Source organism: Anolis sagrei, chromosome 1 (genome assembly GCF_037176765.1).
Source record: "Anolis sagrei isolate rAnoSag1 chromosome 1, rAnoSag1.mat, whole genome shotgun sequence".
Classification (NCBI taxonomy): Eukaryota; Metazoa; Chordata; class Lepidosauria; order Squamata; family Dactyloidae; genus Anolis; species Anolis sagrei.
The window spans coordinates 177,202,843-177,347,021 of NC_090021.1; the positions used below are offsets into that span (position 1 = coordinate 177,202,843).

Below are 144,179 nucleotides of genomic sequence, written 5' to 3' on the forward strand. Positions count from 1 at the left end.
GTGCCCATAACACAACCCACAAGGTACAAACATATCTACTCAAAATGAAAAACAACACAGCAACACACTCACAAAACGCAAAACAACAAAACTCAAAAATCCCCCAACGAAACTTAACCAAAATCCCCATGCCCATAACACAACCCACAAGGTACAAACATATCTACTCAAAATGAAAAACAACACAGCAACACACTCACAAAACGCAAAACAACAAAACTCAAAAATCCCCCAACGAAACTTAACCAAAATCCCCATGCCCATAACACAACCCACAAGGTACAAACATATCTACTCAAAATGAAAAACAACACAGCAACACACTCACAAAACGGCAAAAGAACAAAACTCAAAAAAACCCCAACGAAACTTAACTAAAATTCCCGTGCCCATAACACAACCCACAAGGTACAAACATATCTACTCAAAATGAAAAACAACACAGCAACACACTCACAAAACGGCAAAACAACTGAGCATGTGCATTGGCGCCCAGCCGCAAGTTCCCTGGCGCGCATACATGGCCTTCCGGCCAACGTTCCCTCTGCGGAAACCATGCCCACTCCAAGCCCCGCCGTGCCGCTTCCCGCACACACACACCCCCTGCCGCACACACACACGCAACCCCACGCTCCATCACTCCCCCCGCCGCCGCATACACACACACAACCCCACTCCCCCCGCCGCCACACACACACACACACAACCCCACGCTCCATCACTCCCCCCACCGCCGCACACACACACGCAACCCCACTCCCCCCGCCGCCGCACACACACACGCAACCCCACGCTCCATCACTCCCCCCGCTGCCGCACACACACACGTAACCCCACGCTCCATCACTCCCCTGCCCCAATCTTACCTCCTTTTACTTCACGCCACCTCCAAACCCCACCCCGCCCCTTCCCGCCCTGTCAAAATCTAGGAAAGACAGGAAGGAAGGAAAGAAGGAAGAAAGAGAAAGGGAGGTAAAGAAAAAGGGGGAAGGAAGGAAAGTTAGAGGAAGAAGAAAAGGAAAGAAAAGGAAAGATGGAAGGAAAGAAAAGAGAGACAGCAGAAGAGAAAGAAAAAGGGGGAAGGAAGGAAAGAGATAGAGAAAGAAGAGGAGAAGGAAAGATGGGAAGGAAGGAAGGAAGGAAGGAAGGAAGGAAGGAAGGAGGGAGGGAGGGAGGGAGGGAGGGAGGGAAAGAAGGAGAGAAAGAGGGAAGATTGGCCACAGCAACACGTGGCGGGTAAAGGTTGTTATTTCTATTATTATTATTATGCTATTGTTCCTATGAGACCCTTTTAGGGGAATGGGAGAGGTGTCAGGTCCCGGAGGCAATGCATTGCATTATTGTTATTGTTATGATGGTGGTGAAATAAAAGGAAATAAAAAGTGAAAGAAGGAAGCAAACAGGGAGGGAAGAAAGGCAAAGGAAGAAAGGGGGAGGGAATGAAGGAAAGAGAGAAGGATGAAACCAAGTAGTGAAAGAAGGAAAGAAAGAAAGAGGTAGAGAAGGAAGAAAGGAGAGAAAGGGGGAGGAAAAGGGGGAAGGAATAGGTAGGGACCTCTCTTTCATAATAGTCCAGATATCTACCTCAACTTTGATAAGTTTTACTATAGGCCGCAGCAACGCGTGGCAGGGCACAGCTAGTATATAATATTTCACAGGGGGAGGAGACAAGAGAAAAGGCAATGTACACAGTTATGATTATTACATCTAATTTGTCATTTCCATTACACTCATTTTCATTACTTAAAGCAGGGCTCCTCAAACTTTTTAAACAGAGGGCCAGGTCACAGTCCCTCAAACTGTTGGTGGGCCGGATTATAGTTTGAAAAAAAGAATGAATTCCTATGCACACTGCACATAGCTTATTTGTAGTGCAAAAACATTTAAAAACAATACAATAATTAAAATTAAGAACAATTTTAACAAATATAAACTTATTAGTATTTCAATGGAAAGTGTGGACCTGCTTTTGGCTGATGAGATTGGATTGTTGTTATTATTACGTACTTTCAAGTAGTTTCATACTTAGGTTGACCCTGAGCGATGGCCGGGTAAATGATCTTGGAGGGCCGCATCCAGCCCCCGGGCCTTAGTTTGAGGATCCCTGACTTAAAGTATTACAAGTTTCTTACGTCCTCTGTAGCAAAGAGAAAAGGGATAGCAATTAGTTTCAGATCTGATAGTTGTTTTCTTACAGGTTCTTGTGGGTTTTTTCGGGCTATAGGGCCATGTTCTAGAGGCATTTCTCCTGACGTTTCGCCTGCATCTATGGCAAGCATCCTCAGAGGTAGTGAGGTCTGTTGGAAATAGGACAATGGGTTTATATATCTGTGGAATGGCACTGCAGACTACTTCAACCAGAGAAGTCAGCCATAGCAGAGCACCTGATGAACCAGCCTGGACACAGCATATTATTTGAGAACACAGAAATGCTGGACCACACCAACAACCACCATGTCAGACTACACAGAGAAGCCATTGAAATCCACAAGCATGTGGACAATTTCAACAGAAAGGACCATGAAAATGAACAAAATCTGGCTACCAGTATTTAAAAAAACTCTAAAATTACAACAGCAAAACAGCAGAGAGGAAACAAGCAGGCATATCTTAACACCTCTCAACAAAAGATTTTCCCAGGCTCAGCCAGGCCTTCAAATGCTAATGAAGGTGGTCAGTTGAAACATTCACACCTAGCTCCAGCAGAGAAGAGCTCTTTGCCCCACCCCAGCCATTCCACAGATATATAAACCCATTGTCCTAATTCCAACAGATCTCAATACCTCTGAGGATGCTTGCCATAGATGCAGGCGAAGCGTCAGGAGAAATACCTCTAGAACATGGCCCTATAGCCCGAAAAAACCCATAAGAACCTAGTGATTCCAGCCATGAAAGCCTTCGACAATACATTGTTTTCTTATATCTTCTTGTATTCTATCATATTGTTCTTTCTTCTTTTCCAGCTTTCCTCTTTCCAAGATCATCTCAGTTATTCTGGTCAGATTGTTTCTTTTAAATCTTTATCTAAATCAAATTTTTACTTAAGGAATCTAAAAATTCAAGATACCAGACTCCCCAGACACCAACCACCCAAGGAACGCTTTCATTCAGAGACCATTTCATCCTAGATGTTCTGTTTTTTCTCCAGAATGGACATCCCAAGGTTCCTTTCTCTCTCCAAATTTGCATGACCCTTCCCACTGCCTCTCACTTAACCTTTTCCTAACCATTCCTATGGCACACAGCAAACAGGAATTGATCAGCAACTGAACAAGAGGTTTGGGAGGAACTCACCATGATTTAAAGGAGTTGTACTTCACCTTCATCCAGAAAGCACTTTGAACCCAACCACTGATGAATCTGCACCACACTTGCCACGGATGATGGAATTTGCAGTACTGCCACTCAGTTCCAGAGATTACTGCAACCCCCACGAATGATGGACCTGGACCACATTTGGCACACAGACCGCCCATGACCCACTCACTATACATCCTGGTGCAGTTTGGGGGAGGATGGAGCACAGAGGATGGGATATGCAGTATCTTCACTTGATTCAACTCCAACAGACGACTGCAACCCCCACAAATGACAGACCGGGATCACACTTGGCACATGGACTCCCCATGACCAATAGGTTTGAGGGGGGAATGACCCATCCATGCGGGAGTTGTAATTGAACCTGAATCCAGAGACATTACCAAACTTCCCATAACAAACTATGCCCTTCTCAAGGAACCCGGGCATTGACGGGTCCCCAAGCTGATACTGAATAAATATAATGGCTCAGAATATGTAACAAAAAGGTCATATTACAAATAATGTTGCAACTGGTTAGTAACTCTGATAAAATACTGCAGTAATAAAGAGTCCCTAACGTAATTACAAAGAAAAGATAAGCAGAAAGGACCAAGGCAACCACAACAATAGAGCCGTTAACATCTTTTTAAAAAACTTATTTTTATTGAAAAGAGTTTGACAACATAGACAAATTGACAGACAAGACAAACAAATCAACATACAAGTTAAAAGGGCTACTACCTTGTTGGCAGAGTGCTTTCCTCTCTATATATTACATTCCTACATAATTATCCATCCCTAATTTCGCAAATCTTGTTCAACCCTACCTACTTGCCTACCTACCTACCTAACCCAAGCTCGAGGGCAGGATGTTGCCTGTATCCCCCCCCCCCCCCTCCGCTCTACGACGCATTACAATACCTATACACATATCGACATATATACATATAAATTCCCCTTAACTTCCCGGATCCTCAGGCGAACCTGTTTCATTTCGTTCCCACCATATCTTAATTTAATAATTGGTCTTTGACCTAATTTTAACATCAATTCCGGGATTCTTTTTTCCTTCCCCTTTTAACAATATTTAACATTATTTTTCTTTAAAAAATTAACGAACTTGTTCCAGTTGGTGTTATTTGCTATTTTTCTGTTTTTCCTTATTTTCTGTGTTGAGAAGTCCATATTCATAATTTTCATAACTTTATTGATCCATGAAGTGAAGGTCGCTGTAGCCTTGGTTTTCCATATATGGGGAATCCATATCCTCGCTGCCGTAGTCAGGTAAAAAAAAGAAAGAGCCGTTAACATCTTGAAGTCCTCAAAATAAACAGCTCTTTACAGAAACAGGCATGTAGAAAATCCCAACTTCCCCAAAAGTAATGGGATTTTCAAGACGACTTAATTCATGCTCCTAACCCAGGATTTGGTCAACCAATACCATCTGCAGGCTTTGGGCATGAAGTCTCATAGGAGACTTAGTTCCTCCTTGAAGCTCTCAGCAGTATTCATATGGATATTATACACAAGTACAGGCAGTCCCTGAGTTTCAAACGAGATAGATTCTGTGGGTTTGTTCTTAAGCTGAATTTATATGTAAATTGGACTGGTACATTTGTTTTTCAAAATTTCTTTGCCATATTTATACCCTGCCCTTCTCACCCGGAAGGAGGCTCAGAGCAGCCTTACAGATAGGCCACAAAGTCAAAAGTAAGGCAAACATGTGTGCTCACAAGTGCCATCCAACCCAGCCTGCTACCTTACAGGATACTCACTCAAAGCACTCCCAACAGATGGCCATCCAGCCTCTGCTTCATAACCTCAAGGGAAGGTTGGCTAAGAATGATGCCTCAATGGTACCCAACCCCTCTTTACAGTCTCCTGTAACAATTACATTAGGTTTTGAGAAGCGCGATCCTAATATTTCTATAAAATCTTCCAGTTCTGCCCAAGTATGGTTTAGCTCTTCCCTTTTAGGGTTGGAGGTAATATATAAATGAATCAGGAGTAGCTGTGTGGGCCCATGTTCTATATGACAAGCCATCCTTATGTGGCTGCAAGTGTCAACCAGTTTGATTTTAGCACCCAGAGAGGTAGCCAGTAAAACGTCCAGTCCTGCTTTCAGTCACCCGCTGCCTTTGCCCATTCTTGCCGGGGAGCCCATTATGGCAAATCCATTAAAATCTAAGGGCTATTTGCTCCACGCCTCGTGTAATGAGATCACATCAACATGACATCACAAATATACCCACCCCTTTCTCTTTCTCTCTTTCTTTCTGGTCTGCATCCTACTATGGTCCAGGATAGACAATTTGGGTAAGAGGATTTTAGATGCAAGGTTTTCCCTTTGGCAACTTTGGGGGGTTGCAGGATTATGGACTGAGTGGGAGATGACTCGGTCTTCCTTTTGGACTTACACAGACAGTTTTCACTTGGAGGGTGGCTCACAGATTCCGATTGTTGCCCTCCACTGACCCACCCTTGAGGCATTTCAAATGAAAGACTTCCTCCTCAACTTACCTACAGGTTTCAAAGCGAAATCTTCCTCTGTGGTGTTATTGCTTGCTTCTTCGTAGCTGTCACGTTGCAAGATGTCACATAGGCCTGGGTAACAACGCAAAAATTTGGTTTTGTAATCGTTTTGTAATTGGGGTGTTTTTTTGTTTCGTTATTTAAAATAATTACAAAATTTTCCAAAAAAAAAGTTCGGTATTTACGAAATTTTGTAAATATTTACAAAACGTTTTGTAAAGATGGCGCCCTTTTTTTTTCAATATTTTTAAAATATTTTTTAAATTTAATTATTAATTTAGTAGAATAGGGAGGAGAAATTAAAATTATTATTATTAAATTTAAATTATTATTAAGGAGGGAAGGCAGGCACTCACTCTGGCGGGCCCTCTCGCTCGCTCGCCGCTCGCTCGCCCCTCTCGCTCGCCGCTTGTGGGGTTCAGAACGCTCTTTGATTGCAGGTGAACCATAAATCCCCGTAACTAAAACTCCCAAATGTCAAGGTCTATTTCCCGCAAACTACGTAGACCTCTGCCACACACCTTTTATCTACTTACATTGCTCTATTTCTTTATAATTAGTATTATATCATTTTTCCCCTCTTCCCCATACCCTTAGTTTGTGCCCCACTTCACCAGGACCAACCTACTCATGTTATTTCACAATTACAAAATGACATTTATACATTTAGATGGAACTCATTTTCTGTTTTTTTTTTCATATACATTAGAAAATGAAAAGATATTGCATGAGCAGAATAGAAGGGAGTCAATTTTTTTTTTTGCATTTATGATTTTTTTCCTCCCTTATCTTCACCCCTTCCCCCATATATTTTTAATTAGCACGGTTGGTAATTAAAAGAAATGTAATAATTTAAAAAAAAATCTTAATAAAATAATATAAAATAATAAATAAAATAATAAAATAATATAACTACAATAAAATAATATAACTAAACATAAACAATAATAACAATAATAAAATTATCAAATAGAATATAAATCAAATAGAATAAAAAGTTAAACAAAAAATTAAAATACAGTCAGTTGCTAAACAAGAAGCAAGGTAAGAAATTGAAATTAAATTACTTAAGACTGTAATAAAATATAATACATAAAGAAATGTAATTATCATATTTTAACATAACAATACGAAATATAAATTATTTATTTATAATATAATGTCAAAAATTACAAATTAATTTTTAAAAATGCAGAAAGTAAATTAAATCAAAAGAAGAAAATATCATAAATTGCAGTTTGAAACAACTATGAATATTAAATTATGGGAAATTATCTGGCTGGGCGGTTTTGTTCGACAATTTTGTAAATTGTTTTTTTTTTTTACAACAGTAAAATATCGACATTTCTTTCAAACCCGGAAGTGTTTCTTCTAAATCGAAGTTCTAAATCGAAGTTCTTTCCACTCAAAAGAATTTATAGTTCTAGTTCTTGCTAATAGGCAAAGAAGAATTGGAAAGAGAGTTTTAGGGCCGTAGTTGTTATTTCTTAAAGGAAAGGAAGTAAAATAATTTGGAAAAAGGCAATGCAAAGCTGTTGCCATAAACTGGATAATTAGGAGTTTTGCCTTTGCAATCACCCATTTTTATCTAGTTGCAAAGGAAATGCGTATGGGGCAATTTCTCTTAAAATACCTTTTTTGTTCAGCATTTTTGGTCAAACATTCCAAATAACTCCTTCAAAACAAGTCTGCCTAGGTGTTGCCTAGTTAATGCATTTACTTACTCCAGTTTTTTCTCTCTCCTGGAACCACAAAGACATTTTTTTTTCAATGGAGAGGGAACAGAAAGAATTCTTAATCTTTTACCAGCAAGAAATTCATTGCCTTTGAACCCAGTTTTTTAATTTCTATGCATTTTATTTGCAAAATAAGGGTTCCTTGACCATGCATCTCTTTAACTCCAGTTCTTGGGCAATTTTTCTTAAAATAACAGTTTTTTTGTTAAGCGTTTTTGGCCAAAAACTCCCAATAACTCCTTCAAAACAAGTATATATCTTTCACAGTATATTGGCCGTCCCCTTCCTGGCCTTCTCCTTCCCATGCCCTCCCAGGGGGACATTGCTCAGCCCCCCCCCCCCGGGAGTGTCATGGTGTGCACATTTCTTTCACAGCATATTGGCCGTCCCCCAGTGAGACAGACTGTAAGTCCTCCCGGGGTGGGCTCTTGACCCTGCCCCCCCCCCCCCCGGGATTGACTGCCTTTTTGTCTGCTGAGAGAAGGCCGATACCCTTCCCGGCCTTCTCCCTCCCATGCCACTGAGACACACTGTAAGTCCTCCCGGGGTGGGCCCTTGACCCTTCCCCCCCCCCCGGGATTGACTGCCTTTTTGTCTGCTGAGAGAAGGCCGATACCCTTCCCGGCCTTCTCCCTCCCATGCCACTGAGACACACTGTAAGTCCTCCCGGGGTGGGCTCTTGACCCTTCCCCCCCCCCCCCCCCCGGGATTGACTGCCTTTTTGTCTGCTGAGAGAAGGCCGATACCCTTCCCGGCCTTCTCCCTCCCATGCCACTGAGACACACTGTAAGTCCTCCCGGGGTGGGCTCTTGACCCTGGCCCCCCCGGGATTGACTGCCTTTTTGCCTTCCAGGCTGTTGCAATCATGCAGTATGGTGGAACGGGAAGGTTTCCGGTGATTTGTTCAGTTCACCTCCTGGCACCATGGTACAATATGAATTGCAAAACTTTCTCTCGAACAGTCATTGCAGCTTTGTTCGAGTGATGAGTACTTGCGAGAGATGATGAGAGACTGGATACGGCATACTCATTCCGGTGGTACTAACTCGGGATTCATGGTCACAGACGCAGGAAGGAACATGATCCGGGCGGTCGAAAGTGCCGGCTTCTCAAACGTAACATGCATGGCGCATTTGCTGCATAACTTTGTAAAAGATGGCTTCAAGGGGCCCGATGAGAACAGCGCCACCGCCGTCACTCAACTCATTGACCGCTGCCAAAGAATCGCGGCCTTCTTACACCGTAGCTCTAAGTCCGCAAAAGTGGAGTGCCTCCCACAACACCGGTTACTGCAGGATGTCCCCACCCGCTGGAACTCCACCTGCATCATGTTGGAGCGCATGGAACATCTTTGTCAGCCCAAGCTGGTCCCCAACAACCAGGAGTGGATGATCATCACTCAGCTGGTCGAGATCCTAGAACCATTCAAATTAGCCACCGAACATCTTTCAGCACAGAAAGCACTACTCAGCCATGTGGTCCCTGTCGTCCTGCGTTTGAAGAGGCATTTGGAGTCACTGCATGGACAAAGTACATTGCAATCGTCACCCTCCAACGTAACTTGTTCCAGACCCCCTTGCTGTGGAAAAGCTGGTCTTCTTGAAGGCCAACTTGCCAGTTTTGGGCTATCCTCAGATTGATCTGGATAGCATGGACCCGACAAAGTACATTGCTATGGCTGGGCCCCTGTTCACTCCACAGGCTTAGGAGGTGGTCAGAAAGTTGACTTTCGCCATCCGTAGACGTCTTCACATTTGTCTTTGGTGAAACAAAAGCTGTTTCACCCAGTTGTTGTGGCTGTCCTGCAGCTGTTTTTGCCGCACTACAGGGCAAGCATTTTGAAATTTTTCTTTTTTAAAAGTTTCACTGCTAAATATTTCTTTTATTCTTAAAAAAAAATTATAAAATATTTGAAAAAAAATGAAAACACTGCAGCACATTTGTCTGCAGTTTTTGTGTGCCCTGTGGCAGTTTCGCTGCACATCAGGGCAAGCATTTCATTTGTGTAGTTCCAACTAGTGCGGCCCATAAGCCAACACAAAATGCTTACAGTGCTCATTATTTGTGTAGTTCCAACCAGTGCGGCTCTTCTGCTGCGACCCCCTGTTGAAGACTGAAGGCCAAGTTGACACACATATTAACCAGAATGAACCGGTTTATTGTCTTGCAAGATTTGGGGGAGGACAGACAACAGGCTGAAAGGCGTCCGCCAGGGGACGTCTGGGGAAAGGGTGTATGAAAGGGAGTGGGGGGGGGAGCGTATACAGGAGTAGAAGAGTGCCTCTATTCAAAAATGGAAAATTAACCAAATGCTCACCCTCTACAGCTAATACATCCCGACGAGCACTGAGCTCTGGGATGCGTGTATGAAAGGGAGTTGGGGGGGGGGAGCGTATACAGGAGTAGAAGAGTGCCTCTATTCAAAAATGGAAAATTAACCAAATGCTCGCCCTGTTGTGAAGCGTACACACTACACAGGAGGAGTGCCTCTTTTCCAGGCACGCCAGAGGCGATGCCCAACAGGCTGAAAGGCGACCGGCAGGAAACAACTGAGGAAAGGGTGTATGAAAGGGAGTTGGGAGGGGGGGGGGGAGGAAGCCAGTAACTCTTAACTGAGTGTTCCGGGGGTCCGAAGGGTTTCCTTTGAAAAAACTTTATTTGAAAAAAACTTGATTAAAATCATCAACAAAAATTAAAATCATCAATAAAAAGAAGTGCTTCCATGAAAACGTAGAGGACCGAAGCAGAGAGACTCCCGAGGGTAGTCTGGGATTAAGTACTGGCCTACTCTCAGCAGCCAGGAAGACAGTTAGCACCCTCCCAAAATGTAATTCCAGCAAACGAGAGCACACAGGAACAGAAGTTTCTTTTCTTTTTTTAGAATATTTTTTGTATTTTTTTAAAGAAAAAAAGACACTACAGGTATTTTTTAAAAATACTCAGAAATGGAAAATGAACCAAAAACTGGCCCTGATGTAGAGCTAACACAGGCAGGAGACAGGGCAATCGAGAGCACAAACCAACAGGAGACTCTTCTTTTTTTAGAATATTTTAGGATTTTTTTAAGAATAAGTTTTTGAAGAATAAAAGAAAGATAAAATAAAAGAAATTTAAATTAAAAAAATAAATAAAATAAAATAAAATAATAAAATAAAGGGTGTATGAAAGGGAGTTGGGGGGGAAACGCGCGCACACAGGCACACAAGGGTCCTTTCTTTTTTTAGAATTTTTTTGGTTTTTTTTTTAAGAATAAAAGACAGGTATTTTTAAAAAATATTCAAAAATGGAAAATTAACCAAAAACTGGCCCTGATGTGGAGCAAACACAGCCAGGAGACAGGGCAAACGAGAGCGTATACAGGAGTAGAAGAGTGCCTGTATTTAAAAATGGAAAATTAACAAAATGCTCGCCCTGTTGTGAAGTGTACACACAGGAGGAGAGGAGTGCCTCTTTTCCGGGCACCCCAGAGGCAATGCCTGACAGGCTAAAAGGCGACCGGCCTTTTTTTTTTTTTGGAATACTTTTTTTTAGAATATTTTTTTTAGAATACTTTTTTGGAATATTTTAGAATAAAATAAAATAAAGAATTATATAAATTAAAGTAAAATTAAACGAAGATTGTAACACTTGCACCAGATATACAAAAAAGTAACAAATCAATTACTAAACTTGGAGACATGCATTTGATTCTTCATTGATCCTCAAACTATTACAAAATGGATCTATATTCAAATGTACAATAATTGAAATACAAATCATTGACGAAATACAACATTACCGAACGAAACTGGCCAAGCCTAAGTCTTTCGAGGTAACAGAAAGCAAAGTAAAATCGATTTTCAATAAGTGCCGGAACCCAAAGGGCCAATGTCTCCGCAAAAAGTGCTGGGATTTAAAATCATCAAAAAAAATTAAATCATCAATAAAAAGAAGTGCTTCTACGAAAATGGGGACTGGCAGGGAATGAAGTTATGGGAGCATTTCTCTTTCCCATGGTGAAACAAAAGCTATTTCACCGAGTTGTTCGCCTCTATTTAAAAATGGAAAATTTTCCAAATGCTCACCCTCTAGAGCTAATCCATGCCGACGAGCGCAGACCTCCCTGATGAAGAAGTGCTCACGAAGGTGGTTTTCCCATGGTGAAACAAAAGCTAATTCACCGAGTTGTTTGAATCTGTTATGGTTCCTTTGGTCGCTCCCCCTGTTCCTTAGATATAACTGGTAATTCTAGAGTTTAATTTTAATTTCAATTTTAGAAACTTGACGAAAAGTCGTGATTAAAATCATAAATAAAAAGAAGTGCTCACGAAGGTGGTTTTCCCATGGTGAAACAAAAGCTATTTCACCGAGTTGTTCGCCTCTATTTAAAAATGGAAAATTTTCCAAATGCTCACCCTCTAGAGCTAATCCATGCCGATGAGCGCAGACCTCCGGGATGCATGTATGAAAGGGAGTTAGGGGAGACTGGCAGGGAATGAACGGGGAAAGGAAGTATGTGTATGTATTTCACCCAGTTGTTTGGAATTTGTTATGGTTCCTTTGGTCGCTCCCCTGTGGTAATACTAGAGTTTAATTTGCAGACGAACAGATACCGGAGGAAAGGTGTATGTATGGGGAAAGGGTGTATGACAGGGAGTTAAGGGAGGTAAAGAGGGACTTTGGTCTCACAGCCATTCAAAGTCAAATTTTCAATTGAGTCCCGCGGTTCCGAAGCATTTACTTTGAAAAAACTACTGTGCTCAAAGAACGTTGTGATGGGGGGGGAGCGTACACTAGAGTACAGGACTGGCAATAAAAACAATAAATGAAAAGAAGTGCTTCTACGAAAATGGGGACTGGCAGGGAATGAAGTTATGGGAGCATTTCTCTTAGGTGAAACAAAAGCTATACCGTGTGTGCTTAACCCTGCGATTTCCCCAAATGCGGGAAACTCACTGCATAATGTGTTCCTTATAACTGTGGTAAATCTAGAGTTTAATTTTAATTTTAATTTTAGAAACTTGACGAAAAGTCGCGATTAAAATCATCAATAAAAAGAAGTGCTTCTAGTTCGGGGGGAGTTAGGGGAGTTAGGGGAGACTGGCAGGGAATGACCGGGGAGACACCATGATCACGAACGTGGTATTCCGGGGTTAGGCTCATCCATTGCACTCCGTGTGTGCTGACCCCTGTGATTAAAATCATCAATAAAAAGAAGTGCTTTTATGAAAATGGGGACTGGCAGGGTATGAAGTTATGGGAGCATTTCTCTTTGGTGAAACAAAAGCTATTTTAAACTGGACAAAAAACTTGACGAAGAGTTGCGATTAAAATCATGCTCACCCTCTAGAGCTAATACATGCCGACGAGCGCAGACCTCAGGGATGCGTATGAAAGGGAGTTGGGGGGGGGGGGGGGGAAGCCATCTAGGTGGCCTTTTGGGTCTCTTCCAAATGTAGGATTTTGTGATTCAGGATTCTATGATTCAGTAGAGACAGGCTAGCCATCTGTCAAGAAGGCTTGGATGGTGCCTTCCTGCCTAGCAAAAGGAGATGGATTGGATGTCCTCTACAGCTAATACATGCCGACGAGCGCAGACCTCAGGGATGCGTGTATGAAGGGGAGTTGGGGGGGAGGGTTTCCATTCAAAAATGGAAAGGGAGTTGGGGTGGGGGGGAAGCCAGTAACGACTGGGGAAAGGGTGTATGAAATAATATTCATTTTTTTATGGAGTTGGGGATGCGTGCATTTATCAGCCCGAAAACAACCCAGGCTCAACCGACCGCTTTGGTTACTCTAGATAACCTGGGTCCGATTTGATTTGATTTGATTGATTTGATTTGATTGATTTGATTTGATTGATCGAGCTGGCCTAAAAAAAAACAGTGGTTAGATGGCCATCTGTCAGGGGTGGTTTGAACGCGGTTTTCCTGCTTCTTGGCAGGGGGTTGGACTGGATGGCCCATGAGGTCTCTTCCAAACAGCTGTTTTGTTTTGGTGAAACAAAAGCTATTTAACCCAGTTGATTTGCATCTGTTATGGTTCCTTTGGTCGTTATCAGTCCGAAAACTTGCCCTAAAGTCGCCATTAAAATCATCAATACAAAGAAGTGCTTCCTCCAAAATGTAGAGAGGGCAGCAGAGACCTCTTCCGCCAGTCTGTCCCAGCCCCTGCCTCTCGGCGCTCCCCCCATGCTCTTAAACGAGTGTCCCTGTGGTCGAAAGTGTTTCCTTTTCAGTGTGTTCAAAGCAGGCCGGTCCCATCAATCAGGAACAAGTGCACGAGTACAGGAGTGCCATTGATCGCCAGGGTTGATTCGGATGATCTGGATGGCTATGCGGGTGTTTCAATGTGTCCATCTGCAGTCCCCTGCCTTTCTTTGGGATTCGCCGGGAAGGAAGCATTTCATCACACTGGTTGGAAGTACACAAATGATCTGGCTGGCTATGCGGGTGTCCCCTTCCTCCCTCACCGCTCCATGTGCTTCCCTCCCGAAGCTGTTGTGATGAGTTGGGGGGGGGGGGAGGGCACAGGAGTGCCAAAGGCTGCATGACAGGGAGTTATGGGGGGGGGGGGAAGTCACCCACAGCCAAGCAGATCAGGGGAAACTTGCCATCAAGTCGCCATTAAAATAAGTAGCCATTGATCGCCAGGGTTGATTCGGATGATCTGGATGGCTATGCGGGTGCCAAAGGCTGCATGATAGGGAGTTGGGGGGGGGGGGGAGGGCACAGGAGTGCCAACGGCTGCATGACAGGGAGTTGGGTGCATGACAGGGAGCGGGGGGGGAGGGCACAGGAGTGCCAACGGCTGCATGACAGGGAGTTGGGTGCATGACAGGGAGTGGTGGGGGAGGGCACAGGAGTGCCAACAGCTGCATGACAGGGAGTTGGGGGGGGAGGGCACAGGAGTGCCAACGGCTGCATGACAGGGAGTTATGGGGGGGGAAAAGTCACCCACAGCCAAGCAGTTCAGGGGAAACTTGCTGTTGCCTAGTTAATGCATTCAAAGGGATGCGTGTATGAAAGGCAGTTGGGGGGGGGAAGCGTACACACAGGAGTGCCTCTTTTCCGGGCACCCCAGAGACGATGCCCAATAGGCTGATAGGGGACCGGCAGGAAACGACTGGGGAAAGGGTGTATGAAAGGGAGTTGGGGGGGGAAGCGTACACTGGAGTACAGGAGTGCCTCTTCTCCGGGCACTCCAGAGGCAATGCCCAACAGGCTGAAAGGGGACTGGCAGGGAATGACCGGGGAAAGGATGTACACAGTATATGTTCCTGCGTCCAGCAGGCAGTGACAATGTAAAAGTAAAGCAAAGCAAAATTGATTGATTTGATTGATTTGATTAGATTGATTTGAATTTATATATATATTGCAAAAGAATTTTCCTGGCTATGCATTCATAAAGGGAAATCTGTAACTAACTCTAAGGCTGGATCTATACTGCCATATAATCCAGAATGTCAAAGCTGATGATCCCCATCATCATCTTTAAACTGGATTATAAGTGTCTACGCTGACATATAATCCAGTTCAAAGCAGATAAATTAAAAAAAACCTTTGGGTGTCCCCTTCCTCCAAAACTGGCAAGTTGGCCTTTAAGAACACCAGCTTTTCCACCGCAAGGGGGTCAAGTGAGGTACGTTGGAGGGTGACGACATCTCCTGCCAGGCTGAAGACCCTCTCACTCTGCACGCTAGTTGGTGGGCAGCTGAGAAACTTGCGTGCTACGGTTGAGAGGTCAGGCCATTTCTTGCTTTTTGAGGACCAGTACGCCAATGGATCGCTGTCTACAATCTCCTGAGGCTCCTCAAAATACCGATTGACAGAGAACTCTGCCGAGTCCATCTTTGCCGCCTGGGCCGACAAAGATGTTCCTTTCCCTGCCATCAAAACGATACTGTCGGTTATGAAATGCTCCGATCTCCTCTTTTTCATCTGCAGTGTTCTTGCTTCTTCCCTGGTAGGTGTCAAGGTGGAACTGATGTTATCGGTGCTGCCGTAACCGCTGGTGTTTCGGGGAGTAACGGCAGAAGACATTTGCTCTGAGCGTTCCCCCACCCTCCGAGAGTATTCTTCTCTCACGAGCGAGAGAAGTTCGGCCTTCCACTTTGGCAGTTCTTCGGGGCAGACAGTGTCCTTGATGCAAGGGTCGCAGAGTGCTGCCAAAACATGAGTCTTACTCTCCAACAACGGTTCAAGACGTTTACGGAGGGCGAAATTCAACTTTCTGACCACCTCCTGGGCCTGTGGAGTCAAGGGCCCAGCCATACACTGCAATGTACTTTGTCCAACCAGCGACTCCAAATGGCTCTTCAAACGCAAGATGACTGGGACCACATGGCTGAGTAGTGCTTTCTGTGCTGAAAGGTTTTCGGTGGCCAATTTGAATGGTTCTAGGATCTCAACCAGCTGAGTGATGGTCATCCACTCCTGGTTGTTGGGGACCAGCTTGTTTATCGGAGCCGCAATTGACAGCGAGACAGCGTGGATTGCCCTCTGTTGCTCCACCATGCGCTCCAACATGATGTAGGTGGAGTTCCAGCGGGTGGGGACATCCTGCAGTAGCCGGTGTTGTGGGAGACACTCCAGGATTTGCCTGTCACGCAGCAGTTTTGCGGACTTAGAGCTACGGTGGAAGAAGCCCGCGATTCTTCGGCAACGGTCAATGAGTTGAGTGACGGCGGTGGCGCTGTTCTCATCGGTCCCCTTGAAGCCATCTTTTACGCAGTTATGCAGCAAGTGCGCCATGCATGTTACGTTTGTGAAGCCGGCACTTTCGACCGCCCGGATCATGTTCCTTCCTGCATCTGTGACCATGAATCCCGATTTAGTACCACCGGAATGAGTATGCCGCATCCAGTCTCTCATCATCTCTCGCAAGTACTCAGAAATGGTGTCGGCCCTGTGATCCGTATCGATCACCTCAAGGGACAGGAGTGCCCAACGATGACCCGAGTCTAGGCAACCCTCCGTCTCCCACCAGTGAGCGGTCAGGGACAAATAGGAATGCCCTCCTCCCGTGCTCGTCCAGATGTCTGAGGTGAAATGTACATGGACGGGTTGTGATTTGTTCAACAGGTTTCTGAGCCGTTGTTTGCATCCCTCGAACAAAGCGGGAATGACTGTTCGAGAGAAAGTTCTGCGAGTTGGGATAGTGTACCATGGTGCCAGGAGGTGAACAAATCGGCGGAAACCTTCCCGTTCCACCATACGGAAGGGCTGGTGGTCCAGAGCCATCATCTCTCCCAGGCAACGTGTTATTTCCTTCACTGATGGCGGCTTAATTCCAGATCTCATCCTTGTAACTTGCACGACGCCCCAAGCATCGATGGTGTTCTGCGTGAGGCCTGTTGATGTCTTTGGAGTGCTCTCTGGAGTGCTGCTTTTGCTGGCGACTTCACCTGCGTCCAACTTCACATTTGGGTGGTGTCTCTTAATGTGCAGCCTTAGCCCTGTTGGGGCAAGATGCCTCATGTCTTTTCCTCTGCTGACGCTCGCACCGCAATGCCTGCAAACTGCCAAAGTGGCCATCTGATTATGGACATCGTAATGATCCCATAGGAGCGATCTCGGCCTACCCCTACCACGCACTTGAGATGTACTACTCATGCTCGTGTTTGGACTGTCGGTGTTTGTGGGAGGGATTGTTGGTTGTTTCCGTGGCTCGCCCTCCATCAGCATGCAGTCCTCTTGATCACTAACTCCTGTGGTGGAAGCAGATTCCATATTGTCTTCCTCCCATTCCTCAGACACGTCCGCCTCCTCGCCCTCCTCTTCATAACAAGTAGGATCAGAGGTACTTGGAAGGACATCAGGATTTGAAAGTAGAGTCTTTCGAACTGATGAATAAGGAGGAGGTCCTTCCATCTCACAGCTGGTTGAAGCATCTGTGGGTGTTTCCATAACCATCTCATCGGTTGAATGTTCCCTTCTTAATGTGTCCATCTTCAGTCCCCGCCTTTCTTCAGTTTTCGCGATAGCACTTGGCCCTTGCGACTAGAAAAGCTGGGAAGGAAGCGTTTCATCACAATGGTTCACTACACAAATAATGAGCGAGCAGTGTATGTGTAGCACTTTGTGTTGGCAAAAGGAGCGCACTGGATGGAACTACAGAAATAATGAGCGAGCACTGTATTAGAGCACTTTGTGTTGGCAAAAGGAGCGCACTGGATGGAACTACACAAATAATGAGCAAGCACTGTATTGTAGCACTTTGTGTTGGCAAAAGGAGCGCACTGGAACTACACAAATAATGAGCAAGCACTGTATTATAGCACTTTGTGTTGGCAAAAGGAGCGCACTGGAACTACACCACTGGAACACAGCCAGGAGACAGAAGACTCTTTTCTTTTTTTAGAATATTTTGTAGAGCAAAATATTTTAATATTTAATATTTAATATTTAAATATTAATATTTTAATAAAATAATAAGAAATGGAGTATGAACCCAAAAATGGCCCTGCTGTAGAGCTAACAGCCAAAAGACAGGGCAAATAAAGCACACACAAGAACAGAAAAGGCTTTGGTGTTTTTGGAATATTTTTTGTATATTTTTAAGAATAAAACACTGGTATTTTAATAAAATAATAAGAAATGGAGTATGAACCCAAAAATGGCCCTGCTGTAGAGCTAACAGCCAAAAGACAGGGCAAATCAAGCACACACAAGAACAGAAAAGGCTTTGGTGTTTTTGGAATATTTTTTGTATATTTTAAAGAATAAAACACTGGTATTTTAATAAAATAATAAGAAATGGAGTATGAACCCAAAAATGGCCCTGCTGTAGAGCTAACAGCCAAAAGACAGGGCAAATAAAGCACACACAAGAACAGAAAAGGCTTTGGTGTTTTTGGAATATTTTTTGTATATTTTTAAGAATAAAACACTGGTATTTTAATAAAATAATAAGAAATGGAGTATGAACCCAAAAATGGCCCTGCTGTAGAGCTAACAGCCAAAAGACAGGGCAAATAAAGCACACACAAGAACAGAAAAGGCTTTGGTGTTTTTAGAATATTTTTTGTATATTTTTAAGAATAAAACACTGGTATTTTAATAAAATAATAAGAAATGGAGTATGAACCCAAAAATGGCCCTGCTGTAGAGCTAACAGCCAAAAGACGGGGCAAATAAAGCACACACAAGAACAGAAAAGGCTTTGGTGTTTTTGGAATATTTTTTGTATATTTTTAAGAATAAAACACTGGTATTTTAATAAAATAATAAGAAATGGAGTATGAACCCAAAAATGGCCCTGCTGTAGAGCTAACAGCCAAAAGACAGGGCAAATAAAGCACACACAAGAACAGAAAAGGCTTTGGTGTTTTTGGAATATTTTTTGTATATTTTTAAGAATAAAACACTGGTATTTTAATAAAATAATAAGAAATGGAGTATGAACCCAAAAATGGCCCTGCTGTAGAGCTAACAGCCAAAAGACAGGGCAAATAAAGCACACACAAGAACAGAAAAGGCTTTGGTGTTTTTAGAATATTTTTTGTATATTTTTAAGAATAAAACACTGGTATTTTAATAAAATAATAAGAAATGGAGTATGAACCCAAAAATGGCCCTGCTGTAGAGCTAACAGCCAAAAGACGGGGCAAATAAAGCACACACAAGAACAGAAAAGGCTTTGGTGTTTTTGGAATATTTTTTGTATATTTTTAAGAATAAAACAATGGTATTTTAATAAAATAATAAGAAATGGAGTATGAACTCAAAAATGGCCCTGCTGTAGAGCTAACAGCCAAAAGACAGGGCAAATAAAGCACACACAAGAACAGAAAAGGCTTTGGTGTTTTTGGAATATTTTTTGTATATTTTTAAGAATAAAACACTGGTATTTTAATAAAATAATAAGAAATGGAGTATGAACCCAAAAATGGCCCTGCTGTAGAGCTAACAGCCAAAAGACAGGGCAAATCAAGCACACACAAGAACAGAAAAGGCTTTGGTGTTTTTAGAATATTTTTTGTATATTTTTAAGAATAAAACACTGGTATTTTAAAAAAATAATAAGAAATGGAGTATGAACCCAAAAATGGCCCTGCTGTAGAGCTAACAGCCAAAAGACAGGGCAAATAAAGCACACACAAGAACAGAAAAGGCTTTGGTGTTTTTGGAATATTTTTTGTATATTTTTAAGAATAAAACACTGGTATTTTAATAAAATAATAAGAAATGGAGTATGAACCCAAAAACGGCCCTGCTGTAGAGCTAACAGCCAAAAGACAGGGCAAATAAAGCACACACAAGAACAGAAAAGGCTTTGGTGTTTTTGGAATATTTTTTGTATATTTTTAAGAATAAAACACTGGTATTTTAAAATAATAATAAGAAATGGAGTATGAACCCAAAAATGGCCCTGCTGTAGAGCTAACAGCCAAAAGACAGGGCAAATAAAGCACACACAAGAACAGAAAAGGCTTTGGTGTTTTTGGAATATTTTTTGTATATTTTTAAGAATAAAACACTGGTATTTTAATAAAATAATAAGAAATGGAGTATGAACCCAAAAATGGCCCTGCTGTAGAGCTAACAGCCAAAAGACAGGGCAAATAAAGCACACACAAGAACAGAAAAGGCTTTGGTGTTTTTGGAATATTTTTTGTATATTTTTAAGAATAAAACACTGGTATTTTAATAAAATAATAAGAAATGGAGTATGAACCCAAAAATGGCCCTGCTGTAGAGCTAACAGCCAAAAGACAGGGCAAATAAAGCACACACAAGAACAGAAAAGGCTTTGGTGTTTTTGGAATATTTTTTGTATATTTTTAAGAATAAAACACTGGTATTTTAATAAAATAATAAGAAATGGAGTATGAACCCAAAAATGGCCCTGCTGTAGAGCTAACAGCCAAAAGACAGGGCAAATCAAGCACACACAAGAACAGAAAAGGCTTTGGTGTTTTTAGAATATTTTTTGTATATTTTTAAGAATAAAACACTGGTATTTTAATAAAATAATAAGAAATGGAGTATGAACCCAAAAATGGCCCTGCTGTAGAGCTAACAGCCAAAAGACAGGGCAAATAAAGCACACACAAGAACAGAAAAGGCTTTGGTGTTTTTGGAATATTTTTTGTATATTTTTAAGAATAAAACACTGGTATTTTAATAAAATAATAAGAAATGGAGTATGAACCCAAAAATGGCCCTGCTGTAGAGCTAACAGCCAAAAGACAGGGCAAATCAAGCACACACAAGAACAGAAAAGGCTTTGGTGTTTTTAGAATATTTTTTGTATATTTTTAAGAATAAAACACTGGTATTTTAATAAAATAATAAGAAATGGAGTATGAACCCAAAAATGGCCCTGCTGTAGAGCTAACAGCCAAAAGACAGGGCAAATAAAGCACACACAAGAACAGAAAAGGCTTTGGTGTTTTTAGAATATTTTTTGTATATTTTTAAGAATAAAACACTGGTATTTTAAAAAAATAATAAGAAATGGAGTATGAACCCAAAAATGGCCCTGCTGTAGAGCTAACAGCCAAAAGACAGGGCAAATCAAGCACACACAAGAACAGAAAAGGCTTTGGTGTTTTTAGAATATTTTTTGTATATTTTTAAGAATAAAACACTGGTATTTTAATAAAATAATAAGAAATGGAGTATGAACCCAAAAATGGCCCTGCTGTAGAGCTAACAGCCAAAAGACAGGGCAAATAAAGCACACACAAGAACAGAAAAGGCTTTGGTGTTTTTGGAATATTTTTTGTATATTTTTAAGAATAAAACACTGGTATTTTAATAAAATAATAAGAAATGGAGTATGAACCCAAAAATGGCCCTGCTGTAGAGCTAACAGCCAAAAGACAGGGCAAATAAAGCACACACAAGAACAGAAAAGGCTTTGGTGTTTTTAGAATATTTTTTGTATATTTTTAAGAATAAAACACTGGTATTTTAATAAAATAGTAAGAAATGGAGTATGAACCCAAAAATGGCCCTGCTGTAGAGCTAACAGCCAAAAGACAGGGCAAATAAAGCACACACAAGAACAGAAAAGGCTTTGGTGTTTTTGGAATATTTTTTGTATATTTTTAAGAATAAAACACTGATATTTTAATAAAATAATAAGAAATGGAGTATGAACCCAAAAATGGCCCTGCTGTAGAGCTAACAGTCAAAAGACAGGGCAAATCAAGCACACACAAGAACAGAAAAGGCTTTGGTGTTTTTAGAATATTTTTTGTATATTTTTAAGAATAAAACACTGGTATTTTAATAAAATAATAAGAAATGGAGTATGAACCCAAAAATGGCCCTGCTGTAGAGCTAACAGCCAAAAGACAGGGCAAATAAAGCACACACAAGAACAGAAAAGGCTTTGGTGTTTTTGGAATATTTTTTGTATATTTTTAAGAATAAAACACTGGTATTTTAATAAAATAATAAGAAATGGAGTATGAACCCAAAAATGGCCCTGCTGTAGAGCTAACAGCCAAAAGACAGGGCAAATCAAGCACACACAAGAACAGAAAAGGCTTTGGTGTTTTTAGAATATTTTTTGTATATTTTTAAGAATAAAACACTGGTATTTTAAAAAAATAATAAGAAATGGAGTATGAACCCAAAAATGGCCCTGCTGTAGAGCTAACAGCCAAAAGACAGGGCAAATAAAGCACACACAAGAACAGAAAAGGCTTTGGTGTTTTTGGAATATTTTTTGTATATTTTTAAGAATAAAACACTGGTATTTTAATAAAATAATAAGAAATGGAGTATGAACCCAAAAACGGCCCTGCTGTAGAGCTAACAGCCAAAAGACAGGGCAAATAAAGCACACACAAGAACAGAAAAGGCTTTGGTGTTTTTGGAATATTTTTTGTATATTTTTAAGAATAAAACACTGGTATTTTAAAATAATAATAAGAAATGGAGTATGAACCCAAAAATGGCCCTGCTGTAGAGCTAACAGCCAAAAGACAGGGCAAATAAAGCACACACAAGAACAGAAAAGGCTTTGGTGTTTTTGGAATATTTTTTGTATATTTTTAAGAATAAAACACTGGTATTTTAATAAAATAATAAGAAATGGAGTATGAACCCAAAAATGGCCCTGCTGTAGAGCTAACAGCCAAAAGACAGGGCAAATAAAGCACACACAAGAACAGAAAAGGCTTTGGTGTTTTTGGAATATTTTTTGTATATTTTTAAGAATAAAACACTGGTATTTTAATAAAATAATAAGAAATGGAGTATGAACCCAAAAATGGCCCTGCTGTAGAGCTAACAGCCAAAAGACAGGGCAAATCAAGCACACACAAGAACAGAAAAGGCTTTGGTGTTTTTAGAATATTTTTTGTATATTTTTAAGAATAAAACACTGGTATTTTAAAAAAATAATAAGAAATGGAGTATGAACCCAAAAATGGCCCTGCTGTAGAGCTAACAGCCAAAAGACAGGGCAAATAAAGCACACACAAGAACAGAAAAGGCTTTGGTGTTTTTGGAATATTTTTTGTATATTTTTAAGAATAAAACACTGGTATTTTAATAAAATAATAAGAAATGGAGTATGAACCCAAAAATGGCCCTGCTGTAGAGCTAACAGCCAAAAGACAGGGCAAATCAAGCACACACAAGAACAGAAAAGGCTTTGGTGTTTTTAGAATATTTTTTGTATATTTTTAAGAATAAAACACTGGTATTTTAAAAAAATAATAAGAAATGGAGTATGAACCCAAAAATGGCCCTGCTGTAGAGCTAACAGCCAAAAGACAGGGCAAATAAAGCACACACAAGAACAGAAAAGGCTTTGGTGTTTTTGGAATATTTTTTGTATATTTTTAAGAATAAAACACTGGTATTTTAATAAAATAATAAGAAATGGAGTATGAACCCAAAAACGGCCCTGCTGTAGAGCTAACAGCCAAAAGACAGGGCAAATAAAGCACACACAAGAACAGAAAAGGCTTTGGTGTTTTTGGAATATTTTTTGTATATTTTTAAGAATAAAACACTGGTATTTTAAAATAATAATAAGAAATGGAGTATGAACCCAAAAATGGCCCTGCTGTAGAGCTAACAGCCAAAAGACAGGGCAAATAAAGCACACACAAGAACAGAAAAGGCTTTGGTGTTTTTGGAATATTTTTTGTATATTTTTAAGAATAAAACACTGGTATTTTAATAAAATAATAAGAAATGGAGTATGAACCCAAAAACGGCCCTGCTGTAGAGCTAACAGCCAAAAGACAGGGCAAATAAAGCACACACAAGAACAGAAAAGGCTTTGGTGTTTTTAGAATATTTTTTGTATATTTTTAAGAATAAAACACTGGTATTTTAAAATAATAATAAGAAATGGAGTATGAACCCAAAAATGGCCCTGCTGTAGAGCTAACAGCCAAAAGACAGGGCAAATAAAGCACACACAAGAACAGAAAAGGCTTTGGTGTTTTTGGAATATTTTTTGTATATTTTTAAGAATAAAACACTGGTATTTTAATAAAATAATAAGAAATGGAGTATGAACCCAAAAATGGCCCTGCTGTAGAGCTAACAGGCAGCCAAAAGACAGGGCAAATCAAGCACACACAAGAACAGAAAAGGCTTTGGTGTTTTTAGAATATTTTTTTAGAATAAAAAATGTTTTTTTAGAATAAATGAGCCAAAAGACAGCCAAAAGACAGGGCAAAATCTACAGCACACACAGAAGAATCTTTCTTTTTCCTACCCAGTACCCAAGCCACCACAGCCAACCCAAAGCGAAAGGAGCAAGCAAGCACAAGCAACCAAATCCCTCCCAGACCTCTCTCCTCCTCCCTCGCCTCCCCGCAAATGAGCTCCGCGGCCACGCGGAGCCGCTTTTAAAGGCCTTGCCGGCCAATCAGACGCTGCCACGGTGCAGTGCTTGCTTCCTGATTGGCTCCAGCCTCCCAGGGCACCAGCATCCTCAATTCTCCATTAACCCTTAATCCTCCATTAACGAAGCGGGCGGAAGCTCGTTAAAAGGATGGGGCCTGCCGCTTCTTTATTTTTTAACCCTTCCGGGTTTGGAAAACTGCTTCGCAATCGCTTTGTAATTGGAATAATAACGAATATTAAACGAATTAATGAATTAACGAAGCAAATAGCCCAGGCCTAATAGATAGATAGATAGATAGATGAAAGAAAGAATTCTAGCAGTGGATGAATGACAAGAAAATGTAATGCCTACCATGGCCACTGGAGTGCACCCAATCTCTACTGGAAATGAGAGCCAGATAGAAGACAGGAAGAATAGGATGATTTTCTTACCTTATTCTACACAGCTCTCCCACCCTTCCATTTCTTCTTTGGCTTTCAAGATTGCGCTAACTACTTTGTTAAAAACAATTACGTTTGCTTATGCGCTAGTACACATGCCTGCCTAAAGCACAAAACAAAAGAAAAACAAAACAAAAAAGTGGCACAACTTCATACAAAATAAAAATGGGAATGGAAAGAAATCCCTGTGTTTCAAGAGGGTGAGATTTACTTTTGTTTGCATTGCTATAATTAATATTCTGATGTCATCTTGTAGAGCAGACATCTTCAGCCAATCGCTGAATGGTAAGTCAACACTTTTGAGAGTCAGTGTGGTGTCGTGGTTTTAGCATTGGATTACAACCCAGGACAATGGGGTATGAATTCCCACTCAGCCATGGAAACACACTGAGTGGCCCTTGGCAAGTCCAGCGTACCTGTCCGAACGCATCTCCCTCTACGCCCCACCCCGGAGTTTGAGATCATCTGGGGAGGCCCTGCTCTCGACCCCACCGCTATCACAAGCGAGGTTGGTGGGGGACGAGGAGCAGGGCCTTCTCAGTGGTGGCCCCTCACCTGTGGAACTCACTCCCGGGGGAAATCAGGGTATCAACATCCCTCCTCTCATTCAGGAGGAAATTAAAACGTGGTTATGGGACCAGGCCTTCAGGCAATCTGACAACTAGATAAGGACAATCAGACGACTGGATGGACAGGACTGACAAAGTGGAATTGGAATTTGGACTATGAGATGGCGAACGCTGAGTGTTAATTAGATCAAACTGATTTTATTGGGTTTATTGGGTTTATTGTTGTAATGCAGAAACTGAGTGTTAATTGTTGAATTGCTGCTATATTGTTTTATTTTATTGTTATGTTAATGCCGGCATCGAATTGTGCCTTTGTAAGCTGCCCTGAGTCCCCTCCGGGGTGAGAAGGGCGGGGTAGAAGTAACCGAAATAAATAATTAATGAATAAATACTGTCTCAGGGTCTTTCCAGACAGGTCCTCTATCCCATGATCTGATCCCGGGTTTTCTGTTTATCTCAGATTATCTGGCAGTGCAGACTCACATAATCCACTTTGAAGCAGAAAACCTGGGAACATATCCTAGGATAGAGAGCCTGTCTCAAAGGAAGGTCATGGTAGACCCCCTCAGGACAACTCTTTCCAAGGTTGTTCCCTCCGATGTGTTTACTGTAGGGTCAACAAAACTCAAAAATGATATGAAGACATAAACAACAGTGTCGACATCTATGTAAATGCCCTTGATTGTATGAGTCTATGCGAGTTGGAACTAATACCTAAATTTAGGTTGCCGAAAATTATGATAGAAAACAACCGGAGAGCTTCTTACCTCAATGGAGAATTAAAAAATATTTCTGATCATGTTTTTTAAGACATATGTTTGAATCAAATACAATTCTAAGTATAACAAAAACAGAAAGTGCACTGCTGTTAACTGTTTTCGTTTGACGTATTGTCGAAGGCTTTCACGGCTGGAATCACTGGGTTGTTGTAGGTTTTTCGGGCTGTATGGCCATGTTCTGGAAGCATTTTCTCCTGACATTTTGCTGCATCTATGGCAGGCATCCTCGGATCTTGTGAGGTCTGTCTATGACCTCACAACCTCTGAATGCTTCTAGAATGCTTCTAGAACACGGCCATACAGCCCGAAAAACCTACAACAACCCAGTGTTTCAGATTGCCTATGTTGAAGAGAAGGCACTTAGTAGCCAAACTGCAGAATTATAGCATTTTGATATGACTGACAGCCATGCCTCAATGCTATAGAATCTTGCGATTTGTTGGTTTGTCAGCTATGTAGAGCTCTAGTACCACAACAAACTACAAATCCCAGGATTCTATATCATTTATCCATGGTAGTTAAAGTGTTACAAAACTGTTATAATTCTATATCTTGGCTATACTAATCTATTCTAACTTCTATCCCTCATGGGATAGACTTCGTGACCAACCCTTGTATTTCTTGCACCATTTAATAATTAAATTTCAAAGCTGAATTGATTAGATGTCCAACACACAGGGGAAAAAAATCACTTTTATTTGTATGACTTTGTTTATTTTATAATGAGCTGATGCATCACAGTGGAAAAGCAATAACAAGAATAATATGTTTGGTCGAAGGCTTTCATGGCCGGAATCACTGGGTTGTTGTAAGTTTTTTCGGGCTATATGGCTATGTTCTAGAGGCATTCTCTCCTGACGTTTCGCCTGCATCTATGGCAAGCATCCTCACTACCTCTGAGGATGTTTGCCAAAGATGCAGGTGAAACATCAGGAGAGAATGCCTCTAGAACATGGCCATATAGCCTGAAAAAACCTACAACAACCCACAAGAATAATCTGTTTATTCAACTATCAACAAATTCCATACCTGGCTGATCACAATGGTGTGAGAAAAATGTGTCATGGGGGTTACATGAAACTCCTTATACCCATTTGGCAGCTGATGAATCCAGCTCAAAACACCCCTTAAATTGTTCAAGTTATTTTAAAAGAGGCATTCCCAGATGGACCCAGACTCTCAAAACTGCAAAATATAGCAGCTTTGTTCCCTTATTACACGTACAACCAACACAAATGTGAAAAGGACAAACATGAAAATATAAATGTTGTCACTCCTGATGTCAGTTTGGTGTCGTGGTGCCCCTGGCCCCAAGCAGAATTGATTATTAATAATCAGATTACCTGTCTTGGGTGTCAGATGACATGCATGTCACCCCTTTATGGTAAAAAGATGGTGAAATGTATTTGAAGCAATCTGATCACCAAAGTCTAATATTTTGTTTCAATAGTGACACAACTGAAACAAAATTAAATCACTTCATTCATGCCTAACTTTCAAAAGGAAGAAGTCCAATGTCAATATTTGGACAAGATACACTGATATGAATCCAGAGCTGTCTTACTTGACTAGAAAGGCACTTGTCCACCTACTACGTTCCTTTGATTTCGGTATCCTGGACTTGCAAATCTAGAATGTTCCTTACACCCCGGAACCAATCTGGGTGTGAGAGCCGTGGGCTGTTGTGGGGTGAAATAACCAAGAAGCTACTTCCTATGGGGAAACTTCTGTTCATCCACCTCTGGGCCTAATCCATTGAGATTTGGATCCTGACATCATGATTCCAGGATTTAAACATTACTTCAAATGATAATATTTCCACAGAATAAGATCAAACCATTTTCTGGTGAAGAAATGTCACATGTGTTGTTGGTCTAGACACGGTAAATAAAAATGGGCCCATCCTGAGCTGTAGTTGCTTGTGTGAATGTAAATTGGGTTTTTATCTTTTTGTTTATGTTGTTTTGCATCTTTATATGGCATTGAATGTTTACCTCTCTGTATGTTGCAATCTGCCCTGAGTCCCCTGAGGAAGATAGGGCGGGATAGAAAGAAAGTCACATTTACTTATTATTTATTTACTATATTTGCATGCCACTCTTCTCAGCCCTCAGAGCGGTTAACAAAGCAAATCCAATACTTAAACATGATAAAAACAGTTAAAATCTAGTTAAAAGAATAACATTATAACAATCAATAAACATCATAACATCTCATCTCGTCTCAAGATCATTCATTCACAGTTCATTTCTGTACTGGTTTGTGGGGGCACTGCCTGCCAGTCAGTTCTGAAAGCATGGCTGTACCAATGTTTTTCTGAATATGCTGAATGAACAAATACATTGGTTTACACTCATTCATCTTCTTGAGTGAAGGGCTACCTAAGCAGTTGGCCCTTCACTACAGCAAATCACAGCATTTAACAATGACACATGGTGACCTCAGCTGGAGCGCCATGGAAACTGATGACACCGGAAAGACAGTTAAAAAAATATCAGTTGATGGTTGCCATCGAGTGTATTGGTTGCCTTCGAGTGTATCGAGTGTTGGAGTGTATTTCCCATTGAGGAAAAGCGAATATTCTGAGGATAGGAGATCTAGAGTTTCATCCTTTTAAGTGGTAAGCTCTATCCTGTCTTAGTTTGTGAAATGATTCTAGAGTCAGAAAAAGACACAGGAAAACAAACACCCAAATTGGGTATATATTAGGCCTGGGTAACAACAGAAAAATTTGTTTCTAAAATCGATTCGTTTTATGGGTTTTTTTGCGTTTCGATATTTAAAAGTATTCCTAATTTTTTCTTTTAAAAAGTTCGATATTTACAAAATTTCGTAAATGTTAAAAAAAAATACGAAACATTAACGAAACAATTACGAAACAATTACGAATCGATTCGTTAATGGTGGACGCGACCGCGCAATACGCTAAAAAACCTCCAAATGGGACAGGGGGAACTTCTGAAGCTTCCCTCTCCCTCTGTTGTTGACTGTTGGTGTGATATTATAATTTTTTTCACTAATTAAACAAAAAACAACTATAAAACTTGCCCCAGACATGCGGAAATAATAACGAAACGACCTCAAACCGATAACGATACGAATACATAACGAATCCGAAGCATTTACGAAACGAATTTAAAAATTCGTTTCATTTTTAAGTTGCTCCAGAATGGTTCGTTATCGCTTCGTTATCAAAAAAAATAACGAATTTTTAATGAATTGCGAATTAACGAAACAAAACCGCCCAGCCCTAGTATATATCTATCTGACATTACTTCTGGTTCATTCTTTTTTTTCTTCTTTTTTTAAGGCTGGTTGTCATTTTCTTTTTATTTAAAGGTGGAAAAAAGATCTCATGTGTATGTCCCCAGAGAAGAAATTCCAGAAATGCAAACTTTAGAATTTTACTCTAAAGAAAAATAAATGCAATGACATCCATTCATAACTGGAAAAAATGTTATGTGTTTCTTCTTAAAAGTAACTTCTTAAGCTCCTGCTAAAGTCATGAATTGAATAGATGGCCTGGGACTAACAATTTTTGTTTCACTCAATGACACAATCATCTCATTTGAAACATTATCTCCATGTGACGACTTCTCCAGGTTTCAATTCCCTGGGATATAATTTGCTTTTGTTTCTGAAGAAGCTCATCATTTCTCCTGTCAAAGTAACATCCCACCACAAATCCAATCGGAACCAACGTCAGGGCCCAGTGATCTCGCACAAGACAAGCTGGAGGATATTCAGCATAGTTACTCTCCTTCAGGCCTTCTTTTTCTCTCTGGTTCATTCTTGGGTGGGAGACACTAAATCATCAATCCCATGTGCTGTAGGCTATATTTCAGAAGATGCAATTGGCAAAGGATCGCTGCCTTGTCATGGCGCTGGAGCTTGAGCACCTCAATGATGCCACGAGCGAAACCGTGAAGGGCCACCCAAGACGGGTCGGTCATGGCAGAGAGGTCAGACCAAGCGCCATCCCTGGGGAAGGCAATGGCAAACCACCAAGAAAACTAAATGGACCAGCACAACCAGAGATATGTCAATATGCCATGGGAAGATGGGGCTCCCAGGTCGGAAGATGGCCACAATGCTACTGGGGAGGAGCAGAGAGTGGGGTAAAAAAGTCTTCAAACATTTCCGCTTAGACCTTGGAAGTGGAAATGCAACATTGGCAGGTTAAATAAAAACTAATTTGTTGGTCCTTCACAACATCTAAAACAGCTTCTTGAGATCCCTACCTCTGCCTAAGAGCAGGACCATTGAACTCCTTCTCTCAACATCTGCTAGGGAGAGTCTGCAATGAGCAGAGTGTTGGACTAGATGACCCTAGAACTTCCTTCTAACTCTTAGATTCTATAGTTCTGTGACTCTATGGACCTCTTCACATGCGGGTTTTAATGGCCCCTTTCCCCTCTTTGGGATGGGGAAGGGGGCAATGTGCGCTGCTGTCCTCTGATGAGGACAGGGTGCCAACGTGCCTTGTCCCATCCTCACCATATGATGGGGAAAGGAGAGAGGGCACGCTGGGCACCTGCTGGTGAAACGGCATGGTGTGTGAAGAGGTCCTATGACTCCTTCTCCAAAGACACCAACTCTCTTTGTGTGGGAAATAGGAGTCCGAGAGTATGTGTGAGAGAGACAAAGAGCATTTGCAAAATTCACTGAGCTACTGAACTTTGGTTTTCTTTGTTATAAGAAAAATAAAGGAAGGGGAATATTTTTTTTGAAATTTTCCATAAATCTAAAATATTACCAATGAATGCTGTATGATTCAATGGGACGTATCATAGAATCATAGCATCAAAGAGTTGGAAGAGACCTCATGGGCCATCCAGTCCAACCCCCTGCCAAGAAGCAGGAATATTGCATTCAAATCACCCCTGACAGATGGCCATCCAGCTTCTGTTTAAAAGCTTCCAAAGAAGGAGCCTCCACCACACTCTGGGGCAGAGAGTTCCACTGCTGAACGTATGTGTGGATATATGTTTGAAGCAGGCATGGGGGAATGTATGTGCAGCCGAAGATGGAGAATATTGCTTCCAACTCTTTCTCAGTCTGAGCCAAACCAGACCTTAACCCCCCCCCCCTTTCCCAGTGCTCCATATTGCCTCAGCTGGTGCCATAAAAACTTTATCTCCCCTTTCACCTCTCTGCGTATGCTCTTCAGCAGTCTGGTATATAAGATAAGAAGCTTGGCAAAACACATTATGGTAGAAGCATTCATATTTCTACTGATGCTGAGATGATGAAAGGTGTTTCACACATTAATGCTCATCTGCACAATTGCAAGACAGACTGTACTGCATTAATCTGAGATGACTTCTTCTTACATACATAGTTTTAATGAGGAATAATGGCCCATGTATATTTTGTGTCTGCACCTCCGTCACAAGCATGGTTGGTGGGGACAAGAGAGAGGGCCTTCTCGGTGGTAGCCCCCCTCCTCTGAAACGCCCTTTCAAGGGAAATAAGACAGGCCCCATCCCTCCCCTCCTTTCGTAAGAGCTTGAAGACCTGGTGGTTTCAACAAGACTTTGAAAATGACCAGTTCTAACTTAGTCTTACACATTGTTGAATACGGCCTTATTCTTCCTACCAATTCCCCAGATCACTTCCTCTAATCGGCCCCGGAATGAACAGCCACAGACCAGTACCTAATATTATTGTTGCTTGCACAAATCTTGGCCCGGCATTTTAAATTTTTAAATTGCCTTGAACAGGCAGGATTATTTTTAATGTATGTCTGTTATGGCGACAATTTTTATGCTTATATTGTTTTGTTAATCTTATGGTTATGTTGTTTTACTTTGCATGTTTTGTGATGTTACCTGGGAACTGCTCTGAGACCCCTCGGGGAGACTCAGAGTGGTTATATAAATAAAGTTGTTGCTATTATTATTATTATTATTATTATTATTATTATTATTATTTAATATGGGCAGGCTCATATAAGGGACGAGTGGCTGGCATTCTATGAGTGACCAATGCCAGCCACAACAGGGAGGATTTTGCTGCCTACCTTGTGTAATCTCTCCCCCCACACCACCACCACCATTTGAAACTCATCTGTTACCTATAGAAGTACACACATCACTGGCATGGCCATTTCGTGGTTGGTGGAGAGAACTTGGTGGTGATGAAATCTCCAGCTATTTCTCTATAGCTGTGTATGCAGTGATAACGGCACCCCTGGGGTCCTCTAGAGGTCCTGAGGATGGTGTTGTTTTGCATCTAGCTGCCAGGACATAGTTCCCTTTCCTTACACTCCACTGGCCACTAAATTGCAGGGTTGTTGGTGAGAGGGGGGAGTAGGCAATAACTGGGTCAAAGAATAGTAGAATAATTAAGTTGGAAGAGACTACATGGGCCATCAAATCCAAACCCCTGCCATTCAGGCAAAACACAATGAAAGTTCCCCTAAGAAAATGGATATCCAGCCTCTGGTTAAAAGTTTCCAAGGAAGGAGCTTCCACTACACTCCGAGGCAGAGAGTTCCCCTGCTGAACAGCTCTTCTTATAGTCAGGAAGTTCTTCCCCGTGAGCATGTAGAACCTCCTTCCCTGTCATTTCAACCCATTGTTCTGAGTCCTAGTTTGCAGGGCAGCAGGAAATAAGCCTGCACCCTCTTCCTTATGACATCCTTTCACATCTTTATACATGCCTATCGTGTCTCCTCTCAACCTCTTTTCTGCAGGCTAAATATGCCCAGTTCTTTAAGATGCTCCTCGTAGGGCATGGTCTCTAGATCTTTGATCATTTGAGTTGCCCTCCTTTGAACACCTTCCAGCTTATCAATATCACTTTTGAACTGTGGTGCCCAGAATTGGACACACTACTCTAGGTGAAATCTGACCAAAGCCAAATAGAGGGACACCATGTCTTCCCTCAATCTAGATACTGTACAGGGACTGTGGAAGTCATCCAGTTCTTATTTAGGGTACTTTCTACTGTGAGAGGGGAATTGAGGCAAGGACCCTGCTTCTGCATGTCATAATGGATGTCACTCACAAAAGGGAATGGAAATATCATTCAGGTACTTCCTGATTCACAAGGAAACAGATCCCTGTTGATCACAGCAGGCATGGTCGCGTTGGGCTAATATGTAACAACACAACTAAAGTCATCTTCTAGGTTCACAGCTGATACTGACTGCTTCATTTTCTTACGTGAATCTGTGCAGACTTTCAGGTTTGCTCAGGCCCAGCATCTCCACAGGCACATTTCACATGGACAAGAGGAAGGCCCTTCTGAGTGGTCTCTCCCAGACTATGGAAATCCACTCCAGTGGGAGGGAAAGGCTCTTTTCTTCGGGCTGGCTTTTGCCAGTTCACTGACTGCTGAAAAAAGTGCGGCATTCTTTAATCCATGTATTAAAGTTGGCTGGATTTTTATATTTTGTTTAACTACATTTTTGTTACAAGTTTTGGGGAGGATCTCTGGTGATCAATGTGCAAAGTGGGACAAAGGATGCAATGATAATTGAATGTAATTGCTGTTTTAATGTTTTATTGTAATATGAATTATGATGTTTTATTGACTGTATGTGATATTATGGTTGGAAACTGGTCTGAAGGGTGCTTGCTTTGTGAGAGCCCATTGCCTCAGCCTTATCTTCTCATTCCCTGGGCAGCTCTGCTTGGTCCTATATAAGCGTATAGGTTTTTTTTTTTTTATAAAAAATAGTGAAAATAACAAGGGATGCTGATGCAGGGCTGACATATTTCCCTATATTTTGTTACAGATGGCTCGCAAAAGTGACGATACCGGACTGCCAGATGTAAAATATTTTACATTCAAGCATGACTACAGATTCTTGCAGCTACTGTCTCTGTAAGTTTATACACTTTTCTTAACCCTTGGATGTGTATGTGTTGTTGCAGTTATAGAGGATGTGTTCCCTTCTATGACTTCCCCCTTTTTTTCTAGATGAGCAGCAAATCATAAATAATTTTAACAAGAATTGCATTCCCTTCATCAATACAGGAGGTTTCTGCACACCCAATATTTTAGAATAGCGTGAACAGTACCATAGTTTGATTATGTTTCTTTTATTTCTTGAGACATGTCCGAGTGTGGTGTAGTGGTTGGAGTACTTGGGAGTCCTAATAATCCCTGCTGGCTCAAGAAACACACTAGGTGAACCTTGCATAGTGACTGTGTTTCAGACTGACCCACCTCACTGTTTTTTTAAGGGTAACATCAAGAGGAAAACACAAAACAAATCATAATGAACACGTGGTTGCTCCTTTTCACAGCAGGGTTCGCAGCCTTCTTAATTTTGCTACACATATCTTAAAAAGCAAGACCATTCATTGAATATCATCAGTGTAGTAGAGCAGAGTTTCTCAAACTGTTCTCCACCAGATGTTTTGAACTTCAGATCCCACAATTCTTAACAGCAGGACTATTTTAATAAGAAGCACTGAAAATACACACACACACACACATGTTCTCCTCTCCAGCAGGGACCATGCTTCCTTCCAGTGGCAGCATGTGAATATCTGTGTTAACATCTACAATGCCCTTTGAATTGCATTATATGGTCAGTGTAGTCCAGTGGTACAAAACCCGTGGGCCCCAGCCCACAGGTGGGCCGTGAGACCTAAAATAAAGTCCGCAAGAGGGAGAGAAGGAAGGAAGGAGACGCCAGCACATTGCCCTCGCCCGTACTTTCTTGGCTGGCAGATAAGACTCACCTGGTGGCACACATGAGGGGGCAAGAGAGAGAAGCAGAGGGAGAGAACTGCCCCATGGTTGGTATGGAGACACATCACTAAAGAGCGCGGGAGCCGGTGGGTCAGTTCGCACATGGGGAGGAGGGCAGGCTGGCCTTGGTTGGCAAGGCGATGCCTCAGCTTGAGGTTTGGGTGTAGGGGCTGCTTGTCAGGTGCCTCTCCCTTTGGCAATGGCTCCGAAGCGTCCCAAGAGCGGAGGTGGTGGGGAGACCTCTACGACCCCAGGGACTGGCTCGAAAAACTGGGAAGCTGGGCTGATGGCTGCCTGCTTGGAAGAGGTGCATTTTCTATAGGAACAGTCGCTAGGTCCATTGGAAATGTGAAAGGAGATGTGTTACCCTGCGTGGTGTGGCGTGGTGTGGGTGGAAGGAAGGAACAGCACGGAGGAAACAAAGCACCAGCATTGTGGCAGGTCTCTTTGGCCTGGCCTCTGTGTTGTACATTGCCTCAATAGAACTAGATATCCCATCAATTCAAGCCACTCTTTGAACACAAACTATTCTTCTGAAAGGTTTGAAATCAACTTCCAAAACCACCAAGGCCTCTCTGCTGTTTGTTTCCTTTGTTTGCCTTGCGTTGCCAGAAAAGACACTACAGATCCCATATAGTCAAAATATTCTTCCTAAAGGTGGGAAATCAACTTTAACTAAGCGATTCAGACATTTCAAAAATTTTGGAAAGTTCCGAAAATTTTTAAGGAAAAATTCGGAATTCAATTCTGAATCGAACCACTATATCCGAAACGGGTTTTGAACCCATTTTTTGGATCAACCAAGCCTAACAATGATAGCACTAAATTCCTACTTTTACTGCCATGATAATATTCTGTGGAACCCCAGGATCTGCAGTTGAGGGTACGATGCTTAGCGCTCTCTGTCAAAGAGATATAGCATCTCACCAAACTAAAATGCTCAGATTTCCATTGGATGGATCCATGGCAGGGAAAATTAAATCATAGCACTACAATTGTGTAGTGGGAAAAAAATCCTAACCTCAGAAGATACCACTAGGCTCAGTGTTCTTTCAAAACAAATGAGAAACCATCCAGTTCTTTGTAGTACGTTGGGTCACAATTCCTTAGAAACAGAAGGTACTTTTAAAACAGTTATTTCCCCAGGATTTGTACTGCATTAAGCTTCAGCAATTGTCACCTCAAAAGTACCACTAGATATAACTACCCTATCAGTCTTGAGAAAGCTACACAAATTGGATCAAAGTGCTTTGTCATGTGAATGTTTACATTAACAGGTTACTAATAAATGATACTATCCAATCAACTTTTTCTCCAATTTTCTGGGTTTTCCACAGTTAAAACCACAGGGCTATTGACATTTTTATCAGGAAGCAGATGGAGGATTTCTGTGGTGTTATAGTATCTTCTTTTGTTCTTTTGTAGTGATCCAAACTTTAATATTGAGGAGAAGCTCAAGAAATTTGGAAGAACTAAGGCAGAAGATGAGGAATTCCTGGTAAGTGTCTTTTCAATATTCTTCTATTGTCTGCTTTGTGTCTTGCATTGATGTGTGTCAGTGGCATTCCCCAAACTAAAAGTGACAATTAGCACAGAACATTTCCAATGTTATAAAGCGATGTCCTGGATTGCATAACACGAAAGGCATAACACAGGATATAAATGGCCTTGCAATAACAGAATATACAACTGACAGATCCTCTTGTAACTGATATCCCAAAATGATTTCTGGGTTGACAGTTTTTGCAGAATCATCTGCCGGCTTTTGCTGCTACTGCTGCATGGATGTATATATGCCTTCAAGGCACCTGGCAACTTGATTCATAGGGTTTTCTTAGACAAAGCATACTCTGAGGTGGTTTTGCCTGTTCCTCCCACTGAATCATAGCATGAAATACCTGGTGTTCATGGTTGGTCTTTTGTCCAAATATTAATGAGGGTTAGCTCCTCTGTTGCGCCAGCTCCACTGGCTGCCAATCTGCTACCGGGCACAATTCAAAGTGCTGGCTTTAGCCTTTAAAGTCCTAAACGGTTCTGGCCTGACCTATCTGTCTGAACGCATCACCCCCTATGAACCAGTTAGGACACTAAGATAGTCTGGGGAGGCCCTGCTCTCGATCCCACCAGCCTCACAAGCACGGCTGGCGGGGACGAGAGACAGGGCCTTCTCAGTGGTGGCCCCTCGGCTGTGGAACGCCCTTCCCGCAGACATTAGATCGGCCCCCTCCCTACTGGCATTCAGGAGAAGAGTGAAGACCTGGCTCTTTGAACAGGCATTTAATTAAGCAGTGCAATTAATTGATTAATTATTGGAACATGGAATAATGGACAAGGAGATCGGATTATGACTTTACCGATGAGACGTGATGGATTAGTTATATGGATGTATTGATGTTATATTGATGTACTGATGTATTGTGATATTGATGTAGTTGCCATGTTTACTGTTTTAAATGCTAATGTTCTGCACTTTGTATACTGATTTGGTTGTAAACCGCTCTGAGTCGCCTACGGGCTGAGAGAGAGCGGTATACAAATGAAGTAAATAATAAATAAATAACAATAGCTTTGCTTCACTTTCAAGTTCAGATGGATCTGGTTCCTTCATGGTATTTAGGCTTTGGTGCTCACATTTCGTTATATTTTGGAATGTATTTGTGTTGGAAATAACGGTAAACAATTAATCTGGTTGTTTTAAATATGAATGTACCCGAATCTTTAAAAATCTTCATATTCAGAGTGGAAACAATATAAGATTTTAAAAACTTGACTATGCGGGGAAACCGAAAAACACACCGTCTTCCACCCAGACCCAGAGCCTCAAAGTCTTCGTTCATATCACTGTACACTCACAGCACTCTAATACTGAATTAGTATTTCCACTTCCTAATTTTTATGTGAGATTGGTAAAGGAGGGGAAAGAATATAATTTCTGTTCATTGTAAAATAATTGATCACACATATAAATTGCTTCAAACTTGGAATGGAAAGGATGCTGAAAGAAAAGTAAATCTGGAGAAAAAGTGAAAATGACATTTCCTCTTGAGTATACTAATCAGGAAAGAAATTAAATTTAAAGATTTACCAACGAGACTGTAAAGAAAAGGAGGAGGGTCTGCTAGGTTTTTTTCCCCATAAGACATTTGGTGTGTGAATTTTTTGAAAATATGTAAGATTGTTTGCTTTGCATAGTCTTGCACAATACACACATGCGTTAGTCTGGAAAGAAATGAAACATATAGCACAAGTTGAGAGCTGGGAAACTAATTTATCCGCCAGGAAACAAATACTGGCAAAAACACACAGTCAAATCCTCTTGTTCAGTTATCCAACCAGAAAGCCATATTTTCTCTTCCAGTGCACTCCATTCTGCTCCTCGTCCCATCCAATTTTCAGTTATCACCACCGCAATGATCTGCCTTGTACACATAGTTCTCTTTGGACTGATTTTGTGGTGTTTTCCCTAAGATCCTCCTATCAAGTTATTCTCTCCAAAGTATGCTCTTGTGCACAGCTGCTACTGTTTTGATTGCATATGGGTTGAAAATTTATCTCTGAGCTTTAGGATAAAGGGCAATGATTTTTCCTGTGAAAATGACAAAGAGTAGCAGAATCATTGCATCCATTTGTTTATGGCAATTTAACACATCGATATCTTCATGTGAATTGAATGTTTTTCTGCTCACATTTTTTGCTAATCAGTCTCCTATTTACTGAAGCCAACTATCGTACCCCATACTATTTTGAAAAGGCTCAAGTCCCCCAGAAGCCATTTTTGAAGTGCAAGAAGACTGATGATACAGGGGAGGATATTCAGCAAAAAATGTGCCTTTTTTGCAATTAGAAATATATGCTTCTGGTTGAAAACAGTGAATTGTTTGCACATCTGGATGAGTAAACCTACTTTTGCATAGGGAAAAGTGCACAGATTTATATACAAGTTATATATTGAAAGTAACATTCAGTATGGTCCTCTGTTGACCCAGATTTTCAAAACTTTTATATATATATTGTGTATTTTTTTAAAATGACAGATTCATCTGGTTCCTGGTAACTTCCTTACACACCTTGTTTTCTCAATTTGTTTAAACCATGATGCTATATTTCTGGAATACCAACATGCTATCTCTTTGTGTTGCCTATTGTTTCCAGAGCTGAAACATTTCACAACTTGCTTTCATAATCATGTTTGTTTTGTTCTATTAAAAGGACACTCTGTCACTCATGATTTGTCTGAGAAACATTTTATAGAGTATTGTCAAAATTGCAAGGTCTTTTGAATAATAATTGAAGAACCATAGGAAAAAAGTTCTTTGTTTGGAGATGCCAGTGTCACTTTCCATCACTAGTCATCAAAAGTGGAATCCACTTGGGTCCCTTTGGGAAGATGGTGGAGGGGTATACATAAAGATTATTATGATTATTATTGTTATTATTATTATTATTTTAATATTATTATTATTATTTTACTGACACAAAAACACAGTATGACACAGCAAACGAGATATATATGTTGGATTTCATATCACAAAATTACAAGTCGAATACGTCCCAAGTGTTTAGGACTGTGTGATATATTTTTGAATGATGCACGCAGATCCAAGTAAGGGGGCTTTTTGCTGTTGACAGATTGTGATTTTTGTCAATGTTCAATGTGCCGATTACCACTGGGACCACCTGTGCTGGTTTCTGCCAAAGCCTTTGCAATACAATTTTAAGGTCTTGATAATGGTTGATTTTTCCTATTGTTTTTTGTCAATTTGACTGTCACCTGGTATGGAGACATCAGTAATCCAAACTTTTTTTCTTTTCCACAATCGTGATGTCTAGTGTATTGTGTTCAAAAACTTTGTCAGTTTGGATTCGAAAGTCCCGCAGTATTTTTGCGTGTTCATTTGCCACTAACTTTGCAGGTTTATAATCCCTATTTACTATTGGCAGGTGGTACTTGTGACATAAGTTCCAATGAATCATTTCAGCCACCGAGTTGTGCCTCTGTTTGTAGTCTGTCTGTGATGATGATGATGATGATGATGATGATGATGATACCACAGTATGTCACAGTAAATGAGATCTATATGCTGGATTTCTTATCACAAAATCACAAGTCAAACACTTCCAAGCGTCTAGGACTGTGTGATGCATGATGATGATGATGATGATGATGATGATGATTATTATTATTTTATTGAGGCACATTTGTTGTCACACTAAAACAACTCCCATCTTCATGTTGTAATAAATGATATTTTTCTTGCAGTACCTGATAAGACCATATTTGAGGCGTCCGGATAGAGACATTGCCCAACGCATGAGGCTGGCCTTTTACCCCGACATGAGAAAAGAGCCCGGATGGGAACCTAACATAAAACCTACGGTCAGTATAATATACCAATCCCTTTCCTTTTTTTGTTCCTTTTGTTCCTTTGGTCTAGATCAGGTAGAGAGCTGGTCACATCAATACACTAGACATAAAAACTGCTATAGCATTATCATTTTTAAAATTGACTAGAGGCATGATTTGCATTTCTTTGCATTTGACGACTGCAAATTAGATTCAACACACATTTTGAAAACACTGGGAGGCTTAGACCTAAGAAAGAAGTTGGTCAGTGAAAAAGTACTGGTGAACATGTGGAACATTTCTCTAAAGTCCAAATTTGCTAAATGTGACTGAGTTTTTTTATTGCAATTTTGGAAAACCTGGAATGCCATTTCTTTCCTAGGCAGGCAGAAGAGCAGAAGGAGAGAGGCAGTAGGAGAACAGTCTAAAAAAAGCATGCCCATTGATTTTATGAAGCCTTAGCTTTGATTAGTACTTAGGTTTTCAAAATTTTGTGTGTATGTATGCGTGAATTTTCGATGGTTAGTTTTGTCCTTCTAAGCACCCTTGTCAGAGATAGGGATTTGATTTTTGCCCTCTGGGTTTCTTTTTTACTTTCCTTTGTAACCGGAATATATGATTGTGACAGGGGTGGCATCATTTTCTCTTCTGATATTGTTATTCTTACTATATTAGATTTTTTGGGGGGGGGGGGGGAGAGATTGCTATTTAATTTTATTGCATTGGTTTCTTGTTGTTTTGCCTGCTTCTAATTAATTGACAAAAGAAAGCAGTTATTTATATTTTAGAATTTTGCAGCTCCCTTATTAGATTTCCCTTCTCAGAAGCCCTTTAACCAAAGTCTTAATGGGGTTCTCCAAGGGGCTGAACTTTATTTCTAAATATGCCCAGTAACCTGGAAAACACCTGAAAAGGTAACAAAAACCTAGAATGGACACTAATGCTTGAGAGGACTCAGTTGTCAGTTGGAACGATCACTGGACTGACTGAAGCCTGTTCAAAATGCCTGCAACCTTTTCCCACTCCACATGCCATGAGTTCTAGGCTCCATGGCTTGTGTTCTGGTATGGCTGTACCAGGAGCTCCAACTTCCTTTTCTTGCTTTGAGTGTTTGCATGTATTCCAAGGTTCCATGCATTTTGCAATAAGGTGGCTTCCCTTGGTTTGCAATAATAGGGCCAATGACCCATCAATTATCATTATGCTCTTTAGTTCCTCCCCTTTTTCTGGGTTAAGGAGGGGAAAGGGAGACCTCCAGTTCACACAGAGAAGCCTTTCGTACAGGACGTGAATCACTTCCACCTGTAGAAAGCTTCGTCTTTTACAGCTTTTGCTGGAGGGATCCAGTCCCACAGCTATACAGCCAGCCTTCGCTGGGAATTGAAGACCTTCTTTCCTCTTGGAAATCTACAAAAGGACTCTGTTCAGTAAGGACCACTCATGGCGGCCATAACGCAATTTGGACCGGGTGTAGGGGCCCACGCCAACAGAGCCTAATACAGATTGCCCAGGTAGAGGTCAAGGATTTCCCTGATAGTGAAGAAACAGTTCATGAAGATAGTTGCCTGTCCCTTGTGGACAAGATTAAGAAAGCCACCAGTTGATTCAAAGCCTTGAAGTATTTGTTTGATTTATTGAAGACCTAAGCACTAATAAAGAACTTTGTTAAACTTTCCAAGTTTCTAAAGACTTTGTTTAGGGAAATCTATAGGGCCTCTAATCCGAAGCACCCTCGGCGTTCCGTTGGGCATACAGAACACGTCCTGCCTACAGACCTTTTCACAGGCCCAGCGCGTGACAGCACAGCTTGAGTTTCAGCTCCTTATCCCTTCCCTTATCACCCCATTTGTTTTGTTTACCATCAGGCCGGATGAAAAATTCCGAAGTGGGGAAAAGTGGAGGAAGTTGAGGGAAAGTCGGAGAAAGTGAGGAAAAATTGAGGGAACCGTCTTTCTTCATTCTCTACCATTGAGGTCCATCTTTTGGGATGGTCAGTCAGCCTATGTCCTTTCCCTGTCTTTCTCCCATTTTTGCTGTTTGGATACGAATGGCACCTGGCGCCTGAAAATGCATTCTTGGCTCCATTTTCATGCTTTGTGGAAATGGTGTCCCACGGAGTCTCACTGGAATTGCGCTTTTGTCATGGGATTATATGTTAGGGCTATTGGATATGAGATGCATACGATGGCCTCCATGAGACTTCATTTTCGAAGTGCATAGAAACTGAGCCCAAACTGCATGCAATAAGAGTCCTTCGACAGCATTTGGTGGAAATATAAATGCATCTGTAGAACAGAAAAAAAATAAATACAAAAATAAGAAAAAAGTACAAAAATAAGTGGAAACCATTTTTTTTAAAAGCATTTTAATTTATTAATATGTTTGTACATAAGCATGCATAAAACATCATTGTATAAGAGTTTGCTTGTAAGATTTCCAGTTACCTTTACCTATGTTGTGTCATATTTATTTTGCTTAAATGCGCCAATCATACCACAGCATGAACTAACACTGTTAATGAAATGCAAAATCACTTTGAGACTTGAACAGCAAGCAATTGGTAGAAACATAATTCTACCAATTAGTTGCACAATCCCTTTGTTTAACAAATCTTTACAGCATGTAGATAATAATCTACAGTACAGGCAAGAGGCATGTAGATAACAATGGTGTCCTTGAAGGGCAATTCTGAAAATCATCCTTATATCATACCACTAGATGACCAAATTTTTGCGGTTCACCACTTCTTGAAAACTGATACAGTCCCTTAGATATTTGTACTGTCAAAGGCTTTCATGGCCAGAATCACTGGGCTGTTGTAGGTTTTTTCGGGCTATATGGCCATGTTCTAGAGGCATTCTCTCCTGACGTTTCACCTGCATCTATGGCAAGCATCCTCAGAGGTAGTGAGGTCTGTTGGAACTAGGAAAAAGGGTTTATATATCTGTGGAATGACCAGGGTGAGACAAAGGACTCTTGTCTGCTGGAGCTAGGTGTGAATGTTTCAAGTGACCACCTTGATTAGCATTTGATGGCCTGGCAGTGCCTGGGGCAATCTTTTGTTGAGAGGTGATTACATGTCCCAGATTTTTTTCCTCTCTGTTGTTCCTTTTTCTTGTTCTAAACAGATGGCTGAATAATTCTTTATGACAATTTATGCTGTTCTGCAACTTAATTGTATCAGCAACACAATTACTCAGTAGTGTTTACTCTTTCCTATAAAGATTACCATTTACTTAGCACATTGTCCTCAGCTTGTTGATGTAGTAGTTTGTCAGTTATGTGTTGTGTGCTATCGCACGCTGGGCTCCTATAAAAGACTGTAGACAGGACTTAAATTCTGTTAGCCCAATGGGACGCCGGGGTTGCCTCAGAGAGAGGTTTTTTGGGATTTTCCTGAAAAGATGGGCTTCAAAGTCTTTAAAGATGCAACAAAATCTTTATTACTGAACAAATAATGAATCTTCAACGATTAGCTTCAAAGTTTTCTTAATAAACTATTGGCGTTCTCAATCTTGCCCCGAAAGGCAGGCAACTGTTCCTTTACCGTTGGGAAAATCCCCGGCCTCTACCTGGGCAATCTGTCTTCTCTTCTGTTGGCGTGGGGCCTCTACACCCGGTCCAATCTGCTTTATGGTTGCCGCGAAGGGCCCTTACCGAACAGAGACTTTGCAGAACTTCCAGGAGGAGGAAGATGGCTGAAGCGCTGCGGGACTGGATCCCCAGCAAGAGAGCTGAGAGGCTGTCTCTGTATATCCCTGGCCAAGCTATGGGGCCTTTTCTCCCTGGCCAAGCTATGGGGCCTTTTCTCCCCGGCCAAGCTATGGGGCCTTTTCTCCCCGGCCAAGCTGTAAATGATGAAGCCTTTTACAGGAGGCCCTGATTTAAGTCCTGTAAGGAAGGCTTCTCTGTGTGGACTGAGCTAAAATGACTCCTATTCCCTCCAAAACCCAAAAAGGGGGCGGAACTAGGGAACCTAATGATAATTGACAGGTCATTGACCCAATAACTGCAAAGTAAGGAAAGCCATCTAACTGCAAAAGCAGAGAACTTTAAAATACATGCAACAAATAACCAATAGCAAGGCAAGCTGGAGCTCCTGGTATGGCTGTACCAGAACATATTGACTTAATTATTTCATGCCAATATTCATAAAATAAAAATAGATTGAAAAGTAATCCAATAGAAACGTCCAGGCTAGTGCAAGAAAAATATTAGGCTCTGTAGTTCAGGAGCCACATTTCAGCTTGAAGAGACTATTATATTAAATGTATGACATTTACTCACTGTATTATGTTTTTCTCCTGCTTTGCTGAGGTTTGAGAGTTCTTCCTTGAGAAGCTCGGAGATCTTATTTCTCTCAATGTGTAGCTAGCTAGGGAACTAGGCCCCTTCTACACTGTCATCTAAAATCCAGATTATCTGCTTTGAACTGGATTATATGGCACTGTAGACTCATATAATCCAGTTCAAAGCAAATAATGTATATTATCTTATTTGATAATCTGGATTGTATAGCAGTGTATACAATCCAGATTATCAACTCCAAGTCATATTTCCAAGGATTTTGGGGAGCATGGAAAATATTTCAATTTACCTGGTTCTGAACGTATGTAAATTGGTGGTATTTTTATTGTATCAGAAGCGATTTGAGGGAAGTACTCACAAAAGTCAAATTAATATTAATTTTATTCAGTATGCACTTGCAAAGGGAATTTCAATTGCTTTAGCAACAAAAGTTAATTTCATTTTTTAAGGAAAGCCACTAAAAAAGAACATGTATGGGTCATTTATTTATTCAGATGGGTTATTTAGCGGCATGATAAATAATGCCATGCATTTTTTCCTTTTCAGAGAATCCCAGTCTCCAAAAGACCCACTCTCCTTTACCGGAACCCCGAAGTCAGTAAGTACAATGCACTAGCTGTTTTGGGAGACACTGTGATTCATTACTAGCTGTCCCCTGCCACGCGTTGCTGTGGCCCAGTCTGTTGATATGGAAAATAAAAGTCATGAGAAAGTGTTGGTTTCTAATATATGCAATGTCTTAATGCTTGTGGGTAAACAGTATTTCTTGCTGTTTCTTTGTCAGTGTTGATGTGGAGAGTGTCTGGTTTGTCTATTCTGGAACATGCAACATATAATTGTCCTTCTTCAGGGGTCCCTTTCAAATCTATGATACTATATTTGTGTGTGAATCATATCTATCTATATCTATGGCGGGATGGCTCTTTGTCAGGACGGCTTTGATTATGTTTTCTTGCCCTGGTGAAGGGAGTTGGACAGGATGCCCTTGAGTATTTTCTGTTGGTCATGGGGGTTCTGTGTGGGAAGTTTGGCCCAATTGGTTTGTGGGGTTCAGAACATTCTTTGATTGTAGGTGAACTACAAATCCTAGTAACTACAACTCTCAAATGTCAAGGTCTATTTTCCCCAAATTCCATCTGTGTTCATATTTGTGCATATGGAATATTCGTGCCAAGTTTGGTCCAGATCCATCATTGTTTGAGTCCATGGTAGTCTCTGGATGTAGGTGAACTTAAGGTCAATGCTCACCAAACCCTTCTAGTGTTTTCTGTTGGTCAAGAGAGTCCTGTATGCCCCAATTGGTTCAATTCTATCATGCTATTTGATTGTAGGTGAACTATAAATCCCACCAACTACAACTCCCTATCTATCTATCTATCTATCTATCTATCTATCTATCTATCTACCTATCTATCTCTATAGCTGGATGGCTCTTTGTCAGGAGGACTTTGATTATGTTTTCTTGCCCTGATGAAGGGAGGTGGATTGGATGGCCTTAAGTTTTTTCTGTTGGTCCTGGGGGTTCTGTGTGGGAAGTTTGCCCCGATTCTGTCATTCGTGGGGTTCAGAATGCTCTTTGATTGTAGGTGAACTGTGAATCCCAGTGACTAGAACTCCCAAATGTCAAGGTCTATTTCCACCAAACTCCATCTGTGTTCATATTTGGGCATATTGAGTGCTTGTGCCAAGTTTGGTCCAGATCCATCATTGTTTGAGTCCACAGTGCTCTCTAGATGTAGGCGAACTATAACTCCCAAACTCAAGGTCAATGCCCACCAAACCCTTCCAGTATTTTCTGTTTGCCAAGTTTGGTTCAATTCCATCGTTGATGGAGTTCAGAATGCTCTTTGATTGTAGGTGAACTATAAATCCCAGCAACTACAGCTCCCAAATGACAAAATCATAAATTTTTTAGTGATGGTCACTCCTTGTGTTGTGAGATGTTTTGTTGCCAAATTTGGTCTGATTTCGTTCATTTGTTCTTTTGTTTTTAAGGCACGCATTATGCACAGAGCATTTATATATAGACTAGCCATCCCCTGCCATGCGTTGCTGTGGCCCACATGGGGGTTCTGTGTGGGAGGTTTGGCCCAATTCTATCTTTGGTGGGGCTCAGAATGCTTTGTGATTGTAGGTGAACTATAAATCCCAGCAACTACAAATCCCAAATGTCAAGATTCTATTTTCCCCAAACTCCCCCAGTGTTCACATCTGGGCATATTGAGTATTTGTGTAGAGTTTGGTCCAGATCCATCATTGTTTGAATCCACGGTGATCTCTGGATGTAGGTGAACTACAACTCCAAAACCAAAGGACACTGCCCACCAAACCCTTCCAGTATTTTCTGTTGGTCATGAGAGAGCTGTGTGCCAAGTTTGGTTCAGTTCCATCGTTGAAATATTAAATGGTATTTGATAGGAGAATAAGAGAAGAAGTACCTATTCAGGTCAAGAAAAACAAAGCGGATTCTGATGCAAAAGGCATTATCTGAGACAAAGGGCTCGTTCTTGTATTGACTCAGACAGTCCATTCTCATGCCAGAAGGAATTTCATTAGCTAGAAATCACCCATGCTTGGCTATGTCAAATCTGATTCTGAATATACTCAGAACTGGGAAATTCTCCTCTGTGATTCCATGTTGTCTCTTTGCAGCATCTTCTAACAGTCCATTGCTCTTTTGGCCTGGGTCTTTATTAGAAGCAGTTTTATACTCCTGGGCTCTCTTCCTTCTCTTAAGTGGCCGGAAGCTCTTCTCTCCTTTCCCTAAAATGGTCCCTGCAGAACGGGCTCTAGCGTTTGACTGAGCAGGGTCAAGGGCATTTCAAAGAAGGAAGAATCTGCTCTCCAGATGATTTTTTTGTCCTGGTCTAGAGAAAAGGATCTCTCAGTTGCTGCTAGGATAATAATCCAACAAGCTTTGACTTTCAGATATTTCTCATGGGTGAGGCTGCATGCTGTCTTGGGTTTTAATATGCCTAGTGTGATGCAGTGATACAACACCTGAATTTAACACTAGTTATAATCTCAATTGCCACCTTCTTTCTGTGAAACTAAACTTAAACACCATTGGAAATAAGAGTGGAGCAGTGAATCCATTCCATGTGTTAATCTTTCAGTGAGTTATGATAATAATAATAATAATAATAATAATAATAATAATAACTTTATTTTTATACCCGACCATCTTCTCCCCAAAGGGACTCGGGCGGCTTACATGGGGACAAGCCCGAGAATCACAGATTAAAAACAACAGCATTAAAAACGTTCAGATAAAAACACAACACAATCACAACAACGATATCATGGCTGAAAAACAGAATCAGGATGGGTCTAGGCTCAGGTAGTGCAATGAATTCTTAAGTAGAGCTGAGGAAAGGTGCAAAATTCAAGTGTGCCCATCTAGACAGAATACAAGTCAAAAATTTGAAATATTGCCACCTTGCATTCTAGATGCAGGTGCAAATAATAATGATGATGATGATGATGATGATGACGATGATGATGATGTGCCAGCACAGTACTTGATGCTTTAAGAGAACAAGAAAATAGTCCCCCTATCTACAGGCTTACAGTCTAATTTAGACATGAAACAAAAGGCAAAAGGCAGTAGGTACTGCCACCTTCTCTCCTTCTGAGGTCATGGCAGCAGGAACTGAAATGGACGGAGGACTTTTCATCTGCTTCTGGTACATAACATAATGGTTCTTGTCTTCCTCTGAGTCTAGAACAATGACAGTTGGGACATGGGAAAGATTTTCATCAGCTTCTTGGCCTGGGCATGATAGAGCTGTGTCTGCTTTCTTTCGTCCCTCTGAGGCCTGGCCAGCCATATGAGCTTCTTCTAACTGACTAAGGAAGGAGCTGTACAGTCAAGGGGACTCCAAATGCAGTGATATTGTTTTTCTTGATTTTCAGAACCTACAAAATCAAAGCCGGCCCCGGAGCCAGAGGTCGAGGAAGAAAGAATCATCCCACCAGTAAGTAAAACTATACACTACAAGAAATACTTCATTACCAATATTGGTCCAAAAGAATGCAGGTAAAACATAAAAATACCTTACAGTTTAAGTTGAGCTTTGTTGCTGGGTTTTCAATTCATTCATTCATTTGTTTGTGCAATTGTGAGTTTTAATTTGTATATATTTTTTTAAATGACTGCATGGTTTTAGTGACTGGAGAGGTAGCCATTTTAGTTCAGCACACCTGAGGAAAGCTTTTGTAGAAATCTCTTCCTGAGAAAAGCACATAGAAAGTCCAGTATTTGTTAAGAAGTGGTCTAGGACATGAATTGCAATGGGCAAGCTGGTGGCCATGGCTCTGGTATCAAATACTTAGTGGCAGGCTCTGTTTCTCCATCTCCATCATGCTACCAGAATAAGCAACATCCTTGTAGAGCAAAGAAGGGGATTTATTGCACAATCGCTGTATGAAAGAAATGGTCCATGCTGTTTTCAAAGCAAACAGCCTAGTGAATCCTTTCCTTTCACCTCTTTGTGAAAAGAAGAGGGGGGAAGAAAAGTCTTTGCATTCATCCACTCTGCAAGCACAAGGTTTAGACTTTCCTTCTGCCTTAGGTACTCTGTTCTGCATTCAGAAGTGCCAGAAGAGCCTTACTGAGCGGTGGGCTTATATTATCAGCTAATGTGTTGAAGCAGAATGTGTTGACTTCTCCTGGAGACCAACATGGTCCCACTAATGGGTTCAACTGAAGAAAGGGGCCGTTCTTGTCCGGATCCCCTACTGGTGCAATTTGCTCTGTAGGCTTTGCTGAGATTTACATTGCTTTTCTCTCCCTGCTTGCTCTTCGGGAATAGACAGAACAGATAGGGAGGAGAAGCCAGCTATTACTACACGAAGGGCTAAAGGGGACACAGGGAGGCTAACAGCTGTGGCTCATTGCCATTCTCATCCATGCGACACAGGGCCCCTCCAAAACTCCCCATTACATTTATAAATATGTTCCTTTTCTTCCCTATTTTCAGCAATCTCAATGGCACTTCCCTCCGATAGTCACTAAAGCGGATATCAAGGAGCTGGAGAATAAGAAATTGGAAGTGATGTGTAACATCTACACTCAAGTAAGTTGGATCTGTTGGAATATATTTGGTACCAGGGGCAAGGATACTTTGACAACATTGGACTTTGAATTAGCTTTCTGTTGAGGTTTGCTTGGCTGCTCTTGCAATTTATTTAAGCAATGATCATAAGGTAACATAAGTGTGTTCTGAAGAATTGGATCTGAAGAGCTAGATTAAATTATCTGTTTAATAAATGGAACAGCCTTATTGATTATATGCTAAAAATCATGCACAGAATCCTCTTCTCTAATAAATACAGGCAAGTAAAGGGTTATTTTCTTGCTGATGGTAGAGGAGAAAAAGTCTGGATTCACCCTGTTCACCTTATTGGTGGGAATAATATCAAAATGTAGGATTGGGAGGACATTGGTTTCCAGATGGAAGGCAGTCCCGGACAGGGTTGGTTTGACGTGCCTTCCTCTTGATACATTTCTCCCTTTTTCCCTCCATTCGTGCCTCTTCAAATTCCACAGCACTGTTGGTAACAGCTAACTTCCAGTTAGAGCACTCAAGGGCTTCTCAGTTTTCAGTGTCTATGCTACAGTTTTTAAAGTTGGTTTTAAGCCCATCTTTAAATCTCTTTTCCTTTCCACCAACCTTCCATTTTCCATTCTTCATTTGGGAGTAGAGTAACTCCTTTGGGAGACGGCGATCAGGCGTTCAGACAGTGTGGCCAGTCGAGCAGAGTTTATGGCAAAGGATCATCGCTTCAGTGCTGGTGGCCTTTGCTACTTCCAGCATACTGACATTTGCCCGCCTGTTTTCCCAGGAGATTTGCAGGATCTTTCAGAGACAACGCTGATGGAATCATTCCAGGAGTTGAGTGTGATGTCCATGTTTTGCAAGCATATAGCAGAGTAGGGAGAACAATAGCTTTCTTAACAAGCATCTTGGTATCCCTACGAATGTCCCAATCCTTAACATTCTCTGCTTCATTTGGAAGAATGCTGCACTCACAGAGCTCAGATGGTGTTGATTTTTGTGGAGAGGTGGCTGCCAAGGTAGTGGAAATGGTCAACATTTTCTAATATTATTCCATTAAGCTATATTTATGACATTGCAGAGGGACTGGCTGGTGTCTGTTGAAGGACCAATTTGGTTTTCTCAGTGTTCAGTGAGAGGTCAAGCTTTTCGTATGTTTCTGCAAAGGCATTTAGAGTAATTTGTAGGTGTTCTTATGAATGAGCACAGGACATGTTACCATCAGCATATTTAAGTTCTATAGCAGACATTGTGACCTTGGTTTTGGCTTTCAGTCTGTTGTGATTAAATAGCTGATAGATGATTTCCACACCGGATGGAAACCTCCCATCAACAAGGTGCAGTATCATGGCAATGAAGATGGAGAATAAGGTTGGGACAATAACACATCCCTGTTTGATATCTGATTCCACCTTAAATGGGTGACTTTGGGAGCCATTGCTCTCCAAGACAGTTGCAATCATGTCATCGTGGAGGAGCCACAGGATGTTCACAAATTTGTCAGGGCATCCAATTTTTTGGAGGCTGGTCCAGAGAGCACTGTGCTCCACTGTGTCAAATAAGGTTGGTTTTGTTCCCTGCTTTTTTCTTGGAGCTGTCATGCAGTGAAGATCATATCCACTGTTCCTCTGGAGTGGTGGAAGCCGTTCTGAGATTTTGGGAGCGTGTCTTCTGAAATAGGTAGAAGGCGGTTTGCAAGTATTCTTGTGAGGATTTACCCAGTGGAGGTTAGAAGAGAGATATCTCTATAGTCTGTCACCTTCTGATCTTTTCCCCTTTTTTTTTTTTTTTGTAAAGGGTGATGATGGTGGCATCTTTGAAGTCTTTTGGGATTTTCTCAGTTGCCAACACTTTTTCAATGAGCTGGTGGAGTTGTTGTGTCAGCTCAGGTCCACTCTCTTTAAAGATTTCAGCAGGGATCCTATCAGGTCCGCTAGCTTTGTTGCATTTTTAGTTGACTGATTGCTTTGCTGATTTCCTCCAAACGAGGTGGTGCTTCAAGCTCATTCCTGGTTTATTGTTACAGGATTTGTGAGAGAACCTCTTTGGCCATGCTGGAGCTGCGGTTAAGGGGGTTGGGGTAGTGCTCTTTCCAACATAGTGCAATTGATATCTTATCCTTCAGAAGTTAGGTTCCATCTTATGAATGTAGAGGGTGTATGTCATGATTTCTTGGTCCACAGATGACCTTTGTGGCATTAAAGAATCCCCGTGCATCATGGACATCAGCAAGGTGTTGAATTTCTTGAGTCTTTTTTGTCCACCAGATGTTCTTGAGTTCGCCAGTCTTTCTCTGGGACTCAGCTTTTGCATTATCATAGATCTTTTTGTTAGCAGCGCAGTGGATGTCTCTGCCATGTTTGGAAGGCTTTCCTTTCCTCATCGATAAACTGTTGGATCTCTTTGTCATTTTCATCAAACCAGTCTGGATGATTCTTAATTTGGTATCCAATGGTTTCTTTGAAGGCTGTAATTGTTTAGGTCTTCAGCTACAGCTACAGGCAGACAATGGAATGGAGAAGAAAGAGTGGTTGGAAAGAAATGGTGTATATTTGGGTAGGGGAAATATCTATCCAGCCCATCCTATAAATTTCACCAGTGCCTGCCAAAATGCAGGCATTCGGTGTTCTCCGTGTTCCTGGTCTCATGTCAAAGCCCAGTCTAAATCTGAAACTGAAGAAGAACATGAAGGCTACACCTAGTAGACGGGAACCTATTCATGTAATGTCGACTAAGAAGAACATATTGCTCATATTTACACCCCATTACATTCCTATTTACATGTAGGAATCCCATGTTATCTGGCAGTATCTTTTTTGAACATTCTGGGGCCAACGGATTCTTCAGCTGAGTTTATTGCCTCATTCTGGATCCGAATGTCACAGGAGTACATTGTGGCTTTAATTAGATGCAGTGGGTCATTGGTATCCACCGGGATTTGGATCTAGGAACCTTTGTGGATAACAAAACCCATGGAGGTTTAAGTCCCATTATAAATACTATTGTTTAGAAAAATCATGTCCCTTATATAAAATGACAAAATCAAGGTTTGGATTGTGATTTTTTAAAACATTTTCAAACCAGAGAAGGTTGAGTTTGTGAATAAAGTAGGCCAACTGCATTTTTTGTCCTTTTGAAGTCAACAGAAGTTAAGCTGTCAAATAACATGAATGCTTGTAAAGGTGCCGTATAAGGCTGCATGAGGTTTTTTGAATGGGAAGCCCTCTATGTTCAGTTTTAGACACTGTGTAGGAATGTTCCTTATGGTTCTTGTTGCTCTAATCCGATCTCTTTTTTCGATAGAATTACAAGCTGGGCAGATGCGGGCAATGCCACGGATGTAGCGTATCAGGATTTCAGTAAGGCCTTCGACAAGGTCCCCCATGACCTTCTGGCAAGGAAACTAGTCCAATGTGGGCTAGGCAAAACTACGGTTAGGTGGATCTGTAATTGGTTAAGCGGACGAACCCAGAGGGCCCGGTCCTGGTCAACATCTCTATTAATGACTTAGATGAAGGGTTAGAAGGCAGGATCATCAAGTTTTCAGATAACGCCAAATTGGGAGGGATTGCCAATACTCCAGAGGACAGGAGCAGGATTCAAAACAATCTTAACAGATTAGAGAGATGATTGGCCAAAACTAACAAAATGAAGTTAGTGACAAATGCAAGATACTCCGCTTAGGCAGAAAAAAATGAAATGCAAAGATACAGAATGGGGGAGACCTGGCTCGAGAGCGGTACGTGTGAAAAAAATCTTGAAGTCCTCGTGGACAACAAGTTAAACATGAGCCAATGGGAGTTTGGCCTGCATCAATAGGAGCATAGTGTCTAGATCCAGGGAAGTCATGCTACCCATGCTCTATTCTGCCTTGGTTAGACCACACCTGGAATATTGTGTCCAATTCTGGGCATCACAATTGAGGAGAGATATTGACAAGCTGGAATGTGTCCAGAGGAGGGCAACTAAAATGATCAAGGGTCTGGAGAACAAGCCCTATGAGGAGCGGCTTAAAGAGCTGGGCATGTTTAGCCTGAAGAAGAGAAGGCTGTGAGGAGACATGATAGCCATGTATAAATATGTGAGGGGAAGTCATAGGGAGGAGGGAGCAAACTTGTTTTCTGCTGCTCTGGAGACTAGGACGCAGAACAATGGCTTCAAACTACAAGAAAGGAAATTCCATCTGAACATTAGGAAAAACTTTCTGACTGTGAGAGCTGTTCAGCAGTGGAACTCTCTGCCCCGGAGTGTGGTGGAGGCTCCTTCTTTGGAGGCTTTTAAGCAGAGGCTGGATGGCCATCTGTTGGGGGTGCTTTGAATGCAAATTTCCTGCTTAGCAGGGGGTTGGACTGGATAGCCCATGAGGTCCCTTCCAACTCTAGGATTCTATGACGCTTGGGAAGTGTGACTTGTGATTTTGTGATGTGAAATCCAGCTATAGAGCTCATTTGCTGTGACATGCTGCGTTTTTGTGTCAGTAAAATAACAACAACAATAATCCAACGTATAGATCTCATTTGCTGTGACATAAAGTGTTTTTGTGTCAGGCAAAGAATAGTGTTGTGTGATACAACTTTGACTGGCATGGCTCAGTACTGTGTTTGTCTAATCTCAGTATTATTGCTTACAGGAAGCCCGAATGCAGATCCGGCGGGAAAAATTAGCGGCAGAAATTGGGATAGATCTAAAGAAACTTCCTCCAGTAACAGCACCAGGTACAGTATCCCTTTGTATGAACTACAAATCTGCTTTTTTTAAAAGGCAGTTCCAGTAACAAACACACTAGCACTCAGCCTTCTGAGTCAAGGAGAAAAAGGAGGATTTGATCCTCCTTTTTCTCCTTGACTCAGAAGGCTGAGTGCTGAAGTGAACAGCCTACTTATGGAAGACAATTCTGTGATCAGAAGAATGAGGCCATAGCCTCTGAAGATCAAAATGGCACACGATAAAGAAGCCCTTTTGCATTTCCCTTGACAGCTAATCAGATCCGTCATTATGGTCCACATGAGCCTAGCCCCAATCACTGTCAAGGTGGTAGCCCCACAACAAAAGGCATAATGAGATATTCTCCAGTTGGTTAGCACCACTTGATAACTCATTAAATCATTTGTCATGTTTTGTGTAATTCTAACATATGTCCATCATGACTGCTTTGAAATTAGGTCCATCAAGAGAGCAAGAGAAGGCAGTGAGAAAAACACAGGAAGTAGGCGGAGAAGAGAGCCGGAAGGGGAGGAGCAAAACCGTGCAATGGAAGGTAAAACAAGATAAAGAAATAACGCAAGAGAAAACAAGTAAGAACCAGAGCTGGAGTAGAGGCAAATACCACGAGAATGGGAACGGGAGTAAGAGAAAGACGGAAGAAGTCAAGATACTGACCCAACCGTGGCCCACCTGGGTTGCAGCGGAGAAGACCCTCATTTCCAGCAGCGCCAACCCGGCCGCAGTGCAGGGAAGATTGGCCAGTGAGCCCCCGCGGAGTGTGGAGAACGGGAGGCTGAGCGGAGACGTGCGCGGACGGGGATCGGCGATCTCGCGATGTCTGGCGTCCGGCGGGACCTGCAGATCCACAGACCGCGAAACAAAACTAATATTAAAAACAACAGAAGCGAAAGGCAAACAAAGGTGCAGGAATCCACCAGGAAAACAACTCCAGGTCAACAATAGACCAGAAGACAACTGGGGAACGAGTGGGGCGAATCCTGCAGGGGAGACCGAAGCAGACGCAAGGGAGTGGCCAATACTGAAAAACAAACAAGGAGAATTGGTAGTAAAAGAGCCACATGAATTAAACACCTGGCTGCAATATTGCCGGATTAAAGAGAAATATAAATAAGATAAAAAATTAGGTTTTACACAAGGAAAATAATTTTGGGACAAAATTATGGAAACAGAGAAGAAATTAATAACGAAGATATACAAGAAATTATTAGAATGGTATATGGAACCAAAAGAAGAGAAAAATTACATGAAAAGATGGAACGAAAATATACGAAGAAAGATAAGAAACGAGGAATGGGAAGAAATCTGGAAGAGACGACTAAAGTTTGCTTATGCGTCAGATTTGAGAGAAAATTGGGTCAAAATGTCACAAAGGTGGTATATGACCCCGAAAAAATTGGGAAAAATATATAACAATACAAGCACGACAGGTTGGAAATGTAGAAAAAAAAAGAAGGTTCGTATTACCACATGTGGTGGACTTGTGATAAAGCAAAAGAATATTGGACGATAATACAAAAAGAGATTCAAAATATGTTAAAGATGCAAGTACCACTGGAACCAGAGATATTTTTATTAGGAATATACGATAGGAATTTGGAAAAAGATAAAGATAAAATTCTATTCTTAGCCCTAACTGCTGCAATAATGTGCTTTGCCAGAAAATGGAAACAGGAGGAGATACCAAAAGAGGAAGACTGGATAATAAAAATGTTAGAAATTAGAAATCTAGATAGGCTTACATTCCTACTATTGGAAAATAAAGAAATAAGAAGAAAAGAAACAGACTGGAAAGAAGTTACCGAATATTTAAGAAAAAGAAAAGAAAAGGAATTGTGATTTGAAAGGAACAAATAGAGACCGTAACACAACAAGAAGGGGGAAAGAAGGAAACAAAAAAGTAAAGAAACAAAGAAATATTAAAAGAAGACCACATACAAGACTTTTGAAAGATACCAGGAAGTCAAGCTTTCTTCTTCTTATTTTCTCTCTCTCCCTCCCTCTTCTTTTCCCTCTTTTCCCTACTCTCTCATCTTCTACGATGATTTTATTACACTTGTATATTTTTATGGAAAACTTTAATAAAGGTTATTTAAAAAGAAAAAAGAAAAAGGGGGTCGCCACATATGTCAAAGAAGGTACATTATCCAAACTAGTCTTTAAGGACTGCGAAGGTAGAATATTAGGAGTGATGATTGAAGTGAACTCCCTTCGAATTTTAATCTGCAATATATATGCGCCCAATGGGGCCAAAGGAAAATTTATTGAAAAACTAAAATGGTATATTATAGAGCAACAATACGATGAGCTAATAATATTGGGTGACTTTAATGGGGTTCTTAACACAAACCTACGCCAAACGTAAAGCCGAAGGTTTGGTTATCAAAAATGGCAACCCTAAGGAAAATGAAGCTTAGAATACAGTTTGGAAGAAGCCTTCAAAGGTGTCTAGAAGGCTCCAAGTATTTTTCTCCCATTAAGCTGGCCTGACTTGCTCATTTCGCTTCACGATGCATGTTAACGTAAAGGTAAAGGTTTCCCCTTGGCATTAAGTCTAGTTGTGAGGGCGATGCTCATCTCAATCGCGAAGCCAAAGAGCCAGTGTTATATTATATTTCTTTTGCATTTTATGTATTTTATTTTCTGGTATTATGTTTTTTTATTACAATGTATGTACTGTACTGATGGGCGTGGAGATGGAGAGGGGTATAAATAAAGTATTATTATTATCTGTAGACGCCTCCAAGGTCATGTGGCTGGCATGACTGTTGGAGCGCCGCTGTTCCCTTCCTGCCGAAGCGGTACCTATTAATCTACTCATATTTGCATGCTTTTGAACTGCTAGGTTGGCAGAAGTTGGGGAGATCACCCCGCTCCTGGATTCGAACCACCAACCTTTCGGTCACCAAGTTCAGCAACTCAGCAGTTTAACCTGCTGCACCACCAGTTTTGAATAAAACATTTGCCGAACCTTGTTGAATGATGCTTCTTTCTAGGTTAATTCTGCCTCTGTACTAATTTAGTATTTAAAATGCAATCCCTTTTGTTGACAGATATTCCAGTACCTTCACAAGGAATAATGTGTAGTCTCACTCTGAGCGCGTATACAAAGTAAGGGAACGTTTGGGCTCAGCTGGTTTTATATTTATAATATTTTATTATCTGGGCCTAAATAATACCCTAATGGCACCAGACCCTGCCTGATCTTATAAGCTAAGCTGGGTCATTCCTGGTCATGATTTGGGTAGGATAATGGATACCAGTGGCAAAATCAGCCAACGTTTGCTGTAGACGACCCCCACCTTGAAAGCACATACAGACATTTGGCATCCAGTTCCTTAGTCACATTGAATTCTATATTTACTTGTATTTTAGCATCCCATACTTCCATTTACACACTATGTGTCATCTTAGGGTGCGTCTACACTGCAGAATTAATGCAGTTTGACACCACTTGCTATGGCTCAATGCTGTGGAATCCTGGGAGCTGTTGTCTTATGAAGCCTTGGGCCTTCTCTAGTCGTTCCTCCCCAAACTGAAAGCCCGGCAGTTAAAGCGGTATCAAACTGCACCAATTCTACAGTGCAGATGCTCATCTACACTACAGAGGTCCCTGGGCCCTTCCACACAGCCCTATATTCCAGAATATCAAGGCAGGAAATCCCATAATATCTGAGTCCACAAGATGTGGGATTTCCTGCCTTCTATTCTGGGATACAGGCCTGTGTGGAAGGGCCCCCAATGTCTTGCTGCATTATTTTGCACTTTATAGAACATGCACAACAAACGTCAGCGATTCAGACCAGCTAAGCGAACACAATTCTTTGATGAAATTATCCCCTTAATTAACGGCGCTCCATGCAGTCATGCCGGCCACATGTCAGACTACACAGAGAAGCCATTGAAATCCATAACCATGTGAACAAGTCCAACAGAAAGGAGGAAACCATGAAAATGAACAAAATCTGGCTACCAGTATTAAAAAAAACTCTAAAATTACAATAGCAAAACAACAGACTGGAAACAATCAGGCACATCTTATCACCTCTCAACAGAAGATTGCCCCAGGCACTGCCAGGGCATCAAATCAAATTAAAACTTGTGCGCCAGCTGTGCCCGTACCTTGGGAAGTCTGATCTGGCCACAGTGGTCCACGCTCTTGTTACATCCCGAATAGAAGCAGTAATCTATGTCCGCTTAAGATCCACCCCTCCAGAAGACACTAGGTGAATTGCTCACCTCAAAAGTTGAGCTTTTTGTGATAATTTGAGTAAGTAGAGTGTCTGTATATATTCTTACAAACTTGATATAACAAATTGTTCAATTGTATGTGTGTATTCATGACATGCATTGTTTGTAGACCCAACCACCTGATGAAGGCTCTTGCGAGTCAAAACCGGTCGTAGGTTGGAGTCAATTCATGTGACCACTGGAGTCAACTCATATGGAATAAAGAACAGGACATTTACTCACACGAAGACTGTGTTTTATATTTCAAGAGAAGATCAGTTGCTTCTACTTAATGTGAATGTGGCAGTCCTGTTTTTTTGATATTTGTATGTGTAATATATACATTTAGTTAATTTGGTTGTTTTCATATTGCCACAATCAGTGGACTTTGGTCTCCACAATTTATTCACACTGTCATTACTTGCAGCAATAGCCGATGTAGCAAAGCAACCAAGTTGGGGGGGGGGGGTGTTGAATGCTCTCAGTAAGGAGGCCAGACTTGGTGGAGGTGGTTGACAGGGGCGGAGATGCAGGCTTTTGAAGGCTGCTCTGCCCCCTGCTGTGCTCTTTGCTTCAGCGTGATCTAGGAGGAAGGCTTCAACCCCACACCCAAAATTTTCAACCCCCCCCCCCCAAATTTTCAACCCCTGCGAGGTCTCTTCCAATTGTATGATTCTATAAACTGCTAAAAAAAACTATTACAAAAGGAGTAGTCTTTATTTATTACCTTGTAATATTTGTTTGCAGGAACATCTGCAAAAAGCTAAGAGTTGTGTGTTACTTTGCGGAAATCATTTCACAGTTTCTCATCGGTTGGGATGTCTGTAGTAGTTCTCACCTTCTGAAGCAGCCTTTAGTTTGGGCAAACTGATGTTCTCTTCAGCCGCTTCCAAGCCAGAGGTACCTGCCTGAAATGACATGCATTGGTAATTACACTACATATCTAGAGGAACCTAGCACAAGAAATACACATTGATAAAGTGTTTAAGTGTATGTTCGGCAGAGAATGGTAGTTGAATAATCTGATCAGAAGAAGTAAAGTGTACCCAGATAGACATTTTAAAAAGTACTTAACCTTTTTTACTGTGTTCTGCTCTTTCCATTGAAACTGCATAGGTGAACCCCATGGAAGAGCCGTTTTATTTAGAAACCTGCAGTACAGACGAAAACTCAATCCAAGATCAGCTCACATTCATACAATCCAAATTATATCTGATTCTGGTATGAAATTACACTCTATCAAAAGTTAAGAGTATTTCCAAGGACTTAGGATCCAAAGCACCATCTTTATCTTTCTCTACATCTGAAAAGCAGCAGATCCTGCCTAACCTTGGATGTTATCTTTCAAGCTAACAGCCATTCTGTGGCTGGTAGAGCGGAGGGGTGGCCAAAGAAACACCTGGCTTGGGCCCTGTAGGCAGGCACAAAAGGATTCCACCATCATCTCCTAAGATCTTGGGGGATAGCTGGGGGACCTCCGTAGGTGATGTAATGAGTCTGTGCCTGCCTAGGAGGGACATGTTTCCACATGTTTCTCCAATCCACTTCACAGTCTGGTCCTCATGAAATGGCTTTGGGGAAGCACTGCTGCAGTTCAGCCTAAGCCTGTGGAAGTGGGTTGAAGAGCTAGACCCTGTCCTGTTTTACACAAGACTCTCTGCTGGTTTTGAGACATTAAACCAGGGCTTCTTAATTGGCAGCTTGCAAGACCTTTTGGCCCAAGATATTTTTATGTGACCCATATTTTATTTTGAATATTGGATGGTTAAATTAATGGATATGGAGGATCACTTGTACCACAGCAGTAACAATTAGGACACACCTCTTCCAAGTACATAATCCAGTGTTTCTCAACCTGGGGGTCAGGACCCCTGGGGGGGGGGTTGTGATGGGGTTCCAGAGGGGTCGCCAAAGACCACCAGAAAACACAGCATTTTCTGTTGGTCATTGGGGTTCTGTGTGGGAAGTTTGGCCCAATTTTATCATTGGTAGGTTTCAGAATGCTCTTTGATTGTAGGTGAACTCTAAATCCCAGCAACTACAACTCCCAAATGCCAAGGTCTATTTTCACCAAACTCCACCAATGTTCACATTTGGGCATATTGAGTTTCCGTACCAAATTTGGTCCAGATCCATCATTGTCTGAGTCCACAGTGCTCTCTGGATGTAGGTGAACTACAACTCCAAAACTCAAGGTCAATGCCCACCTATGCCTTCCTGTATTTTCTGTTGGTCATGGGAGTTCTGAGTACCAAGTTTGGCCCAATTCCATCATTGGTGAAGTTCAGAATGCTCCTTGATTCTAGGTGAACTATAAATCCCAGCAACTTCAACTCCCAAATGAGAAAATTACACCACCACCCCCACCCCCCACAACCCCACCACTATTCAAATTTGGGCATATTGGGTATTTGTGCCAAATTTGATCCAGTTAATAAAAATACGTCCTATCAGATATTTACATTACAATTCCTAACAGTAGCAAAATTATAGTTATGAAGTAGCAACAAAAAAAATTTTATGGTTGGGGGTCACCACAACATGAAGAACTGGATTAAGGGGTCGCTGCATTAGAAAGGTTGAGAACCACTGACATAATCAAACACCTTCAGTCAAATAGAGTGGGTCTCACTATATGCTGGAGTGGATCCTCAAATCCTGTGATCTACAAGGGTGTAGTAACATGATGTCCATTATATACAATGGCAATGTCAAGATTTGAGATTTATAGGTTTTCAAGCTGTGGGTGATTGAATCTGTGGATACAGAGGACCCATCCTATTGGAAGAAAAAGTCTGCAGGCAGATTAAGGTGCAAAAAACCAGCAACCCAGATACACTTCAAGCAAGGTTGGGGATAAGGAAGGGCAGTAAATGCTTGGCGGGGCCAGCCGGGTCCTTTATTGTCCTCCTTCACTGCCTAGTTTCTTTTGCCCTCCTTCACATGGCTTGCTGACAGGGAAGGCAGCATAAATTGTTATTTGCATATGTATTTTTTTGATTATTTGTACCAAAATTAATGTCTCTCCACCGCCTCCATGCTACTTGATACCTATGTGAAATCATACCATCTCATCATATGGGGCTGATCTAGCCCCTGTCGCCCATGGAGCTGGCCGACTCTGATCACGTGGCATTGTGTCTGCTCTGTGGGTGAAGAAGGGTGGAACCAGCATGCCGCTGCCACTGCCTAGCAATGAAGGAGGCTTCCCGCCTTGCAATTCCTTCAATGGAGGAAGCCTCATGCTCCACGCACGTGCCACACTTCCCCCTGTGTAAAGAGCTGCTGGAGGAGCCCGGCAAAGTGGGGCATATGGCATGGCTTCCTGGTGCCCGGCAGTGACCCAGAGTGCTTCTGAGATTTGCGACCGAACATATGATGAGGTGGGTTTTGGTTCAATATCACCAGCTTGCTGAAGCTAACTCAAGACCACTGCCAGATATAAATATTATAACAAAAATAAATATTATAACAAAAATATCCAGTCAAGCTAAGTAGTTAAAATAATGTAATCATTAAAAACAGATTGGTTAAAAGATCCTAATGATAAAACTATTTGCTATATGGCAGTGAAATAGACAAGCTCAGCATCTTCAGTGGAGACTTTTAAGCAGAAGTCAGGTGGCCACTTCTCAGGGGAACTTTTGCAGTGGGTTGTTGTGTTGGCAGGAGTTTGGACTTGGTGGCCCTTGGGATTCTTTCCAACATTAGGTTTCTATTTTATTTGCTTCCATGGAAATAAAACAATGTTTAGACCTTGGATGCTTGACCTTGGTTGTTTCCTACCCAAGACACCTCTTAAGATTTTTTGGTCAGTCAAAAAAATGTTTTTTCTGTAACGCAGGCTCAGGAAGGACAGATTTCTTGGGTTTGGGACAGTCTCTTTAGAGAAAGTTGCACTTTCCGAACCTTACATGAACTGGAATGCATGTGAAAATTTAAACTTTTCAGATTTTTGCAGTGTCTGTCAATTTCAAAATATTGCCATTGCAGCTTGGGTTGCCTTGTTGGATGACTTGTGCTGGGAACAGGATGGGATGTGTGTGTGGTTCTGCTGGCCCTCTTGATATCTTTTAGTACCAGTGGTCATACTGTCCTTTTTGGCCACCTCACAGAGATGGAACTTAGAGGTACTGTTTACAGTATCTGTGTTCCTTCCCGGATGGGTCCAGCAGGCAGTAATTGTGGTGAATCCTGTAAACGTATTGATCTCCGAGGCCTGTTTCGACCTCTATTCTATTCAACAACATTTACATGAAACCACAGAGAGAGGTTGTTCAGAGTTTGGGGTTCAATGCCACTAGCATACTGATTGTACTCCCATCTATTTCTCCTTTCCACCTAACTCCAAGAAGCTGTTTGATGCTAAACCGTGTTTACTGTCAACAATGGAGTGAATGATGGCAAAAACTGCAATCAAAACTAAACAAAGTGGAGATTTTTAGTCAGTTAAAAAGTAAATCAGGAAATAGGGATTCAGCCTTTGGATGGGGTTATACTCTTGTTGCAGGTTTCAGTTTGAGTAAGCTGTTGGTTCCTATTCGCACAGGCTTATTTTTGGCAGTAGGGACAGGGTTTTTCTCCACTTTTGCCACAAAGTCCACCAGATCCCATCTTACACAGTAAAATTTCTTCCAAGGTGGCTCCATGGCGAAAGGGGGGGGGACCTCCTGCACCACCCCAATTTTTCAGTGTCACATGATGGGAGGCTTCCTGTCTTTCCATGAGGAAAGATGGATTTGACTGACTTAAAGTGGCTCTCAATGTGTGTTGAGGTAGAGGAGAAGGCGGGATGGTGCAGGCCGACAGGTCCCCATGCCCCCTGGATGGGAATTGCTGGGGTCATCGTGATTCATGACGATGCTCAGCAATTCGGGCACCAAGTGTGAAGAGGTGCTTGAATTCAGCTGTGAACCTTGCAGCCTAGATTTCTTAGTGGCTTGAAGTGCCTCTGGACACTTAGGGTTGTGCACAAGCTGCACCCATCCCTTGAAATGCCTGATCTGGCCACAACCACAAATGCCCTAATTACATCCCATTTGGATTACTGTAACAAGTTCTACATGGGTTGCCTTTGAAGACCATTCAATATTTTTAGCTAGGATGCACCTACACTCTAGAGTGAATGCAGTTTGTCACAAGATGTAAAGATGTGCACTAGCTGTAGAAGAGGGTGGAACAAATGTGTGGATAATGGGTTATCAGTAGTTCCTTGACATGCAGGACTGATCTTTTCTCTTGTCTACCGGTTAATTATTATGCGAAGAGAATCCTGAATTAGTTAGAGCTTTGGCTCTTCTCTTTTTCTGTCCTTTGTTGTCAGAGAATCATACTCTGCACAGACCACATCTCTGAAATTCCCCAGTCTCTTACAAGGAGGTGGTATCACTAAAATTCAAGATCTGAAATAATTTGTGATGTGTGTGTGCCTTTAAATCACACATTGACTTGCAGATTTTTTTTAAAAAAAGAAATTAAGTCTAGGAATACGCAGAAATGGCTTGCCAGATCCTCCCCTAGAACAGAGATCCCCAAACTAAGGTCCGCATGACGGATGTGGCCCTCCAAGGTAACTGACCCAGCACCGGCCCCTAAACTTTAGACTTTGGATCACCCCAAGTCTCACATGACTTGAAGGCACACAACAACAATCCAAATTGACTTGACTAACTCATTAGCCAAAAACAGGCCCACACTTCCCATTGAAATACTGGGAAGTTTATGTTGGTTAACATTGTACTTCATTTTAAATATTATATTGTTCTTTCTACAAATAAGATATGTGCAATGTGGTTAGGAATTCATTCATTGGGTTTTTTTCGAACTATTGTCTCCCCCCCCCCCCCCCCCGCCCTCCCCCCAATAGCCTGAGGGACCATGAAGTCGTCAAAAGAACTGGGTTGTCCTTGTTGAAAAGTTTTCAATAAAAGGCTTCATGAACCTGGGAGTTTTACACATTTTGCTTGGCAAGCCCCCTTCATTCAGTTCAAAGGGCAGGGGGGAATGGGGCTGTTGTAAGTGAACTGGCCTTGCTGCTGCTGCTGCTTTCTCATTCCTCCAGTGAGTAACCTAAGTGCAGAAACCCTGAGAGCCAAGTGTGATGATCAAAGGGCTCCACAGGACAGAGTCCGAGGACCCATCCAACTGCCTTGTCTGTATTCTCCCTTTCAAAGGGATTCAAGTGAAGCTGTTTGAGAACAGAAATTAAAGGCATGTTTTGTTTACTGAGTGGCTCGGTCCTTAATTTTATTTTATTTTATTGGAAAAAGAAAGCCTGTGCTTGTTTTTAATTATTGTTCTTTGCAGTTTACAATGGGATTAACTCACTACTTTGTTAAAAACAATTGCGTTTGCTTATGTGCTAGTACACATGCCTGCCTAAAGCACAAAACAAAAGAAAAACAAAACAAAAAAAGTGGCACAACTTCATACAAAATAAAAATGGGAATGGAAAGAAATCCCTGTGTTTAAAGAGGGTGGGATTTACTTTTGTTTGCATTGCTATAATTAATATTAGGATGTCATCTTGTAGAGCAGACATCTTCAGCCAATCGCTGAATGGTAAGTCAACACTTTTGAGAGTCAGTGTGGTGTCATGGTTTTAGCATTGGATTACAACCCAGGACAATGGGGTATGAATTCCCACTCAGCCATGGAAACACACTGAGTGGCCCTTGGCAAGTCCAGCGTACCTGTCCAAACGCATCTCCCTCTACGTCCCACCCGGGAGTTTGAGATCATCTGGGGAGGCCCTGCTCTCGACCCCACCGCTATCACAAGCGAGGTTGGTGGGGACGAGGAGCAGGGCCTTCTCAGTGGTGGCCCCTCACCTGTGGAACTCACTCCCTTATGCCCATTCCGTGGCATAAAATAGCTAGGGAAATCCTTTAGTCGGTGTGCACCTAAGACACCCCCTTAAGGGGTGATAGGCCATTAAGTTAACACTCACTTACAGCTTAGTTGAAGGGTGAAGTAAAGTTAAATGGCCTTGAAATGGAAGGAGTCTGGATGCAAGATCTTTAGAAGAGACTCCTCACTCATTTCCTTTGTTGGTGGTCCGGGTTTAATTACCAGGAAACCCAGGTGCTTCGCCCGAAAATTATGGTTTAAATCGGGTAGTGATACTACCTCTGTTTGGTTACACCAGTTCCTAACACCCTTGAGTTAGGTTAAGAACTTAAATAGGTAACGTTAAATAAAAGTTGCCCAATTTGAACCCAAATACTTGGTTGTTATGTCTTTTATTCTCGCGTATTTACTTCGGGGGTTGGCAGACAATAATTTTCCTCTCCCCGTGAAATGGGGAGAGGAAAATAGTTTGTTTGCCTCCCACGAGGCTGGGTTGGGTTCCAATGGAACCTTCCAGAAGATTAGGGAGCATGGCCTGCTTGTCCAGGCCAGCCCCCAGCCAGGCTCATTCTGCGCCTGGAAGTTGGCCCACCACTCCCGCCCATTAACAGTATAATTCTAGGTTGCCTGTGGAACCGGGTAGGAATTTTTTCCCTTCCTATTTCATGGGGGGGGGGGGGGTTGCCTACCCTATACTGTTTAGGGGCTAGATAGAATGGTGGACTATCTCTTAAATAGGTTAGCATAAAATAGCTAGGGAAATCCTTTAGTCGGTGTGCACCTAAGGCACCCCCTTAAGGGGTGATAGGCCATTAAGTTAACACTCACCTACAGCTTAGTTGAAGGGTGAAGTAAAGTTAAATGGCCTTGAAATGGAAGGAGTCTGGATGCAAGATCTTTAGAAGAGACTCCTCACTCATTTCCCTTGTTGGTGGTCCGGGTTTAATTACCAGGAAACCCAGGTGCTACGCCCGAAAATTATGGTTTAAATCGGGTAGTGATACTACCTGGGTTTGGTTACACCAGTTCCTGACACCCTTGAGTTAGGCTAAGAACTTAAATAGGTAACGTTAAATAAAAGTTGCCCAATTTGAACCCAAATACTTGGTTGTTGTGTCTTTTATTCTCACGTATTTACTTCGGGGGTTGGCAGACAATAATAATAATAATAATAATAATAATAATAATAATAATAACTTTATTTTTATACCCGGCCATCTTCTCCCCAAAGGGACTCGGGCGGCTTACATGGGGGCAAGCCCGAGAATCACAGATTAAACACAACAGCATTAAAAACAGTCAGATAAAAACACAACACAATCACAACAACAACAACATGAAAATGTTATCATGGCTGAAAAACAGAATCAGGATGGGTCTACACTCAGGTAGTGCAATCAATTCTTAAGTAGAGCTGAGGAAAGGTGCAAAATTCAAGTGTGCCAATCTAGACAGAATAAAAGTCAAAAATTTGAAATATTGCCACCTTGCATTCTAGATGCAGGTGCAAATGATGATGATGATGACGATGACGATGATGATGTGCCAGCACAGTACTTGATGCTTTAAGAGAACAAGAAAATAGTCCCCCTATCTACAGGCTTACAGTCTAATTTAGACATGAAACAAAAGGCAAAGGTAGAGAATTGAGTTCAGTAGGTACTGCCGCCTTCTCTCCTTCTGAGGTCATGGCAGCAGAAACTGAAATGGATGGAGGACTTTTCATCTGCTTCTGGTACATAACATAATGGTTCTTGTCTTCCTCTGAGTCTAGAACAATGACAGTTGGCATGTGAGAAACATTTCCACCAGCTTCTTGGCCTAGGCATGATAGAGCTGTGTCTGCTTTCTTCTGTCCCTCTGAGGCCTGGTCAGCCATATTAGCTTCTTCTAACTGACTAAGGAAGGAGCTGTACAGTCAAGGGGACTCCAAATGCAGTGATATTGTTTTCTTGATTTTCAGAACCTACAACATCAAAGCAGCGTCAAGAACCAGAGACCAAGCCGAAAGAGAGACCAGTTCCACCAGTAAGTAAACCTATACACTACAAGAAATACTTCCATACCAATATTGGTCAAAATGAACGCAGGTAAAACATAAAAATACTAGGCCTGGGTAACAACGCAAAAATTTGTTTCTAAAATCGATTTGTAATTGGGGTTTTTTTTTTTGTTTCGATATTTAAAATAATTACAAAATTTTCCAAAAAAAAAGTTCGGTATTTACGAAATTTCGTAAATATTTACAAAACATTTTGTAAAGATGGCGCCCTTTTTTTTCTCAATATTTTTTAAATATTTTTTAAATTTAATTATTAATTTAGTAGAATAGGGAGGAGAAATTAAAATTATTATTAAGGAGGGAAGACAGGCACTCACTCTGGCGGGCCCTCTCGCTCGCCGCTCGCTCGCCCTCTCGCTCGCTTGCTCAGCTGGCGCCGAGAGAGGAGAGCTCCCAGCAAGCATCGGCAGGCGGCCATCTTACGTATTTCCGAAATGGACGGAAATACAAAATTTTTTGGCGCCTGCCGTTTCGATATTTAAAAACACTTCCAGGTTAAAAAAAAAGTTTTGTAATCGTTTCGTAATTCAAAAATTAACGAATTTTTTAACGAATTACGAATTAACGAAACGAATTGACCAGCCCTAATGTCACACTATTGCCAAAATACAAAGTTGCTGTTAGTCAAGTTCTCAAGTGAGTGTATGCCAGTAAAGACTGTAGCATGCACAGGGATAATAGGAGTTCTCTTTCCTCTTTATGCCCTTACCATTTCTGCCTTTTCATTTTTCTTAATATATTCCATGGCGTTGGTAGAAATCCCCATCTCAGGCACAGGCAGACGGGAAGCACCCATTTCCTTCTCCAGATTTTTCTTCACAACTTCTTTCTCTTCCCTAGATAGAAATGATAAAAACAGTCAAAAGAGCTGCTCACAATTAGGGAAATTCCTCCTGGGCTGGTATAACTAAATGCCTATGCAACAAAAACCAAATATTGCTATAAAATGCAATAGGGGCATTGTTGGGAATATTAAAGGCCACCTCACATGGAGGCCAAAAAGCCGGAGAGTGGCAGGGGAAACCGTGGGCCTGTGTAAGGCTTTCTCCCCTTACTGTCGGTGGTTGTGGGATCCCACCCCATGATCTTTCCGTGCTGTCCCCAGCTTCTTCCCTCTTCCTTCCTTCCTTCCTTCCTTCCTTCCTTCCTCTATGAGGAGTGGCCGCAGTCTACCCAACTCCTCTGGGCTCTTTCTCTGTTGCCGGCACAGAGCCCAAGGGAACAACCCTTCTTCTCCCCGTGTCATTTCCAATTCAGACTCCATTTGTTTATTTCTTTGAAACATTTCTATCCTGCCCTTCTCACCCCACAGGGGACTCAGGGTGGAGCACAACATATATATGGCAAACATTCAATGCCGGGACATAAACCATAAATATACACAAACATTAAAATCTCTTCTATCCACTTTAAAACCAGTAACTTAAAAACCATCTCAGGACACCATTCTATCATTGCCACATTGCATTGCCCCAAGAGCTTGGTCCCACGGCCAGGTCTTCACAGGAGGGAGGGGGCTGATCTAATATTGCCAGGAAGGGAGTTCCATAGCTGGGGGGCAATCACTGGGAAGGCCCCCTCTCTCGTCCCCTCCAAACGTGCCTGTGACAGTATCAGGACTGAGAGCAGGGCCTCTCCAGAAGATCTTAGTCTTCATGGTCGTTCATAAAGGGAGATGCGTTCGGACAGGTAAACTAGTTAAGGATAACCCCATGCCAAATTCACTTTACAGCCCTTGCTTTTTCTAGTGATTACTTTATGCCAAGATTGGGTAGACGGGAACCATTAAGATTTCCCATTTTAGCAAATCACCCCAACCCCAAAGTGAGCACTCATCAACTGGGTAATCCCTTTACCTCATGTGTACTCTCTTTTGGATCACTGTTTCTACAATGTTTCTTTTTCATTGAACAGTTCCGCAGGGATCCTGGGTCCAGACATGAATTCTACAAGGAAAGAGAAACTGTGTTAGTGAGTATGAATTACTCAAAAAACCCATATACAGTGAGCTCTTGAAGCATCACCTCGTAGAGCTCATGTCCAACCTGCAGTGGATTAACTGTCCCTCTAATGAGGAAGCCAATAGCCCTTTGTGTGTGTGTGTGTAAACAGCTAAAGAAAGAGAGAGAAAGCACATTGTTGTTGTTCATTCGTTCAGTCGTTTCCGACTCTTTGTGACTTCATGGACCAGTCCACGTCAGCACTCCCTGTCGGCCGTCACCACCCCCAGCTCCTTCAAGGTCAATCCAGTCACTTCAAGGATCCCATCCATCCATCTTGCTCTTGGTCGGACCCTCTTCCTTTTTCCTTCCATTTTCCCCAGCATAATTGTCTTCTCTGAGCTTTCCTTCCTTCTCATGATGTGGCCAAAGTACTTCATCTTGGCCTCTACTATTCTTCCCTCCAATGAGCAGTCGGGCTTTATTTCCCGAAGTATGGACTGGTTGGATCTTCTCGCAGTCCAAGGCACTCTCAGAACTTTCCTCCAGCACCACAGTTCAAAAGCATCTATCTTCCTTCGCTCAGCCTTCCCTATGGTCCAGCTCTCACATCCGTAGGTGACTATGGGAAATACCATTGCTTTGACTTTGTGGATCTTCGTTGCCAGTGTGATGTCTCTACTCTTCACTATTTTATCAAGATTGGTCATTGCTCTCCTCCCAAGAAGTAAGCATCTCCTGATTTCCTGGCTGAAGTCTGTGTCTGCAGTAATCTTTGCACCTAGAAATACAAAGTCTGTCGCGGCCTCCACATTTTCTCCCTCTTTTTATGTTTAACTGCAACCCAGCTTTTGCACTTTCTTCTTTCACTTTGATTAGAAGGCTCCTCCGCTCCTCCTTGTTTTCTGCCATCAAAGTGGTGTCATCTGCATACCTAAGGTTATTAATGTTTCTTCCAGCAATTTTCACCCCAGCCTTGCATTCGTCAAACCCCGCACATTGCATGTTGTGTTCTGCATACAAGTTGAATAGGTTGGGTGAGAGTATACAACCCTGCCAGACGCCTTTCCCAATCTTGAACCAGTCTGTTGTTCCGTGGTCAGTTCTGACTGTTGCTACTTGGTCCTTGTACAGATTCCTCAGGAGAGGCCCATCCCACCAAGAACTTGCCACAATTTATTATGATCCACACAGTCAAAGGCTTTAGAATAATAAATGAAACAGAAATAGATGTTTTTCTGAAACTCCCCGCCTTTCTCCATTATCCAGCAAATATTGGCAATCTGGTCTCTCGTTCCTCTGCCTTTTCTAAACCCAGCTTGAACATCTGGCAACTCTCGCTCCATGTATTGCTGGAGTCTTCCTTGCAGGATCTTGAGCATTACCTTACTGGCATGAGAAATAAGGGCCACTGTACGGAAGTTGGAGCAGTCATTCGCATTTCCCTTTTTTGGTATGGGGATATAAGTTGATTTTTCCAGTCTGATGGCCATTCTTGTGTTATCCATATTTGCTGGCATATGGCATGCATCACCTTGACAGCATCATATTTCAAGATTTTGAACATTTCAGTTGGGATCCTGTCATCTCCTGCTGCCTTGTTGTTAGCACACTAGACTCTCCGTCCGAGTGGCAGAAGAGCCACTCTCTCCCACCCCAGCAGTGGCCAATTGCAGAAAAGCAAACCTTGCTGAAGGTCTGAATGGGCAAGTTCACCCCAAGCCAGTGGACATACACTTACTACAGCAAGGGGTGCTGTCTGTCATGTAATACTCTTTGAAGACTCTTCTCATAGCAGCAGAAGACTGGCTTCTCCTGTGGATCTTTTTGAAGACCCTGCAAAAGAAGATCCTGGTTTGTACGCTCAAAAGAACCACGAGGTTTTCTTCTGCTTCCCTTCCCATACCCTCCTGCTGCCCTGATTTGGCGGAGACCGCCCCAAATCATCCTCTTGTCACCCCCACTTTTTCCTCTCTTCTTCCCATTGTCCCTTTTGCTTCTCGGCTGACTTCAATTGCTGCCAACTGACTTCAAAGTCCAAAACTAGTTTGCACTCCATTATCTCCACAGAGAGGAGGGTGAAATCTTGCCCTTTGCAAAAGGTTCAGGCAAAAGCAAACTGCTGCAACTTCTCCTAACTCATGGTTCTTCTGCATTAACACCTTTTGTTGTCTTGACCACACTCTGTTGCTTTGCCACATGTGTGTGGACTTCATAGATCAATGGAAGTACTGTGCTTACATGACTGTACCTCAACTCTTTTCCTGTCCACCAACATTCTGTTTTCCGTTTTTGAGTTGGGAATATAGTATCTGCTTTGGGAGATGGTGATTGGGCATTTGGTGAAAGGTAAGAGCTTAAACTGTGCCGGAAGACCCCAACAGAAGCACCAACCCCTCTATTCTCTCTACTGTTGTGGAGACGCTGGAGAAGCATATGAGAAGCTAGGCCTCTCATTAAACTTTGAGAAAATCGAGGTGCTCTTCCAGCAGTCAACAGCCAATCCCTCTGCAATGCCAGAAATACAGCTTAATGGTGTATTATTAGAAAATGTTGACCATTTCCGCTACCTTGGCAGCCACCTCTCCACAAAAGTCAACATTGACACAAAAATACAACACTGCCTGAGCTCTGCGAGAGCAGCATTTTCCCAAATGAAATAGAGAGTGTTTGAGGACTGGGACATCCATGGTGAGACCAAGATGCTTGTTTATAAAGCTATTGTCCTCGCAACCCTGCTCTATGCCTGCAAAACATGGACATCATACTCAACTCCTGGAATGATTCCATCAGCGTTTCCTCTTGAGAAGACAGGCTGACAAATGTCAGCTTGCTGGAAGAAGCAAAAATCACTAGCACTAAAGCAATGTTCCTATGCCATCAACTCTTTTGGACCTGCCACGTTGTCCAAATGCCCAATCACCGTCTCCCAAAGCATTTACTATACTTCTAACTCAAGAATGGGAAACAAAATGTTGGTGGACAGGAAAAGAGATATAAAGATGGGATTAAAGCTAGCCTTAAAAACTGTGGCATAGACACCGAGAACTGGGAAGCCATGGCCCTTGAGTGCTTTAACTGGAGGTCAGCTGTGACTAGCAGTGCTGTGGAATTTGAAGAGGCATGAATGGAGTCACCCTGAACAGTGCTCTGACCTACAAGAAGCACTGCTCGACTATCAAGCAAAAAGTGGGGGCTAGAAACAATATCATACAAAAGCTGACTTGCACAACCTGGAGATCACAACCAGATACAGTGAAGACATCTGTCCTTGCACTTTGCTACTCTGCTGCTGAGTATGCATGCCCAGTGTGAACTAATGGAGGAAAACAAAATCTACAGAGTTAGGTTCTACATACATTGAAATAAAAGCTGGCCTTCCATGTGAGTTTTACAGAAATCAGCCTAATGGATTATCTTAGGTTACTGCCTATTACAGGGAAAACCAGCAGATTCCTAATCCATCTAAAACACAGACGTGTGCTTTTTGTCTTCAGAACAGACAAGCATCTCAAGCTTTGAGGATGACCTGGGAAGGAATCCCACTGGAGCATTGCAGCACACGCAGATACCTGAGAGTTACCCTGGACCATGCTCTGACATACAAGAAGCACTGCTCGACTATCAAGTAAAAAGTGGGGGCTGGAAACAATATCATACGAAAGCAGAGTGGCACAACCTGGGGATCACAACTTGATACAGTGAAGACATCTGTCCTTGCGCTTCACTACTCTGTTGCTGAGTATGCATGCCCAGTGTGGAACACGCTAAAACAGTGGATGTGGCTCTTAATGAGACATGCCACATTATCACAGGATGTCTATGCCCAACACCACTGGAGAAATTATAGTGTTTAGCCGGTATTGCACCACCTGACATCCACTGGGAAGTAGCAGCCAATAATGAAAGGACCAAGGCAGGGACATCTCTGGCCCATCCCCTGTTCAGATATCAGCCAGTATGCCAATGCCTTAAATCAAGAAATAGTTTTCTAAGATCTACAGAGATACTCGCAAGAACACCTCAGCAAGTGAGAGTCCAAAAGTGGCAGGAAACCTGAAACCTCAACCAAATGAAGGGACTCTGCCCCTCTCGCCCCTGGGCATACAGAAGGCTGGGCCAACCTGAAGAAATGGGGCTACAAAGTGGAGTCCACAACATGCGAGTATGGAGGAGAGCAAACCACCTCTTCCAATACAGACTGAGCCTTGCCATATGCACAATGGAGGACCTTCTCACAGAGACACCAGAGGCACTCCAAGTGGCCAGCTATCTATCTATCTATCTATCTATCTATCTATCTATCTATCTATCTATCTAGTGTATTTGTATACCGCCTTTCTCAGCACGTAGGCGACTCAAAGGACATTTAGTATAATGCTAAGTTTCTCAACTCTCTCTGTGTGTTTTTAAAAATACATTACAAATGTACCCTCCGTTCATTTTTGATACAATAAATAAATAAACAATTCTTACCTCTTGACTCCTGTTTCTCTGTAGGAAACCGGCTGGAGGGCAGCTAACCTCTCGCTCCGTCGTTGCATGTTTCCGAAGAAGCTGCAAATGTGAGAGATCCTGATCAGCAAGGTCCATGAAAACTTCAGTACCTTTTTTGTAGCCTTCATCAAGAAGATGAGGGTGCATCTACACTAGCCTTTTAGGTGAGCACCCACATAACACTTGCAACTGAACCTGGAGAAAGCCACTGAATGTGGCTGCGTCTCACAGAATGTGGCCTTTAAGGACAGTCTGGATGGCTATTTATTGGGGGAGCTTTGAATGCGATTTTCCTACTTCTTGGCAGGGGATTGACTGGATGGCCCATGAATCTCTTCCAACTATGATTCTAGGCCTCCTGCTTTTATATTCAGAAGAGGCAGGGTTTTTTTTTTTGTTTTTGTTTTTTAAACTAAGGATAAATATATTAGTTGCATTTCAGAAATTCAACCTAACCATGACTATTAGATCTGAAAAGCAACTTCCCAAGTTCCGCCAAGCTTCCAAAGTTAAAAGTAAGCTCCACACAGACTTAAACTTTGTGCATAAGGAAATATGAAAGTATTGAAAAGCCAACCAACTGCCTCTATGGATGGCATCCTCAGAGGTTGATGGATCCCTCAGCCTTTGAGAATGCCTGCCATAGATCTGGGTGAAACCTCAGGAGGGAATGCTTCTGGAACATGGTCATACAGCCCGGAAAACTCACAGCAACCCAAAGATTGAAATACAGGATGCGAGTTTACAATTCATGATTTGTAGCGAAGACAAGACCTCTCTCTTGTTCCTCCGGGGTTGTGGAACACCCTGCCTGAAGAGTTAAGATCCGTCCCTTCTTTAATGGGTTCTAGTCTGTTGAGCCAACATAGAGCTCGGAACCCAGTGATGTCACCCACGAATATTCTAGCGTCATGGCTGATGCGGTTGCAGATACACAACATAGGCAGATCACAGGTTGAATAGCCATTAAATGTAAAGCTTGGGACCAGAAGTGTTTTGGATTTCAGACTTTCTAATTGCAGAATGACTGCATAGAAATGATGAGCTATCTTGGAGGTGGGGCCCAAGTCTAAACATGAAGATAATTTATGTTTCATATATACCTTATACAGCCTTGAAGTCCATTTGACAAACAATATCTTGAATAATTTAGAGTGTGCAACAAAGTTTGTGGACATCGAGCCATCAGAAAACAACTGTGTCACTGTCTCAGCCACCTACTTGGGCAATCTTGGAGAATTTTGCATTTGGGAATTGTGAATAAGGTGTCCACCTGTACTTTTTATCATTATTTCTTCATGGTTGTTATTCCGGAACAGGGCTTGGAAACCAATAAAAATAGTACTAACACATCCTCTGTGGATGAAGCCCCTCTTTCTAAAGGGTTTTTCCAGACACTAAGCCCCTTTCCCTCCAAGTTTTCTGCAAAATTTTTACCAGCAGCAGTATTGGGGATGACATAAAGAGGGCTGGAGAAGCAGATGTTGGTGTGGGATTGCTACAGCGTGTTTGCCGCCAGCAAGGCTTGGAAGAAGTAGGCTTCTGCTCTTGTTGATCCTACTGTGAACTGTGTGCCAGTCTACAACTGATTAGGGAAACATCAAGGAACTGCACAATACCTGATTGAAGATGTGGAAATAGCTAAGGGGGGGGGGGGGGAGAGATGCCAGCCTCAACAGCTCCCCCCCCCCCCATTGTGTTTCGAAAAAGCACAGGCCTCAGTTTGACTATTCAATTGGAAATCTTAACCAGATTATAATATGGTGAAAGAAAGATCGATCAGTAGTGGATGTATTCAGGAAGAGTGCCAAGTGTTCTCAGCAGGGCACACAGTGTTTGTGTCCACCTAGGTAAGCCATCCCTGTTCCCCCTTCACGTGTCTACCGATCACTTTAAATAAAGGCCTGTGGAAACACATTGGCACACTCATCTTTTTCTTAATGTAGGTTCTTATTCATACTCTTTCCATATTATTTCCTCTTGTGGTACCACAGGCTCCATTAAAAGATGCCCAGGAAAGCATTTCTTTACTCAACATCTCCCAATGACCGAGGAGACTCAGGGTGTATTGATCTGATGATACCTGGAGCAGGCTGGCTGGGTCTCAAAGTGATGGAGGGAATACTTACCTGGAGCCCCAAGTCCATCCATACACCCATGGCCTCGGGGATCAAGGCCAATTCACATTTTGGGGCATCCCATTCCCTCCCTGGAAGGCCTTGGCTTGAACGTTGTCTTAGGAACATCTTCACACTTTGCAGTTTTGTAGATCAAAGGAATCAGGCGTCTCATGTTTGTAAGCTATGGAGACTAGAAGGGAAGGAGATAGAACTTCCTCTGGTCCCATCTACACTGCCATATAATCCTGTTTATGAATCCATATTATCAGCTTTGATTATATGGCAGTGTAGATCCAGTCTCAGAACACATACCTGCGGCACCTTCTACACTGCCATATAAAATCCAGATTATCTGCTTTGAATTGGATTATAGGACAGTGTAGTGTCATACAATCCAGTTCAAAACATGTAACATGGATTATCTACTTTGATAATTTGGGTTATATGGCAGTTTAGAACGAACCTCGGTGGCTTCTTTGAGGCCTTCCTATCTCGTGGGGGCTCTGCTGAGCATCTCTTCTGCTAGTTGTCTTGCTGGAGGACTTTCCCTGAAATACAATCTGTAACTGGGATACCCCCCCATGGGACCATGGCTTTCCATTAATATATACCAACCTTCGCAAGATCCCATTTGCTTGGGTTCTGCAGCTCAGCAAGTCAACCTGGCTATGCAGCTCAGCAAGTAGATCCTTTCCAAATCAACAATTTTCAGATACTGTGTTGGATTGACTAGAATTTTGGCACCATTGTATCCCATCATTCAGGTGGAAAACATGAAGGACTGGGATCAAGTCTTGCCTTTGCTAAAGATGATTTAGCTTCATGCCTAGTTGTGGAAGTCAGAGAAGGTGGAAGAAGGCCCGAGTAATAACTAAGCAATATCTTCACATTTTGCATCATAGTGTAGTTGTACTAGACCATTAGGCAAGGCAGAATATTGTAACCATTCCCAGAATAGATATCTAGTGTTTCAAGTTCAGCAATATATGTATGTTCTTGCAACAGAACTTGTGCTGTATTTCCAGCAAACTAGCTAGTATAGAAAGAATATGTTGCTGTTATTGGGTTTTTGTAATGGGGAAAATATTCCAGTGCAAAATAATGTTTTGATTGCACTGGATTCAACCTATTATTTTTCAGTGGAGCATTTTAGGATGTAACATGTCAAGTGCTGTGAGTTCATCTGATGAGACATGCAGTACTAATGAATGTGCTACTGTCAAAGGAAGAAGGCTCTGTGAGAGGAAAAATGGGAATTACAACATTAGAGGGACTATTCCAAGAGCCCTTTGTAAGTAGCAGTAATTTAGAGAAAACAGGATGCTATGGCACGAATGAATAACAATTGTAATGAGTGAAAAACAGGCTTAGATTTGTTTGGGGGAGGGTAATATTTCAAAGTCTGTAAAGACTTTGGTATATTTTTCTTCAAATACAGTAGGCAGCTTTTGTCCTGCATTATGGGAATGCAGCACTTTCTCAAAATACTGTGTTATGCCTTCCAGCTAGAACTGGTAATAATGTTTCAAAACTGAGAGTTTTTGTTTCCCCAGAATGAACACAAATTTAGAAACTTTGGAAGTTAAAATAAGTTGTCATCACACAATAGACTCCAGTATCAATCTGCCCAATGTCAACAATTTATTATGGAACAATTTGCATTTCATCTACTGTTATAGTGATTTTCCTTATAACATTTTCAGCATATTTTGCAGATGTTGAAATGAAAAGAAGCCGAGCCCAAGAGCACATGAATAATTTCAAGAAACAACAATAAGAAGCTAGCTTACCTGGTAGGGGAAAAAACAACCACTTTAAACTACCTATTGCAACAAACAAACATACAAACAACCCCCAAAGTGCTTATTTAGAAAAACAGCTTTCAAAGTCCAGCAGCAGTTTTATGCCACACTGAAAACCTCATATAATGGCACAGAACCCCAACTTTCTAACCTTGAACAGATATTGGGCAACATACAGTATAGTGATCTCTCCAAGCTCTCATATATTTTCCACAAAATCTGTCTTACTTTCCATGACAAAGTTGGAGTCAATAAGGACTCAAGAGAGGAGAGGGCCATTCTGTCATCGCAGAGATACAAGCTCCCACTCATTCCTAGGAACTTAATTTTTTTCTCAGGCAAAAATAGTTCCAAACCACTTTTGGCTTCTGCTTTCAAGTGACTCTGTCAGGACCCTAGTTTTTGGTCACAAGGTTCATAATTAAGTCTCCCCAAATAATCTGGAAACTTTTAAATTATTTTAAGAATTCCAAAACAGACATAAAAATAAATCCAAATCCCCCCCCCCCCCTAGCTTCCCATCCACATGCAACTCAAAGTAACAACATTAACAGGAATGTATGAGCATTCTCGTATTCTGTTCCATAATCCCCAATCCATGGATTGATTAATGGAAAGCCATGTATGCTGGTTTCTCCTTTTACTTCTATATGCACCTCCACTTACACGTACCCTTGAACTGAAGAGAATAAGTCAGAAGAATCAATGTGCAATCTCTCCAATGCATGCAAAGAGCCACTAAATAAGAACTAATGTCCATCCTGGACAGGCAAAAGATGTTTTACATTTAGTATCTAACTTACTTCTCTCTTTTTCCTCTGAAGCTGAAATGCTACAATTTGGCTATAGCTTACTTGTGATCAGAAATGCAATGAGCCTGTTAAATTGAAAGCTGAACGTACTTTCACTCTGAAACATAGAACACTTATGCAGACTTTAAGATATTATTTGATGCAAGTTATAATGATTAATTTCATGAGGTGGTGACTTTTAGTCGAGATACCGGCTTCAGACTGATTACTGTCAATCTACCATATTAATATTGTTCATGTAAGCTTTCAGAGATAAAGCAGCAATTGCGAAGAAATTTAGACTTATAGTATATACTGATCATTCCTATTTCACAGAATACATTGCTTAGCAAACGCTGACTTTCAAACAATTTGTAAAGATATTGTTCAGTCATGTTACTGCATGCTGCTACACTAACTTTAGTGACTGTTCTCAATTCTTAACCAAACAGATTTTATGGATTATACAGTGGTTTCTATTCTATGTGTTCTTTTGTTGCCAGAGAGTAAATCACTGCTGCAGTTTTTCAGCAGCTTATGCTAAACACCCTATTCTAACACTCACCACTGTTTACAATGTTAAGATCCCATATGTACCTGCAACACAATTTTCAACAGAACCTAAGTTGCCATAGTTTTTGAAATTGATATAATAATTCTCAATATATTAAAGTTCAAAAATATATTATGAATTAAGTCAAGTTATAGAACTGATAGGGAATGTTAAACTTGGAACATCATTCTACATTCTTGGTCACACAAAAAAAACAACAGATATTTAGTGGTCCCTAAATGTCTCAAAAATCTCCCACCTCATTCACTAGCAGATGTTCCAACTATGGTTAGAAACTGCAGAATGTGAACAGTGTGACAGTAGTGCACCTTAATTCACAAGGAAAAAGTCACATATTTGATACATTGAAGACTCAAGACTGCCTTAAAATAAGTAACTTATGCATTGCTTGTGATATGCCAAACTGCTACAGGGATCCAAGCCCCAGCATTAGAAATGCAGGGCAAAGTACTTTGTCCATAGATTTTAAGTAAAGACTTCTAAATAAAAAGATGAATCATTCATAAATGCTTGACACATGAAATGATCCTGAATCATCATATACGAATTCTGAAGTCTGGACTTGAAAACTCTGGCCACAAAAATCCATGTAAGTAAACCAAACGTCAACAAAGTAGTTTCTGGCAAATCAGTGTTGATTTTCCTTAGACATCTTGCTGTCTTGATTTGAACAAGACAATTTATCTTGAAGCCATGGATTTCTTTTGTGGCTCTCCAATTCAAAACCAAAGTTAGCCTGGGTTTTAATCAAGGTGTGCTTGAAAAAGGGAACAGTAGCACACATTGAAGTATTTTACTTCCCATGACTTAGGAGAAAGCAAATGCTCACATTGTTAAAGACATATTTATCTACTTCCGTATTTCGATATAATTATTGTGTCAGAATACTTCATGAACTCTGAAATGGTTTTCTAGGGAAGGTGCTTCATTGGCAAAATGAAGTTTGCTGTTTACATTTACACCAAGTTCATGAAGGATTTGTACAAATTTCTTGTGCTCCTTCCCAATCCACGCTCGCATTGTATCGAACACCTGATATGGTGTGACATGAGCATTAACTGTAATTCCAGTCTGTGCAAAGTCTTTCAGCACATCCGGATATGTCACCCAAGTATTGCTTCCTCCTGAATGACCACCATCCAACCAGTAGATTGCTTTTATATTTTTTATGAAGGCACAAATCTCCTTGTCCTTTTCTGCCTCCTTTAGTTCATGAAGTAATTGATTCAAGACAACACAACCTTTACTGAAGCCGATTAAAGTGAATGAAGTTCCGCCAACAACAGAAGGTTCAATAAAGTCCAGAGAAGAGCCCAAGTATTCACAGTCTCTCTCCCTTTCTCCTCTTGAACATCCATTAGTCGTAGCCACAGGAGGTAATTCACAGGAAGTTGGCTTAGTATCCTTGGGGAAATCATGCATACTTTTTTGAGACAGCAAAATATTTTGAGCGAGTTTAAATGCATTAAGTAACAATGCATGAAGGTGTATGAAGGCTCCAAAGTCAGTGTTGTGCTCAGGTGCTCCAAACATATTACTTGACACAAAATTATCATAGCAGCTAAATTTGTGCAAATGCATACGGGAACATTTTATAACCCAGATGTAACTGCCAGGGAAACGACGGCCAAGAATAGCAGCAATGTTTTCTAAGCACCACTGTTCCCACTGGAAATTTTCTGGATGACAAATCATAATTTCGTGATAGTTCTGAAATAAGAAAACAAATGAAGACATTTAGTATGTTATAGCCAATGGCAGAGAAACATGCAAATCATGTCAGTCTATACATAAGTGGTAATTTTACAAGTATGAAATATCTTGCTCATACGTTAAAGAAATTTGGAGAACACCAACTGGTACAAACATGTAGGTTCTAACTTGAATTAAATCTCAGATGTTTAAGAGTGTGAGGCTGGGTGTGTTGTCTATCTCTTTCTTGAATCAGTGGGATTTACAGAAGCTCTGATTTCTCTTTAAGCAACTGATTCAGTAGATCAATTCCAGCTGGATAAGCAAGTTTGCTTATCCAGCTGGCATCGATCTACTGAATCAGTTGCTTAAAGAGAAATCAGAATATATACACCCACACCCACAAATTGTGTTCATATATTTTAATATGGGATCTCCCATTCTAGTTAAGATACTTTGGCTGTAATACACATACATAGAGAAGCAAGCTCCAATTAACTCAACTATACCCACTTTCATGAAAACATTACTAGAATTGCACTGCACCAAGGAAATGATAATTTGTTTAAAAGATCATGATTAGTTGAGTATAACTCAATGAGATTTTATCACGTCTGTGATTTCAAGTTGTTTCTGACTTAAGGTGACTATAAGGCAAACCAATGACAGGGTTGGTGATTTACCCAAGGTCACCCAATGGGTTTTCATGGCTGAGTGGGCAAACTAAGGAGAAAGCATGAGGAAAAACTCATAGAAGAAATATGCCCCAGTGCTAGTTCTCCTTTATAACTGGTATCAGCAATACAGAAGACTCGAATCTATGTTCCTATTTATACTCTGTATAGAGTATACCAGATAAAATATTCACAGTACAGTGAGCCCTTGATATCTGCTGAGGTTTGGTTCAAAGACTACCACCACACTGATATTAAAATTCATGGACACTCTAGTCCCATTGTATCAATGTTTGAAAACAGCTCTTTAGAAATGAAGATGAGCACCACCCCCCAGAGCTGGACACTAGACTTAATGTCAAAGGGAAACCTTTACCTTTTTAAAATAATTCCATATAATCCCTCACCATCATTGGTTTTGACCTAATAATAATAATATTTCATATAAATCCCTACCATCACCGGTTTTAATGGAATAATAATATAATAATTTTACCAAATCACCCACTGTCGTTGGTTTGGAGAATTAGACCTATCTCTTGCATTAAAAGGGGAGGGAGGAACACAAAAAGAAAAAGAATCTCTAGTTTTATGGGAGCTGTAGTCCACATGTTTTTTTTAAAGTCGTACTTACATATAAATAGTGAAATGCAAATTGAAATATATGTTGAAGGGGTGGAATGTGATGACGATGCACTGGGTCCAATGTTTGTCCCCCCCAAAAGGGGTCCATTTCTGGTTCTTTCCCCCATCCAAGCAGGCAACCCACCCAACCTTTCTCTGGATGCAAAATGACGCCCTGTTTGCACGCCAATGACCTGCATCATGACTTGAATTGTCATTCAATCTGATGTCCTATCCTATATTAATGGATCCTGTTAATTTACTCCATTTCCATGATATTTCCTATGCCGTTATACATTCTTATCCACCTTACTAAACCACTAATCCTTTAACTAGCTCATGTAGTGGTCTTTCCTCCCCCACTCCAAATTAGTCTGCTGTTATTGTTGTTGCTAGCTATTGTTGTTGTTTTATGCTGTCTTGATTGTTTTTGCTTTGTTTTTAATTGTATTCTGCCTTGGGCTTGTAAGCCGCCCCAAGTCCCCTTCGCCCCAAGTCCCTTCAGGGAGATGGAGGCGGGGTAGAAAAATAAAGTTCTTCTTCTTCTCAAGAGGTTGTTTCACTCACAAAAGCTTTGGAAGAAGAAAACCCCAGTCGTGTCCGACTCTGGGGTGTGGTGCTCATCTCCATTTTGAAGCCAAAGAGCTGGCGTTGTCCGTAGACACCTCCAAGGTGATGTGGCTGGCATGACTGCATGGACCACCATTACCTTCCTGCCAGAGCGGTACCTATTGATCTACTCACATACAAATGTGAGTAATAGGAACCACTCTGGCAGGAAGGCACTCCATGCAGTCATGCTGGTCACATGAACTAGTAGGCGTCTACGGACAACGCCAGCTCTTCGGTTTAGAAATGGAGATGAGCACCACCCCCCAGAGTTGGACATGACTAGACTTACCACATTCTATGGCAGCGTGGACTCAGCCATATAACCCAGAAGATCAAGGCAGAAAATCTCTCAATATCTGCTTTGAACTAGGTTATCTGTGTCTGTGTTGTTGTTCATTCGTTCAGTCGATTCCGACTCTTTGTGACCTCATGGACCAGCCCACGCCAGAGCTCCCTGTCAGCCGTCACCACCTCCAGCTCCTTCAAGGTCAGTCCAGTCACTTCAAGGATGCCATCCATCCATCTTGCCCTTGGTTGGCCCCTCTTCCTTTTACCTTCCACTTTCCCCAGCATAATTGTCTTCTCTAGGCTTTGCTGTCTCCTCATGATGTGGTCAAAGTACTTCAACTTTGTCTCTAGTATCCTTCCCTCCAGTGAGCAGTCGGGCTTTATTTCCTGGAGGATGGACTGGTTGGATCTTCTTGCAGTCCAAGGCACTCTCAGCACTTTCCTCCCAACACCACAGTTCAAAAGCATCGATCTTCCTTCGCTCAGCCTTCCCTAAGGTCCAGCTCTCACATCCGTAGGTGACTACAGGGAATACCATGGCTTTGATCAGGGGGATCTTTGTTGCCATTGTGATGTCTCTACTCTTTACTATTTTATCGAGATTGGACATTGCTGTCCTCCCAAGAAGTAAGCGTCTTCTGATTTCCTGGCTGCAGTCTGCATCTGAAGTAATCTTTGCACCTAGAAATACCAAGTCTGTCACGGCCTCCACATTTTCTCCCTCTATTTCCCAGTTGTTAATCATTCTTGTTGCCATAATCTTGGTTTGTTTTTTTTTTTTTTATGTTTAGCTGCAACCCAGCTTTTGCGCTTTCTTCTTTCACCTTGATTAGAAGGCTCCTCGGCTCCTCCTCACATATCCCAGTTCAAAGCAAATCATGTGAGATTTTCTACAGCTGTGTGGAAGGGGCCCCAGATAACCCAGTTCAAAGCAGATATTGTGGATGATCTGCCTTGATCTTCTGGGTTATATGGCTGTGTGGAAGGGTCTCAAGGCATCTTCAAATCTCTGGGGAGTCCATGGTGAACCTATGAATAACTACACCACCACCAGATTAATACTCCTGCCCTGAGGCCTGAGACTGAGGGAGCGTGCCTTGCCCTACCTGCACGTCCCCGGGGAAGTAGACGACGTGATGCTGAGGCGCGTTGAGGGGCCCGTCGGCGGGCAGGAGCAGCAGCACATCGTTGGCCTTGGCGGGCTCGGCTCCCGGCACTTCCGGCAGGCGCAGCCAGGGGAGCTTCACCTGAGGAGGCGTCGAGGAAGAGGAGGAAGGCCCCGAAAGGCAGCCCGCCGGCGCCTTCCCCCGCAGGCTCATGCTGCCCGTGCTCCGCGCCACGCAGAGGACGGCAGAGCCGACGAGGCCCCTCAGGACGGAGGCGGCGGCAGCGGCGCAGCGCCGGCTCATGGAGACGCCTCCAACCACCCCTCACAAGAGCCTTCTCGGCGCGCATGCGTACAAGCCGCCTCTCCTCGCGCCCGGCCCTCCAACGGCTGCTCGTGCGGCCAAAGCAATCGCGCCAATCCTGCCCCGCCCACCCCTCGCGACGCCCGACACGCATGCGCAGAAACGGGGCGGTGCTTCCTCTGGCCCCATTGGCCGTCCCTTCTTGTTCCCGCCCTCGAAGGGGATCCAAAAGATCCAAAGGAGACGGGATAGGCGATTGTGCCGTCAACTGGTGAGGGCTTTCTGGATTTCACATGGTTTGGGAGTGCTGTGAGTTTTTCAGGCTGTATGGCCATGTAGCATTCTCTCATGACGTTTCGCCTGCATCTAGACCACTTTGACAACCAGCATGTCAGAGGGTTGTAGGCTTTTTGGGGCTATATGGCCATGTTCTAGAGCAGTGGTTCTCCACCTGGGGTCCCCAGATGTTTTTGGCCTTCAACTCCCAGAAATCCTAACAGCTGGTAAACTGGCTGGGATTTCTGGGAGTTGTAGGCCAAAACACCCGGGGACCTACAGGTTGAGAACCACTGCTCTACAGAAAGAAATCCTTTTTCTGGTCATAAATCTTTTGGAGGAGCTCAGGAAGGCCTTTAACATACAAGGAAGGAAGGGTTTACTGTGCTCACTTATGACAATGTTCAGCACTTGTGCATTCAAAGCATAAGTGTGCACAACCTAATGTTTTACAACCTGAAATAAATAAAAAAATGCTTCTGCCATTGAATTTCCATTCTGTAAAGAATCCCAACAGCTGGTAAACTGGCTGGGATTTCTGGGAGTTGTAGGCCAAAAACATCTGGAGACCCCAGGTGGAGAACCACTGCTCTACCCCAAAAGGATATTTTGGGATTCTTTACAGAATGGAAATTCAATGGCAGAAGCATTTTTCTATTTATTTATTTACTTTACTTTACTTTACTTTACTTTACTTATATACCGCTGTTCTCAGCCTGAAGGCGACTCACAACGGTTCACAACTAGAGGCATTCTCTCCTGACGTTTCGTCTGCATCTGTGGCAAGCATCCTCAGAGATATCCTCTACTATCAGAGTAATACCTTCACAATGCAAAATAGGTTCATTTAATTCGAGGGAAATCTCGTGTGGAGGATGATTGTTGTAAGGGGTGATAAGCAGACAGCCATACTACCTCTGAGGATGCTTGCCATAGATGTACGCGAAACGTCAGGAGAGAATGCCTCTAGAACATGGCCATATAGCCCGAAAAATGTGCTGCTGGATGTCCCACAAAAACAAAAATTTTGCAGTTAATGAGCTTTTCCCAAACCAATTAGGAAAGGACATACATCACCCAGGGGAAAAAAATCATGTTACATAGTGTAATACTATTTAGTTGCTCCACGCAGTCATGCCGGCCACGTGATCTTCGAGGTGTCTACGGACAGCATCGGCTCTTCGGCTTAGAAATGGAGATGAGCAGCACTCCCCAGAGTCGGACACGACTGGACTTAATGTCAGGGGACAACCTTGACCTTTACCCTATTTCGTTGACATCTCACTTTCTTGTTGTGTGAATACATTGGTCCATCTCAAAGTCACTGTAATGGTCTTTTGAAAATAATAATAACACCAGTACAACAACAATGTTAACAATGTGATAGACATGCATTAAGAACAAATCACTTGCAAAGGTGAGCATAAAAATAAGCTCCAGAAATGGCCATATGTTTACTTCTGATTTTGAAGACTAAGTTTTTTAAAATGTGAAACTATAGGTGAACCTATAGTCTTTTAAAAAACAAAATGAATCATTTCTGTTTTGATTTTAGAAAAAGGATGGGAACATGTAGCTGCAGGACTGACCTTTTCCTTTCTTGGTTTAAACTCAGCAATTTTGTCACCAAATTTCTTACAAAACAAGTGTGCTCCTTGGGGGCTGGGAGAAGAAAGAGCACATGGCATATTACTTCAATCAAAGAGAATTGGAGCCTCAGTGTTAATCACAAAAGGAAGCTTCATAGTTGCAGTCCTAATTAAACTTAATTGGAAAGAACATCTATTAAAATTAATTGGGGTACTGTATTGTGTCAACCCCACCTAAAGCATTCTCTTGCCCTACTTATGCCTTCGCTCATTGTTGTCAGAAGAAAAGCCTTTCCTCACTCGCTCCAGGTCAGTGCTGCTTTTAGGATTTTTACAAAATCCTCTTCTGTTCATATCTGTGGAGAAGAGCTCATCATCTAGGCCAGGGGTCCTCAAACTATGGCCCAGGGACCAGATACAACCCTCCAAGGTCATTTAACCAGCCCTCGCTCAGGGTGAACCTAAGTCTGAAATGACTTGACAGCACACAACAACAACAACAATCCTATGTAATCAGCCAAAGCAGGACCACACTTCCCATTGAAATACCTATAAGTTTGTATTTGTTAAAATTGTTCTTTATTTTAATTATTGTGTTGTTTTAAAGTGTATTTTGCATTACAAATAAGATATGTGCAGTGTGCATAGGAATTCATTCATGTGTTTTTCAAATTATAGTCCGGCCCTCCAACGGTTTGAGGGACTGTGACTTGGCCCTCTGTTTAAAAAGTTTGAGGACCCCTGATCTAGGCATTTAATGTTGGAAATAGGAATCTTCTACAAGACTCCTATACAAGTTATTTGTTATGAATATAATTCACATTGTTTACTATATTGTATGTATATTTTGATATGCAGTTTTACTTTAACTTTATGTTCTTTGAGGTTGTGGGAAGAATTACAGACTGGCAGCCAGTGGAGCTGGTGCAACAGGGGAGTTGTGTGCTCCCGGTATCTTGCTCCAGTTAGAAAGCTGTCGAAGGGGCTTTCAGGTCCACTTTCTCTTCATACATTCCCGTCATCCCCTCACACACTTAATCTCTGTTCACATTGACCCTTGTGATGGTTGAGCTCTTGTCAACATTTTGTTCTCTTGGGGCATAAAGTGATCCTGTTCTCATCAAATGGTCAGGCTGAGTAGAATCATTCAGTTAGCGAATGTGAAAAAATAATTATGTATTAGTGAAATTTCTAAGATATGGAACCACACTGCTCACCATCAGATGGTGCTGCATATTCCATCTTAAATCAAAAACCTATCATAATTATTTCACCATTTCATTATTATGAGTGTAACCGTTATGATTTCAGTAATAGTAAAAAGTGGTAAGCCCATTTTACTTACAAATTATGAGTTAGGCAGCACAACCTGAAAAGTTGAAAGAATTTAGGTGCAAATGTTTGCGTGCTACTTTTTCAAGTTTTCTAGTCATGCTCTTTAAAATATTCTCACCATACATACAGGAAAAATGAAAGTGCAAAGGAAATCAGAGCTGGCCCTAAGGCCACATCTATACTGCCATGTAATTCAGTTTCAGAACGCAATTTAACTATATTGAACTGCATTATATGGCAGTGTAGATGGCCATTATCTGCTTTGACCTGGAATATATGGCAGTGTGGACTCAGAAAACCCAGTTCAAAGCAGATATTGTGGAATTTTCTGCCTTGATATTCTGGGCTATAGGGCTGTGTGGAAGGACCCTTAATGTGACTTTATAGAAAATATGCATGTGGCCATGTCTGAAATGATATAAAGTGCCCCCCATTGGTGGGCTTGACAACAGAGGATTTGATTATTTGTGGATTTGCTGGCAGCCGATTGAAGCTCTGTAACTCCAAGGGGGCAGGCTTGAGGGAAAGTGAGGGCCCTTCTATACAGCCATATTAGGACCCTTCCACACAGCCCTATATCCCAGAATATCAAGGCAGAAAATTCCACAGTATCTGCTTTGAACTAGATTATCTGAATCCACACTCAGATAATGTGGACTTTTCTGCCTTGATATGCAGGATATAGGGCTGTGTGGAAGGCACCTCGGAGAGCAAGATAAGTGTAGCTTGGAAAGACGAGTTTAAGATGTGACATGAAAGCTATGTTTAAATGTTTGAAAGAACATCCTATAGAACAGGGGTCCACAAACTTTTAAAGCAGAGGGCCAGGTCACAGTCCCTCAAACTGTTGGAGGGCCGGATTATAATTTGAAAAAAATAATGAATGAATTCCTATGCACACTGCACATATCTTAATTGTAGTGCAAAAAAAAAAACCACTTAAAAACAACACAATAAATAAAATGATCAATTTTAACAAATATAAACTTATTAGTATTTCAATGGGAAGTGTGGGCTGCTTTTGGCTGATGATATAGGATTGTTGTTGTGTGCTTTCAAGTCATTTCAGACTTAGTTTGACCCTGAGCAAGGGCTGGGTAAATGACCTTGGAGGGCCATATCCACCCCCCAAGCCTTAGTTTGAGGACCCCTGCTATAGAAGAAGGAGCGAGCTTATTTTCCATTGCTCCAGAGGATAAGACAGGGTGTAATGCATTCCAGCTGAGTAGTTGGAAGAACTTCCTGAAGTTAAGAGCTGTTTAACAGATGAGTATACTGCCTTGGAGTGTGGTGGAGCATCCTTCTTGGAGGTTTCCAAATAGACAGGATGGCCATCTGTTGAGAGTGCCTTTGTTGTGTATCTCTAAAGCACTCCCTGGGGTGAGATTAGATAGCCTTTGGGATCACTTCCCATTCTGTGATTCTGCCACTCTAAAAGGGGAGGGAGATTACACAAGGGAATGAGCTGCCTTTTGCACTGTTGCTGACCCTTGTCCCCACCAGCCTTTTTGCTGAGATGGACTCTCTCTGAGGCTCCTGGGATCCAAACCCAAGGGCTGCCTGTTTGGGAGCGTCCAGGACAAAACTGAGCAAAGATTTCTCCTCAGGCTTCAGCCTCCAATCACTGACAGAGGCGTCAAATAAACAGGATAGAAGGAGTGAGGCGGGGACAAGAGCGCTTTCAACTTCAGACAGAAGGAGGTGACAGTGGGTGAAATACAGGCCTTGCAAGTTCAAATCGTGGCAAACTTTCCCTGAGGTCTCAGTTGTGGAAAGGTTTGAATTTTCTGTGTTTTCCAGGTTTGGTTTGTCTGCTGTCTGATTAGCAGAATGACTTTAGCAAAGGGATCTTGTGGCAGCCTATAAAAGACTGAGACAACAAGGTTGATATCATAAGCTATTGTAGGTTAAGTGTTCATCCTTGCTGTACTGTTAGTGAAGCTTGACACCACTTTATTGCCATATCTCAATGCTATGGAGTGTTGGGAGCTGTAATTTTACAAGGCCGTCAGCCTTTTCTACCAAAGAGGACTAGGACCTCACCAGACTACAGCTCCCATAATTGCAATTATAGTGGTGTCAAAGTGCACTAATTCTACATTTTAAATCTACTTCCTTAGATGCTTCTTAAGTAAGTGGTCTTTTAAGTGGTCTATTAAGATTTGTGGCTAGGGGTGCATTCCTTCTTTCCTAAGGATGTACCTGGGGGTGGGTTGAGATGGGTAGAGGGAGAGGTGAATGGATGGCATTATCATCTCAGTAAGTTCCCCCCTCCCCATCCAGATGAAAACTTCCCCCATTCTTCAAACTGCTAGCTCTGCAAAAAATATGGCACAAAAATGTGTTGACTCCAGTGAATCCCAGACTCTAGACTAGAACCTCCTAAACTCTGATCCTCCAGATGTTTTGGACTCTGCCCCCAGGATTTCTGATCATTGGCCAAAGTGGCTGAAGCTTTTAGGAGACGAAGGAGGATCAGTTTTGGAATTCCTGTTCTAGATATCCAGGTATTGTGGACTTCAGTTCCCAGACACCTCAGCTGCCTTGGCCAATGATCAGGGATCCTGGGATTTGAAGTCTCTGACCTGAAGGCCTGAGACTATTCTATTTGCTGTGTTTGTGGTCATCTTGGAGGGCAGAAGGAAAAAAATGGGGGGGGGGATGCCTTATTTACAGGCAGTTCACTTATCCCCCCGCCCCCTATAGCTACACCAGCATGTTGTAGTGGTTGGATGTTGGCCTACAGCTTTGGGAGACCAGGGTTCAAATCTCTTCTTAGCTCACTGATCGACATTGGACTAGTCACATTATCTGAGCCTCAGAAGAATAGAAAGATAATCCCCTTCTGAACAAATCTTGTCAAAAAACATGATAGTTTTGCCTTAAGGTTGCCATGAACCAGAAGTAACTTGAAGGCACTCAGCAACATTGCTAGACTCCTTGGAGTGTAGCTCCATTATCCTTGGAATTTTCCTGGCAACTCTTTTCCCTTGTTCTGGATGAACTTAAGTCTGCTCAGTTGAAAACAGCACAACCAAAGCAGATGAAAGGAATGTTTTAAAAGTAGTTGTTTTATTTGGATTGACCTCAGTGCTGGTGAAGGCAAGAAAACATTTCAAATTAGGAAAACAAGTTGAGCATAGTTTACATTTACTTGGATGCAATGCTCATTGTGTTCAATGATTCCTTGCTAAAAGGGATGGGGATGATGATGACATGAGAACCCTTCTAGTTTTGGACTACAACTCCCAGAATTCCCAGCTAGCTTGTGGCCATGCTGCCTGGGGAATGCAGGGGATTGTAGCCTCAAAAAGAATCCCTTCTATGCTTTATTCCTAAGAATTGTGTTTATGAATTGCAGCATAAAGTGTTTACGGATTGCAGCAAAAGTCGGAAATGACTTTTTTTAGTGTAGGAATTTTGCCACTAGTGGCTTGTGGCTCCTCTGTGATTGTCGTGGTGAATTTTCTCCATATATTAGCCAGGGTTTTAAAGCAGCTCTCCAAGGTGCTGAATCCTATCCTCAAAACAGCTTTTTTGAAGTTCATACTAAACCTCAGAGTGGATGGACTGCCTTCTGACAGGAAGGCTAGTGGTACCTCTGAATTTTGCCATTAATCAATTTTGCCCATGTTCCATGGATTAGGAAGACTCCTTGTGTTTCTTTTCTTTCAGGAATGACCATGGCATCTGGAAGAATAGGGACACGCCTCGCTGCCTGTCTACTAAATGTTTCAGAAGGAAGAAGAAAAGATGTTGTTGAGAAAATAGCAAAAGCTGCCGTTTGTAAGGATAAAGGTATGAAATTCTCAAGTGCCGTTTTCATTCTGCAAAGATTCGGCCCATTGGCTACATTGGGGAATTTTAAAGGCTCAATCATCAGTCATTTTAAGGCCTATTTGCATGAAACTTACCTCAGTTTTGGACCCCATTTACGACTGCTGGACTACCAAGTTTCAAAACAATTCACCAATCTGTTGATTTTTAGAATTATTATAAGTTTTAACTATAAGTTTTTTAAAAAAAGACAAACTACAAGAGAGGGTGCTGGGAATTGTAGTCTCTGGTTGTTTCCATTCTCAGCCATTCAGGGCATGGGCACAGTCAGGCTGTTTATTGGCTGAGATACAGAGAAAGAGAAAAACTTCCACTCCCATCATGCTCCAAGAGGATCTCAGAGACTTTTCAATGTCTGCCCTATGCAAGTTCTGCTAGGAAAGCAAGTTCCCAGCAGAGCCCTCTCTGGAGGGGAGCATAGGAAACTTTCCAAAAAAGAAATGCTTCTGCTGGGGAGGGAGAAAAGAAAAGACAAGGCAGATCACTGCCTCAGGTATGCAGACATAACTCCTTCCTCTCCAGGAACATTTTTTGCTGGTCTTTGTGTCTCCCTCCTCCCCGTTCCGTTTTCGAATATTATACAAAACGGCCCACCAAATATTACAAACCATTTTCATTCAGACTGATTTGGGCTCAAGTCTACAATGTATGTTATTGTTATAATTGGGTTTTTAAATTTCATATCTGTGGCTTATTTACATTTGTGTGCGATTTTATTTGCGGTTATATTTTTCGAAAGAAGTATTTCTTCCAATAATGCATGCTTTTAAACAAATTTTGTTTAAACAAATACAAATTCCAACCTTCCTCGGCCAACATACCTAAGCCTTTATGCAATGTGTGTATTTTATGACAAGAAACTTTAGCTGTGGACAGAATATGTAGGAACAAAGACTGAAAATGTTTTCAGTGGAAATGTTCTCAAATATCTTGAATTGCACAAATAGAAAACAATATCTTGCAGACAATAGCCTGGTGAAAAATAACGTAGAGCTATGTAAAATAATATTTTGGTTACTAAAGTATGCACTAAAACAATGAAATCCTTAGAAATATTTTCAGTATCAGCTGTTTTGCAATGCCATAGTTTTTCAATAGCATTCTGTTGCTATTTTCTCCTTGCAAGCAATATTTTTAGACCTAGTCTGCCATTGAGGAAGACTCCATACTGTCTGAAGTTCCATGTGTTCTCCAGCTCTTCCTGAAAAGAAATATGTTTGTCATTTATCATGGCTAGTGATGATGCATATAAAACACTAAGTCTTGAACACTGCCAAAAGTAATTTTTGGGAGAATTAGCACCAGAGAGGTGAGGATGGTGGGAATTGGTGGTGTAATTTTGAGAGCTGCTTTTAATTTGCAAGCAGTTGTTGGCAGGGAACCAGCGTTATGTTTGCACTGAATCAACTTGTTCAGAGGGATGTTGCCTTTACCTTCCTCTGAGGCTGAGAGAATGTGACTTGCCCAAGATTACCCAGTGGCTTTCCATGGCTGAGTGGACATTGAAGCCTGGTCTCCAGAGTCCATTGCATTTCCACCATTTAATATCTTTCTACAGTACTGCTTAAAGCAACACAACTTTCAGGGAAGGCAAAAGGTACTCTCTGGGTTGATGTGTGAATACATTGCTCTATATAGCAAAGTCAAGTCCATTCCAATAACCCTCCTAAGGTGACACAAAAAAACTGGAAACACATAGTCCTCCAGATCTTGTTGAACTATAGCACCCATCATTCCTTGTAATGGTTTGGGCTGGCAAGAGTTGTAAACTAACAATCTCTGTATTTCCCAGTGCTGTTCTGATACTTTGATATGTTACGTAGTCTTGGGCTGGCTGAGAGGTATTTTTAACCACAAAACATATTCTCTCTTCTTCTGCCACCATAGGTCAGGAGTGTCAGCAAGCAACTGTGCTTAATATATTTTCGGACTATGAATATAATAGATCAGTAATAACAATAGCAGCTCCTGTTGACAGGCTTGGTAAGTATTTTTAAACACTCTGTGTGAGTGATTCAGGCCGTTTCCACACAGCTGTATAAAATCCAAATTGAACTGGATTATATGGCAGTGTGGACTCAGAAACCCCATTCAAAGCAGATATGGTGGATTATCTGCCTTGATATTCTGGGTAATATGGCTGTGTGGAATGGCCCTCAGGGTGTGCGTGCATGAGAGAGAGATTTTATCCGTCCTCTGAAGATTGTTCTTGAGATGATAAGGTTTCAATATTAGAGAGTAAAAAAGTAAAGGTTTCCCCTGACATTAAGTCTAGTCATGTCCAACTCTGGGGCTGGTGCTCATCTCCATTTCTAAGCCAAAGAGCCGGCGTTGTCCGTAGACACCTCCAAGGTCATGTGGCTGGCATGACTGCATGGAGTGCTGTTACCTTCCCATCAAAGTGGTACCTATTGATCTACTCACATTTGCATGTTTTCAGACTGCTAGGTTTGAGCATCTATGGAGGATCCTCAAACCAAACTCCAGAAGAGCACAAGGACCTATGTGTACTTGTTGTTTATTCGTTCAGTCGCTTCCAACTCTTTTTGACCTCATGGAGCAGCCCATGCCAGAACTCTCTGTGGGCCGTCACCACGCCCAGCTCCTTCAGGGTCAAGCCAGTCACGTTGAGGATACCATCCATCCATCTTGCCCTTGGTCAGCCCCTCTTCCTTTTTCCTTCCATTTTCCCCAGCATAATTATCTTCTCCAAGCTTTCCTGTCTCCTCATGATGTGTACTTACCTGAGTGTAAATCCCATTGAACTCAGTAGGACATCTGAATAAGTAAGAAATAAGCCAAACATGCTGCTATATCTAGGAAATTATTTAAAATTGCTTTCCTCCAATGGGTTTTTATGTACTCATCAAGTAAAACTGAGACGAATTACGCCAAGGAACTACATATTAATCCCATTGTTGTGAAGATGGGTTCTCCTACCCTAATTTGATGCCAAAATACTGACATAGATTCAAAATAGTGTATCTTGGGCATTGGTAAAAGATATCTTATTTGCCCAGATATGGGGTTTTCTCTTATTAAAAATCTCTTCAGTATTTGTTTGAATTTCCTATATGTGGTGTTGTGGGTGTTTATTTTAAAATGTGGAGTTTGTTTCCAAAACGAACCAAATCCCAGAAAATTGAAAAACGGTGTATATGTCGCAGAACATGGTTATATGCTATCAAAACATATCAAATTACTTCAGTAAAGAGCTTGGAAAATTGTGTGTTTTAGCAAAGAATGCAATTCCTCAGAACATTTTTTTCAATCCCGGTAAAATTGGTTTAGATGGATTTGGTACTTTCTGGAAGCATCCTCCACAAATGTTGATAATATTTTGAGAAGAGCGGCAGCATACACATTTACAGAAAGATTAAAGGTCTCTTAAATTGCGTGTGCCTCCATCAAAACTCCATAATCATGAAACGCAAAAAAACCCCTGAAAATTGGATAAATACCAGAGGACACAAGGTTCATGCACCTTGGATTTATTTATTTATTTTTAGATGAATACACTTATTCCAGTTAATTCAATTCTGGATTGCTTTGAGTTTTCCGGGCTGTATGGCCATGTTCCAGAAGCATTCTCTCCTGACGTTTTGTCCACATCAGGCATCCTCAGAGGTTGAGAGGTCTTTTGGAAACCAGTCAAGTGAGGTTTATATATCTCTGGAATGCCCAGGGTGGGTGAAAGAACTCTTGTCTACTTGAGGCAAGTGTGAATTATGTAATTGGTCAGTTTGAATGGCCTTGCAGCATCAAAGCCTGGCTGCTTCCTTTCTGGGGGGGGATCCTTTGTTGGGAGGTGTTAGCTGGCCCTGATTGTTTCCTGCCTGGAATTCCCCTGTTTTCTGAGTGTTGTTCTTTATTTACTGTCCTGATTTTGGAGGGTTTTTTAAAAAAATACTCCAACCAGTTTTTGTTTATTTTCATGGTTTCCTCCTTTTTGTTGAAATTGTCCATATGCTTGTGGATTTCAGTGGCTTCTCTGTGTAGCCTGACATGGTGGTTGTTAGAGTGGTCCAGCATTCCTGTGTTCTCAAATAATATGCTGTGTCCAGGTTGGTTCTTCAGGTGCTCTGCTATAGCTGATTTCTCTGGTTGTGGGTGAAATGTCAGAAGAGAATGGTTCTGGAATATGGCCACACAGCAACTCACAGCAACTCAGTGATTCCGACCACGAAATCCTTTGACAACATAATTGAATTCTGTTTATAGCCTGCAGTTTCATTATCAGCCACGAAGTGGCAGACATCACCAGTCTTTCCTAATGAGCAGAGATTACATTGCAATCCATCCTAGAATATTCATTTTCCCCTTAGCCACTAGAAAACCCACTGAAGCTGGATCTACGCTGCCATATAACCCAGATTATCTTCATTGAGCTGGATTATATGAGTCTACACTGTATAATTTGGCTTTTATATGGCAGTGTAGATGGGCTTGAGCATTCTCCTTTTCAAGGCTGCCATCATCAAATAGCCCCCCTCCCAAAAAAGAAAAATCCCAAAGTGGAGGGAATTGAAATGGAGAGTGAGTATATTTGTTGGGAGTCCTTTGATTGTGTATTTCTGCATGGCAGGGGGTTGGACTGGATGACCTTGAGGTCTCTTTCAACGGAATGATTCTATGAAAGGCGGATGTATCAGGCTAGAGAGAAAAATACAACGAAGAACAGAAAAGTCTACAGTTTCTCTTTGCAGTTTTTGAAAAAACTGTGTAAAATTAAAATTACAAACCCATTCATGCCCATGGGTCATCATTATAAGAGAGGAACATGAGTGAATTCAGCTAGAATTAACAAGGGTGTATTTTGAAGATTTCATGTCCTTAAACATTAGCTTACTTTTCAAAGCTCGCTTTTGTCTCCTCAGCAGTTTGCTAAGTATTCTGATCACAATGGGCAAGCTCACTTTTGAAATCCAGCTGCATGATGGAGGAGGAGAATAAAGCATCCTTTGTTTTGTCTTTTATTCTGGGAACATTCTATAGGGACATCTACAATATGAATCAAGGCAAGTTTGCCAGAAAAAGTTAACAAGGAGTGTCAAGTGGATGTGAATATTAACACGATAGTGTTTAGTATTTTGGTATTTTTTTAAAAAAAGAATAGAAATGAAACACTTATAGCATATGATTAAATAGCAAAGCTGTCAAGATAACAAGGAGCCTGCCTGGTTGCATGGTCTTGAAGTATGTTCATATGATATAATAAACCCTTCTTCAAGGTGGTTAGGTTTGTAAGACATCAAAGACCTTGAGATTTCTCCAAAAATATTCACACTCAGTGTAAAGGAGAGAGGAGCTACATTTTCACTTTGAAGAGACTGAAACAATGTTGTCCTCTCTCCTTTATGTGTGTGTGTGTTTGTATCTCAATGAAATATCCTCTTTTAATGTATTTTGGACCAGAGGAACTAAAAGCTAGTTTCCTCCTTCGGGCACAGAAGTTAGTAATGCACAATATGGCTGTCTTTTTTCTTTTAGGGAGCAGCGTTGTTGCTGCCTGCATGGAGGCCTTCTCATCCATAAACATGGCAGCACATGTTGGGATCCATCCATGTCTTGGGGCCGTGGATTTGGTGCCCATTTACCCATTGTCAGGCATCGACTTGGAGGAATGTGGAGCGGTGGCTCGAAGTAAGCCTAAATATTTCCATTTCTGAAGAACCTGTGTCCTATTACATAGCATTGGGCTACCCTTCCCATTAGACCTAGGTTAGCAGTCTGGCCAGTGCCGAGGTATGATTCTTGTTCCGTATTGCCTGAAAGACCACAGGTCTAGCAGAAAGTCCTTTCACATGGGCACTAGCTAATGGCCTACTCCAGGATTGAGCAGAAAGTGGTTGCAATAAATGGAGGGTATGAAATAAACTGAAGTCAGTAGCAAGGAAAGAGCTTGTCACTTGTCTGACAGTTGCTCAGCATGTTCTCACAAAACTAATGTGCCAATTGTGCCCATTAAAACATCAGATCTGGTTATAGTGACACACACCTTGATTATATCCTATTTGGACTACTGTAATAATAATAATAATAATAATAATAACAATAATAACAATAACAATAATAATAATAAACAATCCAGAGCAGAAGAGAAAACTGGTGAAGGAAGGCTCTCCATGGACAGTTCCTGCGAAAAATTGGGAGACAAATTGACAAAGAAAAAACATGGCTGTGGCTCACAAATGGAACTTTGAAAAAGGAGACGGAGGGCCTGATTCTGGCAGCCCAAGAATAAGCCATTCGAACAAATGACACCAAAGCCAGAATTGAAAAGTTGACAACAGATCCCAAATGTAGACTCTGCAAGGAAGCAGATGAAACAATAAATCACATCAGCTGCTGCAAGAAGATCGTGCAGACACACTACAAGCAGAGGCTTAACACCGTTGCTCAGATGATTCAGTGGAACATGTGCCACAAATACTATCTGCCTACGAGAAAGAACTGGTGGGATCACAAGCAGGAAAAAGTTACAGAAAATGAACAAACTCCTCTGGGACTTCTGAATTCAGACAGACAGAATTTTGGAGCACAATACGCCTGACCTCACAATTGGGTTAAAAAACAAAGTATGGATTGTTGATGTTGCAATCACAGGTGACAGCAGAGTTGAAGAGAAACAACTGAAAAAGCTGACACAATATGAGGATTTAATGATTGAACTGCAAAGACTCTGGCTCAAGGTAGTGATTGACAGTGGTGATTGGCACACTGGGCCCAGTGCCTAAAGACCTTGGCCTGCACTTAAACACAATCGGCGCTGACAAAATTACCATCTGCCAGCTGCAGAAGGCCACCTTCCTGGAATCTGCACGCATTATTCGCCGATACGTCACACAGTCCTAGACATTTGGGAAGTGTCTGACGTGTGATCCAATACAACACCCAGCATAGTGATCCTGTTTGCTGTGGACTCATCTTGTTGTCTTTCAAATAATAATAATAATAATTTATTTATTTTACTAGTCATATGACCATTTCAAAATACAACACAAATAAAATACAATGCAAAAACCTCACGATAAGTTTACCTTAAAGTCTCCTTAAGTCAGAAATGTTTTGAAGGCACACCATAACCAAGCCACCACATTAGGAGGCATGATCTAACTGAATGTAACCCCCCCTTTTGTCTATTTTTGCTTTTAGATATAGCAGAGCGTTTGGCTCATTGTGTCCCTGGATGCAGCATATTTCTTTTTGGACATGCAGACCTCCCGAAGAAGCAAAGCCTTGTTCAAAGAAGGAAACAGCTGGGATGGTTTAACCAAGGAGCTTCTAAAGCAGCACATATTATTCCTGATGTCGGATTGGCACCTACTTCACAATACGGCTTAACTGGTATGAATGCAACTGCATACCACAATTCTTTATTCTTCTCTGTTGTTTACTGAGGAATATCAACGCATGCAGAAGTGTAGCTACTGGAAAAGATAGGTATGTATTCCATAGAGTTGAAAGATATCACAAGGGTCATCCCCCTGGATTACAGCTCTGGAGATCAGTGTTTGAATTCCTCCTCAGCCATGAAAAATCCACTGGGTGACCTTGAGCAAGTCACACACTTATGATTTATGACAATGTAATAAATCTGGAATGATGTGAAGGCACCTCACAACAGACTCACAACCTCTGAGAATGCCTGCCACAGATGAGGGCAGAACCCAGAATATTTCTAGAACATGGCCCAAAAAACCTACAACAACCCAGTGATTCCAACCATGAAAACCTTCGACAATGCAGGAACAACTTATTTATTTAGAGTACAGGTATTTACACTCACCCTCTTACCAAAAGGACTCTTAGAGTGACTCACGAACACAATGATGCCTTGACTATAGAGTTTAATTTGTTCTGTGATGAAGCATTTAACTCAAAACACTCTTATCTCAAAGAAAATTTCCCATCAAAATGATATTAATCTGTTCTGGCCCCCAACCAGTGATTTTTTAAATAAGAAAATGTACTTTATAAATAACAAATAATGTAATAATAATAATAATAATAATAATAATAATTTATTTATATTCTGCCCTCTCTCCCCCAAGGGGACTCAGGGCAGATAAATGCACATTCACATGGAATAAAGAAAGGTCAACTTTGAAATGGTAGAAGTACAAAGTTGTGGCAAGAAAGCACAAAGCACTAAGTGAAGAGGCAGAAGCATCCTTTTCTTCATACTGGACTCATTCTAGCCTCCCCCCTTCTCTTTCTCTTTCTCTCTCTCTCTCTGCATGAAGCCAAACATACCAGGAAAAACCATATAAAATCAACTAACGCGAAGTTCCTCAATACAGGCAAGAGAAAAGCGGACAGAATCTCCCAAAGCAGACGAGCACGAGGCACTGTGGCTGCTCTCTTGAAGCCCTAAAGTGCTGCCCTCTTGCACTAGTCCTCCCTTTGGCACTAACTCTTAACTCAAAATGCTGCTCTTATGTCAAAGTGAAACCCAGTCAGAGCAACAACTCTTAACTCAAAATGCTCTTAAGTGGGGATGCTCTTAAGTAGAGGTTCCAGTGTAGACAATATGATTGTTCACTGCCCTTAGGCTTGCAATCTAAATAAGATATAGCATACAAGGAAAAGAGAACAGGCAGTGGAGGAGGGAATTAACTCCAGCAGAAGCTGATTAATAAAAATCATATAATCTGGTTTTTATAGTCAATTTAGAAGGCTGAGTTCATTTTGGACGTAATAGGATGTGTCATAATGTGGATTGCACTCCATTTAATTGCATCCAGCATGTTGAACTAGGAAGTGGCGAGGATTGGGACAGTGCATTCAACCAGGCTGGCTAAATATGGTGTATGTGAGGAAGTGGGCTACCAAAGGAACAGAATCAAAAGTATCGCTGAACTTGGATGTGGTCTGCATGAAGCAAAGCTGGTTGTATATGTCTTGTTGAGAAACACACTTGTCTGCATTCCTTTTTAATCCTCTTGCTTCAGTCGTCATCCTGCCGCAAGAATTTTTCAACCAGACTTTAATATCAGAGTTTTCAGTTGTTCCTCCTGGGATGTTGCACACAAACTGCATTTGTGTTTGCAAAGAAAGAATGCACACCAGATGTTAATGAGTACATTTGTTGTTGTTTTTTCTACCTCAACAGTATGGCCTTGAGAATTTGCATTATTTTCTCCTCACTGTAAAGGCTTTTGTTTTCCTCACAAAAACATGGATTATAAACTATCAGAATTTCAAAGAGAAGTAAAATGAAGTCCTCAAGCAAATACTAAACCTCCATATTCTTCCACAATATAGTTTTCTCTCCTTGCTTATGAGAGCTTAGAATTAACTTGTTCAAAATACCCAGATTTTTTTTTGAAAAAAGGAAAAATGGTCAGTAATTTTAACATTATTTAATGTTTATTTTGCAGAGTATTTTTAATTTTCTCTATAATGAGCATGTATGTGAGTTCTGCACTTTTATTCTTATTGCCAACTTTTAAAAACATTAAAAACAACTTCAAATTAGTGCTCTTTTTAATAGGGTAGTCATTTAATTTTTTAATGACGTTACTATTAAAGGCTGTATTTCTTCAGTTCTAAGATGCACTTTCCCTCCATATAGTAAAAAGGTAAAGGTTTCACCATGACATTAAGTCTAGTCATGACTGACTTAGGAGTGGTGCTCATCTCCATTTTTAAGCCAAAGAGCCGGCTTTGTCCGTAGACACCTCCAAGGTCATGTGGCCATCATGACTGCATGGAGTGCCGTTATCTACTCACATTTGCATGTTTTCGAACTGCTAGGTTGGCAGAAGCTGGGAGCTCACCCGCTGCCCGGATTCGGACCACCAACCTTTTGGTCAGCAAGTTCAGTGGCTCAGCAGTTTAACTTGCTGTGCCATCAGCGGCCTCATATAAATATCTCTAAAATGGGGCATGTCTTAGAATCATGGATGCTTTTTATATATATATTTAAATAAGGCTTTTTTTGTTCATGGTACTGAAATTAGTGTGTATCTTATAATTAATGACATCTTAGAATCGAAGTACAGCACTAATAAGGAACTTCCTCTCAAAGACACAATAGAAAGTAAGAACAAGGTAACTCTGAAATACGTTTCCAAGCTCTGGTGTGCTTGTACTCTTCCAGATCTGCCTGATATTCTCTGTCAGTATTTCCTATGATTTGTTTTCTGTTTATTCCAGGTGTTGGGGCCAGCCCTTATGTGATGAACTGCAATGTGACTATAGATACCCAGGACTTGGCAACGGCAAAGAAGATAGCCCAATCCATCCGAGGAAGCAGCGTAGGGGGCCTGAAGGGCGTGCAGTCGATGGCGTTCCCGCACAAGGGGCAAATCGAAATAGCGTGTAATGTGGAAAGTTTTGATGAGGGTGACAACCAGTTGACTACTGGGGAAGAGCCGGGCTACGTTTCGTACAGCATTCTTGGGAGGACTTACTATTATGTGTCCCCACACTTGATAGAAGCTTCCATTCAGAAGTTAGCCAGAAGCCATGGAGTCAGCACAGTGGGGACTGCGCTAGTTGGGTTTACACCAGAAGAATGTGAGCGCTGTGCTGTCTACGCATTAACAACTGGTGTTAGTGAATTTTGGAGGGCTAGGGGTGGCATCTTTATGTGATAGCCCTTTTTGTTAATTTTAAATTCAACTCACGATAAATGTAAGGGATACTCGGATCCATTGTGAAAATGGGATCAAAAATGGACACCAACAAAGCTAGAAAATCATGGTGTATATTAATTATGATTATAAAGCACCTTTGGAGCTCCAGGCTATTGTTGCCTAGAGTTCATGAGCTTCATCCAAAATGGCTAGTGGAAATGATCTATGAGAATTGTAGTTCCTAACCATCTGAAGGGGTAGAGGCTCATCACCTTTATCATGCATTTATAATTTTAAAGTTACTGTGTATACTCATGTATACGTTGATTTCATATATAGGTCAAAGGCATGGTTGTGAGCAAAAAAACATGGCTTTTGATATGACACTTGGCTGATTCCAGGGAGAGGAGAAAATCTCAGTGACCTCTCAGGAGGCATCTGCTCCTGGCTATTGCTGCCATTTTCCCCCAAAGCATTTCTGGAATGCCAGGAGCATAGTTCATCTTTTTGGGTTTTACCTTTTGTCATTCTATTCAGAAAAGGGGATGGATCATTTTTAATAAGAGTCAAAGATATAGTTCTTCCAACAGATAAGTCATACCTTTGGGGAGGGGGTTATTTTATAATACCAGTATTTTACTAAATTATCTATGTTTATATATGAGTATATGCAGTACTGTCTTCCCTTAACCTGATTCATTACAGATATATTGTCACATTTCCCATCTCAACCATCATGGCCTATGTACAAAGGCAAATTGCCTTCACATTGAATGAACAGGGTCACCACTGAGTGCCTTAGAGGTGGACTAAAGCTGTCTCTTCAACCTTTCTAATATGTTATTTCAACCAGCAGGGCATCTAAACACCCCCTGCCCTGCCCTTATATCTGTTCAAAGTCACTGCTCTTCTCTTAAGACTCTCTGGATCAGGAGGCCAAGGCACTTTGAATAAATTATATAGATTGACTCTTCCCTTTTTGCATAACTGATTGCGGGTCCTGAATTGGATCTTTTAGATATCAAAGACAGATCTGTTTGGCACAAAATATGCAATACCTTTATTCCAACCCTGGATGAGCTTTTTTAAATGTACTGGGATTTTTTTTTCCATGTCAGACAACTTGAGAAACTGCAAGTTGCTTCTGGTGTGAGAGAATTGGCCGTCTGCAAGGATGTTGACCAGGGGATGCCCGAATGTTCTGATGTTTTACCATCCTTGTAGGAGGCTTCTCTCATGTCCCCACATGGGGAGCTGGAGCTGACAAAGGGAGCTCATCTGGGCTCTCCCCAGATTCGAACCTCTGACCTGTTGGTCTTCAGTCCTGCCAGAACAAGGGTTTAACTCATTGCGCCACTGGCGGCACCATTTGTGTGCTGAAAAGTGATAATAATGTGAAATGAATTACAATGGTATTGACAGCGGATTGCAGCAAGAAGCATCCAACTAGACTATTAATACTGAAAGGGCCAGGAGTGGTGAAGACTGCCTGTGCCTAATCACGATAGCTCCATACAGTATTCTATACAGTAAGGCCTCTATATCTGTGGAACTGTTACACTTAGGGCCTTCTGTACAAGCAACACAACTTTGTTGACCATCCTATTGAAAATAATAGCCTTTGCTATTATCCATGGTTTCATGTATCTAGGCAAATTCCAGAATGTATATCCCGTGGATATGTGGTTTTGTGCTGTACTGGTATGTCTGTCTATCTCATACTATATCTCAGTTACAGTAAAAGATCTCCAGCTGGGCAATTCTCAAACATTCAGAAGCATGCCTGGGGGTTTATAAAAAGAAATGTTTAAATTTAATAATAATAATAATAATAATAATAATAATAATAATAAATGGAATCAGCTTTGGAAACCAATTGTCATTCGGACTCAACTCAGGGCGGGATCATGTCCACCAGAGGGCAGCAATTATACCACAGTGATGCAGATACAGTATTTTCTTCTGTTTTTACATTTTATTTTACTCATGTTTTGCCATCCAGTGGCTAATGTGGGAATTGCTCAACTGAAAATAGTCTTCTATATTTGGTGAAACCTGATGCTGCAGTTATTTGCTTTTGGTGTCTATTAAGAAGAGAGTTCTGTGGGTGAGGAGGAGGAAGAGGGAAAGAAATACTGGGACCATTGCTTTATATCCAAGAGCTCAGCATAGTCTTTAAAAATATATATTTGAGACTTCTTGCACTAGAAAAGTGTGGTTCATATCTCACCGTTGTCACAAACCTAGTGGTTGGCTTAACCCACCTCTTTGTAATATTCCACTCTATATATCTAATAATAATAATAATAATAATAATAATAATAATAATAATAATTTTATTAACAAACAAAGGCACAACTCTGTGGCCCAAATGATTCATTGGAACTTAGGTCACAAGTACCACCTGCCAGTAATAACGAACTGGTGGGATCATAAACATGCAAAGGTAGTGGAAAATGAACATGCAAAAATACTGTGGGACTTTCGAATCCAGACTGACAAAGTTTTGGAACGCAATACATCAGACATCACGATTGTGGAAAAGAAAAAGTTTGGATTTTTGATGTCGCCATACCAGGTGATAGTTGCATTGAGGAAAAACATCAGGAAAAACTCAGCCGTTATCAGGACCTCAAAATCGGACTGCAAAAGCTCTGGCATAAACCAGTACAGGTGGTCCCAGTGGTCATTGGCGCACTGGGTGCCATGCCAAAAGATCTCAGCCGGCATTTGGAAACAATAAACATAGAGAAAATCACAATCTGTCAACTGCAAATGCCACCTTACTTGGAACTATGCATATCATTCGAAAATACATCACACAGTCCTAGACGCTTGGGAAGTGTTCGACTTGTGATTTTGTGATACGAAATCCAGCATATAGATCTCATTTGCTGTGACATACTGTGTTTTTATATCAGTATAATAATAATAGTTTTATTTCTTGCCTGTTTCTCCTCATGGCTTGAAGAGGGTTACAGAATAATTAAAATATAAACATTATAAAAATCCCACAAATGCACATGTTAAAATGTATTTCTATAAAAAAATACATATTAAAATGTAAAACGTAAATTATACACATCCACACACATATACACACCTGAACAATACAGTTCTTGTTTCGGTACAGTTTCCCCTTATCCAGGATTCAATGTTCAGGATACCTTTGTGTTAGGGATAACATGGGCAGGAAGGAGTAAAGAATTCCCTTCTTACACAAGCATTCCCTCATTCATGTTGTGTCAGGCACAACATTTGCTTGTTTTTTTAAAGGCTAGAAAACAAATAATAAATAAAAGGCTCATCAATATCCACTGGGATCTGGTTCCAGGATTCCTATAGCTACCTAAATCCTTGAATGCACAAGTTACATTATGGGTGCAGAACTTGAAGATATGGAGGGCTGGCTGTAAATAAATATTTTGATCCCACCCTTTGTTGTGTGTCTCAATAGAATAAATAGAATGAAATGTAAACAATTGAAAACATTTTCCTCTTAAAGCCACAAATACTTTAAATGAGATTTAAAACTTTATATAATCTTCCATTTGCTGTTACTATTTCATCTCATCTGTTAAGACTTGGTGTTGCTATATCCGTCATTTATTCTGTCTAATGAACACTAAACCGGCTTTCCTTTATTTCTCATTCTAGTTCTCAAAAATGATTCAGAACAACACAAAGTTTGCTCTGGTCATGATGCTACCCAGACATGAACTAGTTTGGGTTGGAGGGTATGGGTGTCCTTTTAAAGGATGTCATACAGAACGCTCAAAGGTGCTGTAACCTTTGGGGCTAGTCATTGTGATACATATATCAGTATAAATCAAGCTGGGTAAGATTTCTTATGGGTCTCAGGATTTGCTATTGATCTCATCTTGGCACAAGGATAAATGGGACATGTGCCAATTAATTAGGCTAAGAGTGTGGCTGAGCATTATCAATTGAGCATGATGACCGTGGGGTTGGCACAAGATGATGGGTGTGTCAGTATGTGGGCTGTAGCCAGAACTAAGCGTCATTCCTCATCAGTCCCCAACTGATGAGAAAGAATTACAAACTAGAGATAAGACCAAATCGGGCTTGTTGTGTGCTAAGAGATGGTATGTAGGTGGATAGGTTTTGGATATACGTAGAACAGCCATAAGTAGGCTGTGATTGATACTATTGCACTATCAATGGCTTGACTCCAACTTTCAGGGCTTTATCACACAAACCCACTATTCCATTACAGTCACATTATCATTGATAGTGGATAAATACTGCATTGAGCATCTTTGGCATCATATCTTTTTCCATTAGCACAATTGCACTGATTTATCAACCTGTGCAACCACAATTAAACTTTTGTACAACCTTGTAATTCTGCCTTCCCTTTCCACACAACTTTGCATTATTTTTTTATTATTATTGGTTTTAGTACAACTGTGCAATTCCAGCATTTGAAAACAAACCCAAAAGCCAAATATAAAATAAAAGCAATCCCACCAATGCAATAGGTCTATACAAGTTAGGCATGCTGGTAGTAAAGTGACATGGCGGATTGGGAGAGGGTTGTAGTGTTTTATCTCACAATTTAGCAGCAGATCAGTTGCACAACTTCAGCGCTTTCCAGTAGCTTCTTCCTGCACAGTATTTCCAGTCAACTGCTCCCACACTGCAGTCACTCTGGAACTCTTTACAGGCACTTGAGCACATGCCTGGCTATTGTCAGTTTTACAATTGTTTTCCCCTCCAATCTAGATGATACTACAAACTTACCACAGCACACAGTTATATCTCGTCTTAGCAGATATATCTGTGTAATAAATTACACAGAGCCTTCGGCAAACAGCATCACAGCACAAGGAGAGAAATATACACTGTACATGACTTCCTTATATACAATTCTGTACATTTACACATAGCAATCACTGATTGGTTCCCAACTCATTAACCTAACTCAAACCCAGGATTGCATCATTCACAATCACCTGGACCAGGCCAGAACACATTCCTCAAATGATTCCCTATATACAGTTAATGCATGACTCAGCATTTCCAATAGAAGCCTATTAGCAGTGCATGACTCAGCTATATTACATTACAATACATTGCAAAACCTGACATGGTTGGAGAGGAAGAAAATATCCCCCACATATCACTGATACTGCCATGCAGATGTATTGAATCAATAGGATCTGCATTAATGTTGGCACACTATTTAGCAATTGATTCAGTGGGACTAATAATATAATAACACTTTATTTATATTCCGCTCTATCTCCCCAAGGGGACTCAGAGTGGATTACAAAATACATACATGGCAAACATTCAATGCCTTTATACAATTAACAAAGACAGACAGTACATAGATAGAGGTAAAGCTTCCTTCTTTTTACATCTCTGGCATCTGGAGGCTGCGCTCGACTCGGCCATGGAGAGGTACTGTTGTTCCACTTTCCACGTTGAGGTGCCACAGACGCCTTCCTGATCAAATTTGCCAGCATGTTTTTCTGGGGCACCTTTTACCTCCCCACTAAGGTGGTACCTATTTATCTACTCACATTGTTGTTTTCGAACTACTAGGTAAGAAGAAGCTAGGGCTGACAGCAGGAGCTCATCTCAACCCATGGCTTGAACAGCCAACCTTCTGGTCAGCAAGATTTTCTGTAGCTGATTTTCTGTAGTGTACCCACTGTGCTAGCCACAGCCCCTGACTATTCTAGTTAGCCATTGTGTGTGTGACGGGAGATTAATACCATCCCTGTGTGGAGAAACTTACAACCTCTAGACTGCGTGAATGGGTGGATATCCTGCAGTAGTAGCATAACTTCTTCAAGGCTTGAAGATTTAGTTAATTATATCCAGAAAATCTGAGAATAGCAATGTGGTAGCAGAAAAACGGCGCTCCATACAGTCATGCCAGCCACTTGACCTTGACCTTGGAGGTGTCTATGGACAATGCCGGCTCTTAGAAATGGAGATGAGCACCACACCCCAGAGTCAGACATGACTGGACTTAATGTCAGGGGAAACCTTTACCTTTAGCAGAAAAAGGGGAAATCTTCAGACAGAAAAGCAAATGGATCCGTAACCAACTCTTTTCCGAAATCTTTGTCCAGATCAAGTTACAGTAGAAGAATTCAGCTTTGTAGTTTTCAACTGAATGTCAAGTCCTTATTCTTGAGATAGATCTTGGGTTGTATTTGGGCAATAAATAAATGCAAATAATTTCCAATTCCTGATTATGATGATAATGATGATGATTATGGTGATGGTGATAGTAATGGTGATGTGTGTGAAGTATGATCCCCAAACCAATTAGCAATACTGTAGTGATGGTTGTACAAAGGATATCAAAATAAGAATTAAAGCAAGGCTGTGCATTACAAGCCTATTTTTTCTGTAACACATGTAATTATATGGCCAATCTATTTTCCCAGGACCATCTGGGAGGGGGTCAGCAAATGGTGGGATTCTGGAGCTGATAGCATGGAGGAATCTTTTCCTGGAACAGAGTCAGTTGTGTTTTCATTTGATCATTTTGTAAAATTCAAAACATGTGCAAAGAGACTGGGGATTAATGCTGCTTAAAATATATCTAATTATTCATACCAGTCTAGAAATCTGGCATCAATTATCTGACTAATGAGAAAGTAACACAACTTAGGCTAACTGGGCAGTGCTTACAAGTTTTAGAACATGACATTCAAAATCATGGCTGGGACTTCTATGCCAGAAATGTGCAAAACTTGTTGCTGTGATCTCTCTCAATGTCCAAAGGGCTGGGGACATTTCCAAAGCATATTAAAGAAGTGTTTGGGTGACATTCCACTTGTTTTCACTTTCTATACATGAGGAAGAGATCGGAGAACATACCTTCCACCTATTGTCCCTGATGACTAGATTTGGCATGAACTGATGGACCTCATGTACAAAATACATAGACCTTTACTGATGATGTTCAATAGTATTGGCAATGCAACATGTTCCTGAGAAGCTGTTTTGGCTTTTGTTTTTGGCACGTCCTTCCATCCCTCCAGAGGAACAGTGGACATGATCTCCACTGCACAACATCTCCAAGAATAATGGAGGAGGGAGGAATCAACATCTGTACATGGCATTGTTGACCTTGCAAAGACTCTCTGGAATATCCTCCAAAAAATGAGATGCCCTGACTGATTTATGAACATCCTGTGGCTCCTTCACAATGACATGATGGCAATAGTCTTGGACAGCAATGGCTCCCAAAGTGACCCATTTAAGGTGGGATCAGGTGTCAAACAGGGATGTGTTATTGCCCCAATCTTATTTTCCATCTTCATTGCTATGGTACTTCACCTTGTTGATGGGAAGCTTCTCACCAGAGGGAAAATCATCTATTGGACAGATGGCAAGCTATATTTAACCTCAGCTATTTAACCTCAGCTATGATACTTCACCTTGTTGATGGGAAGCTTCCTGCCAGAGTGGAAATCGTCTACTGGACAGATGGCAAGCTATTTAACCTCAGCTATTTAACCTCAGCAGACTGAAAACCAAAATCAAGGTCACAACAACGTCTGTTACAGAACTCCAATATGCTGATGATAACATAGTCTATCCGCATTCAGAAGAAGACCTACAAACCACCCTAAACATCTTTGAAAAAGCATACAAGAAGCTCGGTCTCTCATTGAACATCAAGAAAACTAAAATGCCCTTCCAGCAGTCACCAGCCAATCCTTCTGCAATGCCAACCCTGTTATATGCCTGCGAAATGTGAACTGTCTATAGACATCACACTCAACTCCTGGAATGATTCCGTCAGTGTTGCTTCTGAAAAATCCTGCAAATCTCTTGGGAAGACAAGCGAACAAATGTCAGCAAGCTGGAAGAAGCAAAGCATCAAAGCAATGCTCCTACACCATCAACTCTGCTGGACTGTCCATGTTGTCTGAATGTCCGATCACTGTCTCCCAAAGCACTGAATGCCCGATCACTGTCTCCCAATTCAACAGGACGGGAAAAGAGATTTAAAAATGTGCTTAAAGCTAACCTTAAAAACTTTTTTTTGTCGTGTCAGGAGCAACTTGAGAAACCCGGTGGCACAGCGGGTTAAACCCCTGTGCCGGCAGGACTGAAGACCGACAGGTCACAGGTTCGAATCCGGGGAGAGGCGGATGAGCTCCCTCTATCAGCCCCAGCTCCTCATGTGGGGACATGAGATAAGCCCCCCACAAGGATGATAAAAACATCAAATCATCCAGGTGTCCCCAGGGCAACATCCTTGCAGACGGCCAATTCTCTCACACCAGAAGCGACTTACCTTAAAAACTATGGCATAGACACTGAGAACTTGGAATCCCTGGCCCTTAAGTACTCTAGCTGGAGGTCAGCTGTGACCATCAGTGCTGTGGAATTTGAAGAGTTGTGAATGGAGGGTGAAAGGGAGAAACATGCCAAGAGGAAGGCACATCAAGCCAACTCTGACTAGGACTGCCTTCCACCTGGAAACCGTTGCCCTCATTGCAGGAGAACATGCGGCTCAAGAATAGGGCTCCACGGTTACCTACGGATCTACTGCCAAGACACAACACTTGGAAGGCTGTCATACTTAGACAACGAGGGATCACCTAAGTAAGTAAGTATATTTTTAATCTCCTAATTTGGCCATGATTTCCATGTGCTGGAAGAAGCTGTGTTTTCTTTAATAGTTTCCTTTTGCACTGCCTGTTAACTATGTTGGTGACCTCCTGGTGTTGGTAGTACTTTCTTGACCCGAGGAATATATTTAGCTGAATCTCTCTTATTTGGTGTTTGAAGCAAATGTTCTTCAAACTATCTGCTGGATCAGATCAACCAGAAACAATGTAGAAGACTTTATATTTTTCAGCAATGTTTGATGAATCAAATCTTTGTATTTATTAAAATTGATATGCTTTCTGTTGCTAGACGTTCCTAAATATTGTTGATGTGTGAGAATATTGATTTGTGGAGCTCTGAAGTGATCCCCTTGCTTCAGCATAACCATATCTGAGGCTGAAGTTTTTGATATTCACCTCCTATTTATAGCCCAATTTTCCATCTGGAAATCACCCCACCCCCATATTGCTTTCTTCTTTTTCCACACACAATAACCACAGATATTAAATACTTAATATTTCCTTGTTATGTTGCTTCCTGCACATTCCACTAAATCATTGTCAGCTGGGCCTCCAAAGGAAAGATGGAAATTATTGCTGGAAGCAGAAGTTCTTCTGGGATTTTTTATTTAATATCAGAGCAATTAAGAAGAACATATTATTGAGCAGCAGAAACTAGCAAGTGACATAAGTGCCGCCTTGCAATATAAGCCTATCTCAGAAATAAATATTGAGCTTCTTTTTATGAATTTTCAACATTAATCCAAATGGTAAACAACAACACACACATACACAAGTTGGAAAGAAGAAGATTCATAATAGTTTTATGTACTTACTAGCTGTCCCCTGACATGCATTGCTATGGCCCAGTCTGTATATATGTGTATATGTGTGTGTATATATTTGTGTATATATGTAGTAGTGTTCCCTCACTACTTTGCGATTCGCTTTACGTGGACTTGCTGTTTTGCGGATTAAAAAATGAATTTAAAACATTTACATTACAATGGGCTTCAGAAAGGGAGGATGGTGTGATGGCTCGGGTTGCGAGCGGACGTGCTTTGCCCACCTCCTCGTTCCGGGCAGGGATGCAGCCCGTTGGAGGCCCTGAGGCTGCCCCAATAACATCCAATCTATATAAATAAAAATGTAATGTTAGTTCGTGATACCATCAGAACTCAAAAACCACTGGGGGGAATTGACACCAAATTTGGACACAAGACACCTAACAACCCAATGTACGCCCTTCACTCGAAAAAATTGATTTTGTCATTTGGGAATTGTCGTTCCTGGGATTTATAGTTTACCTACAATCAAAGAGCATTCTGAACTCCACCAATGATGGAATTGGGCCAAACTTAGCACACAGACCAACAGAAAAAACTGGAAGTGTTTGGTGGACATTGACCTTGAGTTTGGGAATTGTGTAGTTCACCCACATCCAGAGAGCACTGTGGACTCAAACAATGATGGATTTGGACCAAACTTGGCATGAATATTCCATATGCCCAAATATGAACACAGATGGAGTTTAAGGATAATAGACCTTGACATTTGGGAGTTGTAGTTTCTGGTATTTATAGTTCACCTACAATCAAAGAGCATTCTGAACTCCACCAATGATGGAATTCAACCAAACATGGCATACAGGACTTCCATGACCAACAGAACACACTGGAAGGGTTTGGTGGGCATTGACCTTGAGTTTGGGAGTTGTAGTTCACCTACATCCAAAGAGCACTGTTGACTCAAACAATGATGGATCTGGACCAAACTTGACACAAAAATTCCATATACCTAAATATGAACACAGATGGAGTTTGGAGGAAATAGACCTTGACCTTTAGGATTTGTAGTTACTGGGATTTATAGTTCACTACAATTAAAGAGCATTCTGAAACCCACAAACGACAGAAACGGGGCAAACTTCCCACACAGAACCCCCATGACTAACAGAAAATACTTAAGACCATGCAGTCCAACTCTCTTCACCAGGGCAAGAAAATGTAATCGGAGCCCTCCTGACAAAGAGCCATCCAGTCATAGACATAGATAGATAGATATGATTCTCTCTCTCACAAACAGATATAGTATCACAGATTTGAAAGAGACCCTTAAAGAAGGACTATGATATGTTGCATATTCCAGAGTAGGCAAACCAGACACTCTCCACATCAACACTGACAAAGAAACAACAAGAAATACTGTTTACTCACAAGCACAAAGGAATTACATATCTTAGAAACCAACACTTTCTCATTACTTTATTTTCCAGATCACCAGACTGGGCCACAGCGCGTGGCAGGGGACAGCTAATAATGTATAAATATTACAATTAATATAGCATCCCTACTTTGCGGATTTTCACTTAACCCCCACGATAAGTGAGGGAACACTGTATGTGATTTTGCACATGCGTTGTAATGTATTTTTATTTTTTGGCTTTTTAAGTCTCTTCCATTGTGCTTTTCAGTGTTTTGATGAGTGACGGTCACTTCTTGGCCTGATAGGTGTATTGTGTCCAATTTTGGTGTCAATTCGTCCAGTGGTTTTTGAGTTATGTTAATCCCACAAACGAACATTACATTTCTATTTATATAGATCAGGGGTCTTCAAACTTTTTAAACAGAGGGCCAGGTCACAGTCCCTCAAACTGTTGGAGGGCCGGATTATAATTTGAAAAAAAAATGAATGAATTCCTACGCACATTGTACATATTTTATTTGTAGTGCAAAAAACACTTTAAAATAATACAATAATTAAAATGAAGAACAATTTTAACAAATATAAACTTATTATTATTTCAGTGGGAAGGGTGGGCCTGCTTTTGGCTGATGTGATAGGATTGTTGTTGTTGTTGTTTTGTTTTTGTTGTGTGCTTTCAAGTTGTTTCATGGAAGCCTGTATCCAGCCCCCAGGCCTTAGTTTGAGGACCCCTGATATAGACTGTAGGACAAATCTCACAGGTAAATTTCAGTGGCGTCAAAAGGGTTGGTATCAGTGCAGTAACTCATAGCATAACTCCTTTAGAGTTTATTTAGTTATTATAACTATAATACCAAGATTTTCAAGTGTCTGAACATCCCTCTGTCGATAATCTGGATTCAGAAACTGGGTTATATGTGGCAGTGTAGATGGAGCCTGAGGGGTGTAGGATGGAGCTCTCCCGTTCTTGCCTTCACCCAGTCAAAGCAGCAAAGACAACTTGCATTTCTCATCTGCTTCCCCTCCTGCCTTGCCCAGTGCCCAAAATTCCCCCAACCCATGAGTTTGTATCATTACTTCTCATAATGTCACCTAGTGTGCCTCACACTGTCTGCAGACCTCTAGTAACACCATTGGTCAACTCTGGTTTGTTTCTACAAGATTTTGACCTTGACCTTTTATGGTGCGAGCTGAAAGCTCAACTATGTTTAAAACAATAAAAAGTTATAAATTAAAGCTAAGTCCCAGAAGATATATATTTTTCCCCTCCAAAGTGTGAAAAGGACCATAGAAGGGGGACTGACATAATAGTCAAGAGTGTGTGAGTGTGCCACAGTGATATATAGTGTTAAGAGTTTCATTTGTTCTGTGACCAAGCTCTTAATTCAAAAATGCTCTTATCTCAAAGCAAATCTATCATTCAAATGCTATTAATCCATTTTGACTCTCGAACATTTTTAAACAAGAAAATGTACTCCATAAATAACAAATAACGTATAAATGCATATTCACCTAAAACGAGACAAAAAAAGATCAACGGTAAAAGGATAGAAACACAAATTTGTGGCAAGGAAGCACATTTGAGGCAACAAAGTGTGTGTTGGCCAGTGTAGCAGCAAGGCAAAACCTGCACATGTAACAATAAAAAAGATCGACTTTAAAATGGTAGAAGCACAAAGTTGTGGCAAGGAAGCACAATGCACAAAGGAAAGAGGCAGAAGCATCACTTTCTTCATACTGGACTCATTCTGCCCTCCTCTCTCTCTTGCTTTCCCTCCCTCTCTCTCTTCATGAAGCCAAACATATCAGGAATAAAAACCACACAAAACCAACTAACTCAAAGTTCCTCAGAGCTGAGAAGAGCAATGCCAGACAGCAATCTCTCAAAACGGACAAGAGCACAAGGCACAGAGGCTGCTCCTTTGAGGCCCTAAAGCCCTGGACTTTCACACTAGTCCTCCCTCTGGTGCTACTTCTTAACTCAAAATGCTGCTCTTAAGTCAAATCCAGATTGGGCAATGTCTCTTAACTAAAAAAGCTCTTGTTGGGATGCTCTTAATTAGAGGTTCACTATACTTTATGCCAAGCTGTAGAACTCAATTCTGGAGGAGACTAAGCTTGCACGCTTCCTATTATCCTGCCACTACCAAGCATAGACCATTTTATTATTATTATTTTTTGGGGGGGGGAGGGTCTATGTGAAGGAAGGAGCTTTTTATCACGTTGGTACTTATTGTCCTTATTGCTGTGTCCTTATGTTTTATATTGTTTAGAGCTATTTTTTCCTCAAATTCTGTTGGTTTATTTGTGATTGGAACTTTTTTTTTGGGGGGGGGGGTTATTCTTGTATTAAGTTTGGGATGTAGCTTTCAGTTCTTTCCTTTTAAAAAGACATGTCACAAGGAGAATAGGGAATGGGGAGGGGCAGGCCCGTAGCCAGGATTTCGATTCGGGGGGGGGGGGGGGGCTGAGTTTTTTTCAGGGGGAATTCGGGGGGGCGCTGAGTTTCGGGGGGGAGGCTGAGTCTGAGTGAAAGAGGGTCTACCCTAGCCAACCTTTTGTATCATTACCCCAATAACCCCATGCATATGGGATATATTGAGTATGGTGATCAGATCATGATATGAATAAACATAACAGTTTAAATAATGCACCAGTAAGGCCTTTTCGCAAACCACCATGAGAATTTGGGGGGGGGGGGGGCTGAAGCCCCTCAAGCCCCCTCCAGCTACATGCCTGGGGAGGGGAAAATAAAATAAGAAAGTTCCTGCATCACAAATGTTATGAGGTTTTTCAACTTGGTGGAATGGCTCCTGAACAACAGTAGTCTAATAATAATAATAATAATAATAACTATTATTATTATTATTATTATTATTATTTCTAACCCTCCCTCTCTCTCTGGAGGGACTCAGGGCAGCTTCCAAGTACAAAGGGCAAAATTCAATGCCATAAAAACAAAGGCAGATATTCAATGCCATATGCAAATATTCAAATATTCTGGATTTTTTTGAGGGGGGCAGTAACGATACTGTTGTTTCCGTTCTATGACATAACTAGTCATATGTATGATCTCCCTGTCCAGCCACGGCAGCCACATCTTGGCTACTGGCACCACAGATTGGTCACAGACTTGTCTTAGGAATTATGAAGTTGCTTCACCCATTGCCTCATTGACTGCCACACAATGTGCTCACTTTCAACCGTGATAATATGAAGCATATGTCACTGTCTAACCTCCAGTATCCCTTCATACTCATGGCTTTTAGCGGTCACCATCTGCATCAAATGTGTAGACTGGACTGAAGCGAAAGCTGTTTCTGGCAGGGGGAATTCAGTAGTAACTTGAGGTTACAGCTTGGTGCTGACTGTATTTTACTCTTGAGGCCATTGGCCAGACCAGTAAAATGGCTGGCATCCTCGTTCACCCTATTAAAACCTTTGAATGTCATTATGTGCGGTATGCCCAGATGCTCAATGGGTGTGGGCAGATGTTGCTTCGTTTAGGCAGTTACAGTGGAGCTCTGCTAATTGACACCAGCAGTATCATGTAATGCAGTGTGAAGGTGAGGAATGGTACTGTTTAGCTAAGGAGCACTCTTTTCTATATTTGTTGCTGGACATATCCAAGTTAGCACCCCACAACCAAAGCAGAAATACTGCAATTTTGTTTTAAAATGTCATCACAGACAATATAAGAAAAATAGGGGTAAGGAAGGCTAATAAATAAGGATATGAGGAACATCCGAGAAAGAGGAAGTTCTTCACCATAAGCAGCATCATAAAGTATTTATAGGAAGGGGGCACTGAAGAGCTTTACTTTTACCATGCCTTCAGGCTGAAATGTTGTGTTTTTCAGGAAAATAAAAGTGGCAAGGTACAAAACATTTACAGAGTGACCCTGGGATATCCCACTCTTCGTTCAGCTAAGGCAGTGGTTCCCAACCTTTTTGGACCAGGGACCACTTTGACCAGGGACCACTTTGACTAAGGACCACTTGACCAGGGACCACATGACCAGGGGTCACTTTGACCAGGGACCACATGACCAGGGACCACTTGACCTGGGACCACTTTGACCAGGGACCACTTGACCAGGAACCACTTTGACCAGGAACCACTTTGACTAGTGACCACATGACCAGGGACCACTCTCCAACATTAGTACCAAAAGGGCTACAAATCAGTTTTTTGTCAACTTCAGATTTGTTTTGGTTATTTGTGGTGGTGATTCCGAAAATTGCATTGGATAGACCACATCAGCTGTAGTTTCCAATACAGAACATATGCCATCCAGTAGTCACCATCTGATCACCCACATATGGGGTCTATCCAAGGGGTTGGATCTGATCAGCAATAGGGAAGGAGTGGCAGGTGGCGCGAAAGGAGTGGAAATAAAATAAATAAAGCGGAAGGAGGCTCACGGACCAGACTTTCATCCTCACGACCCACTAGTAGTCTGCGGAGCATAGGTTAATAACCACTGAGCTAAGGGGTTTCTATCCCCCCCCCCCAATTTATTTTCAAGGCAAGCCCTTTGTACTGGGATATAGGAATATTTTCATGTGAAAAGTTTTGCCACAGAGTCCATGTGAGATTAAACACAAAAGCCTTGCTGTTCTGTTGGATTTGGGGGAATTGGTGGGTACTCAGTTTCTAATCCTGAAAGAGGTAGGTGCTAACCACCCCTCTCCTATGCAATGTCTGTGCCAGCTCTGGAAGTTGTTTCTAAAGTGCTTGTGTATAAGGTTGCTTGGCAATTACCAGCAATTATCCAGTGGTGCCTGTTAGCAAATGCTTCCTGGCTAAGAATTCACTTTCACCCTTTCCGTCATTTGCTATTAAAGCAACGAGGCTTTGGACCACACATGTCAAATGCAAGACACATGGCTGAATCAGGCCTGCCACAATATTTCAAGGCATTCAATGCCAGGGCAACATAGCTACGATGATTGAATGAAAAGTAATGCCTCCACCTTTGTAACTCCTCAGCAGATGGCAATACTGGTATGCAGCAGGAACTGGCTTGTTCAGTAGACTCTCCTCTACAGTTCCATTTTGGTGGGAAACCTTAGCATGGAACGGTTGTGTTGTTAAAGTGCGAAGTATGGAACTCTGCACAATCTGTCAATATGACTTAAGCAAGGTGCAGTCATTGAATTCTTGACAGCAGAAGGTGTCACCCCAAAGGAGATTCATCAGAGAATACCAGTTGTTTATGGTGATTGTGTTGATGTGAGTACTGTGCATCACTGAGAGAGTAAGTTTAAAGATGTTGAGGTGGAAACATCTGACTTGCGTGACAAATAAAGAGTTGGATGTCCTGTGACAGCAACCACTGTGTTTCATAAGCAAAAGGTTGACAGATTGATTCAGGACGATCATCATATCACTCAGAGACAAATTTCAAGCATAATCGGCATTTCACAAGAGCGTTTGAGTCACATTATTGCTTTGCTCAACTATTGGAAGATCTGTGCACAATGCGTACCCAGGATGAGAGAACTGTGAGACACTGGTTGCAGAAACAGAGTGTCGACTTCTTCCGTGACGGCTTTTGAAAACTTGTTCATCGTTGGCAGAAATGTATTCAACTGTCTGGTGATTATGTGGAAAAGTGAATAGTGGTAGATAAAGAGCACATTCTAAGGATTATTTCTGCGTTTGATTTATTAAAATATTTCCATTCAAACCCAAGTAACGAAGGTGGAGGCATTACTTTTTATCCAACCCTTGTACATACAGTCTTACAATTATACAGCCCTTTGAAGGCAACCATAAGGCTGATTTGGCCTTTGGTGAAAATGACACCCCTGATTTAGACATTAAGGATTTCCCTGTACAATCTGTCACTAGAACTTTTGCCATTTGCTCAGCCACTCATTGAATTTACTTCTAACTCAGCAATATCAATAGAATTTCAGATTCTAGATTTCTCTGCTTCCTCGCCACTTTATTCCCACCCTGCCAGTCAAAATTGGTAACTTTTCAGCATGCCTCACTGGCTATTATGTCCACCATGGACATGAAATGTAAATGAGCTGAATCTGGGAGGTGAATGAATGGGAATGGAATGAAGTATCCAGAAAAGAGGTCGGGCTGACTTGCTGGAATCCTGAACAGCAATGCTCAAAATGAGGGCATTTTGTTGCAGAATCTACATGGCTATAAATATATATGTATATGAAGGTGGGTGTGTGCTGCCTCCGAATGATGACCTAGTACTGTCTGTTCTCCTTGAGTGACTGCTTACCATTGCATTGCAGTATGTCTCAAAACCTGGTGAAGCTGCTAGGCAGCCAGAATTCAAGCCAAGGCAACTGAATGTGACTCGGCTATTAATTCAATTGGAATTTCTGGCTGCTTCTGAGCTGTCAAAAACAAGTATCTGTAAACAGATAGATAAATGTGCTCCTAAGCCATTTTGACATAGGATTATTCACTTTTGACATGTTATGAACATTAAAGGAAATTTAGTGTCCATCTGGACTGTTGGCTCTTGCCAAATGCCACCACTACCAGATGCAAAATGCACAAACACAGAGCCATCCAGCTGCCACCCACTCAGCCTGAGCCAAGCAAAGAGCAGCCTGCCAACACTCTCTCTGGGTTAGTACTCAGTCAGCATGAGGAGGGCTGTTAGACAAAGAAAGGAATTGGCAAGAGCTTGGAGTCTCAAATGGTGCTCTTATTGCAACTACACACACACACATGCTTGCATGCTGAGTTTTTATTCTAAGGACTTTATCACACAAGGTAGCAAACTGGCACTGAAGCAGGACTATCACCCTATTGCACCATGCCATGCACATCCCGCTGCCAATCTACCTCCTCCCCACATTTAACCCATTCCCTGTTTTTGATAACTCTTCTTTCCCTTACTATTTCAGAACTGGCTGATATGTGTTTATGAAATATATATTCTTCCATTATATTTGCCTTTTTTGTTAATTATTACTGAAATCATAGAAGTGCTTTATTTTTTAAAAAATATAGAGCAGTGGGAGAATAATAATAAAACATACATACATACATCACACAGTCCTAGACGCTTGGGAAGTGTTCAACTTGTGATTTTTTAAATAAGAAATCCAGTATATAGATCTCATTTACTGTGACATCGTGTGGTTTTGTGTCAGTAAAATAATTATAATAATAATTGCCCAGATGGATTACAAACAAAGGCACAACTCTGTGGCCCAAATGATTCATTGGAACTTATGTCACAAGTACCACCTACCAGCAGTAAAGAATTGGTGGGATCATAAACCTGCAAAGGTTGTGGAAAATGAACACGCAAAAATATGTGGGGCTTTCGAATCCAGACTGGAACACAATACACCAGCCTTCACAATTGTGGAAAAGAAAAAAGTTTGGATTATTGATGTCGCCATACCGGGTGACAGTTGCATTGAGGAAAAACAACAGGAAAAACTCAGCCGTTATCAGGACCTCAAAATCGAACTGTAAAGATTCTGGCATAAACCAGTTCAAGTGGTCCCAGTGGTCATGGGCACACTGGGTGCCGTGCCAAAAGATCTCGGCTGGCATTTGGAAACAATAAACATTGACAAAATCACGATCTGTCAACTGCCAAAGTCCACCTTACTTGGATCTGTTCTCATCATTCGAAAATACATCACATAGTCCTCGATGCTTGGGAAGTGTTCGACTTGTGATTTTGTGATACGAAATCCAGCATATAGATCTCATTTGCTGTGACATACTCTATTTTTGTGTCAGTAAAATAATAATAATAATAATAATAATAATAATAATAATACACTTTATATTCCGCCCTTCTCCCCTAGGGGACTCAGAGAGGATTACAGTATTTACATACACAGGCAAACATTCAATGCCTTTACAAACATATTCAACGAGACACACAAACAAACAAAGGCAGAGGCTTCTCCTTTCATTTCTGGCTTCTGGAGGAGGTACTCATCTCTGGCTCTGGGGAGGTACTTTCCTCCATTTTCAAGCCGAGGGGCCTGCGTTGTCATCTCCTGATTTTAAGGCCGGCAAGATTGCTTAGCACGTCTCTTTATCTTTTCCTACCAAAGTGGCATCTATTTATCTACTCACATTGCATGTTTCAAACTGCTAGGTTGTCAGGAACTGGAGTTGACAGATGGGAGCTCACCCCGTCTCATGGATCGAACTTCCAACCTTCAGGTCAGCAGTTTAGCAGCACAAGGGTTTAATCTATTGCGCCACCACAGCTCCACAAGGGGAAAGTGAGGTTATAGGGATATGCAGAAGTACAATCGTGGGATCATAGATTGATGGTTTGGCACAATTATATGAATGAAGTCACATAATCAATGAATTAATGATCATGCAACTGCTGTGGAATGGTAACTTTGTGCAATAAAGTCCAAGTGGAGGTTGGAAATGTCCAGAACTGGGAGGAAGTGTCAGGAAGATGGTATGTTTCCCTGATAAGATATTAAAGGGCAGGTGACAGAGAAGGACCACCCTGGACTGTGAGCATTTCCAGTACCCTTTAGGATCTTGTTTAAAACTGTTTCCATTCGTCATTATCCATATCCAGCATTTGGATCACTATGGGTAATGGTGGAAAATTGACTATGTGGATATATATATCTGATAGTATGTGGGTTTATCTTTGATTGCCCTCTTTTTCAAAGGTGCAGCGTTCTTGCTTTTTTCTCTGCTGATGCATTCCAAAGTGAATTGCTCTCTCAGGCCTAATTGCCATTCTTATTGGAGAAGCAAGGGAACAATTCCTTATTTCACTTCTTCCCTGGGTTAGGATTTCCCCCCTGTTTTTGTTATCACCCTGTGAAACATCAGCCACAACAATCACAATGTGGATTGCCCTTGATAGACTCAAGGCTCTGCAGTTTCCCCTTCATATAGGGAGGGGGAGACCATTCCCCACAGGAACCTGTGGGAACAAGTGAACTTCTTAGGCTTGGACAAAAAGTTCAGTGGGATCTGAACCCGAAGCCCTACAAATTTCATCACACATTCTATCCCCTTCTTCTCCATTTTTGTACTCTACCCTTGCTCATATCGGCAGTATACAAAATCTTCCTCTCAATTTATCTCCTCAATAGTCATTCTTTGAGGTTGTCCAAAAGATGGTGGCTCACCCAATGTCATCAGATCAGCTTGAGAGATGGATAGGTCTTTGAAGTGACTCAGATTCTTTGCACTCCCCAGTTTTGGACTAGTATTCTTTGCTTCTGATATCAAAGTCTTATCTCTTGATTCAGGTAATCAAACTAGTTTATAGTCAAAAATAAGTTTGGGAGACCTCTAGCTGCAGATATGGATTTTGCTAGCACTCTAACCAAGTATTGATGTAGGACTGAGAAGATTCGTGCTGAAATTCCCACTCAGTTATGAAACTCATGTTTTGTGTTTGAAAGGGAGATGGGGACAGGACTTTCAGAATGTTGAAAATTACCTTGAAAAGCAATTAATTATAGTCAGTACTTTAAGTCCTTCAAAGTAGGCAGTTATCACTGAACATTTATTGTGGTTATTATATGTTTCCAAGTTGGCTTTTACTTATGATGATCTTATGAGAGAGATCTTCATGAGTCCCAGTCAATAGCCCTCTTCAGAAGTTGCAAGGGCAGGGCCAATCCACTTCTAATGCAGCCTTCCTCTTTCCCTGCTACCTTTTACCAAACATGATTGCCTTTTCCAATGAGTTATGTCATTTCATCTAATGCCCATACTATTATAGCTGACATTTAAGTAATTTCTGACTTCTTGGGAGAGTTCGGTCTTGATTTACTCTAGGCCTCTTTTTTTGTTTTCCTGGCAGTCCAGCACCAAATTTCAAAAGATACTGTCCACCTTTTTCTTTTTAAGAGTAACAAAAATGTACACGATGATTTAGCCTATGGTACACAATACATTCTCTTCTATCTGTGCCGCAGCTTTTAAGGCTGGCTGTAAGCCCATTTTTAAATCTCTTTTCTTATCCACCAACATTACATTTCCTGTTCTTGTGTTGGGAATGCCCGATCACTGCTTTGGGAGACAGTGATCAAGCATTCGGACAACGTCGCCAGTCCAGCCGAGTTGATGACGGCATCTGCTTCTTCCAGTAAGTTTGTATGTGTTTAACACACATGCACACACACATACATATTTATTTATTTACTGTATTTGTATACCGCCTTTCTCAGCCCGCAGGCAACTCAAGGTGGTTAACAGGGCAAAATTCAATGTTTACAATGTCTTAAATATAATTAAAAATATAACATATAATAAAAACTAAACAAATCAATAAAATATAATTCATAGTGTCTCCTTCTTAAGAACGTTGTCTGGTCTCATTGTCGTCGTTCCATTTTCCTATGTCAGTTACTCTGCATTTGGAAAAGCTTGTTCAAAAAGCCATGTCTTGACTTTTTTCCGGAATGTTAAAAGGGAGGTGGCCTATCTAATATCTATAGGGATGGTGTTCCACAGCCAAGGGGCCATTGCCGAGAAGGCCCTGTCTCTCGTCTCCGCCAAACGTACTTGTGACAAAGGCGGTAATGAGAGCAGGGCCTCCCCTGATGATCTTAAGGTCCTAGATGGTTCATAAGGGGAGATGCGTTCAGACATGTAAGTTGGGCCAGAACCGTTTAGGACTTTATAGGCTAAAGCCAGCACTTTGAATTTTGCATGGTAGCAAACTGGATGCCAGTTGAGCTGGCGCAACAGAAGAGTTGAAGCTTCTGGACAGTCTTCAAAGTCAACCCTACGTAGAGCACATTGCAGTAGTCTATACATACACATACTAGCTTGGGTACTCAGCAATACCCAGGTTATTTGAAAAAAGGCATTGTTTGTTTTTGGATGTTATGAATGGATCCATTAGCAGTAGGTGCAGATTTATTGCTGATTGGATTAGCAGTAATCTCTGGATGTGGGTGAAGATACTGCAAATCCCATCATCTATCCTCACTCAAACGTCACCAGGACCTAAAGTGGGTCATGGGCAATCTGTGTGCCAGGTTTTGTCCATATCCATGACTGATGGGGTTTGCAGTAGTCTCTGGGTGTAGGTGAAGGTACTGCAAATCCCATTGTCTGCGGTCCACACTCCCCCAAACCTCACCAGGATGTAAAATGGGTCATGGACTATCTGTGTGCCAAGTTTGGTCCATATCCAATACCATCTCATAAACTGTAGCGATTACTTTCAAGCTCTGGCAACCTTGAGCGCGGTGCCATCTCACAGTCTAACCCACAAGAATTGTTCTCAGGATAAAACACGGAGAGCGCTGTGGGGCATGCTGCTCTTCTTGGAGGAAAGATGGAATATAAAGACAATAAGCATACAAATAAATAATCCAGATATTTAGAATGGCATTTCAATATAACTCTTCACAAAGTAAGCTAAGGTAGAAGAAATAGGAGTCTTTCATGCACAGGCCTTCAGTTTGGCTTACTGTGTAAGCCGCCCTGGGTCCCCTTCGGGGTGAGAAGGGCGGGGTACAAGAATCCCAAATAAATAAATAAATAAATAAATTGGTTCTCCTATTTATGTATCCTTGAGCTAAATGGATGTGACTTGGGGGGGGGGGGGAGAGAGAATGTTGCATTGCTGACTATTGTCTTTTGACAACTGCCATGACTATAACCCTATGTCCTGGTTTCTGCTGCTGCTCGCTTCCTCCTGAAAGCCTTTTTCTCCATACTCCCCGCTGGAGAGAATCACATCTCTCCCTGCTGCTGCATAAATGAACATTAGTGTGACACCCTTCCCTACAGATGGGAGGCTGTCGTAAATGCCTGCATTTAGAAGCACCAGAGCAGCCTTAGTGTCCTCCAGGGTAATCTGCCTGAAGAAAAATAGTCCTGATTCAGGCTCTTTGCTCTGCTCCATGGCAAGAGCAGTGCAAAATGTTTCCATTAAGGTCACTTACACTTCACTATCATCGCTTATTTTTTTAACCTTCCGCATAATGGAGAAGCTCCGTATCGTATCGCATGCCTCTTTTCCCCATCGGAACATTTCAAAGGATTATGACAAGTATGGTTTTGAAGCCCCAGACGTGCAATGTGGGAAATGAACAGTACTTAAATGAGTATATTTAACTGCAAATCCCAAGTGCCATGATGAATCTACTTCTAAATAAAGCGGGTATTATTCATCCATTGGTCGTGACCTGGGTCAAAGTAAATTTAATCGCTAGACATACAAAGACACCCCAACTACACAGAACAAATCTTGGCTATTCCAAAATAGCACTAAGGCGCTAACTTTTCATTGCCATGTGTAGACCTTAATTTTTAGGAAAAAAGAGGCATTGGAGCTTGTCTCTCTGCAACAGTGTCCTTTTATTTGGCAGTATTTTGGGTAACCCCCCCCCCCCCGCCCCGGAACAATTCTTGCCAATAAATCCCTATGATAGGTTCACTTTACAGTTGCCATAAGTCAGAAATGGCTAGAAGAACAAACGACTACAATTTAGCCATAGTAGACCTTTAACAATACAATATTTAAAAGCCAGCATGACATACTGGTTTAAGTGTTGGACTAGGACGGTAAAAAACTAGATTTTTAAATCCCCACTTGGCCATAGAAATCTACTGAGTGGCCTCAGCCTCAGGAGAAACCAAGGGCAAACTTACTCTGACCAATTTCTTCCAAGAAAGGTAAAGGCAAATAATAATAATAATACTTTATTTATACCTTGCCACCCCCTCCCCAAGGGACTCGGAGCGACTTACATGAGGCCAAGCCAACAACACATCAAAAAACAACAGGAAATAAGCAAAATAAACAATACAATTAATATAACTCATACATAGACAATATCACATAAGGATTTAAAAACCCTGACATTAAGTCTAGTCGTGTCCAAGTCTGAGGGGTGATGCTCATCTCCATTTTTAAGCCAAAGAGCTGGCATTGTCCATAGACACCGCCAAGGTCATGTGGCCAGCATGATTGCATGAAGCACCGTTACCTTCCTGCAGAAGCAGTACCTACTCACACTTGCATGTTTTTGAACTGCTAGGTTGGCAAAAGCTGGCAGTGGGAGTTCACCTCGCTCCCTTGATTTGAACCGCCAACCTTTCGGTCAGCAAGTTCAGTAGCTCAGCAGTTTAACCTGCTGCGCCACCAGGGGCCCACCTTCCAAGAAGAGCTTGTAATACATCCATCTTAGGGTCACTATAAGTCAGAAATGTCTTGAAGGCACAAAACAGCAACAAAACCTTCAGGAAATAAGGAAGCTCTTCAGGTTCAAACTGCCAAACTGCCCACCTTTCGGTCAGCAAGTTCAGCAGGTCAGCAGTTTAACCTGCTGCGCCACCAGGGGGCCCACCTTCCAAAAAAGCTTGTAATATATTAATCTTAGGCTCACTATAAGTCAGAAATGTCTTGAAGGCACACAACAGCAACAAAAGGTGATCCACAAACGCAGTTTGGATACTGAAACAACATTTGGTACTCTACTGTAGGAGAAGATATTCCTGGCCAGATGCAACATTCTGCTTTGGTTACCTTGACACTAAAAAATATGTTCCAACTATTGCTCAGTGTGTTCCTTTATCTGGTTTGTTTCTTTGGCTTCCAGCTGATACTCTCTGTCTCTTGATCTTGGGTTGTCAATCACCCATTCTAGCGTCAGACTATCACACAACAAAGTAATTTACGACTTGGCAGCAGCCTGTAATAAAGATCCAGAAAAGATGGTACTAACCCCGGGTTTAGTGGTTTTCATGCAGGCCTTAATTTGAGCCTACATCAACATCCATTTCGAAATCTCACAATTCACTGCCAACACTCAATGACTGGGTGTATAAAAAAATAGTCAAGAGAAAAGTGTCTTTGGAATATTTATATTCCACGCTGTTTTGATTTTAGGCATTGTATGCAAGAGCCAGCGTGGCATACTGGCTTGAACATTGGACTACAGCTCTGAAGAAGAACCTTTGAGTCCTCACTAAGCCATGAAAACCCATTGGGTGATCTTGCGTAAATTGCTGGAAATCCTGTGAGCGCATAGGTCAGAAACAACTTGAAGGCACATAACAACAACATGGGATTTGCCTCATTTTTCATTACAACAAACTGGTGAAGTAGATTGGGAAGAGATGATGATTTGTTCGAAGTCATCCAATGAGTTTTGCAGGTGGGTGAGGTAACCGTGACTTGCTATTAGCATCCTATCCACTATTCACTCATATCTATAGAAATAAAAATGTAATGTTCATTTGTGGGATTAACACAACTCCAAAAACACTGGATGAAATGACATTAAATGTGGACACTACACCCCTAACAGACCTATGAGTGACCATCACTCATAAACTCCTCCCAAAAACAGTGGAAAGGACTTAAAACCCCCCAAAAAAAACTCAATGATGATAGCGCACATATGTGAAAACTACAGTTCCCAGCATCCCCTAGACCAGGACATTTAGGGGAGGAGAATGCTCCAAATGTACTACTTCCAAGCTGCAAGCTTGCTTCTCCTTGAAATTCTTTGAGAGCATCCCAATCCATACATATTTCCTATTTCCTATTCGTGGACTGCAATCCTCCAAATAGATATGATATATAGATTAGATTAGATTCCCAGCAATCCTCCAAATAGATATGATATATAGATTAGATCTAGATAGATAGTAGCTAGACAGATCCGTCAGGAGGACTGCTGGGAGTTGCAGTCCAATAATAGGTAGAGAAGGAAGAAAGGAGAGAAAGAAAAGGGGAGGGGAAGGAAGGAGGAAGGAAAGAGGTAGAGAAGGAAGGAAGGAAGGAAGGAAGGAAGGAAGGAAGGAAGGAAGGAAGGAAGAGAGAGAGAGAGGGAGAGGGAGGGAGGGAGGGGACGTTGACCACAGCAACCAGTCCAGGAATAGGTAGAGAAGGAAGAAAGGAGAGAAAGAAAAAGGGAGGTGAAGTAGATTGGGAAGGAAAGGAAAGAGGTAGAGAAGAAAGGAAGGAAGGGAAGGGAAGGGAAGGGAAGGGAAGGGAAGGGAAGGGAAGGGAAGGGAAGGGAAGGGAAGGGAAGGGAAGGGAAGGGAAGGGAAGGGAAGAAGGAAAGAAAAAAAAGGGAAGGTAGGAAGGAAAGAGGGAGGAAGGGAAGGAAGGAGAGAAAGAAAGAAGGAGAGAAAGAGGGAGGGAAGGTTGACCATAGAAACCAGTCCAAGAATAGGCAGAGAAGGAAGAAAGGAGAGAAAGAAAAAGGGAGGGGAAGGAAGGAAAGAGGTAGAGAAGAAAGGAAGGAAGGAAGGAAGGAAGGAAGGAAGGAAGGAGAGAAGTAAAGAAAAAAGGGAAGATAGGAAGGAAAGAGGGAGGGAAGGAGGGAAGGAGAGAAAGAAAGAAGGAGAGAAAGAGGGAGGGAAGGTTGACCATAGAAACCAGTCCAAGAATAGGCAGAGAAGGAAGAAAGGAGAGAAAGAAAAAGGGAGGGGAAGAAGGAAAGAGGTAGAGAAGAAAGGAAGGAAGGAAGGAAGGAAGGAAGGAAGGAAGGAAGGAAGGAAGGAAGGAGAGTAGGAAAGAAAAAACGGAAGATAGGAAGGAAAGAGGGAGGGAAGGAAGGAAGGAGAGAAAGAAAGAAGGAGAGAAAGAGGGAGGGAAGGTTGGCCACACGGGTACATTAAAATAAGCACAATGAAAACTAGAGAAATTGAGTAAGGATAGAAGATAGGTTGCTTTAGCAATTTGTCACCTTTCAGTTGAAAGGCCTGATTTGGATCTTAAAGCAACTCTTTGGATGCATGCAAGTATATGATCACTTTTCCAGTGATGAAAGCCAGGATGGTTTAAACATCCATTTCTCTTGAGCCCCTTTGTGTTGCCTGCAATATGCTTCAGCCTCTGAAATAGATTAAACTATGGTTATTGCTTTGTGGGTCTCACTTCTCCTACTGGAAAGAACTTCCGGGGTAGTTTTACAAGGCTAGTTTCATCACAAGAAGAAATTGCTGGAGATTTCTGGTATTTTGGTTACATTCTTTAAATTAACAATAAACCAACTAAACAGAAGAGAAGCCACTGAGCAAGAGCTGTTAGTCCCCAATCGGAGCAGTTCCCTTGCAGACTCTCAGGTTGAATCTACACTGCCATATATCCCAGGATCCAGTCCCAGATTATCTGACAATGTCAACTCATATAATCCAGTTCAATGCAGATAATCTGGGATCAAATTTTGGAATACGGCAGCATAGATCCAACCTCAGAGTACCTTCTTGCCATCCAGTGCATCAAGCAGGAGAGAATTGGGAGGAAACAGAGATCCCTTCCACACAGCTGAATAAAATCCAACATTTTCTGCTTTGAAGTGGAAAATATGGCAGTGTGGACTCAGAAAACTCAGTTCAAAGCAGATATTGTGGGATTTTCTGCCTTGATATTCTGGGATATATGGCTGTGTGGAGGTAAAGTAACGGTAAAGGCTTCCCCTTGGCATTAAATCCAGTCATGTCTGACTCTGTGTGGGTTGGTGCTCATATCCATTTCTAAACCAAACAGCCAGCATTGTCCATACACACCTCCAAATTCATGCGGCAGGCATGACTGCATGGAGTGCTGTTACCTTCCCGCTACCCGGGGGGGGGGGGGGGGGATCGAGTGGCTTCAGCCCCCCCCCCCCCAAATTCTCATAGTGGTCCGCAAGAAGGCCTTACTGGTGCATTATTTAAACTGTTATGTTTATTCATATCATGATCTGATCACCATACTCAATATATCCCCCTCCCCCCGGCTACATGCCTGGGTAGCGGGAAGGTAACAGCACTCCATGCAGTCATGCCAGCCACATGGGGGTATTGGGGTAACAATACAAAAGTTTTGCAAGGGTAGACCCTCTTTCACTCAGACTCAGCCCCCCCCCCCGAATCAAACTCAGCCCCCCTGAATCAAAATCCTGGCTATGGGCCTGCGCTACCTATTGATCTACTCACATTTGCATGTTTTCAAACCGCTAAGTTGGCAGAAGCTGGATTTAACAGCAGGACCTCACCCCGCTCCCCGGATTCGAACAGCTGATCTTTCGATCAGCAAGTTCAGCAGTTTAACCCACTGCACCACTGGGGGCTCCATGGCTGTGTGGAAGGGCCCAGAAATTCTTCCTTGCTATCCTACTGCAAACTAGTGGGAATCAAACCCGAATCTAATTCATTGGGCTGAAAACAAGTAACTTCAAATCAGGGGTGAGCAGCCTTGGAAAGTCCCAGGGCCATTTCCAGCTCACTCTCAGTCTGGCATGGCTACCTCCCTTTCAGGTTTTATAAGACCCACTTCCATTTAGGAAGAGCCAAGAAACAGGCTTGTGGATAAAGCAAGATGCAACAATGCTTTGAAGAAAAGAAGGCTCTGATGTCTAGGATTACTTGAAGTTACTGTTTGACAACATCTTGAGAGCCACATGACTCCCACCCCAGTGTAATCAGTTTTCAAGTTACTTTAAAAAGTCAGTGTTATAAAGCCTTTTAGGGGCATTTTGATATGACGTTTTGAGTTTGGGGCAATTGTAAGATTTTGTTACAATAATGACATTGACAACATAACAAGCACTGCAATCAGAAGATTAACTCTGCAAACATAGGCAGAAGTAATAACAACGGGTTACTTTTGTGGTATTTTTATATATTTTTTGGCTTTTTAAGTCTCTTCTGCTGTATTTTCCAGTGTTTTATGAGTGATAGTCACTTGTTGGCCTAATATGTGTATTGTATCCAAATTTGGTGTCAATTCGTCCAATGGTTTTTTAGTTATGTCAATCCCACAAACGAAAATTACATTTTTATTTATATAGGCGGTTTGCTATTATATGAGGTTTTATATATTCATGTGAAATCCAGGAAGGTATCACCTATGAATACAGGGATCATACTATGCATAGAACTTGTGAATTAAGAAATCATCAGATTGCAATTAGAATGGTGTTGAACCCCTCTTATGAAGATATCTAAGGCCCTTTCCGCAGTTGTATAAAATCCACATTGAACTGGATTATATGGCAGTGTGGACTCAGCTAATCCAGTTCAAAGCAGATATTGTGGATTATCAGCCTTGAAATTCTGGGTTATATGACTGTGTGGAAGGGCCCTGAAAAGGAGATGTGGTTTTTGAAACCTAGGGTTAGTATTCTGTGGCCAGTGAGAGAGAAAGGCTTTTGTTGAGTCACACATAAAAGCTATTCCCAAAGGTTTGGGTTGTTATTTTTTGTTATGGGAATTAATTTTCTTGTATACATTTGTTTTATTTCAGGGGCTTTCATCTTTAAAAATAGAACTGAACATGCTATAGTAACTGATTCATCATGAGCCCAGATCTCCTGACCTCATAGGGATTGAAAGCAAGAGCCCTGGGGTAGAGGTGGGAGCATCATTGGGAGGTTTGCCAGCAGAAACCAGCCCTTCTCCAAGGCCTGGGTGAGCACAGCCAGCAAATGTTTCCCATGCTCCGTGGTCAGTTACTTGGATGATGGGTGTGCTAAGGTTGCCGTTTCAGAACCAGCAAGCTAGAATAATAATCTTTGTTATAGCATTGTGTGCCCTGATCCTTCAGCTACAATATTTCTGGGTGAGGGCTCTTGTTCAGTGCTGGAACAAGTGGCTTGTGCACAAGAGCACCTCACATCAATGCTCGTGAACATCTCCCACAAATCACAAAAGTGGCATGACCAAAAGGACTATGTTGAACCATTTCATCACACTAGAGAATAAATCCACTTTAAATCCAGTTTCTACCTCCTGCAGAATTCTGGGGTTTGTAGTTTAGTGGGGCTGTTCAAGGCTCCTCCCTAAACTACAAGGGCTGGCAGTTTAGCACAGCTGGTAAATCATCAGGAATTATGAAATCTATCAACCAAAAGGTTGCAAGTTTCAAGCCCCGGGTTGGCGTGAGCTGCCAACTGTCAGCCTATCTCATTGTTTACCTAAGCAATTCGAAAACAGCTTTAGCTGTTATTAGAGAAATTAGGTACCGCTAAAAGTGGGAGAGGTATTTTACAATGCCATAAAGAAGAAGATCAGAAAATGCTGGGTGACCAAAAGGAAGGAGGAAGTTCTGATGGCTCTTCATCTTAGAGGATAGAGCAACAGCACCCTCTGGACTTGAACCCAACTTTCCATGGCACCTCCTTCTGTTCTTTCTGTCTGTGTATTGCCTATACAAAGCGGCGCTGAATGTTTGCCGTGTATGTGTACTGTGATTTGCCCCAAATCCCTTCCGGGGTGAGAAGGGCAGAATATAAATAAAGTGTTGTTGTTGTTATTATTATTATTATTATTATTATTATTACAAAACCCAGAATTCTGCAGGAGGCAAAAACCAGATTTAAAGTGGATTCATTCTCTAGCGTGATGAGGTATTTTATTGAGTTATGAGTTTAAGATAGTAAAAAACAGTAATCTTCTGGTAGACCCAGAAGAGAAGGTTGGCTTAAGAATTGGGGGGGGGGGGGCTGCTGTCTCTCAAAAGAGACAATACTGGTTAATGTGTTGTGAGGAACTGGGAAGTGGACTTATGTGCATTCCAGTATGTCACAGATGAAACCTAGGACATGAGTGTCTAAGCAATATCAGAGAATTATCAAGATGACAAAAGATATTAATGAGGAAGAACAGACAGGTTAAAAAGAGGCTGCAGCACTTTGCTTTTGACTGAGTCTACAGGGAAGGACAGTATTCCACCCACTCCTCTTCCCGCCCCAACTTTGAGTTAATCAACGGCCTCATCACTAAGACCAGGTGAAGCATCCCACTTCACCCAGCTTCCCTTCCAGAGAGGACAGCGGGGCAAATCTGTCATCTTGCACACCACTCCTTTGCAGCAGTGCTTTCCCCAACACACATAGAAAGTGTCGCCCTCCTAGCGAGGACCCATGTTGCTTCCAATGGAGCCATAGGAAAACTCCTGTGTTGTGGGGAAAATGTCCAAGGTGGGGGGTGGGGGCCCTGCTGAAAATCACACAACGTTGTGTGATGGCCAGTGTGGGGCTCCATCCCCAAAACAGAGTGGAAGCATCCTATGATACTAAAATTGCCCTGTCTGATGAGGCCTCTGAGTTAAAACTACTTGAAATTCAGTTGGCATCAACTAAAGTAACCAAGGAAGAAAAAGGAAAATGGGAGATGGAAACTGAAGATGGAACATTTAAAAATTATCTAAAAGAGTAGGAAGACAAAAGATTAAGGATTGTCAGATCAGGACAGTTGGAGAGTATGCACGCCATGACTTTTTTTTTGTCGTGTCAGGAGTGACTTGAGAAACTGCAGGTCGCTTCTAGTGTGGGAGAATTGGCCGTCTGCAAGGACGTTGCCCAGGGGAAGCCCGGATGTTTTTGATGTTTTTACTATCCTTGTGGGAAGCTTCTCTCATTTCCCTGCATGAGGAGCTGGAGCTGATAGAGGGAGCTCATCCACGCTTTCCCCGGATTCGAACCTGTGACCTGTCTGTCTTCAGTCCTGCTGGCACAGGGGTTAAACCCACTGCGCCACCGGGGGCTTCATTGCACCATAACCGAGTCTTCACAAGAATCCTGGGCCAAGGAAGACTCTGTTGGAAGCCTAATTTGAGTGACCTTCGTTCACATTTTGAGTATATACGCACACAAACATGTAGTAAAAAAATTGAATTATGATTGGATCGGAACTGGGAGCACGTTTTGGTTCAGCAACTTTTCTCAGTGTATCCAGGTTAAGTATATTTGTTTTTAAGCATGTGACCAATATTCTTTTTTCGTGTCAGGAGTGACTTGAGAAACTGCAATGTGACTAATAATCATATGCATTTTATTCCCTTTTGGATAATTTTGGGCAGGTCACATGCTCTCAGCTTCAAAGGAACGCAAGGGCAATCCCTGCCTCAAGCAAATCTTGGCAAGAAAATCTCATGGCTGGGTCACCTTAGTGAGAAATGACTTGAAAGAACACAACGAGAACAAATATTAGATTGTGGGCCTGCAGGTACAGACACTCTTATTGTAGGTAGGTACCACTCTGTTAAACTGCCAGCTGCAAAAAATCTTGCCAACCAGAAGATTGGCAGTTCAAGCTGTGGGTTAGGGTGAGTTCCCACCATTAGCCCTAGCTCCTGCCCACCTAGCAGTTCAAACACAGTGATGTGAGTAGATCAATAGGCATCACTTTGGTGGGGAGGTAAAAGGTGCCCATGCAGGCATGCTAGCAGTTCGACCAGGAAGGCTTCCACGAACAATAGGCTCTTTGGCACGGGAAATGGAACAATAGCACCTCCCATGGCCAGATTGAGCACAGCTTCCAGATGCCAGAGATGGAAAAGAGGGAAGCCTTGCCTCTGACTCTGTCCTGTTTGTCATCAAATGTTTGCCATATACATATTCTGTAATGCGTTCTGAGTCCCCCTGGGGAGATAAAGCGGAATAAAAATAAATGTATTATTATTATTATTATTATTATTATTATTATTAGCACTGATACTAATTAACAGTGGTTACCCAGGACCATAGATGGGTATACTGTACCTTGATTTCAGCTCATAGCGCATTCTCAGTTTATGAGATAGAATAGAAGTGCAAATGCTACCTACTATTCTTCCATGTGTAGCAAATTCCTAATACTTCGTTGTTGGCTTCTTTGCTTCAAGATCTGGATTATCCAGCTTTAACATCAACATTCCCTCTTTTTTTCTGCAGGCAGAAATAGGTCTCCAAACCAAATCCCATGGCCGCAGAAGAGCCAAAACCTTAATATAGCCATGGACCTGATATTACAGAACCTCTGCCTCACTGAGCAGCCTTAATACGTTAATAACAGGGGCTGCTCACATTGAGTGGCTTTTATTATATCTCCTTGTGTGGTCCTGCACGTTGAGCCAAGCAAGTATGTCAGCAGCAAAACCGCCATCCTTTCCTCTCTTGATGGAGCTCTAATCACCGAACAAGCAAGGTTTCTTATCTTTCAGATGTCAATTCCCTTTTTCCCTGGGGAGTGTTGTTTATTGTTGTTATTGTCGAATGGGCTTTGACTTATGATGATCCTAGGAGCAGGAGGCCTTGCTCAGGTCTTTCAAACTTAAGGCAGCCACGGGTTTCTTGATTGGGGCAATCCATCTGAAGTATGTTCTTCCTCTTTTCCTTTTCCATTGCCCACCATGATAATTTTTTCTAGTCATTCTGAGACAACCTAAACAAGACTGGGTAGTGACTCCCACCTGCAAGGTTTCAAGAAATCAGCCAGCGTTTATGGACTTTGCAGGGGGTGTCCTTCTCTCTCCCATGCCCTCTGTTTTCCCCATTTACCACTTGCCTCCCAACCCCTCCTGAGTAATTGTGCTACTCTGTGATTAAGAGCCCATTAGTGCCATCTCGGGCTTCCAGCATTGTATCAATTAGTACTATAGACACCATGATTAATTTACATCCTGGAGGAAGCAGATAAGGCTGCAGTGTTCAAGTGCCTTTTAATTAGAGAAAAATAAATAATAGAGCAAATTGGGATGGTTTATTTTGAGAATATGGAGCAGTAACTCAGTTGGCTCTTAGATGTCTCTCTTGGAAGCCGGGCAGAGAGTTTACTGTGTATACAAGCAGAGGACAAATGATTTTGACCCTGTGATGAACTGGGAGCATTTGAGCTAACCTGAGAGTCCAGAGAAGTGAGACTCTAGTGCACAGGGACAACATGGTACAATATTTTTAACATTGGAGTATAACTTTGGAGACCAGGATCTGAGTCTCTCCCACATCCATAGAAACACACTGGGTGACCTTGAGTTAGTCACATACTCCCAGCTCTAGAAAAACCCCATGGTACATTTGCCTTAGGGCCCTTCTACACTGCCATATAATCCAGATTATCAAAGCAGATAATCTACATCATCTGTTTTGAACTGGATTATATTGAGTTTACACTGCCATATAATCCAGTTCAAAGCAGATAATCTGAATTTTATATAGCAGTGTAGAAAAGGCTTTAGGAACACCATAATTTGGAAACAACTTGAAGACACATAACAACAACAAATGCTCAATGAGTTCAGGAACACATGCCTGAGGTCCCTTCTACAATGCCCTTATATCAACAGAACTGTCTTCTGAATAGGTAAAGATAGGTTCACACTATTATTGACTGGATTCAGTTAATAAGAAGGACATTAGAATTGGAACAGGTGAGGAAAAAGGCAATCATGCTGAACAAGGGCCTTGAACTTGATGACTTTTTAACTTAAGACCTTTCTACACTGCCATGTAATCCAGATTATCTGCTTTGATCTGGATTATATGACAGTGTAGACTCATATAATCCAGATAATGTGGATTATCTGCTTTGATAATCTGGACTACAGTGTTCTCTTGCTATTTCGCTGTTTGCTTTTTGTGGATTTGCTGTTTTGCATTTTTTTTTTGCCTCCTGGCAATGATGGAGTGTGAAAGGAGGTTTCTCTTTCCCGCTTGGGAGAGAGGCAGCCAATCATAAAAAAGAGAGAGAGGATATACAAAGCAGTATGTAAAGCACGGCCTTATAGCCCCTTCCCTATAGCTAGCAAAAAAAAGTGTGTAGTGCCTTTACATCTCTGCTCACTTCTGTCTCACCCTCAGAATGCGATATATATATCGGTTTGATGAAAATGACAATGAGATCCAACAGCTAATTGACAAGAAAAGGAAACTCTTCCAAACATGGCAGAGAGACGTCAACTGTGCTGCTAAGAAAAAGATCTACGCCAGCACAAAAGCTGAGGTACAAAGAAGGACAAGAGAACTCAAGAACATCTGGTGGACAAAGAAGGCTGAAGAAATCCAGCACCTAGAAGATACCCATGAATGATGTTCAGGGATTTCTTGAAAGCTACAAAGATCATCTATGGACCAAGAAACCATGGCATACAGCCTCTATGCTCATCAGATGGAAACAAACTTCTGAAGGACAAAAAATCAATTGCACTACATTGGAAAGAACACTACCAAACACTATCGCAGCTCCAATGTGGCCAAAGAGGTTCTCTCACAAATCCTGCAACAACAAACCAGGGTTGAGCTTGCAGCACTGCCTAGTTTGGAAGAAGCCAGCAATGCCATCAGTTAACAAGAAATAACAAGGCCAGTGGACCTGATGGGATCCCTGCTGGAATCTTTAAAGAGGGAGGACCTAAGCTGACACAAAAACTCCACCAGCTCATTGAAAAAGTGTGGGTGATCGAGAAAATCCCAGTAGATTTCAAGGAGGCCACCATAATCACCCTCTTCAAAAAAGAGAAAAGAACAGACTGTGGAAACTATGGAGGTATCTCCCTTCTAACCTCCGCTGGGAAAATCCTCATGAGAATCCTTGCAAACCGCCTTCTGCCCCTCTCAGAAGACACCCTCCCAGAATCCCAGAACGGCTTCCGCCCCTCCAGAGGAACAGTGGACATAATCTTCACTGCACGACAGCTCCAAGAAAAATGCAGGGAACAAAATCAACCACTGTACATGGCATTCATTGACCTTGAGGGAACACTGTATATTGCAGTATAGAAGGGGTTATAGAGAAACTGCAATAATAACTTTATTCTTATATCCTGCCATCATCTCCCCGAAGGGACTTGGGACGGCTTACACATGGCACAAGGTGCCTAAAAAAAGAACATAAAATAAAATGGAGACTGAATGAGAATTTGATAAAGACGGAAGAGGACAAAGACTATTTTAAGAGAATAATCCAGGATTACTTACAAATAAATAAATTGGATGTAATGGAGCCACGAGTGGTTTGGGATGCCTTTAAGGCAGTTTTGAGAGGGCACTTCATCCAACAAGGAGCAAGAAGAAATAGAGAAAGGAATAAAAGAATAAATGAGTTGTTGGCTGAAATAGCAGCTAAAGAATTGGAATTAAAGAAAAACCCATCTAAACGAGTAGAGAAACAACTGGTGTCACTGAAACAGGAAAAAAATTATGCGGAGCTGGAACTACAATCAAGACAGATGAAATTCCTAAAACAACAGGCTTTTGAAAATGCTAACAAACCGGGTAAATGGTTAGCAAACCAGGTGAGAAAAAAGAGGCAAATTAACCATATTGCTAAAATAAGCACTAAAGAAAAGGACTTGAAGACAGATAAAGAAATTTTGGAAGAATTTAGGGCCTTCTATACAAAGTTATATACAAAGGAGAACATAAAGAAAGAGGATATTATGGAATATATTGGACAAATGAAGCTAGATAAAATTACAGATGAAGACAGAGAAGAATTGAATAAGGAGATAACAGAAGAGGAAATAGAGAAAGCTATAAATAAAATGAATGCTGATAAGGCCCCGGGACCAGATGGATTTACGGCAGGATTCTATAAAATATTTAAACAGCAACTGATACCCACCTTTAAGGTTATAGCGAATGAAGCATTGAAATATCGGAAGATACCAGACTCCTGGAGGGAGGCAGAAATCACGGTGATACATAAAGAAGGCTCACTGGAAACCGACATTAAAAATTATAGACCGATCTCCTTGTTAAATACGGATTATAAAATGTTTGCAAATATTATGGCCACAAGGTTAAAATCTTTTTTAAGTAAATGGATTGGAGAAGAACAAACAGGTTTTCTCCCAAATAGACACATGAAAGAAAACATACGCAACGTGTTAGATCTTTTGGAATATTATGAGACCAATCACCAGAAAGAATTTGCCCTCTTAGCAATAGATGCTGAGAAAGCATTTGATAATTTGAACTGGGATTTCTTCAAGATTTTGATTCAAGAGTTGGACATGGGCGAGAAATTTAATAATGCAATCAATGCTATTTATGAATTTCAAAAGGCTAAAGTGAAAGTGAATGGTCAGGTCACTCAAGAATTTGAAATTACAAAAGGCACGCGACAAGGTTGCCCACTTTCTCCATTGATTTTTGTTATGGCAGTAGAGATCCTGATGAAGAAAATTAGAGATGACGAAAAGATTAAAGGAGCAAAAATTGGTAAATTTGAATATAAAATACGAGCGTTTGCGGATGATTTAATAGGTACAATTGAAAACCCAGAGAAAAATTTACAAAGTTGGATAAATAAAATTGAAGATTTTGGAAAGGTGGCAGGTTTTAAAATCAACAGGAAGAAAACCAAACTTCTCTTCAAGAATGTTAACAAGGAGAAACAAATAAAGATTCAACAGCAGGCGGGAATAGAAGGTGTGAAGAAAATCAGATATCTAGGAGTCTGGATAACTGCTAGAAATGGACAACTTTTGAAGAATAATTATGAATCAGTATGGAAAACGGTTCAAAAGGATATACAGAACTGGGACCGGCTGAAACTATCTCTCCTGGGTAGAATCGCTTTGATAAAAATGAACGTGTTACCAAAACTTATATTTCTGTTTCAAAACATACCGGTGATAAGAAACCAAACTCTCTTTAAAAAGTGGAAGAAGGACCTATTGAAATTTGTATGGAAAGGAAAAAGACCGAGAATTAAATATACAAATTTAATAGACAAGAAAACGAGAGGGGGGCTGGGATTCCCCGATCTGAAGACCTACCACGAGGCCTGTGCACTATCTTGGATAAGGGAATGGATGACTTTAGATAAAGAAAAGTGCCTAAATCTAGAAGGCTATGATTTAAGAGTGGGATGGCACGCCTATCAGGCATGTAGCCAGGGGGGGGGCTCGGGGGGCTTCAGCCCCCCCCCGAAATTCTCATGGTGGTTCGCGAAAAGGCCTTACTAGTGCATTATTTAAACTGTTATGTTTATTCATATCATGATTTGATCACCATTCTCAATATATCCCATATGTATGGGGGTATTGGGGTAATGATACAAAAGGTTTGCTAGGCTAGACCCTCTTTCACTCAGACTCAGCCCCCCCCGAAACTCAGCCCCCCCCGAAACCCCCCCTGAAAATTTTTTAGCCCCCCCCGAAACGAAATCCTGGCTACGGGCCTGACGCCTATGTTTGGTACAATAGAGAGACGAAGGAGAAAAATTTTGGTAATCATTTTGTGCGAGCCTCCCTATTACGAACATGGATGAGATATAAAGAATTTTTTTACAAAACAACACCACTATGGATTTCAGCAATGGAGGCACACCAAAGAAGATTACTGGGATGGAGGACTTGGCCAAGATATAAGGATATATTAGTGAAAGGCAAAATGGAGATCAAATCATTTGAACAGTTAAAGATCTTATATGGCAATATAACTTGGTTAAATTACCTACAAATCAAAGAATACTTTAAACAAGACCAAAAAACCGGTTTTGATTGGAAGGAGAATATATGGGACAAAATTTTAAAAACACAAAAGAAAACGGTTACAATACTGTATAACAAGCTGCTTCAATGGCTGACAGAAACTGAACAGGTGAAAGCCTGTATGATTAAATGGGCTGAAAATATAAGAAGGCCCATTCACTTCGGTGAATGGGAAATGATGTGGAATAAAAAATTAAAATATACATATGCCATGGATTTAAAAGAAAATTGGTATAAAATGTTTCATAGGTGGTATTTAACACCGAGTAAACTTAGTCATATGTATCAAAATGTATCAGATAAATGTTGGAAATGCAGTGAGCAAGTAGGTACTTTTTACCACATGTGGTGGACATGCAAAGAGACATGCAAGTTCTGGTCTATTATCCATGAGGAGATGCAAAAAATACTAAAGAAAAGATTTAAAAAGAAACCCGAATATTACCTTCTTGGATTTACAGACTCCGATCTCAAACTGGAAGAGAATGAAGATAAATTATTTACTTATTGCATAACAGCGGCTAGGATGGTTTTTGCCAAAGATTGGAAGAATGAAGAGGTCCCGAACATTGAAGAATGGTGGAAGAAAATTAAAGAAATAAGAGATATGGACGAACTGACTTTTTTGTTGAGAAGGAACAATGGAAAAACTTTAAGAAGGACGGATTGGTCCCCCATATATGACTATGAGAAAAAAGTTGAAAAAACATTGGGATGAGAATAGATATTAAGGAGAAGAAATATATGGAGAAAATCCTGAGGCTGGAGTGGAAGTCATTTTAGAATAGTTTAAGTAATTTTATTGTTTGTATTGAGTGTTGGTTATGTATTGGTTATTTTGTTTGTATTATTCTTTCTTTTTCCTTTCCTACTGTTCTGTCTTCTTGTTATTGTTCCCCCTCTTTCCTTGTGTGGACTTGTGGAAACTTTAATAAAAATTATTTAAAAAAAAAAAGAACATAAAATAAACACAGTATAAAATACAATAAGTAAAACACATATGCATATAAAACACCAACCAAAACTCACTAAAAATGCACTCATCAAGCAATGGCAGTAAGCTGCTGTAAATGTGGCCAGGCTGTAAACAATATGAATAAGGAAATGGGATAAGTGCAGAGTTGTTACAATGGAGAGAGGGCATGAGATAAAGTGCAGGCTGCATGACTGCAAGTCAGAAAAGGTATGAAACTAGTACATAAAACTTAGGCATGGCATAGAGAAAAGGGCAAGTGTGGGTGGTTTTCCTCTCTCTTTCGGAACATCCAATCAAGCTGAGAGGTGGGAGATTCAAGATTGAGAACACTTTGTCACACAGCACCTAGTTATACTATGTAATTTGTCACAGTCAAACAACATCAGGAAGGATATTTGCCAGATCAAGTTTAGTTCCTCTGGATATTCCTATTAGCTATGTTCATCTAAGAGTTTCAACCTTGAAAAGTCACATCTCCAAGGAAGGTTCTCTCTGGCTCCTTCTACACTTCCCTATAACCCATATTGAATTGGATTATATGAGTCCACACTGCCACATAATCCAGTTTAAAGCAGATGGAGGAGCTTGTATGGTAGTGTAGAAGGGACCTCTGTCTCAGCCATTCAATCAGTTGATGAAGGGTAAACTAAATTTGGGATGTTGTAGGTTTTTTTGGGCTATATGGCCATGTTCTAGAGGCATTCTCTCCTGAGGTTTCGCCTGCATCTATGGCAAGCATCCTCAGAGTTTCTGCCATCTGCTTCTTTGGCTCTGGAACTCAACAAAAAAGTTCCTGTTTTGTAGCAGGTTTCCTATGAGGCGGGTGAGATGGTAGTCCTTTGTGATACTATACATTTTTCTCAGGAGGATGCGGTGGTTCACAGTATCATAAGCCGCTGACAGGTCTATGAAGACAGCTCCTGTGATCTGCTGCCTTTCAAAGCCATCTTCTATGTGCTGAGTCAGGTTCAGCACTTGCAATGTGCAGCTTTTGCCTTTCCTGAAGCCAGCTTGCTGTGGATGATGAAAGATAACAAACATTCAGAGACTGTAAAAAAAGAGGCAAAGCATCCACAATCATGCAGAAGTTGCCAACTATCGGTATATATGCAGAATAGGCATAGGTTTACTATAGGTTTTTCAAGCTATATGGCCATGTTCTAGAAGCATTATCTCCTGACATTTCGCCTGCATCTATGGCAGGCATCCTCAGAGGTTGTGAGTCTGACAATTTCTGAGGATGCCTGCGACAGATGCAGGCGAAACGTCAGGAGGGAATACCTCTAGAACATGGCCATATAGCCCAAAAAACCTACAACCCAGTGATTCTGGCCATGAAAGCCTTCAACAATAAATTTGGGATTATGGGATTATTTGTTGCATGCATACACTTCAGTTTATTTTCAACAAGGAACATGAAAGAAGAAGCACCTTTTCTATATCTCTTTCCTTGGTGGCTTTTTAAGCAGTTTTTTCCTCTAGCTTAGTGGTTCCCAGCCTGTGGTCCATTGACCATCACCAGTGCTCCCCAAGAACAAAAATATGGTCTGCAGCCTCAGCATTACTACACTGTTGCCTCGAAACCACACGGCAACGAGAGTGACTGGTCTCCTGAAACCAGTGCCGAGGCAACAGGGATGTCGGGAAGGGAGAGGCTGACTACCGACGAAAGACTACTACTACCACATCAGCTCTAGATTATTAAATATGGTTTTCTGTGGACAAGTAGATGGAGACTACTGGATGGCATATGTTCTGTATCAAAATCTAGAGCTGATGTGGTCTATCCAATGCAATTTTCAGAATCAGCACCCAAAATAACTAACCCAAAGCTAAAGTTGACCAAAACTGATTTGTACCACTTTTGGAACGAATGTTGGAGAGAGGTCCCTGGTCACAGCCAGAGGCGGCCCTAGGTAATTTTCAACGGTAAGTAAACAGTATTTTGCCCCCCCCCCCCCCAACCAACCACTGATATATATTTTCTGTTCGTCGTGGGAGTTCTGTGTGCCATATTTGGTTCAATTCCATCATTGGTGGAGTTCAGAATGCTCTTTGATTGTAGGTGAACTATACATCCCAGTAACTACAACTCGCATATGTCAAGGTCTATTTTCCCCCAAGAGCGCCTCAAGAGCTCCCCTGGGCAAAATCAACTATACTGCAAATGCTTACTTTGAGTAATGGGTTGAGCTGTCCCTGGTCACAGCTGTCCCCCATCAAAAAATGGTTGGGAAACACTGTACTAGCTAAAAAGATCCATCTGAAACTTTGAAAATGGCTACATTTCTCTTTGTATTCAGAAGAGGGCAGCATTAAACCTCAAATCACCCATCATTCATGTCTTTCCACATTAGTCTGGCAAATGTAAGAAAGGAAAGGCTTCAATCTTGGTGGGAAAGGCTCCAAAAAGCTTTACTAAATAACATTTCCTGAACACAAATTCTATGGTTTGGTTTGTTAAAACCAGAATCTCTCTTCAACTCTGACAGAGTAAATCCATAATCTGGAATTACAGATGTTTTCATGTTGTCATGTAGTATTATCTTCGTGAAACGAAGTTGAACTGATTACTTTGGGAACCAGGTATGCTGCAATAGTAGTGCGTATGCTTTCAACTAGATCAGTATCATACATATTCAAGGATTTGGTTTAGAGGCCAGGTTCATTGTTTAAAATGTAAACAAAAATCACATTGAGGATACAGTTATACGAGGCATGGGCAAATTTCGGCCCTCTGGGTGTTTTGGACTTCAACTTCCAGAGATCTCAGCCAGTTTACCAGCTGTTAGGAATTGTGGGAACTGAAATCCAAAACACCTGGAGAGCCAAAGTTTGATCTATACTGTAGAATCAACACAAGTTGACAGCATTTTAACTGCCATGGCTTAATGCTATAAACTCCTAGGATTTGTAGTTTGGTGAGGCATCAGCTTGGTACAAAAGCCTGAAGACATTGTTAAACTACATGTCCCAGGATTCCCTAGAATTGAGACATTAAAGCGGTGTCAAACTGCATCAATTCTGCAGTATAGATGTACCCAGGGGGCGACTCAACCCATTACACAAAGTAAGCATTCACAGTATAGTAGATTTTGCCCAGGGGCACTCTTGAGGCGCTCTGGGGGGAAAATAGACCTTGA

General features: G+C 41.5%; 3 protein-coding genes and 1 pseudogene across 5 annotated transcripts; 2 read left to right on the forward strand and 2 right to left on the reverse strand.

Annotated features, from left to right (window-relative positions):
- Positions 1–29,479: 29,479 nt before the first annotated feature.
- Positions 29,480–29,912, reverse strand: LOC132761960 (NADH dehydrogenase [ubiquinone] 1 beta subcomplex subunit 1 pseudogene; annotated as a pseudogene).
- A 128-nt stretch (positions 29,913–30,040) lies between these two features.
- On the forward strand, positions 30,041–56,917 carry LOC132761770 (uncharacterized). Its single transcript, XM_067464151.1, has 9 exons — positions 30,041–30,106; positions 33,907–33,995; positions 36,297–36,369; positions 40,132–40,248; positions 45,070–45,121; positions 48,439–48,500; positions 49,506–49,601; positions 54,214–54,298; positions 54,746–56,917. Exons 1-9 carry the CDS (start codon positions 30,041–30,043, stop codon positions 55,417–55,419), a joined length of 1,314 nt encoding a protein of 437 aa, XP_067320252.1. The 3' UTR covers positions 55,420–56,917.
- Positions 56,918–77,621: 20,704 nt separating this feature from the next.
- Positions 77,622–84,580, reverse strand: C1H2orf69 (chromosome 1 C2orf69 homolog). Its single transcript, XM_060781215.2, has 2 exons — positions 84,167–84,580; positions 77,622–80,880 (listed from the first exon to the last, which is right to left on the reverse strand). Exons 1-2 carry the CDS (start codon positions 84,467–84,469, stop codon positions 80,050–80,052), a joined length of 1,134 nt encoding a protein of 377 aa, XP_060637198.2. The 5' UTR covers positions 84,470–84,580; the 3' UTR covers positions 77,622–80,049.
- A 54-nt stretch (positions 84,581–84,634) lies between these two features.
- On the forward strand, positions 84,635–102,753 carry FTCDNL1 (formiminotransferase cyclodeaminase N-terminal like). 3 transcript variants are annotated; one of them, XM_060781149.2, is made up of 7 exons: positions 84,641–84,740; positions 86,301–86,643; positions 91,345–91,467; positions 93,394–93,489; positions 96,997–97,149; positions 98,662–98,853; positions 101,668–102,753. In XM_060781149.2, the coding sequence occupies exons 3-7, from the start codon at positions 91,347–91,349 to the stop codon at positions 102,105–102,107; spliced, it is 1,002 nt and encodes a 333-aa protein (XP_060637132.2). In that variant the 5' UTR covers positions 84,641–84,740; positions 86,301–86,643; positions 91,345–91,346; the 3' UTR covers positions 102,108–102,753. The 3 variants fall into 3 exon arrangements, with proteins under 3 accessions (XP_060637141.2, XP_060637132.2, XP_067326766.1); XM_060781158.2 differs by lacking the exon at positions 86,301–86,643 and having other exon boundaries at positions 84,635–84,740; XM_067470665.1 differs by lacking the exon at positions 86,301–86,643 and having other exon boundaries at positions 84,740–84,778.
- The last annotated feature ends 41,426 nt before the right edge of the window (positions 102,754–144,179 follow it).

What these genes read in the sequence shown, in the direction of transcription:
- FTCDNL1 (XM_060781158.2), top strand. Translation starts at nt 91,347, where the DNA reads ATGACCATGGCATCTGGAAGAATAGGGACACGCCTCGCTGCCTGTCTA. An exon ending in ATGTGGAGCGGTGGCTCGAA is followed by an intron (nt 97,150 to 98,661) that starts GTAAGCCTAAAT and finishes TTTTGCTTTTAG; the next exon opens with ATATAGCAGAGCGTTTGGCT. An exon ending in TTCACAATACGGCTTAACTG is followed by an intron (nt 98,854 to 101,667) that starts GTATGAATGCAA and finishes TGTTTATTCCAG; the next exon opens with GTGTTGGGGCCAGCCCTTAT.
- C1H2orf69 (XM_060781215.2), bottom strand. Translation starts at nt 84,469, where the DNA reads ATGAGCCGGCGCTGCGCCGCTGCCGCCGCCTCCGTCCTGAGGGGCCTC. An exon ending in ACTTCCCCGGGGACGTGCAG is followed by an intron (nt 80,881 to 84,166) that starts GTAGGGCAAGGC and finishes TTCTTATTTCAG; the next exon opens with AACTATCACGAAATTATGAT.
- LOC132761770 (XM_067464151.1), top strand. Translation starts at nt 30,041, where the DNA reads ATGGCGCTGGAGCTTGAGCACCTCAATGATGCCACGAGCGAAACCGTG. An exon ending in TGAAGGGCCACCCAAGACGG is followed by an intron (nt 30,107 to 33,906) that starts GTCGGTCATGGC and finishes ATTTTGTTACAG; the next exon opens with ATGGCTCGCAAAAGTGACGA. An exon ending in AAGAAAGAATCATCCCACCA is followed by an intron (nt 48,501 to 49,505) that starts GTAAGTAAAACT and finishes CCCTATTTTCAG; the next exon opens with CAATCTCAATGGCACTTCCC.